The 138459-nt window shown below is 39.5% G+C and overlaps 1 protein-coding gene across 11 annotated transcripts; it reads left to right on the top strand.

Annotated features, from left to right (window-relative positions):
• The first annotated feature begins 47472 nt into the window (after positions 1–47472).
• Positions 47473–138080, top strand: rc3h2 (ring finger and CCCH-type domains 2). 11 transcript variants are annotated; one of them, XM_069889015.1, is made up of 21 exons: positions 47473–47643; positions 68734–68791; positions 75586–75896; positions 77446–77563; positions 88581–88814; positions 96416–96591; positions 98548–98748; positions 100875–101007; positions 104792–104910; positions 105496–105608; positions 105778–106086; positions 107763–107971; positions 109161–109591; positions 110777–110950; positions 112294–112449; positions 124345–124549; positions 127295–127391; positions 128686–128761; positions 129327–129419; positions 131923–132050; positions 132696–138080. In XM_069889015.1, the coding sequence occupies exons 3-21, from the start codon at positions 75666–75668 to the stop codon at positions 132886–132888; spliced, it is 3396 nt and encodes a 1131-aa protein (XP_069745116.1). In that variant the 5' UTR covers positions 47473–47643; positions 68734–68791; positions 75586–75665; the 3' UTR covers positions 132889–138080. The 11 variants fall into 11 exon arrangements, with proteins under 11 accessions (XP_069745116.1, XP_069745092.1, XP_069745099.1 ...); XM_069888991.1 differs by having other exon boundaries at positions 68734–68819; XM_069888998.1 differs by lacking the exon at positions 47473–47643 and adding an exon at positions 47751–47969.
• Positions 138081–138459: the final 379 nt, after the last annotated feature.

Below are 138459 nucleotides of genomic sequence, written 5' to 3'. Positions count from 1 at the left end.
TCCCCAGGGCGTGAACTAAGGTAGATCACAGACTGGAAGTGAATTGGGTCCCCATCTCTGATGTAAGGTATTCGGGGACCCCAAAACGCGCTACCCACGTGTTAAGTAACGGCAGTGCGCATGCTTCTGTGGAACCCTCTGATAGTGGCACTGCCTCTGGCTATTTGGTCATCCGGTTGACCATTGTGAGAAGGTAATGTGTGCCTCTGGATAAGGGGAGGGGCCTCACAAAGTCAATGTACATGTGGCTGAAGGGGCGACATGTTGGCTCGAATGTCTGTGGTGGAGCTTTGATATGAGTCTGGATTTTGGATGGCTGGCACTGAGTACAAGTCCTGGCCCACAGGGTGACCTCTTTGCAGAGACTGTGCCAGACATACCTGTTCACCACCATTTTGACTGTAGTCCTGATGGTGGGGTGAGCAAAGATGTGGACCGAGCTGAAAACTCATCTCTTCCATGCAGCCAGAATGACAGGACGAGGTTTACCTGTTGAGGTATCACAGAGCAGCATGCGATTGCATGGGGTGATCTGGATGTCCTCCATTTGTAAGCCAGTGAGCGCTGTACGGTATGCCGGAATGTCAGGGTCTGCTTGCTGCATATCAACCAGGGCCGTATAATCGATGCCAGGGGTAGGGTTGTGCATTGCCAAGATAGCCGGACGAGATAGGGTGCCGGCTACCACATTGGATTTGCCGACAAGGTGTTCAATGTCCATTGTAAATCGAAAATGTAGGACAGGTGCCGCTGTTGCCCAGCTGACCACGGATCTGACACTTTATGGAAGGCGAAGGTAAGGGGTTTATGGTCCTTGTAAATTTTTAACTTCCTGCCCTCCAGGAAGTAACAGAAGTGCCGAATTGCCAGGTATAAGGTGAACAGTTCTCTTTCAAAGGCACTGTACTTGAGCTCTGGTGGCCTGAGGTGTTTACTGAAAAAGGCCAGCGGTTGCTATTATCCATTCACCAGTTGCTCAAGGACAGTGCCTTTGATAGAGAACTATCTGACCGCTGCCCTGACCGCTGTGCTGGAGGTGTCTGTTGTGAGTGCAGTCAGAGTGTCTGTCCACAGGTGCATGAGGAGGGTGGCATTGACTAGGGCGTTTTTGGTGATCTGGAAGGCCTCGGTCACCTCCTGGGTCCATTGTATGTTTTCACCAGGTCCTGCCATGAGGGGAAGGAGTGGGCTCATCATGCGGGCCACTGCATGTATGAAGCGGTGATAAATATTGACCATACCTGAAAACTCTTGTAGTCCCTTCACCGTCGATGGCATGGGGAAAGAGCGAATAGCATCCATCTTAATGGGTCTGGCTCCATGTTGGTTGATACGATGGCCCTAGTTTATAGTCTCTCGGCCAAACTGGGATTGGCCGGTTGATGGTTAGGCCGAAATCACTCAGCCTGGAGAATATTTGTTTTAAGTGGGTGGCGTGCTGGTGCGGGTGTGAATAATTATTAAAATGTTGTCGAGGTAGACGAAGGCAAAATGCAAATCCCGGCATTTCCTCTGGAAAGTCTGAACTGTGTTTTTTAACCCGAAGGGCATGCAAAGAAATTCAAACAATCCAAAGGGGGTTATGATGGCGGTTTTTGGAGTGTCTTCGGGGTGGACTGGGATCTGGTGATAGGTCCAGATTAGGTCCACCTTTGAAAATATCCGTGCCCCTTGCAGGTTAGCAGTGAAGTCTTGGATATGGGGCATGAGATATCTATCCGGTATGGTGGCCATGTTGAGGTGGCAGTGGTCTCCACACGGCCTCCAACCACCCAGTGCCTTGTGGAACATGAGGAGAGGGGAGGTCCAAGGACTATCGGAGCGCCGCACAATGCCGAGTTCCTCCATCTTTTTGAACTTGTCCCTGGCTAGTTTGAGTTTCTCAGGGGGGAGAAGCTGCGCTCTGGTGTGGAGGGGAGATCCCTTTGTAACAATTTGGTGCTTCACCTCATGTTTGGGTTCTGCTGAATGGAAGTGAGGTGTGGTGATGGAGGGGAATTCTGCTAGGACCCCAGTGAATTTGTTGTCAGCAGTACTCACTGAGGGACAATGGGGGTGGTGAATTCAGCGCCCTTGAGTGAGAGTGACTGAAATGTTCTGGCGTGCACCAGTCATTGCCCCTGATATCCACCAGGAGTGAGTTGGCCCACAGGAAATCTGCACCCAGTAATGGTTGCTGCACAGCCACCACCGTAAACTTCCAAGTGAATTGTCTATCCCCGAACTGTGGGGGAATGGTACAGGTGCTGAATGTTTGGATGTTGGAGCTTGCAGCCCACTTTGCCACAGAGGCCCTCGAGGTTAGTCGGGGGAATGATGCTGTATTCTTCCCCAGTGTCCACCAAGAAACATCGGCCTGACAGGGAATCTTGAATGTGTAGCAGGCTATGCAGTTCACCAGTCATCGCAGCCATTAACAACAGCCGGCCTGGGTGTTTCCCTGGAATGCACAGGGGGAGCAGCATGGACAGGCCTCAGAACCCCACCATTGGTGATGGAAACAGTACTGCCCACTGGTGGGGCATGGTGTTCGGGTGGTTGGTCAGTGGTCTTCCTGGCTGGGCGATGATGACACAGCATCCCTCTTTGCCGCCCATAGCAGGTCTCCCCGGGCAGCCACTTCCTGGGGTCATCAGTCTTCCTCCGCAATGAGCAGCTGAATGTCCTTGGGCAACCTCTCCAGGAAGATCTGTTGGAACAGTGGGCAGGAGGTGTGTCCCCCAAACTTTTGCTATGCAACCGTCGGGCAGCGCGCTCGCACTTTGAGAGCCCAAATGTGCGGGTTAACACTCTTTGATGGCAACATACCTTCCTTGTTCCAGGGGCTGCTGGAGGAATTCGATGATGTGGGCTGTGGTGTCCTGATCAAGGGCACTGACCACGTGGTAGTAGCACATGTCATTGGCAGAGATCCGTCAAATGGCAAACTGCACCTTGGCTTGCTGGAACCACACCTGTGATTGCAACATCCAGAAGCTGGGCAGCTTCAACACTACAGCAATGATCGCAAGTTTCTCTTCCATCTTGGGTCCAAAGTACCGTTTGGACCAGTCGGGGTCACCACTGTAGTGACCTCGCTACGGCTACAGCTAGATTTTAGCTCTGAGTTATAGCCCTAGCTCGAATCCGCAGGGGAAGAAAAACACACTCACCAGTAGAGTGATTTAACACTGAGTTTATTCAGTGGCAGATCTGCCTTTTATAGTCAGCTCGGCTGAGTCACCACCAGGGCATGGTTTGAGTGGGCTGGCTGCCAATTGGTTACCTTGGATGCCTGGGCCCTGATTGGGCTCCCTGCGATCCACTGGAAGTGACTGGCCAGTTTCACTATTCTATCGGCAGCTTATAGAAACGGGCATATCAACCCGCATGAGGCTTTACCAGTCAACGCATTTGACAGCCATTTCCTGTGTCAGCCTGAGGTGCGGGCCGCTATATGATCTTTAATTTTTAGAGCCTAGAAGTTTGAGAGGGGATTTGATTGAGGTATTTAAAATTATTAGGGTTATAGATAGAGTTGAGGTGGAGAGGCTTTTTCCTTTAAGAAAGAGGGAGAGCTATGAGAGGACATGAGCTGAGAGTTAGGGGGCAAAAGTTTAGAGAAAACATGAGAGGGGACTTCTTTACTCAGAGAGTGGTGGGTGTGTAGAATGAGCTTCCGGACGAAGCAGCAGAGGCAGGCTTGATATTAGCATTTAAGAAGAAGTTGGATATATATATGGATGGGAAAGGAATGGAGGGTTACAGGTTTTGTAGGGGTCAGGTGGGAGAAAGTGTTCGTCATGGAGTAGAAGGTCCAAGTTGGCCTGTTTCTGTGCTGTAATTGTTATATGGTTATCTTTCAAATCCAATTTGATTAGTAATTGTATAATTTAGTTAAATTAGCATGTGGTTGACAGCCTGTATTTGTATAAAACATACTACTTCTATCCCATAGAATTGGTCTCCAGCCAGATTTATATGTGTGTGTATATATGTACGTACGTATGCATGTCCATATAGGCATTGTGATAATACAGATTCTATCACCAATGTGTAGATGTACAGATGGTGGTGTAGGATGACTGTGATTGGCTGAGAGCATAGCCACACCTACTGGCAGGTCTTAAAGGATTGCTCCAAGCCAGACCAGGTCATTCTGGACTGGTTGACCTACTTGTGATTTGCTCCAGTCTTTTAGTTAATAAAATTGTAGTGCGCGTCGAAAAAAACCAAAGACTTGTTGATCCAAACCAAGCTTTTTTCTGGACAATGTCACCATCTGCGGCCATGAATCGGAGGATCATGATGCCAACCTTGAGAAATTTTTTCAGACTGCAATTCGGCTGAACTTGAGCTACAATTTCGACAAGTGTGTCTTCCGGACCACTTGGCTCGCAATTCTGGGTTGTGTGGTGGAGAACAGGGTGGTCATGCCGGACCCTGACCACATGCATCCCCTCATGGACTTGCCCCCCCCCCCCGCCCCCCACATCCAGAAGGCACTCAGACACTGCTCTTACTATGCCCAATGAGTTCCACACTATGCCGACACGGCACGACCACTCATCAAGGCCACCTCCTTCCCCCTGTCAACCGAAGCCAGAGCAGCCTTCGTCTGCAACAAATCGGACATCACTGCTGCAATGCTGCATCAACAAGTCCATTCCGTTCCAAGTCGAGAGCGATGCATCTGACTTTGCACTGGCAGCCACCTTGAACCAGGCTGGCTGGCCAGTAGCCTTCTTCTCCAGAACCCTCCATGGTCCTGAGAGCCAACACTCCTCTGTCGAGAAGGAGGCACAGGCCATAGTCGAAGCATTACGTCGTTGGAAACAATTCCTCACTGGGAGGCGCTTTACGCTGCTGACCGACCAACACGTGGTCTCCTTCATGTTTAGCAATACCCAATGAGGTAAGATCAAGAATGATAAAATCGCCAGGTGGAGAATTGAGTTCTCCACCTTTAATTATGACATACTGTATCGGCCAGGTAAACTCAACGACCCGCCAGATGCGCTCTCCAGGGGGTCTTGTGCCAACATACAACTGGACAGGCTGCAAAAACTCCACGAGGAGCTCTGTCATCCAAGAGTCACTAAGTTCGCGCACTTTGTCAAAGCTCGCAACCTGCCCGACACGATCGAGGAGATTCACTCTATGACCCGAGCCTGTCTGGTGTGTGCTGAGTGCAAGCCCCACTTCCTCCATCTGGAGAACACCCGTGTCATCAAAGCCACCTGCCCCTTTGAGCATCTCAGCGTAGACTTCAAGGGGCCCCTACCGTCGACCAACCATAACACCTACATCCTTACGGCCATCAACGAGTACTCCCACTTCCCGTTCGGTGTGCCCTGCTCGGACATGACTGCCTCTTTAGTTATAGAGGCCCCGCACAGCATCTTCGCCATTTTCAGGTACCCCAGTTACATCCACGGTGACAGGGGATCCTCGTTTATGAGCGCAGAGCTGCGGCAGTACCTTCTGGAGTGTGGTATTGCTTTAAGCAGGACCACCAGCTATAACCCACGCAGTAATGGGCAAATCGAAAGAGAGAATGCCACCTTCTGGAAAGCGGTTACGCTTGCCCTCCGGTCCAAGGGTCTCCCCACCTCTTGCTGACAGGATTTGCTCACTAGTGCCCTACACTCCATCCGCTCCCTGCTGTGCACCGCGACCAATGCCACCCCCCTCGAAAGGATGTTCTCTTTCCCGAGGAAATCCGAGTTAGGTACGACCATACCAGTGTCGCTCACGGTTCCCGATCCGGTCCTCTTAACCTGCATTATGCCTATGTTGAGTACCTGGACGGGCAGGAGGGCACAGTCTCGGTAAGGGACCTAGCCCAGGCCGGATCAGGTGCAGCAGTGCCTTTAACCCAACCTCCCCCAAATCCTTCTCCCCCAGGTCTTGTGGTTGAACAGAGGGACCAGTACCGCCCCACCAGCTCAGGCCAGACTGTCGACAATGTCGTTGGGGAATTGAGCGAAGCAGTGGCCGCACCCTACGGGCCTGCTGGTGACACGACTCCGGTGACCCCAATTCTGGTGCCACGGCGATCATGCCGGATGGTCAGGCCCTCTGACCAGTACAGCCCCTAACCTCCATCCACCCTGGAGTTGGTTCTCAAAGAAGGGGTGAATGTGATAGTGCAAATTCTATCACCAATGTGTATATGTACAGATTGTAGTGTAGGATGACTGTGATTGGCTGAGAGTGTAGCCACACCTACTGGCATGTCTTAAAGGATTGCTCCTAGCCAGACCAGGTCATTCTGGACTGGTCGACCTACTTGTGATATGCTCCAGTCTTTTAATAAAAGCCTTGGTTTGGATCAACAAGTCATTGTTTCTTTTGACACGCATTGTCTCCGCTCCATCCTCAACATTCATTGGAGCGCCTTCATCCCTAACATCGAAGTACTTGAGATGGCAGAGGCTGACAGCATCGAGTCCACGCTGCTGAAGATCCAGCTGCGTTGGGTGGGTCACGTCTCCAGAATGGAGGACCATCGCCTTCCAAAGATCGTGTTATATGGTGAGCTCTCCACTGGCCACCGTGACAGAGGTGCACCAAAGAAGAGGTACAAGGACAGCCTAAAGAAATCTCTTGGTGCCTGCCACATTGACCACCGCCAGTGGGCTGATATCACCTCAAACCGTGCATCTTAGCGCCTCACAGTTCGGCGGGCAGCAACCTCTTTGAAGAAGACCGCAGAGCCCACCACACTGACAAAAGACATAGGAGGAAAAACCCAACACCCAACCCCAACCAACCAATTTTCCCCTGCAACCGCTGCAACCGTGTCTGCCTGTCCCGTATCGGACTTGTCAGCCACAAACGAGCCTGCAGCTGACGTGGACATTTACCCCCTCTATAAATCTTCGTCCGCGAAGCCAAGCCAAAGAAGAAGAGAACAGGTATATAGATCAAATAATGAGTTTAAGTGGAAAACTAGGCCAAAGGTAAAACAGCTTATTGCAAGGCAGATTGGTCATGCTCACACTTGGCAGCAGAGTCTTATTGAAAGATAACGTCAGTAAGTAAGGCATGGAGTAGGTTGCTGTAAATCCACTTCCTCTTCCCTGTCCTCACCAGGGTTAACTTGAGATAGTTTAAACTGAGAATTTGACGTTCATTTCTGGTGATTTAAACCTTTGCATCCCATAATTAGAACAGCATATGCCTTTTGTATGAGTTCTGGCTCAGAAGCAAAACCAGTACACAAGTTCTAAGGTTCGCTTTATTTATTTCACACATTCCTTCAAGACCATACTTTCACAACTGTGGAAATTACCTACTGATCTGCTTGAAGAGATAGTAGTAACTTCCAGTTCATCTCAGTAAAATGTCCAACATTCACTCATCTTCATAGATAACTTCCACCACTAACACACTACGATTTTAGCATGTACCATCTGCAGAATACTTTTTGGTTATTTGCTGAGGCTACTCTGACAGCACCTTGTAAACCAACGATTTTCACCACTACCAACAACTGTAGTTTCTCCTTGAGGAGCCACACCATCTTGACTTGAAACAATATTGTCATTCCTTCAAAATCGCTGTATCAAAATCCTGCAACTACCTTCATTGAAAGAATGTAGGAGTATCTTTACTGGATGGACTGCACTGGCACTGGAGAGGGTTCAGAGAAGATTCACCAGAATGATTCCAAAAATGAAGGGATTAGCATATGAGGAATGTTTGACGGATCTTGGACTGTACTCCTTAGAGTTCGGAAAGAAGGGGGAGACCTTGTAGAAGCATTTCAAATGCTGCAAGGCCTGAACAGAATAGATCTGATAAAGTTATTTCCTTTGTAGGGTAGTCAAGGACAAGAGGGCAAAACCTCAGGATTGAATGGAGCCCATTTAAAACAGATGCTGAGGAATTTCTTTAGTCAGAAAGTGGTGAACCTCTGAAATTTGCTACCACGAGCAGCTCTGAAGGCCAAATCATTGGGTGCATTTCAGTCAGAGATTGATAGGTATCTGAATAGTCAGGATATCAAAGATTATGAAGAGAAAGCAGGAGAGTGGGACTGAGTTGGAGAACAGATCAGCTCGTGATGAAATGGCAGAGCAGATTCTATGGACCAAATGGCCAACTTCTGCTCCTATATCTTGTGATCTAAAAGGTTCATCAGCACCTTCTCGAGGATAATTAGGGAATGTATATATACGCTCATATTCTGATAAATTATTAAATTATAAAAAATTGACTGTATGACAGTCATTACAAAGAAGTTGAACCTGGATTTCTTGGGGTAAAGTAAGTGTGTACAAGGCTGTCAAACTGTCAAACTGTGGAATGGATTGCATCAAGCACAGATTGAGCTGGAGGAGTCACGTGATGGAGTGGTGGCCAGTTGGGAAAACTAGCCCTCTCCAGAAAAATAGGAAAAAAGTTATGAAAAGACAAAGCACAACAAAAATAAAGTATAAGAAATAGAAGATAAAGTTACAGAGAAGAGAAAGAAGATGGCACCCAAGAAGGAGAAAATAAAAACAACCAAAAAAAAAGTAGAAAATTTGCCGGAGAAGAAAGAAGAAGGTCTTACCTGCATAAAGGAACAGGGAGCTGTGGTAGCAAGGAGTGCCCAATCCCCAAGGTTAGTGCCAGCCCTGCGGAGTCGTGACCTCCTGGCCGGTGGGCTTCAAAAATGGCTCTTGGAGCCAAACAAAAGTGCGCAGTGCACAAAGAAGACGCCAATGGGAGGGGGCTCAGCAGAGGAGCGGGCAGCCACAACGTGAACAGCTGAGGGATCCCCGACACCAAGGCACTCAGCTGGAGGATGAGAAAGAAGGCAGAGGAGGGAGCGAGGAAACAGACGAAGGAGAAAGACAGAGAGGTGACCGACAAGAGGATCAATGACAGGAGACCCGACAGACGAGCAGCCCAGGAGAGGAGGACTAACAGCAAGAGGCCCAGCAAGAGGATGCCCAAGAAAGAGATACAAGAGACACAGACATAAAGAAGAGAAGAAGAAGACACAAACACAGGTACAGACACAGAAGAAGAGGAAGAAGAAGACCAAGATCTTCACAGAGAAATAGAAGGTAAAACTGATGGACAGAATATAGATAAAGCTTTTTTTGAAGAACAAATGAGATCACTAAAAGAATGGTTATCATTAGAATTTAGTGCAATTAAAAGGAAAATGAAAAGAGCAGAAGATAAAATGCAAAGTTTAGAGCTGGTCATTACAGAAATAGGGAAAAGTACAGAGAATGTGGAAGAGCGGGAAACAGCTGTAGAAATGGAAGTAAATGACTTAAGAGAAAAATTGGAAGAAAGTGATAAAAAAATTAAAGAGACACGAGAGTTGTTATCTCAGAAAATTGATATGTTGGAAAATTTTAGTAGGTGAAACATCATAAAAATAATGGGCCTGAAGGAGGGTGAAGAAGGCACAGACATGAAGGAATTTATAAAAGGATGGACCCCGAAGGTCCTGGGAACGACAGAAATTCAGGAAGAAATGGAAATAGAAAGGGCACACAAAGCACTAGCTCTGAAACCACAGACACATCAAAAACCAAGATCCATCTTAGTAAAATTTTTGAGCTGTACGACAAGAGAAAATATACTGGAGCGGGCAAGGAATAAAGTTAGAGATGATAATAAACCATTGGAATACAAGGGTCAAAAAATATATTTTTAACCCAGACATAAGTTTTGAAATCTTAAAGAGGAGGAAGGAGTTTAATACAGTGAAATTGACTTAACGGAAAAGAGGTTACAAAGTCATGTTAAGACATCCAGCCGTGCTTAAAATATTTATACCTGGGGAGCAAAACAGACTGTTCTCGGATCCAAAGAAAGCGCAAGAATTTGCAGAACATTTGCAGGACAGAAGAAGAGATGAAGAGATGTAACAAGAATGAAGAAAGGCGATAATGTATATATAAAGATGTAAAAACAATGTATATGTAAAGAATTAAAGAGGAAAAAGAGAAGGGAAGGAAGGAAGTAAGGGGAAAGAGCTTTGTTATATCTGTTAAAAAAAAAGTGTTTTCTGGGGAGGGCTGGGGGGGGAGAGGGAATAACCGTCACTGCAAAATCAGTTGATGCTTGCAAGCAAGATCGCAATCCAAATGGAAAGGGGAGTTGTGGTTGCCCTGCAAGGGACAAGCGGCAACTCAGAGAGGGGATGATCATTTGGGGTTAAGGTAATATTGGCTGTGGGAACTGTTGGGGTATTTTATGTTTTAAATGTGTTGTCATACATTGAGTTTAATAAGGGAAAACTAAGAGATCAAAATAGGAAAAAGGGGGATGGAGCCACATTGAACTATAATACTATAAACATTAATGGAATACAGAACCAAATTAAAAGGAAGAGGCTACTAAATTTATTGAAGAAGGAAAAAATAGATATAGCATTTGTGCAGGAAATGCATCTAACTGAAGTGGAACATAACAAATTAAAGAGAGACTAGGTGGACACGTAGTGGTAGCATCATATGATTCAAAAGCTAGAGGTGTAGCCATATTAGTTAACAAAAATGTACCAATTAAAATAGAGGAGGAAATAATAGATCCAGCAGGGAGGTATGTAATGATAAAGTGTCAGATATACTCAGAATTTTGGAATTTGCTCAATATATATGCGCCTAATGAGGAGGATCAAAAGTTTATGCAGGATTTTTTTTGAAGATTGCAGACACACAAGGAAATATATTGATAGGAGGGGATTTTAACCTTAATTTGGATCCAATGTTGGATAAAATTGGACAAAGACAAGCAAAAAGAATAAAGTAGCCAAATTTATGGTTAAATCAATGCAGGAAATGAAACTTATGGATATATGGAGGAGGTAACACCCAAGAGAGAAGGAATATTCATATTATTTGAGTAGCACAAAACATACTCAAGGATTGATATGTTTTTGTTGACGGCCCATATTCATGTGAGAGTTATGAAAACTGAGTATAAAGCTAGACTCTTATCAGATCATTCACCCCTGTTTTTAGCAATAGAACTGCAGGACATCCCACCAAGAACATATAGATGGAGATTAAACTCCATGCTACTTAAAAGGCAGGAATTTAGAGAATTTATTGAATGCCAAATTAAAACATATTTTGAAATAAACACAGAATCAGTGAAAGACAAATTTATATTATGGGATGCAATGAAAGCCTTCATTAGAGGGCAGATAATAAGTTATGTAGCTAAGTTGAAAAAAGATTACAATCAGGAAATAGAGCAGTTGGAAAGGGAGATAATAAATACAGAAAAGGAATTAGTTAAAAGGGATGATATAATGAAACGGAGAGAATTGGCAGACAAAAAAATAAAATATGAAACATTACAAATGTATAAGGTGGAGAAGAACATAATGAAAACAAACCAAAAGTATTATGAACTGGGAGAAAAAGCACTTAAAATATTAGCCTGCAACTTAAAACAGAACAAACTAAAAGAACTGCATTGGCATCAAGGAAAAAGGACAAACAAATTACATATAACCCAACAGAGATTAATTAAAACTTTAAGGACTTTTATGAACAATTATACCAAACTGAGAATGAGGGGAAAGATGATAAAATAGGGGAATTTTTAGCTAAAATTGAACTGCTGAAATTGCAAGAAGGGAACAAAACAAACTAATAAAACCTTTTGAAATAAAGGAAGTACAGGATATATTAAAAAAGCTACCAAATAATAAAACACCAGGAGAGGATGGATTTCCAATAGAATTTTATAAAACATTTAAAGAGTTATTAATTCCTCCTCTCCTGGAAGTAATGAACCAGGTAAAAGAAACACAAAACTTGCCAGATTCATGTAAGACAGCAATAATTGCAGTAATACCAAATACAGGGAAGGATCCATTAACACCAGCATCATAGAGACCAATATCTCTACTTAACTCAGATTATAAGATAATAGCGAAATTATAGCAAACAGATTGACCGATTGTGCACCAAAAATAGTAAAACAAGATCAAACTGGATTTATTAAGAAAAGACGAACAGCGGGTAGTAATGTCTGTAAACTTATTAATCTAATTCATGCAGTTCAAGGAAATAAGAAACCAACAGTGGCTGTTGCTTTAGATGCAGAAAAAGCCTTTGACAGAGTAGAGTGGAACTACTTATTTAAAGTATTACAGAAGTTCAATCTACCAGAAAAATACATAAATTAGATTAAAGCTTTGTATAATGGACCGTTGGTGAAGGTAGCAGTAAATGGATATGTATCAAATCAATTTAAATTAAGTAGGCCAACTAGACAGGGATGTCCATCATCCCCCTCATTGTTCGCCTTAGCAATAGAACCTTTGGCAGAACTGATAAGAATAGAAAATAAAATAAAAGGGATAAAAATAAGGGAGAAGGAGTATAAAATCAGCTTATTTGCAGATGACATCATAGTATACCAAACAGAACCAGAGATATCAATAAAAGAATTACATAAGAAATTGAAGGAATATGGAGAAATATCGGGGTACAAGATCAACGCAAATAAAAGTGAAGTGATGCCAATGAGTAACACGGATTATACAGAATTTATAAAAGAATTACCATTTAAATGGCAAGCTCAAACAATCTGCTACCTAGGTATCAGGTTAGATAATAACTTAAGCCACTTGTATAAACTAAATTATCAGCCACTAATAAAGAAATTACAGGAAGACTTAGAACATTGGAAAGAATTGCTGCTAACGTTGATAGGGAGGGTAAACTGCATTAAAATGAACATGTTCCCAAGGATACAATACTTGTTTCAAACGTTACCAATTCCCTTGACAGAATTTTTTTTTAATGAACTAAAGAGAATAATAAGGAAATTCTTGTGGAAAGGGAGGAAACCAAGGGTAGCGTTAGATAAATTAACAGAGAGGTATAACCAAGGTTGTTTGCAGTTACCAAACTTTAGATATTATTATAGAGCCACACAATTAAGGTATTTATTAGATTTTTACAAGACAAGGGAAAAACCAGACTGGACTAAGATAGAACTAGATAAAATAGGGGAGAAGGTACCACATATACTTTATAAGTGGGATAAAAAGTTGGTGCAATATAAAAGCTCACCAGTATTGCATCATTTACTTAATACATGGAAGAGGATCCACTTAGAAAGGAAAAAAATGAATTACCAAACACCAAAATTATTATTGATGCAAAATCCACTAATCCCTTTTACAATAGATAACCTTTCCTTGAGAGAATGGGAGAGAAAAGGAATCAAAAGAATAGAAATTTGTGTTTTGGGAAATAATTTATTAACATTTGAACAGCTTTAAAAATTTTTTTATTTTTCACACTATGAATCATACTGACCAAAATACACACAAACATTTCCCTCTTGAATTTCTCCCCTTTCCCCCCTCCCTTCCCTCCCTCCTTCACCTCCCCTCCCCACCCACTCAATGTTCAACATATATGATACATTAAACCCATTAAACAATGTCATCACACAATGAAAATAAACAAGAAATTTGTGTCATCCACTTTTACATACTGGGTCAGTTCATTTCTTCTTCTTCTCCTTCTGTCATTTTAGGTGGTGGAGGTCCACGGTAGGACTTCTCTGTTGTGTTCCATGTACGGTTCCCAAATTTGTTAGAATACTGTGATGTTATTTCTTAAATTATATGTTATTTTTTCCAATGGAATACATTTATTCATTTCTATGTACCATTGCAATATTCTCAGGCTATCTTCTAATTTCCAGGTTGACATAATACATTTTTTTGCTACAGCTAAGGCTATCATAATAAATCTTTTTTTGTGTTCCATCCAAATCGAGTCCAAGTTCTTTACTTCTTTCTTATATTACTTAGAAGAAATATTTCTGCATTTTTTGGTATGTTGCTTTTTGTGATTTTATTTAATACCTGATTTAGATCTTCCCAAAACTTTTCCACTTTCTCACATGCCCAAATTGCATGTACTGTTGTTCCCATTTCCTTCTTACAGCAAAAACATCTATCTGATACTGTTGGATCCCATTTATTTAACTCTTGGGGCGTGATATATAGCCTGTGTAACCAATTATATTGTATCATGCGTAACCTTGTGTTTATTGTATTTCTCATAGTTCCGGAGCATAGCTTTTCCCATGTTTCATTCTTTATCTTTATGTTTAGATCTTGTTCCCATTTTTGTTTGGGTTTACAGCTTGTTTCCTCATTCTCTTTCTCTTGCAGTTTGATGTACATGTTTGTTATAAATCTTTTAATTATCATTGTGTCTGTAATCACATATTCAAAATTGCTTCCCTTTGGTAACCTCAGCCTGCTTCCCAATTTGTCCTTCAAGTAGGTTTTCAGTTGGTGGTATGCAAACATTGTACTGTGAGTTATACCATATTTGCAGTTCATTTGTTCAAAAGATAATAATTTATTTCCCGAAAAACAATTTTCTATTCTTTTGATCCCTTTTATCTCCCATTCTCTAAAGGAAAGGTTATCTATTGTGAAGGGGATTAGTTGATTTTGCATCAATATTAAATTTGGTAGTTGATAATTTGTTTTTTTCCTTTCTACATGAACCTTCTTCCAAATGTTGAGCAGATGGTGCAGTACTGGTGAATTCCCATGTTGCACCAGCTTTTCATCCCACTTATATAGTATATATTCAGGTACCTTCTCCCCTATTTTATCTAGCTCTAATCTGGTCCAATCTGGTTTTTCCCTCGTTTGATAAAAATCTGATAGGTATCTTAATTGTGCTGCTCTATAATAATTCTTAAAGTTTGGTAGCTGTAAGCCCCCTTGTTTGTACCATTCTGTTAATTTATCTAGCACTATCCTCGGTTTCCGCTCTTTCCATAAGAATTTCCTTACTATTTTCTTTAGCTCCTTGAAGAATTTCTCTGTTAGGTGAATTGGTAATGATTGGAATAGGTATTGTATCCTTGGGAAGATATTCATTTTAATGCAATTTACCCTTCCTATCAGTGTTAGTGGTAAGTCTTTCCAATGTTCTAAGTCGTCTTGTAATTTATTCATTAATGGCTGATAATTTAATTTGTATAGATGGCCTAGATTATTATCTAGTTGAATACCTAGGTATCGGATTGCTTGTGTTTGCCATTTAAATGGTGATTCTTTCTTAAACTTTGTGAAATCCGCATTATTCTTTGGCATTGCTTCACTTTTATTTGGGTTGATCTTGTACCCCAATACTTCTCCATATTCCTTCAATTTCTTATTTAATTCTTTTATTGATATTTCTGGATCCGTTAAGTATACTATGATGTCATCTACAAATTGACTGATTTTATATTCCTTCTCTTTTATTTTTATCCCTCTTATTTTATTTTCTGTTCTTATCAGTTCTGCCAATGGTTCTATAGCTAACGCGAACAGTGAAGGAGATAGTGGACATCCCTGCCTAGTTGACCTACTTAATTTAAATTGGTTCGATACATATCCTTTTACTGTCACCTTCGGCAATGGTCCATTATATAACACTTTAATCCAATTAATATATTTCTCTGGTAGGTTGAACCTCTGTAATACTTTGAATAAATAATTCCATTCTACTCTGTCAAAGGCTTTCTCTGCGTCTAAGGCAACTGCCACTGTTGGCGTCTTGTTTCCTTGTATTGCATGGATTTAGTTAATGAACTTACAGATATTGTCCATTGTTAGTCTTTTCTTAATAAATCCAGTTTGATCTAGTTTTACTATTTTTGGTACACAGTCAGCCAATCTGTTTCCTAATAGTGTAGCTATTATCTTATAATCTGTGTTGAGTAGAGATATTGGTCTATACAATCCTGGTGTTAGTGGATTTTTCCCCGTCTTTGATATTACTGTAATTATTGCTGTTTTGCATGAATCTGGCATGTTTTGTGTTTCTTCAATCTGGTTCATTACTTCCAGGAGAGGAGGAATTAATAAGTCTTTAAATGTTTTATAGAATTCTATTGGGAGTCCGTCCTCTCCTGGCGTTTTATTGTTTGGTAGATTTTTAAATATATCCTGTATTTCCTCTATTTCAAATGATTTTATTAATTAGATTTTCCCCTCTTGCAATTTCGGTAGTTAAATTTTAGCAAGAAACTCATCTATTTTGTCTTCTTTCCCTTCGTTCTCAGTCCGATATAATTGCTCGTAGTATTTTTTTGTCCTTTTTCCTTGATGCCAATACTGTTCTTTAAGTTTGTTCTGTCTTAGGCTGCCAAGCTAGTATTTTGTGCATTTTTTTCTCCTAGCTCATAATACTTCTGTTTTGTCTTCATTATGTTCTTCTCCACCTTGTATGTTTGTAGTGTTTCATATTTTATTTTTTTGTCCGCCAATTCTCTTCTTTTTGTTGTATATTCCCTTGTTGCTAATTCTTTTTCTGTGCTTGCTATTTCCCTTTCCAGCTGTTCTATTTCCTGATTGTAGTCCTTCTTCATCTTAGTTACATAACTTATTATCTGCCCTCTGATGAACGCTTTCATTGCATCCATAGTATAAATTTATCTTTCACTGATTCTGTATTTATTTCAAAGTACATTTTAATTTGTCGCTCAATGAATTCTCAAAAATCCTGTCTTTTAAGTAGCATGGAGTTTAATCTCCATCTATACATTCTTGGTGGCATGTCCTCTATCTCTATTGTCAATAACAGGGGTGAGTGGTCCGATAATAGTCTAGCTTTATATTCCGTTTTCCTAACTCTCCCTTGAATGTGGGCTGATAACAGGAATAGGTCTATCCTTGAGTATGTTTTATGTCTACCTGAATAATATGAATATTCCTTTTCCTTTGGGTGTTGTTTCCTCCATATATCCAAAAGTTGCATTTCCTGCATCGATTTAACCATAAATTTGGTTACTTTGTTCTTTCTGCTAGTCTTTTGTCCAGTTTTGTCCATCTTTGAGTCCAAATTAAGGTTAAAGTCCCCTCCTATCAGTATATTCCCCTGCATATCTGCAATCTTCAAAAAGATATCTTGCATACATTTTTGATCCTCTTCATTAGGTGCATATACATTGAGCAAATTCCAAAATTCTGAATATATCTAACACTTTATCATTACATACCTCCCTGCTGGATCTATTATTTCCTCCTCTATTTTGATTGGAACATTTTTATTGATTAATATAGCTACTCCTCTGGCTTTTGAATTATATGATGCTACCGTTACGTGCCCTACCCAGTCTCTCCTTAATTTCTTGTGTTCCACTTCAGTTAGATGTGTTTCCTGCACGAATGCTATATCATTTTTTTCTTTCTTCAGTAAATTTAACAGCCTTTTCCTTTTGATTTGGTTATGTATTCCATTAATATTTATAGTCATATAGTTCAATATGGCCATTTCATACTTTGTTTACCTCTCATTTCTGGTTCCTCATCACCACCTTTCCTCCTTATCCATTTCTGTTTTCTTTTTTTGAACATGCTGTAAGACAACACTTCTAAAACATAAAATATTTCCACTATTCCCATATCTAAAATTCCCTTAACCCCAAATGTCCCCCCCTCTCTGAGTTGCCCCTTGTCCCTTGCCGGGCAACCACAACTCCCCTCTCCATTTGGATTGCGAACCTGTTCGCAAGTGTCAACTGATTTCGCAGTGACTGTTATTCTCTCCCACCCAACCCCCTCCAGAAAAGACTTTTATCTTCACATATAACAAAGCTCACCCTCTTAATTCCCCCTTACTTCCTTTCTTCCCTTTTATTCCCCTTCTTATTTCTTACTTATACATTATTTTTCTTCTTTACATGAAGTTTGTCGTCATTCTTGTTCTTGTTACATCTCTTCATCTCTTTTTCTGTTTTGCAGGCGTTCTGCAAATCTTGTGCTTTCTCCAGATCTGAGAACAGTCTGCTTTGCTGCCCCAGGATAACTATTTTAAGCACCTCTGGATATCTTAACATAAATTTATAGCCTTTCTTCCATAGGATCAATTTTGCTGCGTTAAACTCCTTCCTCTTCTTCAGGAGCTTAAAACTTATGTTTGGGTAGAAAAAATTTTTTTTGACCTTTGTATTCCAGTGGCTTTTTGTCTTTTCTCATTTGTTTCATTGCCTTCTCCAATATATTTTCTCTTGTCATATATCTCAGGAATTTTACTAGAATGGATCTTGGTTTTTGTTGTGGCTGTGGTTTTGGGGTTAATGTTCTGTGTGCCCTTTCTATTTCCATTCCTTCCTGTATTTCTGGCATTCCTAGGACCCTGGGGATCCATTTCTTTATAAATTCTTTCACATCTTTGCCTTCTTCATCTTCTTTAAGGCCCACTATCTTTATATTGTTTCTCCTATTATAGTTTTCCATTATATCCATCTTCTGAGCTAACAGTTCCTGTGTTTCTTTAACTTTATCAATTTCTTCCAATTTTCTTTTTAAGTCATCCACTTCCATTTCTACGGCTGTTTCTCATTCTTCCACCTTGTCTACTCTTTTCCCTATTTCGGTCATAACCAGCTCTTTTTAAGTCATCTACTTCCATTTCTACGGCTGTTTCTCGTTCTTCCACCTTGTCTACTCTTTTCCCTATTTCTGTCATGACCAGCTCTAATCTACTCACTTTTTCTTCTGTACCTTTTATTCTTCTTTTTATTTCATTAAATTCTCATGTCTGCCATTCTTTTACTGCTTCCATATATTCTTGAAATTTTTTTTATCTATGTGCAGTCCATTCCCTTTATCTTCTATTTCTCTGTGCAGAGCTTGATGTTCTCCTTCTTCTTCTTCTGTGTCTGCTCTAGGGTTTGTGTCTTCTTCTTTTCTTCCTTGTATCTGTGTCTCTTCTGACTTTCTTGTTGGGCTGTTTGTCTCAGTTTTTTGGGTATTTTTTTTATGGTGTATTGATGTTGGTCCTCTTCTTCTGGGCTGGTTATCTGTTGTGTCTCTGATTTCCTTTTTTTATTCTCATCCCTCCCGTTCCCATTATTTTCTGTATCTTCCCGCTGGGAGCCCTGCTGTCGGGTCTTTCTCAGCTGTTCAAACTGTGGAGTTCAACTCCACAGCTGGTCCTCCCTCCTGTCGGTGTTGTCTTTGTCATGCGCGGTTGCGCACCTCTGTTGGCTCTGTGAGCCATCTTTGTAGTCCTGTGTTCAGTGGGTTGCGACCCTGCAGGATTTCCACTGACCTCAGGGAGTGGGCTCCTCTTTCCACGGAGGGTCCCTGCTTCTTCGTACAGGTAAGGCCTTCACCTTTTTCTTCTGGCGTCTTTCCTTCTTCTTTTCTTCCCGTTTTTGGCTTTTCTTTCTTTGGTGCCATTTCCTACACACCTTTAATTTTTATTTGTTGTGGTTTGCTTTTTCTTTACTTTTTTCCTTCTTTTCTGGAGAGGGCTGGTATTCTCCTACTGGCCACTACTCCATCACGTTACTCCTAACATTTGAACAGTTGAAGTACAAATATGAAATAACTCATGGTACAATGTTTACATATCATCAACTGAAGGCTTATTTAAAGGATAAATTGGGAAACAGACTGAGATTACCTGAAGGAAGCAGCTTTGAATATGTGATTACAGACACAATGATAATTAAAAGATTTATAATGAACATGTACATTAAGCTGCAAGATAAGCAAAATTATGAAATAAACTATAAACATAAACAGAAGTGGGAAAAGGATTTCAACTTAAAGATAAAAAATGAAGTATGGAAAAAGTTATGTTCTGGAACTATGAAGAATACAATAAACACATGGTTACGCATGATACAGTATAATTGGTTACACAGGTTATATATCACGCCCCAAAAGTAAAAAAAAAATGGGATCCAACATTATCAGATAGATGTTTTCACTGTAAGAAGGAAATGGGAACAACAGTACATGCAATTTGGGCGTGTGAGAAAGTGAAAATGTTTTGGGAAGATCTAAATCAGATATTAAATAAAATCACAAAAAATAACATACCAAAAAATCCAGAGATCTTTCTTCTAAGTTACTTAAGAAGTAAAGAATTAGGCCTCAAATTGGACAAAATGCAAAAAAGATTCATTATGATAGCCTTAGCAGTAGCAAAAAAATGTATAATGTCAACTTGGAAAATGGAAATACAGCAATGGTACATGGAAATTAATAAATGTATTCCATTGGAAAAAAAATAACATAAAATTTAAAAAATAAAGTCACATTGTTCAAACAAATTTGGGAACCGTACATGGAACATAACAGAGAGGGCTTGCATCGGACCTCCATCACCTAAAATGATAAGAAGACAAAACTATTTGATTTAGTGTATAAAAGTAGATGACACATTTTTCTGGTTTATTTTCCTTTGTGTGAAGATATTGTTTATGGTTTTATTGTATTGTATATGTTGAATATTTATGGGTTTTGGAGGGGGGTGGGAAGAGGAGAGGGAGGGAAGGGGGAAAAAAGGGAGAAAATGCCACTGTGTAAATTTAATGAGAAACGATTCTACATATTTTGGTTGATCTGGTTCACAGTGTGAAAAATAAAAAAATATTTAAAAAAAAACAACAAAGGCTAACAATCATAGTTAAATCCTCGATCATCTATCATCTCATTGACTGGTGGAAAAAGTTCATGGAGCTGAGCAGTGTTTTTCTTTTCTAATGTCTTATGTGTTTTTAAATAACATAATCTAGAAATTGCTGATTGTTTATTTCGGAAGTTATGCTGAATACCAAGTGTTGAGATAAAAAATATATAGCCACAGAATTGGCACGAAACTTTTAATCAGTTTTGAATGGCTGTTTGAGGGAGTTGAGTGGGGGAGAGAAGGAAGTGGGAATTCTTGGCAGAGAATTAAAGCTGCTGTTTGACATAAAGCCATCTGCACCAGTATTTTGAGGTGCGACGAGAGTTACTATGACCATCAGGGAAAATATAAACAATATTTTAAACCTGGATGTCACTCGCATATTTCTGTCAAATGGTTGTACTTCATTTTCCCAGCAGCATTATTCATAGAGGTAGATTGTTTTCTTGCTAATACACACATGCATCATGCACATATTAAAATATGGGTGTTTATAAATAATAAAAGCACGTTGTTTCCCATTTACTCTTTCCTGGGTTATTAGTAACATACTCTATGGAGATATTAAGCAAACATACTTCCATGTTAATTCATTCACTAAATCAGCCATTATCAATGGGTACCTTAAGACCCCCCCACCCCCCCCTGCGGGCTACAGCATATTTAAGTAAAACCCTTGTTTTCTTCTCACCACACATAACATTGTTTAAGGTTTATTATGTAGTTGGAAGGAGAGAAATATGAAAGAAAGACTGCTTAACAGGGAAGGATGGCACGGTTAGAACGATGCCATTACATCATTAGCGACCCGGGTTCAAATCCACCACTGTTGGTAAGGAGTTTGTATGTTCTCCTGGTGTCTGTGTGGGTTTCCTCTGGGAGCTCTGGTTTCCACCCACCCTCAAAAATGTACAGAGTTGTAGGTTCATTTGAGTGTATTTGCAGTATGGGTGTAAATGGCCAAAATTGGCTTCTACAGTGTTGTAAATAAAATTTAGACATTTAAATTTAAACTTTGAGAAGAGTCCTGGGGGGGGGGGGCTATAGCCAATAAATGGTTTGAAAATGGCTGCCCTAAATTAATCCTTTAGGTGCTTTTTGCAAGTACTTTTTACAAAATTGAATTATCCAAATATACATTGTCAAACTACATGGAACTAAATTGGAATAGTAATATTAAATATAAAACAATTTGTTCTCTAAAATTTTAATTAATGAGCATTGGCTGGCACAAATACTTCAGAGTAAAGATATTCTGACTGAAATAGTTATGAATAGCAGCATTGTTTATGTTTGAAAATCTCTGGATTCAGTGGGAATTTAAGATGAACTACTAGATTATTAAACTATTTATTAACAACTGAAAAGTGGCAAAGCAGCAGGTATGGATGGAATCCCCCCAGAGGTCTGGAAGGCTGGCGGCAAAACTCTGCATGTCAAACTGCATGAGTTTTTCAAGCTTTGTTGGGACCAAGGAAAACTGCCTCAGGACCTTCGTGATGCCATCATCATCACCCTGTACAAAAACAAAGGCGAGGAATCAGACTGCTCAAACTACAGGGGATTCACGCTGCTCTCCATTGCAGGCAAAATCTTCGCTAGGATTCTCCTAAATAGAATAATACCTAGTGTCGCCGAGAATATTCTCCCAGAATCACAGTGCGGCTTTCGCGCAAACAGAGGAACTACTGACATGGTCTTTGCCCTCAGACAGCTCCAAGAAAAGTGCAGAGAACAAAACAAAGGACTCTACATCACCTTTGTTGACCTCACCAAAGCCTTCGACACCATGAGCAGGAAAGGGCTTTGGCAAATACTAGAGCGCATCGGATGCCCCCCAGAGTTCCTCAACATGGTTATCCAACTGCACGAAAACCAACAAGGTCGGGTCAGATACAGCAATGAGCTCTCTGAACCCTTCTCCATTAACAATGGCGTGAAGCAAGGCTGCGTTCTCGCGCCAACCCTCTTTTCAATCTTCTTCAGCATGATGCTGAACCAAGCCATGAAAGACCTCAACAATGAAGACGCTGTTTACATCCGGTACTGCACGGATGGTAGTCTCTTCAATCTGAGGCGCCTGCAAGCTCACACCAAGACACAAGAGAAACTTGTCCGTGAAATACTCTTTACAGACGATGCCGCTTTAGTTGCCCATTCAGAGCCAGCTCTTCAGCGATTGACGTCCTGTTTTGCGGAAACTGCCAAAATGTTTGGCCTGGAAGTCAGCCTGAAGAAAACTGAGGTCCTCCATCAGCCAGCTCCCCACCATGACTACCAGCCCCCCCACATCTCCATCGGGCACACAAAACTCAAAACGGTCAACCAGTTTACCTATCTCGGCTGTACCATTTCATCAGATGCAAGGATCGACGATGAGATAGACAACAGACTCGCCAAGGCAAATAGCGCCTTTGGAAGACTACACAAAAGAGTCTGGAAAAACAACCACCTGAAGAAACACACAAAGATCAGCGCGTACAGAGCCGTTGTCATACCCACGCTCCTGTTTGGCTCCAAATCATGGGTCCTCTACCGGCATCACCTACGGCTCCTAGAACGCTTCCATCAGCGCTGTCTCCGCTCCATCCTTAACATTCATTGGAATGACTTCATCACCAACATCGAAGTACTCGAGCTGACAGAGTCCGCAAGCATCGAATCCACACTGCTGAAGACCCAACTGCGCTGGGTGGGTCACGTCTCCAGAATGGAGGACCATCGCCTTCCTAAGATTGTGTTATACGGTGAGCTCTCCACTGGCCACCAAGACAGACGTGCACCAAAGAAGAGGTACAAGGACTGCCTAAAGAAATCTCTTGGTGCCTGCCACATTGACCACCGCCAGTGGGCTGCTATCGCCTCAAACCGTACATCTTGGCGCCTCACAGTTCGGCGGGCAGCAACCTCCTTTGAAGAAGACCACAGAGCCCACCTCACTGACAAAAGACAAAGGAGGAAAAACCCAACACCCAACCCCAACCAACCAATTTTCCCCTGCAACCGCTGCAACCATGTCTGCCTGTCCCGCATCAGACTTGTCAGCCACAAACGAACCTGCAGCTGACGTGGACATTTACCCCCTCCATAAATCTTCATCCGCGAAGCCAAGCCAAAAAGAACAGTTAGTTAAAACCATTCATGAAAATGCCACTGACGAATAAACAGTCTTAAATATAGTATGATAAAAGCACCTCACATGTAACTACATCCTTGGGAGCCATTCTATGGCCACCTTTGGCTTGACATGCCCAAATAATTCACGAAGCTCTTCAGAGCCATTGTTTAACTAATGAAAAGGTTGTAACATTCCACAACTAATTGGAATAAAATATTTTATTAACCAGAACTATCAGTGATATATTTGAAGTAAACAATTCTGTGCAGTGCATTGGTTCCAAACGAAATCTGTAACACTGAGAACTGTCCCTCCCTTTGTTGTCAGAAATAAACCTTTACTAAACCACCGTCCACAAATAATATTTCTCACACGTCATTGCAAGATTAGATTCAGAATCAGAAGTTATTGTCATGAACCAGTCATGAAATTCATATAATTATATCATTATATAATGATACTCACAATCCTAAAGCAACAAAGCTCCATCGTCTCCCAGAATCTGTCCCTAATCCTGATAAATAGAATGGGAACATAGTATTGTTCTGAAGATTGAGATAACAATTGTGACAGATGCAAATATTTTTCTCCAAACAGTGGGTCTGTTTTACAATTTTATTCAGAATATTATGCTTCATTTCAGAGGTGGCCAAACTATGGCTTGTGAGCCACATGAAACATATAATGTGACATATAATTAATATATAATGTGTGACTCAAAGAATATGTTGGCTGAGACAGCAATCGTTTAAGCCAGTGCTCACAATGGCACCTATAGTGGCCATAGCTTGTGATTGTGTGATTGCAGGATGTGTGGCTGTGTTGTAGGCAGTAAAATTAATGGAGTGCAAGAGTGATCCAGGCCACCCATCCTCCGCAGTTCCCAATACCCCAAATGCAGACTTTTAACTAGGCCCTGGCCACCCATCCTCCAGAGTTCCTGATGGCTTGACTGCAGTCTCTTGCCTTGGCCTTAGCCACCCACCCATCTGAGCTCCCGATATCCTGACTGCAGACACTCGCCTATGCCCAGCTGCCCTCCCATCCAAGCTTCTGATATCCTGACCACAGACTCTCACCTAGGCCCCAGCTCTCTATGCCCAACTCTGGACTTACCACCTGGCCCTGGCCAGTCACCTGCCCATCTGAGCTCCCAACACTCCAGCTGTCCTCCCATCTGAGCTTCTGACACTCTAGCCATCCTCCCATCCAAGTTCCTGATGCCCAAAATGTGGACTTACCAATATAAATAAAATATTTGGTATATATATATATATATATATGTGTGTACTTTAGGTGATTGAAATGAATACAAATTAGCAGTTTAAAAACTACATACATGAATAAATATATTACATATATATATATATATATATATCTCTCTTAATATTTATTTAATTTTTTTGTTACAAAATGTGCAGGTAAGAGTAAAAACATGTATATAATATTTTTTCATATTTTGTGGATCTCAAGCATCTGAAGTTTATCATATGGACCTCTTGCATTAAGCAAATTTGGCCACTCCTGCTTTATGTGGTTCATCAATGATAGGAATCATATTAACATTTCAATGTCGCAGTTTGGATAAGAACTGTACTAACTGTAACACCCTTCAGAAGCTCATCACAACTTCAGAATTGACTACGTATAATGTGGCCATCATTCAAAGCATCCAGGTTACTCTGTGCTTTTTTTTAATTATAATTTTTTATTTTCACACTGTGAACCAGATCAACCAAAGTATGTAGAAACGTTTCTCATTAAATTTACACAGTGGCATTTTCTCCCTTTTTCCCCCCTTCCCTTCCTTTCCTCTTCCCACCCACCTCCAAAACCCATAAATATTCAACATATACAATACAATAAAACCATAAAACAATGTCTTCACACAAAGAAAAATAAATCAGAAAAATGTGTCATCTACTTTTATACACTAAATCAAATAGTTTTGTCTTCTTATCATTTTAGGTGATGGAGGTTCGAGGCAAGCCCTCTCTGTTATGTTCCATGTACGGTTCCCAAATTTGTTTGAACAATGTGACTTTATTTTTTAAATTTTATGTTATTTTTTCCAATGGAATACATTTTTCATTTCCATGTACCATTGCTGTATTTCCATTTTCCAAGTTGACATTATACATTTTTTTGCTACTGCTAAGGCTATCATAATGAATCTTTTTTGCATTTTATCCAATTTGAGGCCTAATTCTTTACTTCTTATGTTACTTAGAAGAAAGATCTCTGGAATTTTTTGGTATGTTATTTTTTGTGATTTTATTTAATATCTGATTTAGATCTTCCCAAAACATTTTCACTTGCCCAAATTGCATGTACTGTTGTCCCATTTCCTTCTTACAGCGAAAACATCTATCTGATAATGTTGGATCCCATTTTTTTTTAACTTTTGGGGCGTGATATATAACCTGTGTAACCAATTATACTGTATCATGCGTAACCATGTGTTTATTGTATTCTTCATAGTTCCAGAACATAACTTTTTCCATACTTCATTTTTTATCTTTATGTTGAAATCCTTTTCCCACTTCTGTTTATGTTTATAGTTTATTTCATAATTTTGCTTATCTTGCAGCTTAATGTACATGTTCATTATAAATCTTTTAATTATCATTGTGTCTGTAATCACATATTCAAAGTTGCTTCCTTCAGGTAATCTCAGTCTGTTTCCTAATTTATCCTTTAAATAAGCTTTCAGTTGATGATATGCAAACATTGTACCATGAGTTATTCTATATTTGTACTTCATCTGTTCAAATGTTAATAAATTATTTCCCAAAAAACAATTTTCTATTCTTTTGATTCCTTTTCTCTCCCATTCTCTAAATGAAAGGTTATCTATTGTAAAAGAGATTAGTGGATTTTGCGTCATAATAATTTTGGTATTTGGTCATTCGTTTCTTTCCTTTCTAAGTGGATCTTCTTCCATGTATTAAGTAAATGATGCAATACTGGTGAGCTTTTATATTGCACCAACAGTTCATCCCACTTATAAAGTATATGTTCCGGTACCTTCTCCCCTATTTTATCTAGTTCTATCTTAGTCCAGTCTGGTTTTTCCCTTGTCTGGTAAAAAACTGATAAATACCTTAATTGTGCAGTTCTATAATAATCTCCGCTCCATCCTCAACATCCATTGGAGCGCTTTCATCCCTAACGTCGAAGTACTCGAGATGGCAGAGGTGGACAGCATCGAGTCCACGCTGCTGAAGATCCAGCTGCGCTGGATGGGTCACGTCTCCAGAATGGAGGACCATCGCCTTCCCAAGATCGTGTTATATGGCGAGCTCTCCACTGGCCACCGTGACAGAGGTGCACCAAAGAAAAGGTACAAGGACTGCCTAAAGAAATGTCTTGGTGCCTGCCACATTGACCACCGCCAGTGGGCTGATATCGCCTCAAACCGTGCATCTTGGCGCCTCACAGTTTGGCAGGCAGCAACCTCCTTTGAAGAAGACCGCAGAGCCCACCTCACTGACAAAAGGCAAAGGAGGAAAAACCCAACACCCAACCCCAACCAACCAATTTTCCCCTGCAGCCGCTGCAACCGTGTCTGCCTGTCCCGCATCGGACTTGTCAGCCACAAACGAGCCTGCAGCTGACGTGGACTTTTACCCCCTCCATAAATCTTCGTCCGCGAAGCCAAGCCAAAGAGAAGAAGATAATAATCTCTAAAGTTTGGTAACTGCAAACAACCTTGGTTATATCTCTCTGTTAATTTATCTAACGCTACCCTTGGTTTCCTCCCTTTCCACAAGAATTTCCTTATTATTCTCTTTAGTTCATTAAAAAAAAATTCTGTCAAGGGAATTGGTAACGTTTGAAACAAGTATTGTATCCTTGGGAACATGTTCATTTTAATGCAGTTTACCCTCCCTATCAACGTTAGCAGCAATTCTTTCCAATGTTCTAAGTCTTCCTGTAATTTCTTTATTAGTGGCTGATAATTTAGTTTATACAAGTGGCTTAAGTTATTATCTAACCTGATACCTAGGTAGCAGATTGTTTGAGCTTGCCATTTAAATGGTAATTCTTTTATAAATTCTGTATAATCCGTGTTACTCATTGGCATCACTTCACTTTTATTTGCGTTGATCTTGTACCCCGATATTTCTCCATATTCCTTCAATTTCTTATGTAATTCTTTTATTGATATCTCTGGTTCTGTTTGGTATACTATGATGTCATCTGCAAATAAGCTGATTTTATACTCCTTCTCCCTTATTTTTATCCCTTTTATTTTATTTTCTATTCTTATCAGTTCTGCCAAAGGTTCTATTGCTAAGGCGAACAATGAGGGGGATGATGGACATCCCTGTCTAGTTGGCCTACTTAATTTAAATTGATTTGATACATATCCATTTACTGCTACCTTCACCAACGGTCCATTATACAAAGCTTTAATCTAATTTATGTATTTTTCTGGTAGATTGAACTTCTGTAATACTTTAAATAAGTAGTTCCACTCTACTCTGTCAAAGGCTTTTTCTGCATCTAAAGCAACAGCCACTGTTGGTTTCTTATTTCCTTGAACTGCATGAATTAGATTAATAAGTTTACAGACATTACTACCCGCTGTTCGTCTTTTCTTAATAAATCCAGTTTGATCTTGTTTTACTATTTTTGGTGCACAATCGGTCAATCTGTTTGCTATAATTTCGCTATTATCTTATAATCTGAGTTAAGTAGAGATATTGGTCTCTATGATGCTGGTGTTAATGGATCCTTCCCTGTATTTGGTATTACTGTAATTATTGCTGTCTTACATGAATCTGGCAAGTTTTGTGTTTCTTTTACCTGGTTCATTACTTCCAGGAGAGGAGGAATTAATAACTCTAAATGTTTTATAAAATTCTACTGGAAATCCATCTTCTCCTGGTGTTTTATTGTTCGGCAGCTTTTTTAATATATCCTGTACTTCCTTTATTTCAGATGGTTTTATTAGTTTGTTTTGTTCCCTTCTTGCAATTTCAGCAGTTCAATTTTAGCTAAAAATTCCCCTATTTTATCATCTTTCCCCTCATTCTCAGTTTGGTATAATTGTTCATAAAAGTCCTTAAAGTTTTCATTAATCTCTGTTGGGTTATATGTAATTTGTTTGTCCTTTTTCCTTGATGCCAATGCAGTTCTTTTAGCTTGTTCTGTTTTAAGTTGCCAGGCTAATATTTTATGTGCTTTTTCTGCCAGTTCATAATACTTTTGATTTGTTTTCATTATGTTCTTCTCCACCTTATACATTTGTAATGTTTCATATTTTATTTTTTTGTCTGCCAATTCTCTCCGTTTCATTATATCATCCCTTTTAACTAATTCCTTTTCTGTACTTACTATCTCACTTTCCAACTCCTCTATTTCCCGATTGTAATCCTTTTTCATCTTAGTTACGTAACTTATTATCTGTCCTCTAATGAAGACTTTCATTGCGGATTATTAGCCTTTGTTGAAGTTCCCTTAATAAAGTGGCTAATATAATTTATCAATTTTAGTTATAAAATTAATAAGCCATTTGTAAAAGTGAGCTTCAATTTTCAATTACTCTCTATTGAAGTGTTTTATAAATTTTATTCCTAAAAGTCTAGTTATAAGTTTAGACAATCCCCTGCATTTCTAAGAATCCCAACCACTGGAACTATTTTCTTACTATCTACTCTTTTGTTTCTTACTAATCTATTAAAAATCTTAGCAGTAAATTCACAAGCAGGGGGAATAGATTTAAAATAATTATTTTAAAGATTGGGTGGGAGATAGTATTGTAATTTTTTTAACTAAGCAGTTGTTAGGACTCTGGAATTCACTGACTGACAGAATGATGAAGGAAAAAATCCTCTGCACCTTTGGAAAACACTCTGACTGTATTTATAGAGCTTAGGTGTGGCCTGCAATACTATAGACCAGACAATCTCAACAGGAGCCTTACACGCTCACCACCCCCACCCCCCCCCCCCCCCCACCGCTTCACGAGGAAAATGGCCTATAAACTTTGAGCAGAGTTCTAAGGAGGCCATAGCCATAAAAATGTTGAGAATGGCTGACATAGACTCACCGCAGGAAGATGCAGTTAAGCCGGTTCATAGAAATTAAGGTTCAGAAGCTACACCCAAATGAGACCTTGACATAAGCCTTTCTAAAATGCATATAAACTATATCAAAGCTTTTATACCATTACATTTATGCCAAAGTCTTGCAAGTAAGATCATTGAAGATAGTAATGGTAATTTTACATGGATGCATGAAGAAAACTAAGCAGAGGAGGAATCTGAGATGGAACAAAAGAGCTATAAAAAGTTTTGTAAGGATTGACATATTAAATGCTGTTGAGGAGTACTATTATTGGTTTAGAATGACAAACAATTTCAAAAGGGTTTAGCGAACAATAGAATGGGAGATGACTGCAGCAATTTGTGTCAAAATTACTAGTCAGGAGAAGCAAGTAATGATGGGTAACTGCAAGCTGAAGACCAACACACACATGATGAGTTATTTACGATAGTGAAATAACTGCAGGAGTTGTAATCTAATCATAGGGGGTTTCAAAACCTCAGGAGTTAAATTTGACAGATCCAAGGCAACTGAGAGACAGAATGAAAGCATTGGCAACCATATCTAGGTAATAACAGCATGTGCGGCAGGCAAATGGGTTTCACATGATAGTAGGTTAATTCAGGAATTGGTAATCTGGAATTATTTCAGATTTCTGAAATTAGCTTTGGGACTGCATTTTCTTTCTTTTTCAATATTTTTATGACATTGAAATTTCACATCCAAAAATACAGAGTACATATGGATAAATGAGTTAAATTCAAAAAGATCCAATACACTTAAATCATATCATTTCATCCAAGGTACCCCACATTTTAATCAAACAGGTTGATATTTTATCAAAAAAAGGAAACTCTAAACTCACTACCAAGAAAGAAGCTGTTTGGCCAAATAAACAAAGAAAAGAAAGATAGAATTCTTATCAGAATGATATATAAAATATAAGAAATAGGAGCAGGAGTTGAGCCCGCCCCACCATTCAATAAGGTCATGGCTGATCTGATCACTGACACAACTCCAGCTACCTGCCTTTTCCTCATACCCCTTAATTCCTTTTTTATGTAAAAATCTAACTGAACCTTAAATATGTTTAATGAAGTAAATTACCTCATTAATCAACAGTTCTACCTTCATAACAAATCAAAGATTATAAAAGTAACTCAAAAAGGGTCCCCACGGTGTTTTTGAATTGGAAATTGAGCATCAAATCTTCTCTAAATGGTGTGACATCACGTAGTCAGTGATTATGTTTAGGCAGGGTAACATCCCTCCATCGAAGCAACACTGCCCACCTAACTATAAGAGCAATAAATCTAATACATGTAGCTCAGATGTCGTTAACGTTATGTCACTCTCTCCAACAATTCTAAATAAAGCAATTAAGGGATTTGGTTTTGAATTAACTTAAGTGCAGAGAAAGTTTATGAATTCTTTAAGTACATTTTTGACATTGTTAGGGCAGAAGCTGATATTAGAGATATAAAAAGATTTTAAAATGATAAAATAATAATAGCAATATCAATACAATTTGTGATCCTTATATAGGCTCCAGTTCCAAAGAATTATCTTCCATGAGTTCATTTGTTTTAATGCAAAATTTAACACTGCATCAAAGGCTGGTCATGACCAGAATTAACACATACCTGTAGCGGCTCACCAAAGGCTTAATCGAACTGGTTCAGGAGGTTCCGAGTGACATCATGATGTCACAATGCAATGACATCATTTGGAACGTGTGGGGTTTTAAAAGCTTCGTGTGACTGTTTGAGTAAATGACTTTCACTGAACTTCGACTTGACTATGTCTGGTCATTTTCTCCTTCTTCATTTCGCACTGCGACACAGTTGCTACATTGGTGACCCCAACAGACCCAAATGGATTTTGGACCCAACATGGACAACACAGCGATTTCACTAGATATGCCTGTCTTTTGGACCATTCAACCTGAAGTTTGGATCAGAAGGCTGAGGCACAAATAGAAGTAGATGCCACTAAGTATTGTCATGTGATAAGCACACTTGACCAGAACATGGCCAGTCGAGTGGTGGATTTCCTTCGGGACCCACCAGCTCTCGGCAAGTACAAAGCTCTAAAAGCCCTCCTTCTCCGGATTTACAGTCTCTCACGGCGAGAGCAAGCTGCAAGGCTCCTCCATATCAATGGCCTGGGGGATTGCATCTCTTCAGAGTTAATGGACAACATGTTGGAACAGGCAGATGGCCATAGGCCTTGCTTGCTCTTTGAGCAGTTGTTTTTAGAGCATATTCCAGAAGACATCTGCCTCATGTTGGCTGATGAGGACTTTGATAACCCTCGAAGAGTGGTCGCTCGTGCAGACATGCTGTGGCCCGTGAAACAGTGAGGCACAAGGCCCTCAGAAATTAGTGCTGCGTCACACCCAACGGCCAAGGCTCTATGAGTATCATTGACGAGGGTGCATGTTTCCCTGGACAAGCATGACTCTGACAACCACCTGCTGTTTTTAACCATCAATGCTGTGGTTTTGGTGCTTGCCGCTGCTGACCCCCTTGCACTTTTCCAGGAAAACACCATAACCAACAGTCGCTAAAGGTCAGTTTAGCTGTGGAAACATTGCACAGGAGAGTGGTACCTTACAGCCCAAAAGCTACATCCTCAAGTTGCAGGCTTATGACAGCAGTTCTATAAGACAGGAGTTTGTCATCCTGGCACTGAGCTTTGGCGAGCGCCATGTAGTCTACACCCGGAGAGAGGGCACGTACTGCTTGAATGAAGGAGTGGGACAGAGCATCAGCCACCACATTACTCTTACTGGAGTTATGTTTAATCCTGGTTGATAGGATACGTGGCATTGCTGGTGGGCAGTTTAAACTGTCGCAGCTAGCCACCATAACAGCCTACTCTATGTCTGGGATTAATTCTCCCAGCGCAAATTTCTAGTCAACTTGGGTGCTGAGGTTAGTGTCCTTCCTCCTTTGGGCTTTGGCATCCATACCAGGAGCATGGGTCCAGCACTCACTGCAGTGAATAACAGTTCGAGTCATATTTATGGCACATGGACTATACCCCTGAAATTTGGCAGCAATAAGTTCACATGGAAGTTTATTCTTGCTACTGTGTCCCAGCTGGTGCTGGGTGCCGACTTCCTCAAAGCCCACTCACTGATGATGGACTTAAAATGGCACCGGCTGGTGAACACCACAACGTTCCAGACTTTCTGCCTTGGAAAAGCCAAACTACCCGCCACGCACATGGACGCAGAGGAGTATTCGAACAATGAATTCCCAAACTTCTTGCAGAGTTTCCAGACATTGTCACTCCCCAGGTCTCCCCTGCCACACCCAAACATGGGTCCACATCCTCACCCAAGGACCTCCTCTACATGTTCCAGCCCGACGCCTGCTCCCCGACAAGTTGCAGTTTGCAAAACAAGTGTTCCACAAAATGGAGGAACTTGGAATCACACGCAGCTCTAATAGCCCATGGGGTTACCCGCTACTTGTGGTGCCCAAAGCCAAGGGAGGCTGGAGACCTTGCGGGGATTACAGGTGTCTCGACGATGCAACCACTGCAGAGCGCTATCCTGTATCCCATATACAGGACTTTATGGCTAATCTTCATAGGGCCAGGATATTTTCCAAAATTGACATGGTGTGTGGGTACCACCAAATACCTGTAAACCTGAAGGTTGTGCCCAAGACCGCCATCATAACGCTGTTCAGACTCTGAATTTTTGAGAATGCCTTTTGGGCTCAAAAATGCAGCACGAAAATTCCAGCAACTGATGGACGCAGCGGGGCGTGGCATGGACTTCCTTTTCGTATACTTAGATGACATACTCATCGCCAGCCACTCAGACAAAGAGCACCTGCAGCATCTGCATTTATTCTGCCACTCCCTACAGGAGTTTGGGCTAACCATGAACATTGCCAAGTGCAAATTCAGGCAGTCCTCCATCGAGTTCTTGGGACTTCAGATCAGCAGCCAGGGTGTCATTCCATTGCCTAGCAAGATAGAAGCCATCCTCAAATTCGTGAGGCCTGTTACCATCAAAGGACTCTAGGAATTTGTGGGGATGGACAATTTCTATCGTTGTTTTCTCCCTCTGCAGCTCATATTACGAAACCCCTCGACCTCATGTCCAACATTACCAAAGAACTCGAGTGGACAAAGGAGAAGATGATAACATTCTAGCAGACCAAAGATGCCCTAGCGAAGGCAACATTGCTGGTCCATCCACAAATGGATGCACCAACTGCCTTGATGATAGGTGCGTCCAATGCAGCAGTAGCCGGGGTCTTGGAACAGTACACCAATGGACAATGGAAGCCTCTAGCATTTTTTAGTAGGCACCTCCACCTCTGGGGAACTGCTGGCGCTGTACCAAGCGGACAAACACCTCTATTTTTTGTAAGGCAGGGACTTCACGGTTTTTACTGACCACAAACTGCTAAAGTTTACCTTCACAAAGACATCAGATCCTTGGTCAGCCCGCCAGCAATGCCATGTATCCTATTTACCAGGATTAAACATAACTCCAGTAAGAGTAATGTGGTGGCTGATGCTCTGTCCCACTCCTTCATTCAAGCAGTACGTGCCCTCTCTCTGGGTGTAGACTACATGGCGCTCACCAAAGCTCAGTGCCAGGATGACAAACTCCTGTCTTATAGAACTGCTGTCATAAGCCTGCAACTTGAGGATGTAGCTTTTGGGCTGCAAGGTACCACCCTCCTGTGCAATGTTTCCACAGTTCAGCATCACCCTATCGTCCCTGCTGCATGGAGACATTGCATTTCGATGCCATTCATGGACTGTCCCACCCCTCCATTCGAGCAACGGTCCACCTGATATCCAATAAGTTTGTATGGCATGGACTCAAAAAGCAGATCACGCACTGGGCAAAGACATGCATGGACTGTTAATCTGCAAAAGTGCAAAGGCACGTGAAGCCGCTGCTTCAGCCTTTCCAGTCACTGCAGCACAGATTCGACCATGTGCATGTTGACAATGTCGGCCTACTTCTGGTGTCACAAAGGTCTAGGTATTTGTTAACAGTCATCAACAGATTCACTAGTGGCTGATTCATGTGCTAGAGCTTTTATTTCTGCCTGGGTATCTCGGTTCAGCCTACCCACACTCGTCACCTCTGACAGAGGCCCACAGTTTACCTTCGCACTCTGGGACATTTTGTGGCGACTGCTGGGAATGCAGCTCCACCACATGACAGCCTACCACCCAAAGTCGAATGGCCTGGTGTAACAGTTCCATAGGTACATGAAGGCTGCACTGATGGTCCACCTCCAGGGTCCTGATTGGGTGGATAAGCTGCCCTGGATCCTCCTGGGAATAAGAACGGCACCCAAGGAGGATTTCAACTTCTCATCGGCCAAGTTGGTTTATGGAACCCTGCTCATTGTACCTGGAGTGTTCGTGCCCGCAGCACATGGTCAAGAGGTGCCACTGACTGAAGTCTCAGGCAGACTATGAGAGTGGGTTAGAAAATTGGCCCCAGTTCCCATGTCAAGGCATGGAACAACAAAACCCTTCATCCCAAAGGAACTCCGGGACTGTGAGTTTGTGTTTGTGTGTAGAGGTGCATGTGGGACACCCTTACAGAGGCCGTATGAGAGCCCCTTCAAAGTGCTACAAAACAATCGTACAACTTGTGTACTGGACATTGGGAGGCATCCAGAGATATTTACGACTGACTGACTAAAGCCCCATCATCTCAACATTGCTCGGCCCTTGCCATAACTCCCAATGCGAAGGTGCAGACGACCACCCAAGAGCGATGGACAGTAGCGGCACCAAAGATTTAGCCTCCTATTGCCAGATCCGGGGGTAGTGGGGCACGTAGCGGCTCACCAGAGGCTTAATTGAACCAGCTCGGGAGGTTCCAAGTGACGTCATGACATCACAATGACATAATTTGGAACATGCGAGGTTTTTAAAAGCTGCGCATGTGACTGTTTTACTTCGACTCGACTACGTCTGGTCATTTTCTCCTTCATTTCGCACTGCAACACAGTTGCTACATACCTAAGTAAAAAATCTGGACCCACTGCTATTCGCATATTGCCACAATTGCTCCAAGGCAAATGACATATCATGGGCTCTCCACTTAGCTTTAGATCACCTCGAAAAGAGCAATTCATGCACACGGCTGCTCTTCACAGACTACAGCTTGGCCTTCAATATCATTATTCCTTCAGTGCTGGTCAAGAAGCTACAAACTCTAGGCCTCTGTACCCCCTCTACAACTGGATCCTTGACTTTCTCATTGGAAGAATTGGAAACAACGTCTTCTCCTCTCTGATTATCAACACAGGCACCCCCCAAGTATGCGTGTTTAGCCCACTGCTCTACTCATTATACACCCATGACTGTGTGGCCAGGCACAATTCCAATGCCATCTACAAGTCTGCTGATGACACCAAATTTATCGGCTGAATCACAAACGGCAATGAGGAAGTGTACAGGAGGGAAATAGATCAGCTTGTTGAATGGTGAAATGACAACAACCTTGCGCTCAATATCAGCAAAACCAAGGAGATGATTGTGGACTTTTTTAAAATATTTTTTTATTTTTCACACTGTGAACCATATCAACCAAAATATGTAGAAATGTTTCTCATTAAATTTACACAGTGGCATTTTCTCCCTTTTTTCCCCCTTCCCTCCCTCTCCTCTTCCCACCCCCCTCCAAAACCCATAAATATTCAACATCTTTTTTTTTCTTTGGCTTGGCTTCGCGGACGAAGATTTATGGAGGGGGTAATAAAACCATAAAACAATGACTTCACACAAAGGAAAAACAAACCAGAAAAATGTGTCATCTACTTTTATGCACTAAATCAAATAGTTTTGTCTTATCATTTTAGGGTATGGAGGTCCAAGGCAAGCCCTCTCTGTTATGTTCCATGTACTAATGTGACTTTATTTTTTAAATTATATGTTATTTCTTCCAATGGAATACATTTATTCATGTGCCATTGCTGTATTCTCATGCTCTCTTCCATTTTCCAAGTTGACATTATAGATTTTTTTGCTACTGCTAAGGCTATCATAATAAATCTTTTTTGCACTTTATCCAATTTGAGGCCAAATTCTTTATTTCTTATGTTACTTAAAAGGAAGATCTCTGGATTTTTTGGTATGTTACTTTTTGTGATTTTATTTATTATCTGATTTAGTTCTTTCAAAAACGTATTCACTTTTGTACAAGCCTAAATTGCATGTATTACTGTTCCCATTTCAACGAAAACACCTATCTGATAATGTTGGATCCCATTCTTTTAATTTTTGAGGACTGATATATAACCTGTGTCACCAATTATACTGTATCAGACGTAACCTTGAGTTTATTGTATTCTTCATAGTTCCAGAACATAACTTTTCCCATACTTCATTCTTTATCTTTATGTTTAAATCCTTTTCCCACTTTTGTTTAGATTTATAGCTTATTTCCTCATTTTCCTTACCTTGCAGCTTAATGTACATATTTCTTATAAATCTTTTAATTATCATTGTATCTGTAATCGCATATTCAAAGCTGCTTCCTTCAGGTAATCTCAATCTGTTTCCCAATTTATCCTTTAAATAAGCTTTCAGTTGATGATATGCAAACACTGTACTGTGAGTAATCCATATTTATCCTTCAACTGTTCAAATGTTAATAAATTATTTCCCAAAAAACAATTTTCTATTCTTTTAATTCCTTTTCTTTCCCATTCTCTGAAGGAAAGGTTATCTATTGTAAAAGGGATTAGTGGATTTTGCATCAATAACAATTTTGGTATTTGGTAATTCATTTTTTTTTCCTTTCTAAGTGGATCTTCTTCCATATATTAAGTAAATGATGCAATACTGGTGAGCTTTTATATTGCACCAGCTTTTCTTCCCACTTATAAAGTATATGTTCCTGTACCTTCTCCCCTATTTTATCTAGTTCTATCTTCGTCCAGTCTAGTTTTTTTCTAGTCTGGTAAAAATCTGATAAATACCTTAAATGTGCGGCTCTATAATATTTTCTGAAGTTTGGTAACTGCAAACCACCCTGATTATACCTCTCTGTTAATTTATCTAATGCTACCCTCAGCTTCCCCCCTTTCCACAAGAATTTCCTTATTATTCTCTTTAGTCCATCAAAGAATTTCTCTGTTAAGGGAATTGGTAATGTTTGAAATAAGTATTGTATCCTTGGGAACACATTTATTTTAATGCAGTTCACTCTATCAATGTTAGAGGTAGTTCCTTCCAATGTTCTAAGTCTTCCTGCACTTTCTTTATTAGTGGCTGATAATTTACTTTGTACAAGTGGCTTAAGTTATTGTCTAACCTTATTCCTAGGTATCGGATTGCTTGTGCTGGCCATTTAAATGGTGATTCTTTTTCAAGTTCTGTGTAATCCACATTACTCATTGGCATCACTTCACTTTTATTTGCATTGACCTTGTACCCCGATATTTCTCCATATTCCTTCAATGTCTTATGTAATTCTTTTATTGATATCTCTGGTTCTGTTAGGTATACTATGATGTCATCTGCAAATAAACTGATTTTATATTCCTTGACCTTTATTTTTATCCCTTTTATTTTGTTTTCTATTCTTATCAGCTCTGCCAATGGTTCTATTGCTAAGACGAACAATGAGGGGGATAATGGACATCCCTGCCTAGTTGATCTACTTAATTTGAATTGGTTCGATACATATCCATTTACTACTACCTTTGCCAATGGTCCATTATATAATGCTTTAATCCAATTAATATATTTTTCTGGCAGACTGAACTTCTGTAATACCTTAAATAAGTAGTTCTACTCTACTCTGTCAAAGGCTTTTTCTGCATCTAAGGCAACAGCCACCATTGGTTTCTTATTTCCTTGAGCTGCATGAATTAGATTAATAATTTTACAGACATTATCCACTGTTCATCTTTTCTTAATAAATCCAGTTTGATCTTGTATTACTATTTTTCGTACACAGTCAGCCAATCTGATGGCTAATAATTTCGCTATTATCTTATAATCTGAATTAAATAGAGATATTGGTCTATATGATGCTGGTGTTAATGGATCCTTCCCTGTCTTTGGTATTACTGTAATTTTTGCTGTCTTACATGAGTCTGGCACGTTTTGTGTTTCTTCTACCTGATTCATTACTTCCAGGAGAGGAGGAATTAATAACTCTAAATGTTTTATAAAATTCTATTGGGAATCCATCCTCTCCTGGTGTTTTATTGTTCGGCAGCTTTTTTAATATATCCGGTACTTCCTCTATCTCAAATGGTTTTATCAGTTTGTTTTGCTCCTCTTCTTGCAATTTCAGCAGTTCAGTTTTAGCTAAAAACTCTTCTATTTTATCATCTTTCCCCTCATTTTCAGTTTGGTATAATTTTTCATAAAATTCCTTAAAGTTTTCATTAATTTCTGTTGGGTTTTATATGATTTGTTTGTCCTTTTTCCTTGATGCCAATACATTTCTTTTAGTTTGTTCTGTTTTAAGTTGCCAAGCTAATATTTTATGTATTTTTTCTCCCAATTCATAATAATTTTGCTTTGTTTTCATTATGTTCTTCTCCACCCTGTGCGTTTGTAATGTTTCGTATTTTATTTTTTGTCCTCTCTCTTCTTCTTTATATCGTCCCTTTTTACTAATTCCTTTTTTATACATGCTCTCTCCCTTTCCACCTGCTCTACTTCCTGATTGTAATCCTTTTTCATCTTAGTTACATAACTTATTATCTGGCCTCTAATGTAAGCTTTCATTGTGTCCCATAGTATAAATTTATCTTTCACCAATTCTGTTTATTTCAAAATATGTTTTAATTTGGTGTTCAATAAACTCTCTAAATTCCCGCCTTTTAATTAGCATGGAGTTTAACCTCCATCTACATGTTCTTGGTGGGATGTCCTCCAGTTCTATTGCTAATAACAGGAGTGAATGATCTGAAAGTAGTCTAGCTTTATACTCAGTTTTCCTAACTCTTCCTTGAATATGGGCCGACAACAAAAACATATCAATCCTTGAGTATGTTTCATGCCTACTCGAATAATATGAGTATTCCTTCTCTCTTAGGTGCTGCCTCCTCCATATGTCCATAAGTTTTATTTCTTGCATTGATTTAACCATAAATGTGGCTACTTTATTCTTTTTGCTTGTCTTTTGTCCAATTTTATTCAACAATGAATCCAAATTAAGGTTAAAATCCCCTCCTATCAATATATTTCCTTGTGTGTCTGCAATCTTCAAAAAAATATCCTGCATAAACTTTTGATCCTCATCGTTAGGTGCATATATATTGAGCAAATTCCAAAATTCTGAGTATATTTGACACTTTATCATTACATACCTCCCTGCTGGATCTATTATTTCCTCCTCTTATCTTAATTGGTACATTTTTGTTAACTAATATGGCTACACCTCAAGCTTTTGAATTATATGATGCTCCAGCTATGTGTCCTACCCAGTCTCTCTTTAATTTATTATGTTCCACTTCAGTTAGGTGCATTTCCTGCACAAATGCTATATCTATTTTTTTTATTTTTTCAGTAAATTTAGTTGCCTTTTCCTTTTAATTTGGCTATGTATTCCATTAATGTTTATAGTCATATAGTTCAACGTGGCCATCTTATATCTTGTTTACACCTCTTTTATGCTTCCTCGCCACCTCCATCCCCCTTTTTCCCCTTTTTATCTTTTAGTGTTCCCTTTTTAAACTCAATAAATGACAACAAATTCAAAACATAAAATACTCCAACAATTCCCACACCCAATAACACCTAACCCCAAATGCACCCCTCTTCTCTGAGTTGCCCCTTATCCCTTTCCGGGCAACCACAACTCCCTTTTCCATTTGGTTTGCGATCTTGCTCGCAATCATCAACTGATTTCTCTCCCGAAGCCCCCCCAGAAAACACTTTTTTTATACATATAACAAAGCTCTCTCTTTTTTCCCTCTTCTTCCTTCCTTCCCTTCTCCGTCTTTAGTTCTTTACATATACATTAATTTTACATCTTTATATATACTTTATCACCAGTTTCTTTCTTTCTTGTTACATCTCTTCATCTCTTCTTCTGTCCTGCAAATGCTCTGCGAATTCTTGTGCCTCCTCCGGATCCAAGAACAGTCTGTTTTGCTCTCCAGGTATAAATATTTTAAGTATGGTTGGATGTCTTAACATAAATTTATAACCTTTTTTCCATAAAATCATTTTCGCTGTATTAAATTCCTTTCTCTTCTTTAAGAATTTAAAACTTTTGTCTGGATAAAAAAATATTTTTTGTCCCTTATATTCTTATGGTTTATTATCTTCTCTAACTTTGTTCCTTGCCCGCTCCAATATATTTTCTCTTGTCGTATATCTTAAAAATTTAACTAAGATGGATCTTGGTTTTTGATGTGTCTGAGATTTTGGTACTAGTGCTCTGTGTGCCCTTTCTATTTCCATTTCTGCATGTAATTCTGTCATTCCCAGGACCTTCAGGATCTATCCTTTTATAAATTCCTTCACGCCTGTGCCTTCTTCATCCTCCTTCAGGCCCACTATTTTTATGCTGTTTCGCCTACTATAGTTTTCCAAAATATCAATTTTCTGAGATAACAACTCTTGGATCTCTTTAATTTTTTTTGTCACTTTCTTCCAATTTTTCTCTTAAATCATTTACTTCCATTTCTACAGCAATTTCCCACTCTTCCACATTCTCTACTCTTTTCCCTATTTCTGCCATGACCAGTTCTAAACTTTGCATTTTGTCTTCTGCTCTTTTCATTTTTCTTTTAATCACACTAAATTCTAATGATAACCATTCTTTTAATGATCTAATTTGCTCTTAAAAAAAAAGCTTTATCTATATTCTGTCCATCTGTTTTACCTTCTATTTCCCTGTGAAGATCTTGGTCTTCCTCTTCTTCTGTGTCTGTACTTGTGCTTGTGTCTTCTTCTCTTCTTTGTATCTGTGTTTCTTCTGTTTTTCCTGATGAATTACTTCTATGTCTTTTTCTGGCCTCCTCTTGCTGTTGGCCTTCCTTTCATGGGCTGTCTGTCTGTCTGGCCTCCTGCTGTTGATTCTCTTATCTGTCACCCTGCTGTCGTTCTTCTTTGTCCAGCTCCTCGCTCCGTTCCTCTCCGTTGTTTTTATCCTCCATCTGAGCGCCCTGATGCCAGGCATCCCTCAGTTGTTTGTGTTGTACCTGACCACTCCTTGGCTAAGCCCCCCTCCCACCAGTGTTCATTTTTTCCTTTGAGTACGCACTGTGCACTTTTGTTTGGCTCCGAGAGCCATTTTTGGAGTCCACCGGTTGGGAGGTCGCGACTTCGCAGGGCACTCACCAACCTCGGAGATCAGCTGCTCTTCATCACCACAGCTCCCTGCTCCTTCGTGCAGGTAAGGACTTCTTCTTTCTTCTCCGGTGATTTTTCTTCTTTTTTCCCATTGTTCTTACTTTATCTTTCTTGGATGCTATCTTCTTGTTCTTCTCTGTAACTTTATCTTCTATTTCTTGAGTCTTGTATCCATTGAGCCTTGTCTTTTCCTAACTTTTTTTCTGGTGAGGGCTGGTTCAACCCGACTGGCCACTACTTCATCACGTGACTCCTCGAGATGATTGTGGACTTCAGGAGGAAGTCAGGGGAACATGACCCAGTCCTCATCAAGGGCTCAGTAGTGGAGATGGTCAAGAACTTCAAATTCCTGGGTGTTAACATCTCCAAGAATCTATCCTGGAGTCTCCATGTTGATGCAATCACAAAGTAGGCTTACCTGTGGCTATACAATGTGAGGTGCTTGAGGAGTTTAGGTATGTCACCAAAAATCTCTACAGGTGTTCCGTGGAAAGCATTCTGGCTGGTTGCATCACTGTCTGGTAAGGAGGCGCCATCTCTCAGGACAAGAATAAACCCCAGAGGGTTGTTAACTCAGCCTGCGACATCACAGGCACCAGACTTCACTCCATCGAGGACATCTACATGAGGTGGTATCTTAAAAAAGCAGCCTCTATCCTCAAAGACCCCCATTACCCAGGCCACGACCTCTTCACTCTGCTATCATCAGGAGCCTAAAGATGAGCACTCAGCAGCACAAGGACAGCTTCTTCCCTGCTGCCATTGGGTTCCTGAATAATCAATGAACCAAAGACACTGCCTTACTTTTCGTGCTCTATTATTTTTATTTTATACTAATGTTGTAAGATGGTTACAATATGAATGTTTCCACTATGATGCTGCCACAAAATATCGAATTTCATGAAAATAAATCCTGATTCTGATTCCAAAGTACCTCAGAGGCTGTAAGTTGCCACAGACTCTGAAAACTGTGTTATAAATACAGCTTTGTCTATCTCACCCTGTACCCTAGAAGTTAAAGCCCATACATCTGAATCCATCTTGAATATTGCTTCTTAGGCCGGCCCATATTATTCTTCAGCCAATGAGATGTCTTTGAAATAGTCATTGTTGTAATGTAGGGTGTTTGGTACTCAATTTGTGCAGTAAAACAAGAAAGTCAGCAGACACTGTAATTGTAGTAAAAACACCAAGATGCTGGAGGATCTCAGCCTTCCTCAAGCTTTACCTCCTATGGACGCTGCAAGACCAGCTCAGTTGCTCCAGCATCTCGGTGTTTTTACTCAGCTCTGTTTCAGTTCAGTTTGTTTGGAAGTGAAGCTGATTAAGGTAAGCATTTTTTGTTTGACTGCCTTCCTCTTACACAAAATAGTCTAATTTTCCCATAGTTTAGTTTCATTTTCCATTAGTAGACTTCATGATGCATTTTGTGCTTGAAATATTTTGTCTATTAAGTTTTATATTTTGCAGTAAAATACTCCATAATTGTTTATTATTTTGAGTGAAACTGAAATTATGTTTAAGATGGTTTTGAACTTTATAGAATTGTTAAGACACAGATACAGATCATTACAGAGTTCAATAATCATCCACCCACAGAGGCATTCCAGAAACCTAATTGTTTCTCTCCAAAAAAGCTCCTAAAATCCACCCATCCTTGGTACTGGTGTGCCAGAAGGAACCAAAAATGCAGAAAAAAGTAAAGGAAATTATGATCTAAAATGATCATTTCAATACTTTTGTTCTATCTTCTTCAATTTGGATATGACATAACGTGGAACATGGAACCATACAGCACAGGAACAGGCCCTTCGTCCCATGTGTCTGTGCCACATCCGATGTCCAAATCAAACTCAAACTCTGCAGCTTGCAAAGCATACAAATAATCTGGATGTCTGTAGAGAATTTTGGTTTGTGGTGAAGGAACAGCTTTTAACTAAAGAATGGAGTCTGAAATTTCATGTGGCTATTTCTACTAAACTGCCGCATGTTTCAGTGAATACCCCTTTCAGGCAATCTGAGGCAACTATTAATAGGAACAAAAACAGGAAGCTCTTAAACCAATCACTTTGCAGTACCACAGCCAAGACTCACAAACCACTAAATATAAAATGACATTCAAATCATGTACAGAAAACTAAATTAACACCAGGAAAAATAGGAGAAGATGGGGGGGGGGGGGGATAATAACCTTTCAAAACCTTCAACATGAATTTTCTTTTGAGGGTATGAAAATCCACATTTGCTAAACTGATTTTTCAGGGCCAGCAAAACTGGTCAACTGGAATAATCACACATTATGTATTTCAATATTCACACTCTAGAATTCACCAACCAAAAGTTTTCCAAATTTTTAAAATTAATTTTTGGGGAATGACAGGTTATTGATATGAACACCATGTCTAATTGCCCAGAGGTGAAGGTGTCCCATATTACTGTTGGGTAGGGAATTCCAGTATTTAGATTTAGTGAGGACGATGGAATATGGATAAGTAATGCAAATTCATATCTTTCATAAGATCACCAGTGGACCAACATAGCACCTATGCTACATCTTCCAGATTTAGACATTTAATCACAAGTAGATGCCAGAGGGTGCTGTCCAAGTATTTACCCAGAAATACTTCTGACAGACTGGCTGTGACTATTACAGGAAAATCCTGGATGTAAGAGAATCTTAGTATGAGTTCCAGAGAATGTCATGTCATAATAAGATGGGGGTTTTTTTTAAGGAGTTTTATATTCTGAATGTCTGCCAGGATTAGCATTGGAAGCTCAGATTTTCAGAATGCTTTTTAAAAATACACATACAATGAGGAAGATTTACTGCATTATCACTGGAAGTGGTTTGCTCACTGAGGTAGACCCTGAGGTGCTGATGTGTACAAAACTCTTGACAAAGTCTGGAGTATGTTATTAGAGGATGAATAAAATAGATGTAGTGTATTTAGATTGCCAAAGGTATTTAAGAAAGTCATTTAAAAGTGGTTACTCCTCAAAATAAAAGAATTCACATAATTAGCATTGTTCACATTAGCATGGATAGACAATTGACAAATAGTTGGGATAAGTGTGTCATTTCAAGCCTTGACAAAGTTTTCATCGAAGGTTGTGAAATTACATAAGCAAAGGACTCAGCAGGTCAGGTAGCAGATGTGGAGAAAAATTGTCAATGTTTTGCATTAGACTTTTTCAAGACCATGATAGATTCTTTGTCTACAGAGAAATTAACCATGTGTGATGAATTTGCTTCTGCAGTTGCTTGTGGTTCTCCAGCGAAACTACCAATTTTTCTTGTGTGAAGACATTGTTGGACCCCACTGAAGTCCTCCTTTCTGTGCTTTATAAGAAAGCTAGGAAATTATCTTGATACAAGCATGGCCACTTCTTGTACTATCTATGTCATGAATGTTTGCAGTTCCTCTTTGAACACCATATCCTGAATCCAACAACTCATTTGTTAGCCCAGCCAATCTTTGTGGTCGTACACATGGTTGTTGAAGGAGTCAAAAGAAAATAGAAAAGGAAGAATTATTGTGTCACAGAGAAGTTACATGGGAATAGATGGAAGACATGAGAACATATGTATAGGAGATGGAGTAGGCCAGATCTAAAGCCTGCTCAACCACTTAATCTTTATGACTGTTCTGATCATCAATGTTCATTCCCCTGGAGATCAAAATCCATCTCAGTTTCCATAGGCACATCACTTGGTAACTTGAAATGACAAACTTATCCCAACTATTTGTCAATTGTCTATCCATGCTAATGTGAACAATGCTAATTATGTGAATTCTTTTATTTTGAGCAGTGACCATTTTTAAGTGACTTTCTTAAATACCTTTGGCAATCTAAATACACTACAATCTAAATACACTACATCTGTTTTATTCATCCTGCTAATAACATCCTCCAAGAAATGTGTAAATAAAGCACACCATCATAAAACTACATTGAATCTGCTTTAATCAAATTATGATTTTTAAACTATTCTATACTTTCTTAGAAACCTATTTCCACAGAAATATTACATTTGGAGTTTTCTATTCCATTGAGACTTTTCCAGGATCTACTAACTGTAGCTTAATGTTTTAATCATGTACAAGCCTCCTTTTGGTTAAGAATGCATAAAATAATTTAATGATATCGTAAGTACCTATTTAGAGCATCAGTTGAACTGGAATAAGATGCACTATTTTCTGAAGTGCCACATGACTACTGCTGCCAAGTCCTTCTTTGCTGGTGTTGCTTTTTGTTTTGTGTTTTGTTTTCATTTAGGCACCAGGTGCACTCAATGTCTTAATGCAGATTAACAGGAGACACAGGGGTGTATTTTATGATGTAATCTCTATTCAGAAATAAATTGTTTACAACTGCAAAATTCTGTGTTTATTATATAAGGTTTCAGGTCACTCGTCTGTGTACTACTGGTACTACCAGTACTACCCGTTGCATGGTTGGCAACTAAACTAGTTCCCCCACCAGGCTTGCCTGGTACGGAGGGTGGCTAAACACCCTGCAGAATGGAAAACAAGACTTGTCAAAGAGCAGGCGAATCCTCTTGTAGGATCAATGGCCATCTAGCAAACACGTGCCGTGAAGAGCGGAAAGAACTTTCCTTGCATTGAAGCTTGGTCAGGCCCTTCACTGCAACTGCCTTCCCCCTGCCACAGGATCCAGAGGAGATGGATGTGTGTGAATCCATTCACACACACAGGCTGTTCCTTTCCGAGGAGTGGGGTATCCTCATGTCAAAGCCCACAAACTGACTGAAAGGGACCAACATCATCCTATGGGATGGATAGCCAGAAGAATTTTATTGCACTTTTTCAATCATTTACTTTTTCTGCAGATTGGATGTTAATACACACAGGAAACCACCTAAACCATACTGCAACTTTTTAAAAAAGGTCTCTTCTACAATTTACAATGCAACGTGACTTTACAGATGCAAAACAATGAGCACATTTTGTTTTGATGATCATGTTTCCTTGCGAGAACATAAAAGGGAATAGGTCATCGTGCCATTCTCGCCTCCTCCATCAATCAGATCATGGATGATCATCCCAATTAAAGAGCATTCTTGTGAGGTCCATTTCCCCTTGCAATTTATTCTCTCTCACGCCCCCCTCAACTCCTCGATTCTCCTTCAACCAACCTTACAGTAAGCAATTACACATCGTCGGACGTTGCACTGGTCGAAGGGAGACCCAAGCAAGGGCTCGGGCTAGCTTGACGCCTCCAGCCCTGGAGGACAGGATCAACACCCCCCCCCCACCCACCCACACCACTGGACTTCTGAGGATCCCCTCTTCCCCCAAACACGTTACCTACCCAAAATGTTCCCCCCTCACCCTCTGCCCACACGCAATATATATGAAGTGTTTGAACATCTTCTGTGACCCATTATGTGACAACTCCTCCCTCAAAGCCACATACATTGTTCCACATGTCGCTCGACGCCCCGCCCCCCTTCATGAAGACCCCTCCTCTGTTCCCTCTGCCCTCCCTCCGCTCCAAGTTCGAGTCAGGGACCCTGACCCCGTTCCGCCAGGAGAGAAGTGAAGTTTGTGCAGTGTATCCGAGGCCTTTCCATCGCCAGACCGGCCGCGGCCCGTTCCGGCGACTACCGCCGAATCCTTCCGCCAACACAAAGTAGCGCCAAGACCTGAGACACGGGAACAACTCCTCATGTCAACCCCAAAATCGGCGGCCTTGGTGCCCATCGCCGCAGGCCAAGTAGTGGAGTCGATCTGGTTTTTGGGGAAGCGGGCATGTGTTTGGGGCGGAGGGGGGAAGGCGGTTTAGCGGAGGGATACACGAGAGAGGCGGCCTTCCTGTAAGGGCTCCTTTAACGGGGAGTCGCCGCGACACGGAGCAAAATGTCGGAGCCAGAGCAGGGTTGCACAGTCAACGACTCGACCTTCCCTTTGCTTTTATGACCCGCGGTTAAGCCGCTGTTTACATGTATTTATTAATTGCTTCTGTGAAGTTAACTTATTAAAAGTTTTTTCTTTCTTCGATGGAAAGATGGATGTTACTCCTCCTTAGTGCCTACAGAAAAGGTAAAGAGATCCCCTCCCCTCCCCCGGGCCGCAGGCAGCTGTCAAAAGACAACCTACCGGAGTTGGCCGAGCCTGCGCTCCGTGACCGTCCGCTCCGCCCATTGGTCGTTGGCACATCAAGCACCCGAGTCTCCCACGGCGATTGGTGTCGCCCACTGTCAATCGGTGCGAGGGGGCGGGGCGTTGGGGCTGTGTCAGGTCGGGCTGAGATTCGCACCTCAAGACCGTGCGTTTTAATCTTTTGCGGGCAGCAAATGAGGGGGAAATGTCACGGCGTCGAAGGGAGCGAGGTTTGTGGCGGAGTGCGCTTGCATTTCCCGAGGCACGACCACAAGTGTCACCGCCATATTTCCCCCCCCCCCCCCCGTGTCGGCGCTCCCGGGGGAGAGAGGGCTGCTTCCTGTCACCGCGAAAGGGGCACCTTTACTTTTGTTTCGGCAGGGTTAGGCGTCCCTCTTTAAAAATAAACATGCATTCGGTACGGAGGGGGTCTCCTGTGGGGGGTGGGCTGGGTGCTGCTGCCCCCCCCCCCTCGACACCCCAGCCTTTCGTTTCCGATCTGAGCCGTCGCCCTTTCTGTGGTCGCAATGCCTTTCCATTCAACGAGTGAAAATTGCGCAAGAACCGGGCCCAAGTCAGCAGTCAGGTTGTCATTCGCCCAGAGCCGGGGCAAGTGGGCTCTTCCTTTTAAATTGGGGGTGGGCGCCCGAAGTTTTTTGCACAAGCCACACGCAGCTCCGGCATCAGTTCGCCCCGCACGGCTTCCTTCGTTCAGTCACACCCTTCCCATCTTTAAAATTCAAGAAATCGGAGGTTGTATCATAATAATTCATCCGTTGGTGTCAAAGCAAGCTGCCACATTTCCTGCGGTTTATTTTGCATGTTAATGTGTATTTAATGTTTCATCCTGATCTTGGTGTAACGTAATGTAGGGGAGAGATGTTTCCCAAGCCTATCTGTCATCTTTTGTTCAGAGAAGGAGAAAGGATTTCGAAGTCCACTGCATTAGCGTTTGATGGGAGCAAAATGGAATGAAAATGATATTTACTGCCTTATTGCACATCATTGACTGTAGAGGAAACAAAATTGGACTTCATTATCTCTCTTTCCTTCCCTTCCCCCCCCCCCATCTCATCCAAAATTTGAGTATTATCAACATCATTTTCAATTTCAAAATATTTCTTGCTGTGCTCTGAATGTAAAGAACGGATTCTTGTGCTGAATTCCACCTCGTAATGCTGTCGGAATCCTGAACTTGGTTCGATGGTTGCAACACTTGGCTTTTAGAAAATAATGTGCCTGACAAAGCATTTGGTTGAGCCTTGAAGCCCTCTGAGTAAAGCTGACCTTTTCTCAACTTCATAGAGGTATTGCCGCATTGACCACCGCCAGTGGGCTGATCTCGCCTCCAACCGCGCATCTTGGCGCCTCACAGCTCGGCGGGCAGCAACCTCCTTTGAAGAAGACCGCAGAGCCCACCTCACTGTCAAAAGACAAAGGAGGAAAAACCTAACCCCAACCCACCAATTTTCCCCTGCAGCCGCTGCAACCGTGTCTGCCTGTCCCGCATCGGACTTGTCAGCCACAAACGAGCCTGCAGCTGACGTGGACATTTACCCCCTCCATAAATCTTCGTCCGCGAAGCCAAGCCAAAGAAAGAAAGAAAGAGTAGAGGTATTGCTGATAATACTGTCTCAGCTCTCCATCTGGTTTCAGCGAAAAAAAACATTACCTACATCTCTGTCAGCTGAGTCTTCTCAATGGATGCTTATTCTATCTTTTGTATCTACTAATTCAGCCATTCTCAACAGGGACCACAGCACATTGAAGTAAAAGCCTTGTTTTCATCTCGCCTCACGTAACACATTTTAAAATGTTCTTTGTATTGTCTGGAAGAAACCAAAATGTGACTGCTTCACGAGGAAGGTGGCCCCTATAAATTTTGAACAGTCTTCGGAGGAGGGGGGTATAGCTAAAAAAATATTGAGTGGCTGATCTAATTTATTCACATACTGTCTTGTCTAATATACTGTCCCATTCACTTGTGACTGATCTTGTCAATGCCAAGTTCCTGACAAAAAAAATACAAAATCTTCTCCACACACTTGCTTTGTTGTTCCTCATTCTCCCATCTGCCGTTTCTCCAAATCTTGCCCTTGCCTTCTAGAGCAGCATCCCTAATACATCTTGCCACATCAGAAGCCTCCACAACTTTTCTCTTTATGCATGCTTTTGTTACAATACTCTTTTTATTTCTCAAGAGATACTTGCTTTTTTTTAAACTAAAATAGCCTGTTGCAGTGGTGCGAATATTGTTCAACTGTGATTTGGTGCCATTCTAGTAATATAAGTGTTTATTTCAGAACTTATTTTGAACATTGTAGGTCTTTTGATAATTTGGCATCTAGCTCATAACTAGCAAGTCGAAATTGAAGTTGGGAAATGGTTTACAGGATAGTTTAACAAAAGTTTTTCACAAGTTGTGGATAGAAACTATTAAGGTGATATTAAAGAATGGAATTTTTCCCAATTTCATTTGTACTTTACAATGTATAAAATTAGTCTGTGATTTAAATGGCAGCTTCATGCCTTCAGCATTCTTCCTCAAATGCTACATACACAACATTTAAATTTTTTTTTTTAATTAAAATGTGGTCACTACATAGTTAGCTCCCTTAAGATCTACATTGGTAAATGTAGTACATAGAATGATCTTCAATTCTTCTCTAGGCAAGGAAGGTTCAGGATTTAAGTTCTTCTCAAAAAGTGTCTGCTTCTTCCATTGGTCTCGACTAGTGAATATTGCTCCCAGTGCCATTCATGGTGTTTGGAAGTATGCAGGTGGGAATTTCATGTGAAGATAACACTAAACTTGGCATAACTCTGACAATCCTTCCTATTCAACACAAAATCCCTTCCCCTTATCTTTACCACCGCTAAAAGTTGAAGTTTTTATTTTATTTTAGCAATTTACTTGAAGGCTGTCATTTCTGGCATTACAGTATGTTTTTGTGTCTGGTGAAAAATGTGGAAAAGGATTTTGGGTGATAAAGTGGATCGATATTCTTTACGAATAAATTGATTTCAATGTAAAGTAGAAATGCAAATTTGTTTTAAAACCAATTGTTTATTGAGACACATCTGATGTAGTCTCTGACAACATTAGCATAAGAAGAGACTTTAAACATTATATAAGTATATTTTGTAACATGTAATTGCTTGTGTATTCCAGTTTACATCAGAAGTGGAAGATTATAGTTTCTGAATATAGCTATAAAATCTACATTGTGACTGCTGGTGTGTAATTTGCTGACTGATAACCTCAGGGGATTTTTTTTAAGAGCTTTGGCAAATTGGGTGACAAATATAGCAGATGTTGAAATAATCACATGGCAATGCCAAATCAAAAGAATGTGGCATTTACTTTGAGTTAATATCATACCTTTTTATATATTTGTAATCTTCTTTCCTGCCCCTTTTAAGAATTTGTATGTAAAATGCTGCTTCCATTATAACTGTTCAGAAATATTCAGAAAGCTTTGTATTGCATTACTTTAAAGTGCAGTAAGCATTACTTTGCTTTGAAGTGCAGTCAATGTTATGTAGGCAAACACAGAAGATATTTTTGTCACAGACAGCATTGACAATGAATTCCAATATTCTTTTGAATGCGTATGACTACTGAACAGGCAGTATTGGTCTAGTGCCTCATGTGAGGGTAGTATGTCCTGACATAGAAGGTCTGCATTGCACAGAAGTAACTGTTTTCTTGGATGAAGCATGTGCTGGATACAGAGGCTTTGGGCTATAATCTGATAAAAGTAACATTTTCTCAGGCCAAGTCGTATTGGTTCTGGCCAGTGATTCAGAAAGGAACTACTGGGATTCACCTGCTGCCACTTGAGTAAGTCTTTGATTTGATGAAAGTAACAGATGCTGGTATTGGGGAATGTGCCTGTTTGTTTCTATCCAAATCAGACCTGGATCAAAATTCCCATTCATTTGAATGGGAATTCCTGATCTGGAGGTTGGGACTAATTTTTAAAAGATTTTAAAGTAAACTTTTCTTTAAATATCAATAACAGCAATTTTACTAGTTTTTTGTCTAAAAATCAAGGACATTTTTAAAAAAATCATAAAAAGCATCATGGGGTTTGAAAGAAGATGAAGTTCCACTGTGCCCCTCTAACATACTCCTGTCAAAACTTTAAGGAGGATCTCTGCCATCATTGAACTGGGAGCATTTGGGTGGTTTGGTTTCTGCTTCCTAAGCCAGGGAGGAAGGTAAATGGTCTTTGCTTTAAGTTTCCATTGAACTCTGAAATGAACTTACTAATTTCAATTATGTGCATTGTTGGTTCTGTTGCTGTTCCCCGGTAGTTGATATCTTGTTGGCATTTGTGGTTCCCAGTTCTCCAAAGAAAAGTGGTCTGGATGAGCTCCAGGAAAGTAAATGTTGTGAATCTTCATCCAGGAAATTTTGATTGCTTTATGAAATTTTGGTTGCTTTATGAGAGGAAAAGATCATTTGTATTTTTTTTAAAAAAAATCTGTGGTTTAGAGAGCATAAAAGTAGATTTGATGTGTAGCCTTAAATGTGAAATGGAAGTTTGCAGAATTGGGATAAGTGCCGATCTGAGTGTTTAGGAGACTGTGCAGCATGGAAACATGGTGTGGTTGTGTTGGGAGACAACTCAAGCTGGGATATAGAAAGCACATTTCACAAGATTTTCAATTAGTGTTTTGAAAGCAGAATGTATGAGCCAGGAGAGTGCTGGTACTGCTGTACTCTGAATTTTTTTTTGTGAAATCTGAGGGAATACTAATATCAATCTCTCTGGAACCAAACCACAAGGTTTAAGTAATCACATCTGAAAATATAATGAGATAGAATGTGGTTATTTGACATTTTAAATTGTTCACATTTATTATGATTTGAAAATGTTGGCTTCACTGTTATCAAAATGACAACAGGAATTTGGACTTTGATTACACGTTTTGGATTTTGGAGATGTTGGATTTGGTAATCACATCAAACACTTAAGTCACAAATTGTTATATCTGTAAATAAAAGACATTCTATTATTGGACAAATGCCACTTTAGCTTGTTAGCTGTGTGTTTTTCCTTAGCTGAATCACTTGCCATTGAACACAACTTTCAGGCTTCACAGCTGAGACATCATGGTCTAAAATATTGGTCATTGCAAATTACCTGTTTCCTAAACCTAAGGGAAAATTGTTTTGTCTGCACATGTGTTGGCATTCATAAGCTTCATTATTGGATAGCTTGGATATTGGTGGATTGCAGTAGCAAATTGTCTTTTAATAACAGGCTTTTTCACTCTGGTTCACTAATTGAACTTACTACAGTGATATCATGTAGTTTGAATCTTGAACTCAATTTATAAGAGATCCAAAAGGTTGTAATTAGTTTTGGCATTAATAAAACCTATAACAATGAACTAGTCTCATAATTATTGTAACACTAGGCAGAGTATGTTGTCAATTGTATCAAAACCCTTGATCACTTTATAATTTTTTATTTCATTAAACCTGTTTTGCTAATTATTTAAAGCCAGACTTTAAGATACTTAGTAGCTATGTTCTTTTTTTGTTTATTTTGGTTATACGTAATCAGGAGATGAATAATTTTGAAGTTTTCACCTCCAATTTGTATTCTCTATGCTTCCGTCAGCAACATCAGGGATGCAAGATCAGAAATGATACTGAAAATTCCCTTTCCTTCTGAAAGAATTGCCTTTTAAGAAAACAAAATCTGGAGTTTTATTGTATGAATTAACCTAGATTGGAATATTTAATGTCAAGTTAGAATATTTATTAATGGAGATTATCTACTGAGAAGTCCTTATTGCGATGAAATGGAATTTTAACCAATGTTGTTGCATTCTCCAAATCTTTCCCTCTTACTCCTTATATGCTTCTGTTTACTTTGTTGACCTCTTTCCTAATTCATTTTCTTTCTTCCTCATTTTCCTCCCATCACCACGGCAGTAGAATTTCTTTGGCTACAAATTTCTGACTTTCTAGGATTTTGTGGTTTTGATTTCATCATATCTGTAACAGAATGCAGAAGATTGGGAATAGTGAGGAAGTAGAATGAAACTGAACTTGTTCAGTATTACTACTGTACCTTAATAGTGGGATACTCTTTTGGTTACATGATATATTTTTGCATTATAATCTACAAATAGTAAAAAAAAATAAGATTGTATTAAATCTTCCTATGTAGAATTTGCAACATTTAAGACTGGTTGGATTTGTATATCAGCAGAATTTAAGAAACTGAAAGCTAAAGTCTCTGCTTAAAATAAGTTGAAGAATTTGGTGCAGGTGACTGTAGTTCTATTTTGTTGAATTGAATGGATGACTGAGCAAAACCAGTTAATCCTGGTTGCAATTTGACATGCACTAAATCCATATTTGCAGTACAGTTACTCCCCAGGATGCTTTGCTTTAAGGTTCTATTGGGAACCTTGTGGTGGACTAAATACTACCTGCTAGCAAGCATAATCATTTATAGCCTGGCAATTTAACTTCCTGATTTTCAATCTCTCAAGATTCTACCCTTGTAGAGATAAGGGAGAGGAAGATCTCTGATGATGGTGTGCATTTGACAATGGCATCTTGGAGCCTAAGGGAAAACCTGAAGGTGATGGGAACTGAGGGGAAATTTTCCACTGTATGGAATCAAAACTAGTATACATGGGTAAGTAGAGGTAATTGTTTCAGCCCCTGTATGCTATCTAAGCTCTTCAAACTGTCCCAACTGAAGAAATCTACAATTCACCTGTACCTATGAAATCAAGAGTGGAAATGTTTACTGATGATTGTGGAGATGAGTCTCATTCACAGCATTTCAGTCAATGCTAAAACAGCCCATGCAGAAAGGTATTGAGGCAATTTTAAGGTAGTTGGTGAGAGCAGCATGTATTATCTTAATCATAGTTTGTGTGTCCATGCATTTGCAATTATAACTAATAGTGGAGTGATTATAGGTTATCTTGAGTTTTATCTTCTCCTCAACTAAATTGTATTGACACCAACTTACCTGTTTAATGTCACACAGCCTAAGATCAATAACAGATCACAGATTGGTATGGCTACTCAAGTCAGCTACAAACTAACTTGAATAAAAACACAATGCTGGAGAAACTCAGCAGGTCAAACAGTGTGGTTTATATGGCAAGGATAAAGAAACATAATCAATGATTCAGGCTTGAGCCCTACATCGAGGTATGAGCAAAATGTAGGCAGTCACCAGGAGAAAATGGGTGGGAGGGGCAGGGGGAGGAGTACAGTCCCACAGGCAGGAGACAATAGGTGGATAAGGGAGGGAGGGCACACCAGCAAACAAAGGGGTGGGGGAAGGTTCTGAATGGAGAGGGAATGGATGGAGAGCTGGAGGAAAGAAGAGAGGGAGAACTAGGCTAGGAAAAACCAGAGAAGTTAATGCTATCTGGTTGGAGAGGGCCCAGATGGAAAATTAGGTGTCACTCCTCCAATTTGGTCTTGGTTTGGCGGTACGAGGCCATGGATTGACATGTCAGCACAGGAGTTTGGTGCAGAATTGAAATAGTAACTTTCACCCTGATCTCAAATTCGCGATCTATCTCTGGCGACACTATCCCCTTTCTTGATCTGTCTCTATCAGGAGATCAGCTTTCTGCTAACATTTTTTTTATAAATCTACCAACTACCTTGACTACAATTCTTCATACCCAGTCCACATGCAAGGATCCAATTCCTCTGTTGTCATGGTATCTGCTCCCATGATGAGGGCTTCCAGTTCAGATCATCAGAACTGCCCTCCTCTTTAAAAAAAAAAATGGCTTCCCCTCCACCACCATCAGTTCAGCCCTTACCCACGCCTCCATTTCCCACGCCTCCATTTCCCACGCCTCCATTTCCCACGCCTCCATTTCCCACGCCTCCATTTCCCACGCCTCCATTTCCCACGCCTCCATTTCCCACGCCTCCATTTCCCACGCCTCCATTTCCCACGCCTCCATTTCCCACGCCTCCATTTCCCACGCCTCCATTTCCCACGCCTCCATTTCCCACGCCTCCATTTCCCACGCCTCCATTTCCCACGCCTCCATTTCCCACGCCTCCATTTCCCACGCCTCCATTTCCCACGCCTCCATTTCCCACGCCTCCATTTCCCACGCCTCCATTTCCCACGCCTCCATTTCCCACGCCTCCATTTCCCACGCCTCCATTTCCCACGCCTCCATTTCCCACGCCTCCATTTCCCACGCCTCCATTTCCCACGCCTCCATTTCCCACGCCTCCATTTCCCACGCCTCCATTTCCCACGCCTCCATTTCCCACGCCTCCATTTCCCACGCCTCCATTTCCCACGCCTCCATTTCCCACGCCTCCATTTCCCACGCCTCCATTTCCCACGCCTCCATTTCCCACGCCTCCATTTCCCACGCCTCCATTTCCCACGCCTCCATTTCCCACGCCTCCATTTCCCACGCCTCCATTTCCCACGCCTCCATTTCCCACGCCTCCATTTCCCACTCATCTGCCTCTGGCCCCCTCTTCTCCAGATGCAAACAAAAACAGGATTCCTCTTGTCCTCCCCTACCACCCCACCAACCTTCACATCCAACATATTATCCTCTGTAATTTCTGTCACCTACCATATAATCCCACCACCAGAAACATCTCTCCTCCTCTCTCTCTCTGAGGCACACTTGTCCATGCATCCCTTTCCATTAATTGCCTCCTTGGTACCTTCCTCTGTGGCTGCAGGAAGTGCCACATTTTGTGCCAGCTTTTTGACGACCATTCAGGGCCCCAAACTGTCCTTCCAAGTGAAGCAACAGCTGTTTATCTGTAGGAGTCAACTACCGCATCTGGTGCTACCATTGTGGCCTCTGTACTTCAGAGAGACTGGACACAGACTGGGAGATCGTTTCGCTGAGCACATTTGCTCTATTTGCATCAGTAACAGGGATCTGTCTCAGCCTTTCCTTCCTAAAATCAATAATAAACACCTTGGTCTTGGTGACATGAAGTGTATAATTGCTCTGGCATCATCCACCCAGGTTCTTGATCACCATCCTATATTCTGACTCCTCGTTCCTATTTATTCGATCAACAACGAAGGTGTTGGCACCAAATTTCTTGATTGAGTTGGAGCTGAACTTGGTTATGCATACATAAGTAAACAATAAATAGTTTCTTGATGTGTTTAATAATATTTACTAACTTGAAACAGTAATGACCGAGTGTTGCAAATTAGTTGGTGGAAACTAGGTAGGATTTTGAATCCAAAATTAAACCCCATGTACTTCATAACTATTTAATTTGTATCCTGAAAAACAACTGAATTCAGAAAGTAGAGACAGCATAAAAGGAATAAAGTTCTTAGGGTCAGAAATAAAAACTAATAAATCATTTTCATATAATGAAACTTTATGTATTGTATCACCCCTCTTAATACCTTGATTGTCATTGGAGTCTTGAAGGGCAATAGCTAAAGGCTCCAGAGCTAAATTAAATAGTAAAGGACTAAGAGGGCAGCCCTGCCGAGTGTCCCTGAGCAGCCTAAAATAAATAAACTTTTGATTATTAGTAATAACCACAGCTATTGAAATTCTTAATCCAAGAAATAAACCCTAGACCCAAATTAAATAGTTTTAAAGATCTCAAATCAGTAATGATTATTGAATGCTTTTTCAGCATCAAGGTATAACAATACCATTCAGGTTTTTCAGATGGAGAAGAGTGAACAGTCTTTTAATATTAAAATGAGAAAATTAATATTCATTCCTTCAAGACTCCAATGACAATGAAGGTAGTAAGAGGGGTGATACAATACATAAAGTTTCATTATATGAAAATGATTTATTAGTTTTTGTTTCTAACCCTAAGAAATTTATTCCTTTTATGCTGTCCTTACTTTCTGAATTCAGTTGTTTTTCAGGATACAAATTTAATATCAATAAGAATGAACTTTTCCTATTAATAATCAAAAATATTTATATGATCATATACCCTTTTTAAGTTATTAAGAATCAATTTACTTATTTGGGTATTAAAATTCTGAGAAATTTTAAGGATCCGTAAAAAATATATGTCCTCTCATTGAAACCAGTTTGATCCTTGGATATAACTTTTTTGGTAGAATATTCTCTAGTCTGTTGGGTAAAATTTTAGAAAGGATTTAAAAATCTCATTTAATAATGATATTGGTTTGTTGGAGGCACAGTCAGTTAGGTCTTTTTTTTAGTAATTAATGAAATAGATGCCAAAATTGGAGGTAATCTTGATAGATAAAATAGATGAGAGGGTGAGAGGGGTTGTACTTGAAGGACCTGGGTACCTTGTGCCAAATCTCCTGAAAATTAATATGCATCTTCAGCAAGTAAAATAGAATTGCAAATAGTGGCCAGTTTTTAAAATTATTATTGCAAGAAGATTTGAGTGCAAGAACAGATATTTGCTCTGATTACATTGAGCCTTTGAGACTGCATTTGGAATGCTGTGTGTATTTCTAGTCTCTCTATCCAAGGAAGGATGTATTTGAAAGAAAACAACATTTAAAAAAAAAAAGCAAAGGTTTGCCAGGTTGATTGCTGGATGAGTTTGTCACATGGAAATCAGGTGTAATGCTCTTGAATTTGGAAGAAAGAAAAATGATTGCACTGAAAAGCACAGAATTCTTAAGCAATTTGACGGGTAAAATGTGGAGTTGATGTTTATTCCAGCTCTAATGTTTGGAACTGGGTGGACAAGTTTCATAGGTGATTGGCTTTTCAAGATGTTTTCTTTTAAAATCACCCAGAGGAACCTTTGAAATTCATTGCCCAAGAGACTGTTACTCAGTGTATTTGAGACATCTAGCAAAGATGTTTTTTTTAATTTGACAGCAGCTTGTACAGAATTGGAATCAGAATTTATTGTTACAAACATGTCACAAAATTCATTGTTTTATGGCAGCATTGCAGTGGAAGCATTGCAATTTTAAAATGACATTTAAAAATAAATATAAATTAGTGCAAAAATAAGAGAAAATGAGGTAGTGTCTGTGGTTCATAGTCCATTCAGAAATCTGATGGAAGAGCCACTTTAGGCTCCTGTATCTCCTTCCTGATGGAGCAGTGTAAAGAGGGCATGGCCTTGAGGATAGAGGTTGCTTTTCTAAGATATCATCTCTTGATGTCGTCAATGGAGTGGAGACTGATTCCTGTGATGGCACTGGCTGAGTTCACAACTCTTTTTTCTTGTCCTGTGTATTGGCACTTCTGTACCAGTCACTGATGGAACCAGTCAGAATGCTCTCCACTGTACACCTGTAGAAGTTTCTGAGAGTTTTCAGTAACATCCTGAATCTCTTCAAACTCCTCACGAAGTATAACTGCTGGTGAACCTTCTTTGTGATTGCATCGACATGGAGGTCCCATGACAGATCCTCAGAGATGATAACACCTAGCAACTTGAAGTTCTTAACCCTTACAACTGCTGACCCCCTCAGTGAGAACTAGTTCATGTTCTCCTAATTTTCTCCTTCCTGAAGTCCACAATCATCTCCTTGGTTTTGCTCACATTGAGTGCAAAGTTGTTGTGTCACCACTCAATTATCTATCTCCCTCCTGCTTCTTCAATGCTGTCTATGATTCTACCAACGACTGTGGTATCATCGGCAAATTTGTAAAGTGCATTTGAATTGTAGTTTGCCCCACAATGATATAGTGAGTAGAGCAGTGGGCTAAGCATACATCCTTGAGATGCGCCAGTTTTGATTGTCAGTGAGGAGGAAGCATTGTTTCAAATTTATACTATGGTCTTCCAATGAGGAAGTCAAAGATCTAGTTGCAGAGGCCCAAGTTTTGGAGCTTGTTCACCAGCTCTAAGGGTAATGATGGTGTTGAAGGCTGAACTGTGGTCAATGAAGAGTAGCCTGATGTACTTGTTGCTGTAGTCTAGGCGATTCAGAGCTGAATGGAAAGCCAGTGATATTGCATCTGCTGTGGAGCGATGGTTCTGGATGATGGCAGCACCCACTGGCTGCAGCAGCCTCTCCAGACCGTGATGCTACCAAAATGGTCTAAGCGGAGTGCCATGCTCAATTTTTAAAGGAAAGTAGTGCTGTGGAGACAGGAAGTTGAGAAGAACTGCGAAGTAAGGTGAAGGTGTGGAAGAAGCAGTGCAACCTGGTCTGCTGTGGTTGGGCCTCTGCTATGGGAACGAGGCTTCCAGACATCGGGTGCTGTTGGTGGCTGAGGAGACGCCATGGCGGGGCTGCAGAGCTGGGTCTGTGGACCTGCGTTGAGGTGTCTGGAGCAGGCGGTGTATACCTAGCTGGCTGTTCTGCGGAAGTGGTGACCAGGAGCCTGGTGTGGCTGTGTCGTGTGCCTGGCCTGTAAGTTTGGGAGGCTGTGCCATCTTGGAGTGTGGGATTTTATGGTGGATGGTGGGGGTCAGAGAGAAGGCCATGAGGATCTCTCTTCCATTACAGTGCTGAAGCTGACAGGCCTGTATGAACTTGTGAACTATGTGGCAGTTCTTCTTTTCAAGCCTTTGAAATGTGATTGTCAACACTATGCTTATTGTCTAGTTTTTTTTTCATCTTTTACTGTATTGTTAGCACTTTTTTAACTCAATATGTAGTTTTGTGTAGATGTGTTTTAGTCTTATGTAGTTTTTACTTTTGTTTTGTCTGGAGCAGAAATGACGTCTTGTATTGTCTGATGTGTAATCGTGGTTATGTGGGTAGCATTGTGGTTTTTGGAGATGTAATTTTGTTTTCAACTGTGTACTGGTTTTAAATGACAATAAAGGCTACTACTACTTGTAACGGTAGGCGAATTGAAGTAGGTCCAGATCTGGGTGGGAGTTAATTCTGGCTATGATCAATCTCTCAAAACATTTCATTGCAGAAGGTGTTAGTGCTACTGGCTGATAGTCATTGAGGCAGCTCATCATGGTCTTCTTGGGCACTGGGATGATGGATGCCCTTTTGAAGTAGGTGAGAACCTCCTACTGCAGCAATGAGAACTTGAAAATGTCTGTGAACACCCCAGTTAGTTCGTTGGTGCAGATTTTCAGTACAGTGCCAGGTATGCCATCAGGGCCTGATGCCTTGCGAGGGTTTGCCCCCTTGAAGGATGTTCTGATGTTGCATCTAAGATAGATATCACAGGGTCATCAGCTTGTGCAGGGGTTTTCATTGGTACCTTTGAGTCTTCTTTGGCTTGGCTTCGCGGATGAAGATTTATGGAGGGGGTAAAAAGTCCACGTCAGCTGCAGGCTCGTTTGTGGCTGACAAGTCCGATGCGGGACAGGCAGACGCGGTTGCAGGGGAAAATTGGTTGGTTGGGGTTGGGTGTTGGGTTTTTCCTCCTTTGTCTTTTGTCAGTGAGGTGGGCTCTGCGGTCTTCTTCAAAGGAGGTTGCTGCCCGCCGAACTGTGAGGTGCCAAGATGCACGGTTTGAGGCGATATCAGCCCACTGGCGGTGGTCAATGTAGCAGGTGTTTATCTTATGGGGTAGTGAAGCATCACAGCCATTTATGGTGTTTTGCCTGGCATTGTAGGATGAAATTTCTGGATGCAAAAGCTGTTATTAAAGGTTCCTTTTATTGTCATGTAATAATACATTAAAATGAATATACATGACAAACCTTGACTTTTGTCTGCTGTAAGGCAAACAGAGTTGCCACGAACATTGCCTGGCACCCATAACAAAAGGAGAAAGAAAAGCAAAAGAGAGTCCCTTCACATACAGAATGTACATGGATTCTCCTTGAGTGCTCCAGCAGCCTCTGCAGCCACACAAACTCCAGTTCAAACCTAGCCATGCGCTAATCTGCTGCCCCCTCAAGAGTCTGCAATGTCCAGTGAGGTTCCATGGGGCTTGTACTTGGTCCTTTGCTTCTTGTAATGTATGTTTTAGTGAGCATGATAAACAGTTGGCAGACTGAAATTAGCTTTAGACTGCAGGTAGATGTAGATGGTAGGATGCAGTTGGACAGGAACATGGCAAATGGAACTTAATCTAAGGTTGCTTTTGGGAAGTTGTATTACTGGCAGAATATTGAGGAATAAGGGAACCATGGAGTATTGTCTAAAAAATCAAATATGGCCTGGAAATGGTAGGATGGGTCAATGCAGTAGCTCGAAAGGCAAACAGAATGCTTCATTAACTGAGGCATTGAATATGAGAACAAGGAAATAACAATGAACCACATCTTAAAAATAGTAAAGAATTTTACCATTATCCACCTATGATCTGCTTGATGGCTTGTACTCTCCCTCTGTCCCTGCCCCACCCCCCCCCCCCCCCCCAAACTTGTCTTTTTATTCAGGTTATTGCCTGTTTTCTATTCATACCTTGGTGAAGAATAAGGGTGATGAATTTAGCCCATGGATCAATACATGGAATTATGAATGTGGTGGTTATGAAAGAGACTGGCTGATGCAATGACACGATTTGTTGCTTGACTGAAGAGGGCGCACAAAATCAGTGAACCGGTGCGGACTTGAAAGGCCAACATGGCCTATTTCTGCTCTGTATATGGTTATATGGTCAACCCTTCACAGGAAAATTGAAACTGCACTGGAGAAGTTTCAGTGGATCTGTTATGAAAACATTACTAAAGTAAAAAAATTAGTTTCCATGGAAGAGTACAAAAAAAACTAGGAGAATTTAAAACTGTTTGAGAGAAGGATTCAAGGGAAGATGATAGAAGATAAAAAGTGGATGAAATTCATTTAGAGGTTTTCAAGGGTCTGTTTGAGGCACAAACTTTCAAATACACATCCTGGTAACATTTAAATGTGAAGAGTTGTGGGTTGCAGGATTACAGACCTAAATGCTTGAAAATTAGGTTGGGTAGCTCTTGGGCGGAAAGGCCTGTTGTATTGTAAATTTTCTGTGAAGATTTTGTATGGATGTCAAAGGGGTGGAATGTACCCTACTATTAGCAGCCAGGTTTCCCTAGTATTGCTATTGTCAAAGCAAATCTGTTGTTAGACTATTATTCCCTGGAGATATTTGAAGACAGTCAGCTAAACAAAGCTTACATTTGTATTGGAAATTGGATGGTGAATTAGTGGCAGGCAACTGAACCTCACCGGTTACTCCTGTGAATTGAACACAGATGTTCTGTAATAACCTAAACTTCTTTACTCCATTGTAAAAAAAAAAGGCCACAGTGGGAACACTGAATGTAGTATGCTAGACTGAAAGAAGTGAGGCAAATTGTTGCTTTACTTGGAAATACTAGCTCTTCTCTGTTATGAGATCCATTAAAGAGTTTCCAATAGCAGAGGTCACTAAAATCAGGGCATCAGGAGTATGAAGTGTAAGTGGGGTTGAAGGATGACAATTTTTGCCCAATTAGGGTAGTTGGAATTTGTAAAACACTGTCTAAGTGGGTGGCAGTGGCAGATACTTTGCAAAGTTCAAGAATTATCTCAACAAAAACTTGAATCTTCAAGGTGTAGAAGGCTATGGACCAAATGCTGATCATTAGGATTAACATGGATAAACCCTTCATGATCAACATGGATATGATGAGCTGAAAGATGCATGTCTGTACTGTCTGATTCCATGACTATTAAGATTGCTGTCCATTAACAACTGCATGGCTTGATGGTGTGGCTTGAAATAGCAGAGTGAAGCCACTTGATGTAATGGGTTCCACTTGACATCAGTCCTTGAAACTAACCATGGTATTTACGCAGATCACTTTTAAAACTGAATATAGCAATGGAAATGGATCCCTCGAGTATAGAGGAAATCTCAATCTTCATGTACTATATCTATTCAGTACTACATTGGAAATGGACGACTTATTGGCGGAATGTTATCTTTGGAGATGTTGAATGGGGGGGGTGGGGAAGGAGGGTTAAGTACATGGTTAGAAGATCAGAATCAATAATATTAATTTTGATGTAGCTTAACGCAAGATCATTGTGGTAAGAGTTTAAAAAACACATGAAGATGATGGAAGTGAAAATTACGACACTTTTAAAGCCAGCCTGGTTTGAGAGTTTCAGGTGAATACAGGTCAGCATAATGTTTATTTACCAGGGATAAAACGAGCAAAAGAGCTGAATTAACAGATAAAGTGAGAGTAGCTACCTTTGTAAAGACTGAATCTCACCCATCTCCCATGACTCCATTGTCGTGTGGCAAAGTGTATCTGGTTCAGAGGGTTCACAAGTCTGGATGCAAGTGTTAGAATCACATGTAACTTTTATTAACACAGGAAACAAACAGGAGAGATCACTATTTCACTTAAGCGATGATACAATCACCCTGACTTCGGTTGGATTCTGTCAACAGTAAACCTATACTCAACCTGCTCACACACCCAGCTCCCTGAACAACGGGGGTGGGGCTCTCTGCAAGGATTGATATATCGCAATTCTACGGCTGAGCTTTATTGTAGTGGACACCTTACCTGCGACGCTTTCGGCAATGTCCACAGTAGTGACTTGGCGTAGAGTGGTGTCCAGGGCTTGAACCACGAGGTAGAGAGAAAGAATGCGCTGTGAGTTGGTCTTGTATATTGTGCTAATCTGTGCTTCTAGCTAATAATGATTTTAGGTGATTTAGAGTGCACTAAAGGGTGGCCAGAGTCCAGCCTTTATTGACGAGTGATGTGGCTTTGAATAAGTTTCAGATGGTATGGACATGTGACCACCCACAATGAACATATTTCTTACACACACACAACAGTCCCACAAAGGCAAACATGTTATCCTTAATGGGGCCAATTCTCTCCCTAGTCCCCCCCCCCCCCAACATATCCATAGAATCTTGTGGGATTTTCCTTTGTACTGCCTGCCAGATCAATCTTGTGTCTTCGTTTTGCCCTGATTCCTCTCATGTACTCCTACACCTCTTACTCACTGAGATGTGCTTGAAATTTTTTACTTCCTTGTTTGTAGTGTGCAATGAGAGTACAGTGAGAGTACTAAAGTAATTTGGCGTAAAGACCTTGGAGTTCCAGTGCAACTCTAACAAATTTACATAGTATTTAATCCAAGAATTAAATTGGAAGGCAAGTTTACATTCAGTTAGTTGTATTCTGAGATGTTTAGGTGTTTGTGATCTTACCACAATGATCTCACGTTAACTACATCAAAATTAATATTATTGATTCTGATCTTCTAACCATGTATTTAACCCTCCTTCCCCACACCCCACCCCCCAATTCAAATCTCCAGAGATAACATTCCGCCAATAAGTCGTCCATTTCCAATATAGTACATGAAGATTGAGATTTCCTCTATACTCAAGGGGTCCATTTCCATTGCTATATTCAGTTTTAAAAGTGATCTGCGTAAATACCATGGTTAGTTTCAAGGACTGATGTCAAGTGGAACCCATTACATCAAGTGGCTTCACTCTGCTATTTCAAGCCACACCATCAAGCCAAGCAGTTGTTAATGGACAGCAATCTTAATAGTCATGGAATCAGACAGTACAGACATGCATCCTTCAGCTCATCATATCCATGCTGATCATGAAGGGTGTATCCATGTTAATCCTAATGTTTAGGTGTTTAGGGGAAAGTTGCATTGAGGGTAAGGTAAAGAAAGGTGGCAAGTTTTCATTGGGAAGCCTTGAAATAATAGTCTGATCTTAAACTTGGGTCTTTTCAGAATGAAGATGGAAAACATGCAAGTGGTAGAAATTTGTACTGGTCTTCCACAAATATCAGGTTGCTTTTGGTCAACTGTTAGGTAATTTAGCTAATCTCAGATGTAGAACTATAATCTGAAACTGTGTGACCATCATTGTTTTGTTTATCTACCCACTTGAGGACCCTCTTTACACCACACAGCACCTAAAATATGCACTGGGTAACAGGGTCTACTATCTTTATGGACAGCTTTCATTTGAGACCATTGGTGAATGTAGTTTTGACTAATAAGATCACCAATATGGTAATTAACATGTTAATTATGCTGTCACCATGTACTTGGGCGGCACAGTTAGTGTAGTGGTTAGCGCAACACTATTACAGCACCAGTATCCTGGGTTAGAATCTGGAACTGTCTGTAAGGAGTTTATATATTTTCCTCCTGTCTGTGTGGAGTTTTCTCTGGTTTCCTCCCCCTATCCAAAATGCACAGGGCTGTAGGTTAATTTGGGTGTAATTGGGTGGCACTGGTTTAATAGCAGGAATCGGCTTCTACTGTGCAGTGAATAAAATTTTTAAAATTTCGCATTCCAGATACACAATTGCAATAGTACAATTATAATTTAGATGAAAGCTGCACAGTTCTGCATGGTTTTCCTCTCGATGCTCCAATTTCTCCTCACATTCCACAGTTCGATTAATTGACCACCTGTAAACTGTCCCTTGGAGATGAATGGAGAAAAAAAGTTGGAGGAGTTGATAGATGTGTGACATTGGGTTACATGAGTAAAGTGCCATGAGATGGGAGGTTAATCCCCTGGGATTTGACGTGTATGGTTTTTACACAGCTGTCGCAATAATTTCCCGTCGATAATTTTCATACTTACTCTCCGTAGTGGCTGTTCAAACAGGAAGGATGTTTACACTAAATTACCCAAGTCGCGGTGATTTCGATAGCTGGTCGTCGCTTGACGTCGATCAAGACATAAACCCTGTGTGCAGCATGCAGCGTCACTGTTTCACCATTGTCACTGACTTCATTCACCTGCATCATATTTATTAGCCCATTGTTACGGATGGCCTGCAGTTCAATTTAGACTGCAGGCAGTCTGCAAAAATGTCTTGGGCTGCCATAGGAAAAACTTTGGAATAGGACGGAGTGACTTTTTACACAACCTGTGTTGCAGAAAAGTTTTGAAAATGTGTGCACTGGCTGTGTAAAAACCATCATGGACTCTCTCAACTGAATGGATACCTGCTGTGTCCTAAGTATGAGATGAAATGATCTGAAAGTGTAATTGCAGTAGTATTGGATAGTTTTCCGTATCACATTGGCTCCCATGATTTTGTATATTACCTTCTTTTACTATTATTAGAACCTTCATATTTTTAAACCACAACAATTTTGTTAGTGTGTTTTTCTTCTGATGTTTCTCTATTAGCATATCTGTGATTTTTGAAGATTTTTTTGAAATGCAACAGGGTGTCTTATCCCTGGACATGTTATTCTTTGGATGTTGAAAAGAGTGCACATCACCTAAAATTTTGATTAGTCTTTTTTTAATGATGTCATTGTGATCTAGGCTACTATAAATTTTAACTTTATTGTTTTCTCTTCTAAATGCGTTTATTACACGACATTTACCTCTTTATCTGATGTCCTAGTATTGAAATTGAAACTCTACACAATCCTTGCAGGCACTTTTTCTTAAGATTTCGAAAGTGTAAACCATTTTTTTGTATTTTGCCATTCTTTTTATAACCTAAGATGTAAAACTCAACTGTCCTTTATATTTTTTAATCTTAGACTTTTAAGGCAACACACATCATCAGATCATTATTTCTAGAATTTTTCATTCAGTTTCTCTAACGTGGTATCTTTTATTCATGTTGGATTTGTAATGGGAAAAAATAGTATTTAATTCTGGAGATCTTTTGAAGCCTGCTGAACTGAAATTTGGTGTACTTCAGTAAGCACAGGTAATGGGTGAAAGGGATGATGGACAGCAGGATTTTGGATGACATAGAGTTAAGTGGCCACTGGGATGCATTGAAATCCTAGAGGTAACTAAAAGATTTCAGTTACAGCAGAGCTGAGGCAGGGATGAAATTGACATAATAATAGAGGAAATGCATACTATGATAGATTGGTGTGAGCATCGACAAATACACCAATGCTAGTAAAAATTGGGGCAATTAAGAATTGAACTGGATGATTGAGGTTCAACACAGATGGACAGTAATGAAATTGTATACAAGAGTAATGTGATCAAGCATGTCAGATGCTGGAATGTGGTTGTAAAGGAAAACTAGACAAAAGATTACCTATTGTATGACTATGCGATGGTTAAGAATATTTTGGTACAGTTCACGGCAGGATGTATTATCTTGTTAACCTTTTCTTAAGTCACTGATAAATTGATGTCTTTCCATATCTTTCAGTACTATAATTTTCATTCACATTTATTTTAAATAAATAATAAAATATTTATTTTCTGTAGTCTGACAAAAGATATTCCTAATCTGAGAGTTATTTTTATTTAAATTGATCAGGATCATTTGTTTGGGAGTTCAGTCCTTTGAACTTAGATGTTTTCCACAATCACTGAACTCCAGGGTAGTTTCATCAATGATGTGCTTGAGTTTTCTATAATTGATATTTTCCAAATGATCAATGGCTCAAAGCTTTCTTAAATACAATTTACATAAGCAATCCCCTTTTTAAAAAAAAATTGTTGTGATGACATTCTCAACACCAAAAGCAGTTCATACTTAACGTTCTGGAAGACAACACCAGATCTGGAATGAGGCTCATGAAGTTCTATTTTCAGGTATAATGATTAGGGTCCTTTGTGCTGCTGAATGGTTGCTTCTACTTAATAGGTTCTTTTTTTTTTCTTAATTTGGGTCAGTGTTGACACTTTTGCAGCAACTTCAGTCCACCTACACCTATTGATGTGAATAATTGCATTCGTTGCATGTATGATGGAAGTGGATGTCTTTTTTTAAAAAAACTAAAAGAAGGAAATTATGTTGTCAAATGCTGAATGTTGAAAATGTTCTACGTAGAAAAGCAACTCTGAAACTATGCACTTTTTTTTCTCTTTAAACGTGTTTCTTTCCTCCTCATAGATTTTGCACCTTGTGACCCAGATGAAGGGAGATGGGAAGGAGACCTGGTCCAAATTTGGTCAGTGCCATTTTGTACCCAATCCCAGGTGATGTCCAAGCACCTTTTATTATCCTCCACTCCCATGTTTATATTTAAAATCTGCCCGATGGCAAAACTGTAAGAAAATTACCACCTGAAATTTAGTTATCCAGTTTATTAGAAACACCCCAAGAGGATATTTCCCATCTCCACATCATGACACTTTCTCTGCCAATGTGAAGTAGTCAGATGTATTAATTGCCTAGTGATAGGAAACAAGGGGTTTGAGTTTTAAGTTAAATGTAGTTTGGTTGAGGGACCAACATCCATTGTGTTTCCCAGCAGTAGAATTTAGAAATTTGAATTTTGAACATCTATTGTGTTTCCCAGCAGTAGAATTTAGAAATATACTTCCTGTTGTTTTAAAACAAATGTTTGCCTCCTCCTTTTCCTTCACTTTATTCTCATTGAAACATTTTGACAATTCACTTGATGATTTTCAATCTCCTTTCACCAATATTGTCATGGACTTCATTTGCCATAAACTTGACTAATTACATTCTGTCTTCAGTTAAATCTGGTTACTGGCATTTGTGTTAATCGACATCATTCCCCTGTACAGTTCATTAATTTTTAAAATCCATATCTAGCTGAAAAACCTCAATCTATCTCTTGTAATTTTCTGTCTTCTGATTCTGATCTACCACACATTCTTGCCACCTCAATGCCTTCTTTGGCACAAAATCATGCTTAAATCCAAATCTTATCATTTCTGCTGATCTTTGTTCGTCTTTCGTTTTGGCTAGGTTTCTGTTTAATTTTGTGTAAAGCTTTCTTCCTTTCACATTTGTAGTTAAGCTGCCAAACATGTATGAATTAAATTTGCTTTATGTGATAGTGAATGTTAATATATTGTGAATTCTAACATGTACTTTTGGGAGACTAAACAGCCAGTGTTAAACAGGAGAGTCTGCAGATGTTGTGGTTGAAGTGCAATACACAAAAGTGCTGAGAAACTCAGCAGGTTACGCAGCATCTATAGGAAGTAAAGGATAACCAATGTTTCAGGCCTGAGCCCTTTGTCAAGGTATGAGCAAAAGCTCTTCTGGGAAGCCTACCCTGAAGAAGTTCTCCTCATTCAGGCGCTTGCCTGCTTTTTGCTCATACCTTGACGAAGGGCTCAAGGCCAAAATGTTGGTGACCCTTTACTTCCTAGATATGCTGCATGAAGTGCTAATTTTCTCCACCACTTTTGTGTATTGAATTGTTTCAACACAGTTTATTCTCTCGCAGTTATTTTTGATCTGTTATAGTTGATATCGTATACTTTAGTTAAGTAGAAAAGTACAGGAATGGGACCTTCCATCCATGAAGTCTATGCTAATAATGAAGCTAATTGTACAGTTTTGAAATATTTTGTGTAGTCGTTGGGGAAATTGAGGAGCTGCCAAATCAAGTTGTATTCAAAGCTGATCATGTGACATAGGGTCTTGAAATGTACTTCCATTTCTGAAATGAACTCCAAATAATAACAATTTGATTTTTTTGGGAATGGTGCATGTTGTATGCATGATTTTGCTTTTTATAATTACCATTGGTTCTTGCTAGATTCTGATCAACTCATTAATTTTGACAAGTTTGTAATATTTCTTCATATTTAATTTTGTAAGCATTTGTCTGTCTCTATTCTGAAATGGTTGCTAAGGCCCAGTGTGGAAATTCTAATACTCTTCTGCATCTTAGGGAGGAAGTGTTAGTGGTTTAGAAAATGGTTCATGGTTATTTTAAAGAGTACATTCACGGCATCTCATACAATCCTGAAATTCTTTTTCATACTGGCTAGGCAGAATTCCTTCTTATTGTTAGTGCAAAAAAACTACTCAAGAAAAGATATGTATACAAAAGAGAGAAATGTAAACAAGAAGTAAGTGTTTTTTAAAAAAAACTGAACGATGTGGAAAATAAATATTCAATAATAAATAATGTGCAAAGTGGTGGTGGTTAGCAACTGTTCCTGAACCTGGTGGTACGAGTCTTGTGGCACCTAGACCTCTTTCCTGATGGCAACAGCAAGAACTGAGCATGTCCTGTGAGGTGTGGATCCTTGATGATTGTTGCTGCTCTCTGATGACAACATTCCATGTAGATTTTCTTGATGGTTGGGAGTTTTTGACTGGATCTGCTGGGCTGTCTCCACTGCCATTTACAGAGCATTCTGCTCAGAAGTATTGATGCTGTGTTGCAGCTGGTCAGCACACTTTCCAGTATACATCTGTAGAAGTTTGCCAAGGTTTTTGTGTCATATCAAACCTCCTAAAAGTCCTGAGGAAGTAGAAGTGCTGACCTGCTTTCTTAACAATGAAATTTGTGTGTTGAGTCCAGGAAAGGTCCTCTAAGGAAGTGACTCAACCTCTCCACCTCTGATTTTCCCCCAATGATCACTGGATTGTATACCTCTGGTTGTCCTATCCTAAAGTCTGCAATCAGCTCCTCTGTTTTGGTGACCTTAAGTGAGAAGATAGTGTTTGTACACAATTCAGCTGAGTTTTCAATCTCCCTCCTATATACTGGTTCATTTCCCCTTTTATTCAGCCCACTACGGTGATATTGTCAGCAAATTTGTAGATGGTGTTATTTTTGTACTGAACCCCACAGTCATAGGTGTAAAGTGAGTAGAGCAGGGGGCTAAGAATGCAGCGAAGGACTAATGAAGATTATGGAAAATCCTCATTGATGCTGGCCTTGAGCTGAGGAAATCCAAGTACATATTGAAGCCCAGGAGTTGGAATTTTCTGATCAGTTTTGAGGGGATGATGGTGTGGAATGTTGAACTGTAATCAATGTGTCTTTGTTCTCCATGTGTTCTAGGGCTTTTTGTAGAGCCAGTGACATGGCATCTGCTTTGGATCTGTTGCTGCAGTAGACAAATTGGAACAGATCCATGTCACTGTTCAGACAGCTGATATGCTTCAACACCAACTTTTCAAAACTTCACTGGATGTGAGTGCCTCTGGTTGATAACCATTTAGGCAGGTTACTCTGCTTTTCTTGGGCACAGGTATGATTGAGGCCTGTTTGAAACAAATGGGTATCACATCTTGCCAGAATGAGATGTTGAAGATATCTGTGACTACATTGGCAAGTTGGTCAGCATGGGTTTTCAGTGCCTGGCCGGGTTTGCCGTCAGACCTGATGCTTCCCATAGATTCACCTTCCTGTAAACAGCCTGCACATCATCCTTGGGATACTGATAGTAAGGGATCGTCAGGGGACGTGGGGATGTACAGTGGCTCTACCTTGTTCTGGTGATCAAATCAGGATGATAAGGCTTTGAATTCATCTGGGAATTAAGCTTTGCTGTCTCCTGCGCTGGATTTGGTTTTGTCACAGGTTATGTAATTTCTGACTATGCTTTCTGAAGTTCCACTGGTCAGGTGTGCTACCAATAAAGGGATTTAGGGTTCTTGAATTCTTCTCAAATTTAAGCAGTTAATGGCCAAGCATTGTCCTGAATTAATGGGAATATTACATCTTCTCCTGGCAGCTTTGAGAACATCCCTTCAATCAGTTCCTCTATCTTGGTTTTAATTTCCTGATGTGAAATTGCTGGAAATAAAGTATCTACCTCAGGCTATCAGAATCCAAATTTCTTGCCATAAACATGTCATGAAATTCGATGTTTTGCAGCATCATTGCAGATGCAAATATTGTTGTGAATTACATTTTAAAAAATTAATGCAGAAGAGGACACTGTAGGTCATTGACCATTCAGAAATCTAATGGCAGAGGGGAAAAATGTGTTTATGCACTGTTGGATGTTCATCTTCAGGCTCCTTTATTTCCTTCCTGATGGTGACAGTGTGAAGGGAGCATGACCTGGGTGGTGAGGGTTCTTGTGGATAGAGGCTGCTTTCTTAAGTCATTGCCTCTTGTAAATGTTCTCTATGGTGCCCTGACTGATGGTGTTGGGTAAGTTCACAACTCTCTCTAATCTTTTCCTGTCATGGATATTGGCACCTCCATTCCAGACAGTCATGCAACCAGTCATAATGTTCTTCATGGTACACTTGTAGATACTTGCAAGAACCGTTGGTGACATGCCAAATCTCAAACTCCCCATGAAGTATAGCTGCTGGTGAGCTTCTTTGTGATTGCATCATCATGGAGACCCCAGGATAGATCTTCAGAGATGTTGATACCCAGGAATTTGAAGTTCTTAATTGCTTGATGATCCCTCAATGAGGACTGGTTTGTGTTTTCCTGATTTTCCCTATCCCAAAGTCCTCAATCTGTTCCATAGTTTTGCTAACATTGAATGCATGGTGGTGGTTGTGACACCATTCAAGTAGATGTTCTGTCTCACTCCTGCACATTTCCTTATTGTCATCTGTGATTCTCAAGTCAAGTTGCATTTATTTGTCATTCCTACCATAATCATTGCAGTGTACAGTGAAAATGAGATGGTGTTTCTCCAGACGTGGAGCTGGTTATTTACTTTGCTAAATTACATCAGAAACTTTTTTAATAAATATCATGTTACATATGCTAGCCCTGTGTCCTTGGAGCCTCACAACTTGGGGGGCAACTGTTTCGCAATCTGGTTGTGACGGCCCAACCACTTTGGTATCTCTTCCTGGATGGCAGGAGGGAGAATAGATTGCAGGAGGGGTGTTGAAGTCCTTCACAATGATTATGGCTTTCTGCAAACAATGACCGTTATAAATATCCATCATGGCAGGGAGAGACTGCTAGCGAATGTGGTGTCATCAGGAAATTTTTGTATTGAATCAGAAGAATCTATAAACACTACCTCTTGATTCAGTTACAAACTCCAAATTGAGGATCTTGATCTAGGAGAGGGTATTAATATTTTCATTTTGGTGGATTTGGAGGATTTTGCAGAAACTATTGGTGATGCTTTTCATGCCTTGTGTTCCTCCTGTAAGTAGTACAGATTTCATAAGTGTACAGGAGAGCAGGAGTCACTACTGCCGGGTAGGCCATGAAATTTGTGCTGGGTTTCAAGAATTGGGCTTCAAATAAACCATAGATGGCCAAATGCTGTGTTAGCATTATGAAGGCAATGGTGAATTTTATCATGAATTCTGCCTTCTCTGAGGGATGTTTTCCAAGTGGAATGATCTGTGTTTTCCAGAATCTTAAGGATCTTTTGTGTCAATGTTGTTCAGTGGTAGCAGACCTTTTTCTGTTGCAATTACTTAGTGCAAATGTTCATTCTCTTCATTGAGAAAGTTGCTGGTGACTTCAAGCTTGGCCTCTGAATGTATGTGTGTAAGGTTAGTGGGATTCTAGAAGTGGATCTCTCTGGTTGGACTAAGCTTGGTTCTGGAGTTGAGACAATGTAGTGTATAATAGTAATGCCAAGTTAATAATTCTTGAAATGTGAAAATACTTTTTGCTGACTCAATATTTTGAGATCTGGTGCTTGAAGCAATAATTTGATTATTACCATCTATTATGATATCCACCATAGATTTTAAAAACACTGTTTATTTTTGTGAACCAGCTAAATTTGTTCTGAGATGTTTGCACAGTTATTAAATATTTTAGAAATTATGGAGGGTAAGGAAATATTAGATGAAATTGACTATTAATATTTGCTGAGTATACACACCTCAAAGAATTCTACTTCAGATACAAGAAGCACACAATGCCTTTGGCTTAATACATTGTTTAGCATTTGGTTAATTTTACATTTAATTTTCTTCTCACAAGAGATATTAAAAACATTTAATCAAGTTTTGTATTGCTGAACTTTTGGGCTGGCAGTGCAACTTCATGATGGTTAATATTTGCTTGAGCCCATTGCTTTGTTTGAGAGAATGGGCTTTGATACAGTATATACTCATGTAATTATCAATCCTATGTAAAAGTCGCTCCCTTTGGCCAAAAAAATTGCGTTATTTCTGTATATTCCATGTAAAGGTTTCCCCCCACCTTATTTTTGGCTCTCACCACTCACCCATCTGAGCTCCCGAAACCCCGACTACGAATATTTACCTTGGCTGCCCACCCACCCACCGGAGCTCCCAAAGCCCTGACCACGGATCCTTGCCTTGGCTACCTGCCCACTGGAGCTTCTGAAACCCCGACTGTGGATCCTCCCCTCGGCTGCCTGTGCATCTAAGCTCCTAACGCGCTGAATGCAGACTTGCCACCTGGACCCAGCCATATGAGCTCCCGATACCTTGAATGGCGAAGGTACTTAATGTGGTGAAAAGTAGTATACATGTAAAAGTTGACCCCCCCCCCAAAAAAAATATTTGACCCAAACCTTGACTATTACATGAGTAGAATTGGTAAATAAACAATGTCTTTGAGTACAGCGAAATATTGACTATCCTTGTTGTGCCAAGTTCTATTTTCCATTCATTTTATTATTATTGCTTGATTTGTGAAAGGTATGTGTTCCCATAAAATTAATTTAGCCAAATATGGTAAATGAAAATGTCTATTACAGGTATTTTTCGCATGGTGATCCCATGCACTGAAACTGAGATGTTCAAAATAAGGCATGAATTAACTTTGCACAAGGCAGTAATTCCACTACAGCAAAAAATTATAAATCAAACCTATATTAATTATTTGTCCTATTGGAGATTAAGTACATCTTGTTTAAAATTCAGGAACTGAAGGTTTCCAACATTTAAAGTTCAAAAATTATGAGCAACATTTTTCCAATAATTCGAATTTGATCATTAATTTTAAACATGAGCTAAGCATATGAGTAGATATTATAAAAATATGATCATTGGTGAACCAGTGTAAGAGATTTCATAATGATTGTTACTAATTATTTTCTTTCCTGACAGCTGTCTAAGTCTCTGACAGTCCACTAGCGTTATGCTAGTCCGCCATTAGCATTGAAACTGAAACCAGACCAACTTTCAGAATGCCTGTGCAAGCATCACAGTGGACAGAATTCCTCTCCTGTCCCATATGCTACAACGAGTTTGATGAGAATGTACACAAACCCATCAGTTTGGGTTGTGGCCATACTGTCTGCAAAACTTGCTTGAACAAGTTACACCGCAAGGCATGTCCCTTTGATCAGACCGCCATCAACACAGACATCGATGTTCTTCCTGTGAATTTTGCACTTCTGCAGTTAGTTGGCGCCCAGGTAAATTTTTGTTATGCTATAGTTGCATCTTTTGGAATTGGCATTTGCAATTGTAGACTGTCATCTTTAAATTCCACATTACATTTTTTAAATTTCCAAGATGTGTTGTCTATGGTTAAATTACTTGTCTAGAGTTAAATTAGCCATTTTTTTGATGCCTTGTTGGTCTTTGATAGCAAAAATTACTAAATTTTGAGTAGGGAATAATGTTACTAATTTGTGCATCACAGAAAGGAACAAATCCTTTTTATATTATGATTGATCTCAAATGATCCTGTACACAGTATCAAACTGATGTAACTGCTTTGCAAGCCAATGTCAGGGTTGAAATAACACATTTGGGGGCCAGTTTTGTTATAATGGAAATGCAGAGAGATGACAGCTATGTGAAATATCCACTTTGTTCAAGATTTTTTTATTTATAGTTGCATTGATGTAGCTGAGTTATTCTGCACGAGACCCTGCTTTGTGTCAGCAAAAAAAAAGATGCTTCATGCAGAGCATTTCTTTCAGAAGAGGGAGGCGAATTTAAATTATACACTGCTGTGAATTATCACTATTTTATCACTTTTAATACTCTGTTTATAACTTGGGTACGTAAAAGGACAAGAAGTTAAGATTATTGGGGACATTCGAGTTTAGCCACTAGGTTTCTTGCACTTTGACATTAGCTGAACTGGCTAGGATGTTTATTCTGGTTAAGAGAAAACTAAAGAAATCTTTATCGTGAGAAAGTAATAAAATAATTAGCATCAAGTATGACATTTTATCTTGCCATACTTGCAAATCTGAATAATTAGCATGTGATTATGTCCATGTGCCAGCTATTAATGGATTATCCAAAACTCTACTGCTTGTATATTAATGGGCACAAATCTCTACAACTATAACTAATCTAATTCACTTCTGAATCTTCCAAAATTTTATTCGAAAGTTCATTTTCAATGTCACCTATATAGAGCTCTCTGCAACTCTCCCAACCTCTCATGAGTATTAAATTACTCCCATCATAGGCAGTTGAATACAGTCTTCCTAAACGTTTCCACTCTTCTTCCTCAATTTCCCCCTCTTTTTAGTAAAAGATAAATCTTGTGCCTTTTATATTATAATGTAACCTGTTCAGGATCCATGTGCTGAATTGCCTTGGAACATTTTGCTGTGTTGAAGACATACTTAAATCATATAAAATTGAACGGTAAGCAAGTGAACCTGAGAATTCTCTTCACACTGTTGTGTCAGTTTGAGGTATTAACTTGCTATCAAAAATGGGGTGTGCTGTGGCAGTTATCAACATGGTCTTCACCAGCTTTCACACATTTATTCATTTTGAGGGATCTGTGTTGGGCTCTGTTTGTTCCAATCATTTCAGTTTAACAGTAAAATATAAATGCATAATTCTGTCAAAGTTTTGAAGGCAACATTTGTGCATTGTTCTTTGTTTAAATGTTATGCATAATTTCCAAATAATATTTCACATGCAGTGCTAAAATTCCTACCACTTAATCTTGCCATTTCTTTTGTTCTTTGTAAATAATTTGACTTTATCTAGGTCCCAGACCAGCAGACTGTGAACCTGAGTAACTTGGCTGAAAATAAACATTATGAGGTTGCAAAGAAGTGTGTGGAGGAGCTAGCACTTTATTTGAAACCTCTTAGTGGAGGCAAGGGTAAGTGGTGTGCAAGTATTTAACATTTATAAGACTAAGAATCGAAAGGTTTAAATGAGGAAGCAGTATATTTATCAGACATCACTAAAAGAAAATGTTGCAAATCTGAAACTATTGAACAGGTTGAATCTGGAAGGCTTACATGTGTTGAGTAAGAAGAGGAGATACTGTTCCTCAAGGTGACTCGGGGGTCAATTGGGATGTAGAATTAAAATGAAGGAAATAGAAATCCAGTTTATGGACTGAATGAAGGTGTTTCACAAAATTATCACCTAATATATGTTATTCCCATTGTAGGGAGGCCATATTGTGAGTTGTCTCTCTAGTATAATAAATTCAGTAAAGTAAATTGCTACAACTGTTTCACTCTGAATGGTGGAAAAGTTGATATTGTTGCACATATGGTTGCATGAGAGGGGAGTAGGTATTGAAATGTAGTTCAAGTGGACTCTCAATAAGTAATGGAGAGATGCCTCAACTTTTTTACTTCCTTGGTGGACTTCATGAGTCATCCATCATCTGAGTGCAATTCCAATTTTTACAGTAGTTTTGCAATTTGTTTTTTTTAAATCTAAAGGTAGCAAACTACCAACATTTAAAGACAATTTTCTTGCAAAATTCGGAGCAATAATTTGCTTGATATTAACGTGATCGGCATTAATTAACTTTTTTAAACAATGATGGCATATGGCATTCTTTAAATCCTCTGACATCATACCTGCAACCATAGAGGATTTGAAAATGACTAGTGCCATTACTATTTCTTCCTTTGCCTCCAATGGCCTGGGAACCTTTGGAATGTTACTGTGTTTTCTTTTGAAGTGAGGATCTTCAATGTATGACGCAATTCACATATCCTTAAAAAATCAAGCAGGTGAATCCTTTTGTGTGAGAAAACAAGTACAACGGGTTCTAAGAACAGTGAGTCTGAACACTGACTGATTTAAACTGGTGTTTATTCACTCGTAGGGAAATCGCAACCAGAATAAAGTTCATACTCTCGCTAGATTGTACATCACTTGCATCCACCCATTTACAATCAAGTGAAAAGTATGATAGCTGCTACCCCTTGATACAGTGCAGGCACAGCTCTTAACTAGGGAGTACTACAACTCCCAGTTCTTTTTTAAACTTTATTTATGTCGTTCAAAAAACAATTAGTACATAACATATACAACAATTAACCTTAAACATGAACGTTTTTTGTATATAGAGAGAAAAAAAAAGAACCCCCCCCCCCCCTCAGCCAACTCTCCTAAGGAGAGCCATAAAGAAAGAAAAAAATAATTAAAAAAATTAAGCATACATATTAAGATCTAATCAACTTAAATTAAAATGTAAATATTCTGAATATAACAACCACTTATTAATAAAAAAACTATAAATATCATGCGAAACATATGTAATTTTTTCCATTATTAAACTATATTTCATCTCATGCCATCTATTAATATCAATCATATTTGTGTCTTTCCACGTACTAACAATACATTTTTTCACTACAGATAAAGCTAAATATAAAAAAGCAAGTTGAAACTTATCTAATCCCAAACTTTTCAAACTACCCAATAAAAACACTGCCAGATCTAAAAGTATTTTAATCTTATACAGGTATTCTAAAAACAATTGAATTTTCTTCCAAAAAGATTGTATATGTATACATGACCAAACAGCATGAAAAAAAGTTCCAACAAAATTACCACATCTAAAACACAAATCTGATTCATGAAAACCATACTTTTTAAAATTTTCAGGTGTTAAGTATAATTGATGTAAAAAAATTATAGTTAATCATTGCATAATGTGCATTTATCAATCTAGTTACACTATCATAACAAATATCTAACCAATCATCCTCGGAAAAAATAGAACCAATGTCCGCTTCCCATTTCCGTTTAGACCTATCCCAACCCTTTTTATCCATACCATCCTGTAATATTTGATACATAGATGAAATATAATCCTTCTCTGGTACCTTCATAAGAAAAATCTCAAATTTAGTCATTTCAGGTAAAATCATATCTCTACCAAACATACGTTTTACCAAAGATCAAATTTGATAATAAAGAAACAAAGAATTCTTATCAACACCAAAATTGTCCCTCATCTGATTAAAAGATAAAAATTTACCCTCTTTAAAAATCTCCCAAATTCTTCACACCTTTAAATCTCCAATGCAATAAACTTCGATTATGTATTGAAAAAGAAATAAGTTGATTATTATACAACGGAGTCAAAGCCGATAATTCAGCCCTAGAGCCTATCATTTTATTTTTCTTAATCCATAACTTCATTAAATGTTTTAGTATAGGCACATTATATTGCTGTAACAAATTTATATTCCATCTAAACAAAAATAGATGTATTTCAAATTCAGAAATATTTGCCATCTCAATTTTGGTCCAACTAGGAGGCCGTCCCAAATCCATCAAGGAACTAATAAATTTAAGTTGGGCTGCTTCATAATAATTTTGAAAATGCGGTAAACGTAATCCCCCTAACTCATATTTTCAAGTTAATTTATTCAAAGCTACTCTCGAAAATTTATCTCTCCATAAAAATTCCCTAACCATTTTATTCAAATCTCAAAAAAAAATATTATCAAGTAAATACGGAATAGATTGAAACAAATATTGCATATGCGGAAAAATATTCATCTTAATTGTATTTATCCTACCCAATAAATTAATGGGTAAATCTTTCCATTTAATCAAATCAGTTTTAATTTTTTTTATTAACAGAACATAATTTAATTTAAATAAAGATTGATGATCAACATTCAGAATTATACCCAAATATTTAATTCGGTCCATTTCAAATTAATAATATTCTTATAAATTGAATAATCTCCTTCACTTTTAACTTTATATCCAGAAAGACATCCATATTGTATTAAACACTCCTTCAAGTGCAAAAGTGACTGAGCTGGGTTTATTAAATACACTAATACATCATCAGCAAATAAATTAATTTTATACTCCTCATCTAAAACCTTCATACCTTGTATCTGTGTATTTTGTCGTATCAGCTGTGCTAAAGGTTCAATCACTAACGCAAACAAAGCTGGTGATAAAGGACAACCTTGACCTTTGATCAAGTCAATTTAAAAGGTTCCAAAATCAAGCCATTCGTCAATACTCTAGCTACCGGTTTACTATATAAAGTCTTAATCCAACCAATAAAGAAAGAACCAAACTTAAATTTCTCCAGAACTTTAAACAAAAAATTCCACTCAACTCTGTCAAATGCTTTTTCTGCATCTAAAGATATCACCATCGGGTGGTCTGAAGATTGTCGAAATCTATTAATCAAGCTAATCACGTGCAAAATATTATCTGAAGCATATCTATACTTTATAAAACCTGTTTGATCCATATGAATCAACTTAGGTAAAAATTTAGCCAATCTATTCGCTAATATTTTAGCTATTATTGTTTAATCTACATTTAACAACTAAATTGGTCTATATGAAGATACTTTCAAAGGATCGCTATCTTTCTTTGGAATTACTGTAATTAAAGCACTAGAACAAGACTCAGGTAATTCATAATGTTCTCCAACCTGACGTAATACATCCCCAAACACTGTAGAGAAATAATCATAAAAGATTTTATAAAATTCAACCGAAAATCCATCATCACCAGGCGATTTACCTTTCGGCATTTCCATCATAGCCATTTTAATTTCCGAATCAGTAAATGGTTCCTCTAACTCCTGTATATCTGCATCCTCTAATATCGGTAAATTCAACTGTGATAGAAAAAGATCAATCGATCCAATTTCTTGTTTTTCTTCAGATGTATATAACTTTTTATAAAATGAACAAAATTCATCATTAATCTCATGAGGTTTATAAGTAATAAGAGAATTCCGTCTAACAGCATTAATAGTCCTCGAAATCTGTTCTTTCTTTAATTGCCATGGCAATACCTTATGTGCTTTCTCTCCCCATTCATAATATCGTTGCTTAGTTCTATTAATCACACATTCAAATTGATAAGATTGCAAGGTATTCCAATTTCAACCTAGATAATTCTATTTTCTGATCTTCAGTAGCATCTTTCTGAAATTCCTTTTCTAACTCAGCAATCTGTTTCTCTAAGTCAAGACTGATTTAATCGATTCTTTTTCATTTTAGAAGTATAACTAATTATTTGTCCTCTCAAATAAGCTTTCATAGCATCCCATAATACAAACTTACTTTGAACAGAATTAGAATTTTCTTTCAAAAAAAAATTAATTTGTTTTTTCAAAAAATCAATAAATTCCATATTTTTTAACAACATAGTATTAAACCTCCAACGATAGGCCACTTGAATTTTCTCAGAAGTTGCATATGTAAAATATAACAAAGAATGATCTGAAATCACCCTACTTTTATATTCCGCTTGTTGTATCTTCCCTTGTAAATGTGCCAATGCTTAAAAAAAAGTCAATCCTTGAAAACGATTCATGTCTAAATGAATAAAAGGAGAAATCTTTCTCTGTCGGATTAAGACGTCTCCAAATATCTACTAAATTAAGATCTTTCATCAACGCTTGAACCTGAACTGCCATCTTAGATTTCTTAACTTTCTTTGGAGATTTATCCAATAAAGGTTCTAAAACACAATTAAAATCACCACCAACTAAAATATTATCATTAGCCTGACCCAAAAATAAAAATGCATCTGAAATAAATATTTCATCATCTACATTTGGGGCATAAATATTAAGTAAAGTCCAAAATTCACTAAAAATCTTACAGTTCAATTTAAGAATACATCCTGCCTTTTCCTCCATTGATTGTAATTCAAAAGATAAATTTTTTGTATCAAAATTGCTATACCTTTAGCCCTAGAATTAAATGAAGAAGAATATACATGCCCAACCCAGTCCTTCTTTAATTTCATACTTTCCTTCAGATTCAAATGTGTTTCTTGTATAAAAGCAACATCAATTTTCATTTTCTTAATATACGCCAAAATGCGCTTATGCTTAATCGGACTGTTTAAACCTCGAGCATTAAAAGTAGCAAACCTCAACTTTGACATATCTACTATTATTACTAAATACCAATAATATCTTTATATGAAAACTCAAATCAACATATATAGGCCCTCCAGTAGGAGGAAAAAAAATCACAAATTAAAAGCTAACTAAAATGAAAATTAAAAAAAAATAACTCCCACCCCCCCCAAAAAAAAACTACCAAAAGGTAGTAATCCCTAAACAAAATGTGGGTGTGGGTCACCCACCAGTGGATGATGACTAGTAAAGAACTCAGAGCAAATCTCTCTCTCCCCAGCCAAACAATGAATAACATCAAAATATCATAATAACAAAAAAAAGTAGAATAAGAATAAGAAAATTCTTCTATTCATCCAAGAGATTCCAGTCTCGGAGATCCCATTTCAGAAAAAGTTGGAGTCTTTCCATTCCCGTTTTTCCCATTTCTGCCATTTCTTTCATTTCCAAAACAAGCAGATTTTTCTTGAGGAGACAATGGTGGACTACGTCTTTGTCCTCTTATGTCTGCAAAATCAGTAAAATCATTCCTTCACCATCATTCTCAAAAAACGAAATTGATGATCTCCATAAAACACCTTCAACACTGCTGGGTAGCGAAAAGTAGACTTATGCCACAAAGCTTCTTTAACTGGGTTAAATCGACGTCGACGTTGAATGACCTCTTGACTCAAGTCAGGATTTAAAAAAAAACTCTACTATTTTGAATCAATAATGGAGTTTGTTGTCTCGCATTTTGCACTGCTAGTCAAAGTATTGCTTCTCTGTCCAGATAATTCAAGCATCGAATTATTATTGGTCTCGGTGGTTGACCAGGTAAAGGTGGTGTTCTTGAAGCTCTGTGAGCTCTTTCCAATACCAAGCCTCCAGAAAAAAATTCTTGCCCTAATACTTGTGGGATCCAGTCTTTAAAAAAACGAAGAGGATTTTGTCCTTCTATACCTTCAGGCAAACCAACGATTTTCACATTATTCCTTCTACTTTGATTTTCCAAGTAGTCTATTTTCCTCTCTAACTCCTTCTCACGTTCTCCCAATTCTATAACTGATTTTTCAACCTTCAACACTTTTTCTGTGTTAGAAACCACTTGCTGTGTACATTCCAAAAAAGCAGACTGAAATTTTAAAAAATCTTCAAGATGCTTCCACACGTGCTTTAACTGTATTCAATTCTGAACTTATACTAGCATTCATTTGAACCATCTCATTCATTAAAGGTTGAATGACAGCATTTAACTGCATACACTGTAACTCAGAAAAGCTCAGCCCTGCTTTCTCTAACATAGTGGCAGAACCAGGTAACTGCAGCTCCTGCTGCAACTCAACGAAAGGCATTTTAGAGGTTTTATTGCGGGTCTGGACTCCCAGCGACGGCACCCCGACTTCCTCAGGGGATCGCTGCTGGTCTCTTCCACCCCCCCCCCCCCCCCCCGCAGCTCGTTGTTTTAACGCAAAATCACGAAGGAAATCGATATCTTCAGGTTGAAATGCTTCCTGATGCATTTCAAACAATGGAGTCGTCTTCCTGCGTGCTCGCTCCATTAAAATCGAAAGGCTTCCAGAATCGGGATCCACTTCTTGGGAACACGCACTTTCCTCCAGAGAACGGGTAATTCCAGCGCCATCCTTCACTTGGTGAGTAGTAGACATTTTTTTTTTCAACTCCCACAAGCAGTCTTTGTGGTTTAGACACTGAAGAAGTTAAACCTGAAGCTGTATCAAGTCGTTCAGGCCCCAAATCTTCAGCACTTCGAAAATGTAACTTCTTCTGCACTTGAGGTTTAATCTTTTTACCATTAATGGCCATAGTAGTTCCTCAATACTTTAAACTAAAATTTAAAAAGTATAAACTTGAAAACAAAGGGTTAAGAAACAGGTACTTAAAAGTCTGGCCAGAGAGGTTGAGATTACATGTCTAGACTCTACACCATCTTGCCATGCCCCCCCAACTCCCAGTTCTTTGTCTGCACATCCTTCACCAATGATTCTCCAACATTGCCCATGCTTCACAACCTGGATGGAACTAGGATTCGTCCCAGAAGCGAAAGAGGCAGATGGTCCAAAAGTGCTGGGCTTTATAATGCCATGGACTGGAGAGTATGTATTGATTAGGTAAATTAAGAGGGCCAATGATCAGGTGTACGATGACCTGTGGATAGGGCTTGGCCTTGGTTAGCAGATGAGGTGACTTCTTTTTTTCTTTCTTTTTTTTTGAAGACTTTATTTAAAATTTTATAACATGAATACAATAGAGAATTACATTTAAAGAAAAATTTAAAAAAAATTAAAATGGTATGATTACAATATTACATCAGAAAACTACACAAAATAACCCCCCCCCCGTTAATTGTAAGACAATATTAATAGTCTAACTTAAAATTAGTCCAACCCTCCCCCCCCAAAATAAAGAGTAAAGAGTTAATAAAATTAACAATATTATATATGGAAAAAAATACCCACTTACAAAAAAAGAGATAAAACTTAACCTAAAAAAAATTCTAACAATAAAAAAAAAATTGTCAATACTAAAATATCACGCTTAAACATATATTTAAATCAAACTTAAATGCATATAATTAGCAAACGGAGTCCACTTTAACTTATAAAAAGACATCTTATCCTGAATTGAAAAAGATATCCTTTTCATAGTCAAACAAAATTTCATTTCCAAATACCACTTATCTAAAGTTATCTATCTTTCCAAGTAAGTGCTAAAGCTAAATAGATAAATGAAATCTGATAATCCTCTAAACCTAAATCAATTAATGATTGCATGTTCCCTAATAAAAATATATCAGGATCTAATACAAGATGGATATTATATAAACTGTTAAAAATAGATTGAATACCTTTCCAAAACTGTTGCAATCGATCACAAAGCCAAACAGTATGCAAAAATTATTGGCCGTCTGATCACATCGAAAACAAGAATCCAACTTACTAAGACCAAATTTTTTAAATTTCTCCGGCGTTAAGTATAGCTGATGAATAAAATTATAATTAATCATCGCTAGTCTAGGATTAATTAATTTCCGAATACTATTCTGAGCAGGTGAGGTGACTTCTGACCAGGTTCTTGTCAGAGAGGTCACATGACCCTTTGTGATCCACATTTGACCCAGGTTCCTGCACAATCCAGTGAGAAAGGCCAATGGAATATTTGGGCATGAGCTAATAAAAGTCAAGTAATGATCATGCCATTCAGATGTCAGGCAATACTTTGTCTCTAAAGGAATCTAATCACTCATCCTTAACATTAAATGGCATTGGCATTACAAAGACACCACTATCAAGTTTCTAGGGGGTCATCATTGACCAGAAACTCAGTGGACCAATAACAGAAATAATATGACAACTGAAACAGATTAGAGTCTGGGAATTCTGCAGCAAGTGACACATCACCTGATACCATAAAGCCTTTCCATCTTCTGCAAGACACATCAAGAATGTGATCCGATACTTTACAATTCCTGGATGAGTGAATCAAAGTTCAAATTTATTGTCAGAACCATGAGATTTTTTTTTCATGGGGGCCAGGCAGGTTTTCTACTAATTGGTAACTGTAAACTCTATTCAAGAAAAAAGGTATGTATACAAAAGAGAGAAATGTAAACAAAATGTGCAAATAAAAATAAATATTTAGTAATAAATAATGAGCAAACCAAGAGTCCTGAAATGAGTCACTGAGCCTGTTGTTTTGGGGTCTCATGGTGGAGGGGTAGCAACTATTCCTGAACCTGGTGGTACAGTACAAATCTTGTGGCACCTATACCTTTTTCCAGATTGCAAAAGTAAGAACAGGTCATGTCCTGGGTGGTGTGGATCCTTGATGATTGCTGCTGCTCTCTGATGGCAGCATTCTATGTAAATGTACTTGGTGATAAGGAGAGTTTTGCCTGTGATGTACTGAGCTGTGTCCACTACCTTTTTCAGGGCTTTCCGCTCAGAGGTACTGGTGCCCCCATACCAGGTCATGATCCAAGTGGTCAGCCCACTTTCCACTACACATCTGTAGAGGTTTGCCATGCTTTTCAATATCACACCAAACCTCCACAAACTCCTGAGGAAGTAAGGATGCTGGTTTGCTTTCTTCACGATGAAATTTGTGTGTTGAGTTCAGGAAAAATCCTCTGAGATAGTGACTCCCAGGAATTTAAATTTATTCACTCTCTCCACCTCTGATTTTGTTTTTCCCCCCAGTGATCATTAGATAATATATCTCTGGTTTTCCTTTCCTAAAATTCACAATCAGCTCCTTAGTTTTAGTGACATTTGAGTGAGAGGTTGTTGTTAATACATCATTCAGCCCAAGTTTTCAGTCTCCCTCCTCTATGCTGACTCATTGTCCCTTTTTATTCAATCCACTATGGTGGTATTGCCAGCAAATTGTTCTGTAAATGGTTCTTTCGTACTGAACCATATAGTCATGGGTATAAAGCAAGTAGAGTAGGGAGCTATATGTGTAACGCTTTAGTGCTCCAGTGCTGATGGAGATTGTGGAGGAGATGTTCTTGCCAATCCACACTGGTTAGTGTCAGGAGAAGAAATCCAAGATCCAATTGCACAGTGGGGTTTTGAGGCCCACGTCTTGCAATTTGCTGATTAGTTTTGAGGGGGTGATGGTGTTGAATGCTGAACTGTAGTCGATAAAGAGCATCCTGGTGTAAGCATCTTTAGTGTCCATGTGTTCCAGGGCTTTTTGTAGAGCCAGTGAAATGGCATCTGCCGTCGACCTTGCTGTAGTAGGCAAATTGGAACAGAGCCATGTCACCACTCAGACAGGAGCTAATGTGCTTCATCACCAGCTTCACAAAACAATTCATCACTGGATGTGAGTGCCACTGATCAGTAGTCATTTAGGCAGATTCCCGCACTCTTGTTGGGCACAGGTATGATTGAGGCCTGTTTGAAGCAGGTGGGTACTACGGCCTTAGAGTGAGATTTTGAAGATATCCATGTATACACTGTCCAGTTGGTCAGCACAGGTTTTCAGTAGTCAGCCAGGTACCCAATCCCAACTGGATACTTTTTTGGATTCATTCTCCTGTGGGCATCCTGCACGTCATCTTCAGTTACTGGCAGTCAAGGATTGTCAGGTGATGTGGAGGTAACATGGAAGAAATGCTGCACTATTCAGGACAAAACAGCCTGTTGGATTAGCATTTGATTCCTCCAACTTTTCCATATCTTGACTGAAGCTTGTCCCGTCGACAGTGTATTTCAGCTACTTGCCTAGACTACCTTAATAGGACCTCCCAATCAAACTATTGGTACTATTAAGCGGGCAGATGGGAATATAACTATTTGCATGTTCTTCAAGTTGCTCCACATCCTGACCTGGAAAATGTAATGTTATTCCTTTATTTTTGATGGATCTAAATTCACTACTCAACAAATTGTGAGAGTACCTTTGATCAGTTTGCAGCAATTCTGGGTGACTTGTCACTTTTGCAATGGCATTTAGGTTGAACAGTAAGTACTGGCTCTGGAGAAGTGCACATCTAGAAAGAAAAATAGTGAGATTGAAAATCTGTTAAGCTATTAAATTTGTTTTTTAAAAATCTTTCGCTATTCTATTCACTTTTTTTTTACTTAAAATGTACTGTTCAGTAGACTTCTGTAGAATATCCTTTGAGATCTCCAGCTGTAATTTTACTCATCTAAATTTTTTAATGGAAGTGTTGCATCAGTTTTTTTCCCATGTAGAATTCCATTATATTTGTGGCAAAACAGTAGTTATCTCTGCCTTGCATTGAGTAGCATTTTGTATGTTTAAACATCTTTGTGATTTCAGTGGAAATCTTTGTCTTTGACTGAGTTGTGCTGCAAATGTGGCTAGGTTTTGCAGTTGCCATTTTCAAGTATATAATTTATAAAATTGTAGATTTTGTACCAGAAACTCCTTAATTTTGACAATTGAATTATTTCTGACTTTTACAGTAGCAGTAGAAATTCTGATGTGCCTGAGCTTTTAAATGTTTGTAACTGCTTTATAATTTTATTTTGTTCAGGTGTTGCAAGTTTAAATCAGAGTGCACTGAGTAGACCAATGCAGCGAAAGCTGGTTACCTTGGTTAACTGTCAGTTAGTAGAGGAGGAAGGGCGAGTGCGAGCAATGCGGGCAGCAAGATCGCTTGGGGAACGAACAGTTACTGAACTCATTCTGCAGCATCAGAATCCCCAGCAACTATCGGCCAATTTGTGGGCTGCAGTCCGGGCCAGAGGTTGCCAGTTTTTGGGACCAGGTAAGAAATGGGATAAAAATAAATATCATGGTAACTGCAATTTCATTGAGTGCTTAAAATGCTACTATTTACAGAATTGTATAGCACAGATTTGGAATCTTTGGCCCACCATATCCATGCCAATCATTTTGCTCATCTGTGTTAATCTCATTTGTTGGCTTTGCATCTTTATCCTTATTGCCTTGCCTCGTTAAGTGCTTATTTCAATCTCTTGACTTCACCACCACCACCACTTGGCATTGCATTCCAGATATCAAGTATGTGTGTCTTAAACTTGGGCCCCTCTAGTTTTTGATGCCATTCATTCAAAATCTGACACTGAATTCTTTTCAGCTTTGTTACAACTATACATCAGGTCTGGTTCATTTACTAGCTTTCTAATTTGAGACTTAAGGTTGTGGCTTCCAGGTTCCAATCCAGAAACCTGGTCTCAAATCTTGACAGCTTTCACATTTTTAAAAACACTCAGCAATAAATAAAGATGAGAGATTGACAAAGCTTATGTAAAATGGTTTGTCTACTATGGAGGTGGTTTGGGTGTAATTAATAATTAGCACATCCTTAAGAGTCAATGATAGATAATCAACTTGATTATCAAAACAGTTTTGAATTTGTGGCCTGTTTACTTGTATAAAATGTAATTCGGCACCTCTCTAAGCTTTGTAAACAGAAGCTTTCACCTTTCTAAGAGGATGTAGTGACAGCTAAACGGAATTGAAAGAATGAGACTAGTACTCAGTGTGCACTCCAGTTGTTTATTGAAACTTCCCGTGCTGCGCCTTATAAAGCCACTGGTAAGTCCCTCTCTTGTAGACCTGATCCAGCGGCGCCATCTTGACACGGCTGCTGCGATAATAACACGTGGAGCTGGTTTGCCTGCTGTCACTTATGTGCTCCGCCTCACAACCTCCTCTTTCCCCTTCTCTCCACCACCCCTCTCTCTCCCCATCCCCCCCCCCCCCCCACAACAGTGTTGTGCCTTGAGTCTTGTGGTGGTTTTGCCTTAGGGGGCCTGCCCCGACACTTGGCTGGCTATAGAGCAACCGGCTGGCTCACAGTCAGCTGTGAACAGTTCCTCCCTGCTCTTAATGTCCAAAGTGAACATGCTGCCCCTGCTGCTGACAACCTTGAAGGGGCCTTGGTGGGGGTGGGGGGGGGGGGGCGCGCAGTGCACACCTCGGCAAATGAACACAGTTGGTTGTCGTTAAGTCTGCGGGCACTAAGGTGGGATGGTGCATGTGGCGTGAGGGAGGCTGTGGTACAAGGGAACCCAACCTGTGCCTCAGTTTTTTCAGTGCTTCCCCTCTATCTTTCTGCGCCTTTGATGGCAGGAACCCTTCTAGTAGGGTCAAGGGGGCACCGTATACTAACTCGGCCGAGGAGGTCTGGAGGTCCTCCTTGGGTGCTGTCTGGATGCCCAGGGGAGCTCATCCACCCAGTTGGGTCCGGTCAGGCAGGCCATGAGTGCCAACTTAAGGTGGTGATGGAAGCATTCTACCAGGTTGTTGGACTGCGGGTGGTAAGCGGTGGTATGGTGGAGTTTCGTGCTGAGGAGGGAAACAAGCTGTGTCTACAAAACCTAGGTGAACTGAGCCCCTTTTCTGTAATGATATAGTCCGATGTCCCAAATCAGGATATCCAGTGTGTGAGTACTGCCCTGGCGCAGGAGTCTGCAGACGTGTCCTTGGGGGGATGGCTTCCAGCCATCTTGTGGCTTGGTCTACCACTGTGAGGAGATACCAGGCCTAGCATGAAACCGGGAGGGGACAGACTGTGTCGACATGGATTTGATCAAGTCATCAGCTCGGTGGTTCAAATTTTTGGACGGGAACTTTTGTGTGTATGTTGACCTTTGAAACCTGGCAGTGTGTGCAAGTGTGGGCCCACTCAGTGACCTGCTTTTGTAAGCCATGCTATTCAAATCATGCAGTGACCATGCGTTCAGTGGACTTAATGGACAGGTGGGAGAAATCCTGGATGGAGTGGAAAATCCGTCATTTCCAGTGTCCTGGAATGACTGGATGGGGCTGGCCCGTGGACACATCACATAGCAGGGTGTGGTTGCTGCTTGGCAGGGCAATATCTTCAAAATGGAGGCCAGGGATGGCTGTGAGGAAAGCCTGGGTCTCTGCGTCATCCTTACACCCTTGCCAGTTCGGAATAGTTGAGGCCTGGTGACTATTGAATAGTCGGCCTTGAGAGGGCGTTTTGGACGGCATTTTCCTTGCTGGAGAGGTGTTGAATGTTGATGGTGAATTCTAAGACGAATGCCAAGTGGTTGGGTTTCTTGAGCTGACCACATGGTGGTACTTGGTGAAGTCTGAGGCAATATGCTTTATCTGGAACTGTGCCTCTGCCTGTCCAAACCAAGTGCGTGGGCAGAGCATCCAGAAAGTCAGGAGTTTAAGGGCAACCGCACTGACTGCTGTGCAGCGTTCATGCTGATGAGTCAAGAGGCGTCTGGACCATCGGGGTCACCAATGTAGCGGCAACTAAACGGAGTTGAAAGAATGAGACAAGTACTCAGTGGGCACGTCTGCACTCCAGTTTATTGAAACTTCCTGTGCTGCGCCTTATAAAGCCACCGGTAAGTGTGTTCCCCACCCACCCCCCACCCCCCGCATTGGAAACAACGTCATGATGTAGCCCTGCATGCCTGCAGACTCAACCCAGCTGGCAGAAAAGACGACCCTGCCAGCGCCATCTTGACGCGGCTGCTCTGCTGCCGCAACCGTAACATGCAGAACCGGTTCGCCTGGTGTCACTGATGTGCACCATCACAAGGAAAATCAGTCAGCAATTTGTAATTTTGTTTGTGATTCAATGGCAGGGTTTTGCTACAGGTCAGGTAAGATCTTTTCATAGTAACCCAGGGTAGGCAGTGGAGATGGCAGCTAGGCTATTGATAAGCTCCAATTGCAGGATGTGGGAAATCTGGGACAGTGCAAGAGTCCCTGAAGATGTAGGCTGCAAGTAGTGCATCCAGCTGCTGCTCTTTTCAGATAGTTTAAGGAATTGGATCTGAACCTGGATGAATTCTGGATCATTCAGGAGGTAGAAGCTATAAGGAGATGGTCACACCCGAGAGGCAGGTAACTTAATAACTGTTGGGGGAGGGGAAGGGGAAGGGAATAGGTAGTCAGCACAGAGCACCCCTCAACAATAAAGTGTACTGTTTGTGATTTGATTTAGCAAGGACTAGTCTTAGTGGTCAGGTGTGGCACAAAATCTGGCCCTTTGTCTCAGAAGGGAAAGGGGGGAAGAGGAGAACTCTAGCGATGGGGGATTCAGTAGTTAGGGAAGGTGCTGTGACCAAGATCAAGACTCCAGGATGGTATGTTGCCAGGTTCGGGGATATCTCAAATGGAGTCCACAGCATTCTCAAGCAGGAGGGTGAGCAGCCAGATGTCATAGTCCACATTGGTGAAATTTATAGGAAAAGGGAATGAGGTCCTGAAGAATGAATATAGGGAGTTGGGAAGGAAGCTAAAAAGCAGGACTTCAGCTATGGTAATCTCTGGATTGCCATTTGTCCCACGCCTGAATGAAGTTAGGAATTGGAAGTTATGGCAGATGAATGTGTGGCAAAAGAGTTGGTGCAGGGGGAAGAGGTATGGATTTTTGTATCAATAGGATCTCTTCTGGGGAAGATATGACCCACAAAAAAATGGGCTGCACCCGAGTTGGAATTGGGTGGGGGGAGTGATGTGTGGAGGCAAATATCCTGGTGGGCATGTTTGGGAGAACTATTGGGGAGGGTTTAAAATTGTTTGGTGGGGAATGGGAACCAGAATGAAATGGGAGTAAATAGGGCAAAAGATGCACAAGTAGATGCACTGTGTAACGAGATTGTGAGGAAAGAGAGGCAGTAGGGAAAAATTACGTGTAAGATTAAGAATTTAATTTGGGGTCCTTTGGAAATTAAACTGAAAAAGGTGATGAAGGTCTTGCATTTAAATACCCACATTTGAGGAAATAAGGTTGATGGTCTTGTTGCATGGCTAAAAGTTGGCAATTATGACATTGTGGCCATCACTGAGCTGTAGTTGAAAGAAGACCACTACTGGGAACTAAATATCCATGGATATACTGTGTATTGAAAAGACGGAGATAGGAGGTGAGATGTTTTTGCTAGTAAAAAATTGAATTCAATCTTCAGAGAGTGGAGATGTTAAATTAGAAGATATATTTTTAAAAAAAATAGTCGTGGGTAGAATTAAGAAACTAAGAGTAAAAAAAAAACCCTGGTGGGAGTTGTGTTCAGGCCTTCAAACAGTAGCTAGGATGTGGCCTGCAATCTAGAGAGAGACATAGAGAAAGCATGCAAAAAGGCAACGTTGCATTTGATATTGGAGGTCTTCAAGATGCAGGTTGATGCTGGATCCCAAGAGAAGGAATTTATCTAATGCCTTCAGGATGGCTTCTTGAAACAGTTTGTGGCTGAGCTGATCAGGAAAATGGCAATTCTGTATTGGATATTGTGGTAATGGACCAGAATTGATAACAGAGCTGAAGATAAGGGAACCCTGCGGAGGCAGTGATTATGATATAATAGAATTCGCCCTGTAATTTGAGAGGGTGAAACTAAAATCAGATGTGTCAGTTTACCAGTGGAATAAAAGGGACTACTGAGATTTGAGAGAGGAACTGGCCAGCCAAAGTTGATTGGAAAGGCACACTAATGTCAGAGCAGCAATGGCTAAGTTTCTATGAGAAATAAGGAAGGTGCAGGATGATATATTCCAAAAAAGGAGAAATATTTGAGTAGAAAGATGACAACGGGCTGACAAGTAAAACCAAAGCTAAAGTAAAAGCAAAAGGAAGGGTATATAACAGGGTCAGTGCCAGAATGTATGTTAGAGGGGGGTTCGTTCAGCAGGGTAGGGGGGCACGAGGGTGCTGTTTTTTTATGTTAAGCGTCACTAGATGCTACTGATGCTTGACACAAGCTAGGGATGCGGCCGGGGGCAGGTGAAGAGTCGTTAGCCTGATTCAACCTAAACACTAGTGATGCAGGAGGGAATGGGGGTGGGTCTGATGGCCAGGGATGGCTGTATGGGGGGCAGAGCACCTCATTTGGGGGGGGGCAATGCACATGGATGCCCCCCTTGGTGCCAACCCTGGCATATAAGGAAGCAAAAATTAGTGGGAAGATAGAGGACTGGAAAGCTTTAAAAATCTTACAGAAGACAACTAGAAGGTCATTCGGGAGGATAAGATGAACTTTGAAAGGAAGATAGCAAATAATATCAAAAAGGATCTTTTTTTAAAAATTGGGAGTAGACATAGGACCATGAAAAATTACACTGGAGAAATTATAATGGAAGACAAGGAGATGACAGAGCAACAGAATGAGTTTTTTGCATCAGTCTTCTCTATGGAAGACATTAGCAGTATACCTGAGTTTCAAGGGTGTCAGGAAAGCGGGATGAGTGCAATCACGATCACCAGAGGGATGTTGCTTGGGAAGCTGAATGGACTAAAGGTAGGTAAGTATCCTGGATCAGATGGAATGCACTCTCTGGTTTTGAAAGAAGTAACTCTATAGATTTTTGAAAGTGTTAGTGGAGTCAAATTTGCAAAAGTTGCTCCACTATTTAAAAGAAAGGGAGGCAGCATAAAGTAGATTATAGACCTGTTAGCCTAACATTATTGATTGGGAAGTTGTTTGAGTTGACTGTCATGGATGAGGTTCTGGAGTACCTGGTGGTACATGACAAGGTGGGCCAGAGTCAGCATGGTTTCCTTGGGGGAAAATCTCACCTGACAAACCTACTGTAATTTTTTGAGAAAAACACAAGCAGGCTAAACAAAGGAGATGGAGTGGATATTGTATATTGGATTTTCTAAAGCCCTTTAACACGGTGGCTGACATGAGGCTGCTTAGCAAGATGAGAGCCCGTGGAATAACAGGAAGGATACTAGCACGGGTAGAGCTTTGGCTGATTGACAGGAAACTGAGAGTGGGAACAAAGGAATCCTACTCTAGCTGGCTACTGGTTACCAGTGGTGTTCCACAGGGGTCGGTGTTCCGCAGGGGTCGGTGTTCCGCAGGGGTCGGTGTTCCGCAGGGGTCGGTGTTCCGCAGGGGTCGGTGTTCCGCAGGGGTCGGTGTTCCGCAGGGGTCGGTGTTCCGCAGGGGTCGGTGTTCCGCAGGGGTCGGTGTTCCGCAGGGGTCGGTGTTCCGCAGGGGTCGGTGTTCCGCAGGGGTCGGTGTTCCGCAGGGGTCGGTGTTCCGCAGGGGTCGGTGTTCCGCAGGGGTCGGTGTTCCGCAGGGGTCGGTGTTCCGCAGGGGTCGGTGTTCCGCAGGGGTCGGTGTTCCGCAGGGGTCGGTGTTCCGCAGGGGTCGGTGTTCCGCAGGGGTCGGTGTTCCGCAGGGGTCGGTGTTCCGCAGGGGTCGGTGTTCCGCAGGGGTCGGTGTTCCGCAGGGGTCGGTGTTCCGCAGGGGTCGGTGTTCCGCAGGGGTCGGTGTTCCGCAGGGGTCGGTGTTCCGCAGGGGTCGGTGTTCCGCAGGGGTCGGTGTTCCGCAGGGGTCGGTGTTCCGCAGGGGTCGGTGTTCCGCAGGGGTCGGTGTTCCGCAGGGGTCGGTGTTCCGCAGGGGTCGGTGTTCCGCAGGGGTCGGTGTTCCGCAGGGGTCGGTGTTCCGCAGGGGTCGGTGTTCCGCAGGGGTCGGTGTTCCGCAGGGGTCGGTGTTCCGCAGGGGTCGGTGTTCCGCAGGGGTCGGTGTTCCGCAGGGGTCGGTGTTCCGCAGGGGTCGGTGTTCCGCAGGGGTCGGTGTTCCGCAGGGGTCGGTGTTCCGCAGGGGTCGGTGTTCCGCAGGGGTCGGTGTTCCGCAGGGGTCGGTGTTCTTACCACTTCTTAAATTGTATATTAATGATTTGGATTGCGGAATAAATGGATTTGTGACCAATTATGCAGATAATACAAAGATGGGTGGAGGGGCAGGTAGTGATGATGAAACAAAGAAGCTGCTGAGAGACTTGGATAGATTAGGAGAATGGGCAAAGAAGGGGAAAATGAAAGTGTGTGGTCATGCACTTTGTAGAAGGAATTAAAGGGCAGACTATTATTTGGATGGGAAGAAAATTCAAAATACCCTAAAGGTTAACCTTTAGATGAAGAAGAAGATGAAGGCAATGTTGGTATTTTTATATCTGGAGGAATAGTGTATAAGAGCAGGATGTGATGTTGAGGCTTTGCAAGGCACTAGGGAGGCCTCAATTGGAATACAGGGTACAGTTTTGGGATCCTTATTTAAGAAAGGGATTAGCTGTGATTAAATGTATTGTGGTCCCAGGATTCCCCAGAGACCACAGCACATTTAAGGGGGACACAGACTGAAATCCTAAAATATGCTTTGTTCATATAAAAGTACGGAAGAAACAAACTAAAGTTGACTGCTTCACAGGAAAGGGGGCCCATAAACTTTGAGCAGAGTTACAAGGGGACCATAGCCAAGTAAAGGTTGAGAATAGCTGCTCTATACTATCTCAACTGTATTTTCTCACTTCATCTCGAAATACCTTAACACTTAAAAATTCTAAAGTATTTTCTTCAGTATAGCTAAACAGTAATACTTATGTTTTCCATTCTTTTAACAGCTATGCAGGAAGAAGCTCTTAAATTGGTTTTGCTTGCATTGGAAGATGGGTCTGCACTCTCTAGGAAAGTGTTGGTTCTCTTTGTAGTTCAGAGACTTGAACCGCGGTTTCCTCAAGCATCCAAAACGAGTATTGGTCATGTCGTGCAACTATTGTACCGTGCTTCATGTTTCAAGGTACTGCATTCAGGTTTGCAAGATATTCTATTCACCTCATGACTTAAACTTTGGAAAAATTAATGGCTTTATGTTAAAATCTGTCAATTTCATTTTTAGCAACTTGGATTTTAATGTTAATAAAACCCTAAATTGCAGGGAAAAGTTCTCAAAACAACAACCAATGAAGGAAATTGTGGAAAAGTAATATTGACTCTAATCATTTGTTTTAGAGGAGAAGAGTAACAGTTTCACCTGCCTTGCCACTTTTAAGTAGAGCAAACACAAGATGGATATGAATTTCTGGGATGAATAGAATCTGAGGATGTTTTTGCTCCTTTTGTTCCCTTTCAGCTTTTCACCATTGTTCTTCGGCATTGGTGACGTTCAGCGCTGATGCCACGAAGGATGTGCTTTGCTCTTCAATGCATCCTCCTGGAAGAGGAGTGCCCCTAAAGTTTAGCTGATTCAGCCCAGTGAACAAAGCCAATATATCCACAAATACCCATCACCAATGGGGTGGCTAATTCCACCAATTTTTTTTACAGAAAGAATGAGAGGTGACTTCATTAAAGCATTTCAAATGTTGAGAGGCCTGAACAGAGAAGATGTGGCAAAGTAGGGGAGTCTTGGACAAGAGGGCCCATCTTCAGGATTAAAAGGTGCCCATTTAAAACAGATGTGGAGGAATTTCTTTAGCCAGAGAGTAACTAACCACTGGAATTTGTCATGCTCTCTGGTGGTTGATCTACCACATGGTCCCTTCACCATAAACCATTAAATATACCCTTTTTCAACCTCCATAAATCAGGGGGATAATAGAATCCCATCCTCCTATTCTACTCATCCCATAAATTCATTTCTATCTTGTGTTTGCTCCACTATGCCATGCATCCCATTGATATGTGATATTAATCAGGTCTGCAACAAGACTATCCTCGTTTTAAAAAAAAAAGGCATCAAATAAGGTTGTGTCATTGATTTAATGCTTAATATTGCCAGAGCTGCCATGGGCTCCCCCTGTGTCACATTAAATATGTAAGGAAAAACCAAGCAAGCAAGCTACTTTGAAACATTTGCTATGATATCATGTTTTTATCTCTCTCTGCTACTGTGGAATAGATATTGCTCCAATTATTGTGACATCTGGTTCCGAATTGCAGTCAAATCATGGCCAGTGTCTGTATGCTTAGAAGGATAGTTCATTATAATAAGGGTTTTCAGTATTCAAATTTCTATACAGCCCAGTATGTATTCTGGTAACCAATTACTTAAACATTGTCGACTTCCAAGTAAGCATTTGTGAGTGGAATTTATTGAAAGTTGATGAAAAATTACCTGATGTGGATATTGCTGCTTTCAAATTTTCGCAAATGAATTTATTTTTCAATCTGTTATGTCGTGATAAATGATCCCTCAGTCAAATTTGTTTTTTCTTGCTTGCTTTTAAATAAGCCAATGCCACTATATGACAGATGCAAATGGATTAATTTAAAAAGAGTAGTAACCAATTTGAATCAAATGGAAACTTTCTTTGTATAATTTGTATCTTGATTATCTTCAAGACAGATGTAGTTTTGAGCAGGAGATAATTTGGCTAGACATCAGCCCAAGAGAGCAAATGGCTTTCGTTTAACATCTCTGACAAAGATACTTCCAGTGATGTTAAAAAAAAAAGGCTTTTATTTCTGTGCACTAATCTCCAGAATACTCTGAATCTGAGAATGCTAGCAACTGTATGTCATTAGGATTGTGATGAATGATAATTAAGATTGCTGCACAATTATTAATAGAAAAATAAACAATATTCTATTAGCCTTTCAAACTTGTCCATTGGCTTTCAGTTCTTTCTCTCTTTAGAGCTCTTAATCTGTCATCCATAATTTAAAGATGCTTGCCATTTAGAAAATAATGAAGTCTATCTTACAGACAAGAATGTTTCAGGCATGATTTATTGTGGACTGTTTTTCTCTCTAGGTTACAAAAAGGGATGAAGATTCTTCTCTAATGCAATTGAAAGAAGAATTTCGAACTTATGAAGCTTTGCGCAGGGAGCATGATGCACAGATTGTTCATATTGCCATGGAGGCAGGACTTAGAATTTCCCCTGAACAATGGTCTTCCCTTTTATACGGAGACTTGGCACATAAATCACATATGCAGTCTATAATTGATAAGGTGTGTTCTCAAAGATGTGGATAATAGTAAGTTTTTTTTAAACCAGAGAAAAATCTAAAGTTTGCTATTTCACTGAATGGCATAATTATTGCTGCTGCCCCCCTCCACCCCCAACCACCATTTGCAGGGACCTAGATTCAATACTGACCTTGAGTTCTCAATGTGTGGATTTTGTATGGTCTCTCCAAGACTGCATGGGTTTCCTCCAGGTGCTTTGGTTGTCTTCCAGCAGCATTGGTGAGGATGGAGGAGTAAACCAAAGCTGTTCAGAAGGGAGCTATCCTTTTATGGTGCTGAGGGAGGACATGTGAGGTAGATATTCAATGGAATCACTATCCTCCCTTGTGATAGTGGAGAAGAGTGAAGATCACAAGTGCAGGAAATGGAACATGGGTGAGGGCTTTGTCATCTGAGGTGGAATGAATGAAATTATTGGTTGAGGTTAAATAAATGTGTAGTCAGAATGCAAGAGATGGAGAAACAAGGAGAAGAAAATTATTTCCTTGAAACGGGAAGTATAGTTGCAGGAGTTGTGGGATCTAGTGAGTAGAGATGGAGAAATTTGAGAAATAAGTGAATAGTGTAGGATGGACCTTTTAAAGGGTGTATTTTGTAGCTGAGTTGATGAAATTTTCCAGTGCATAGTGAGGCTAAAAATGCCCGTTAGAGGAGTCCACTTACCTAAACAAAGAATGTAGGCAGTGATCGGAGGAAGGTTCCATGGGCCCTAGAGAGAGAAAGCCATAATGTGGACCCTTGGAGATTCCTATGGCAACATTTCTTTTTTGGAGGAAGCAGATAGAATCAAAAGAACTTCATCCAGGAAGATAAGAGTATGGTAGAGCTATGGTAATTTAGGCCAGCTATTCTCAACTTTTTTTTCTTTTGCGATGACCTTCTTGGGATTCTGCTGAAAGTTTGTGGGCTCCTTCCCTGTGAAGCAGTCAAGTTGGTTGGTTTCTTCTGTACTTGGGTATCCGGTATCGTTTATTTATCGCAATTAACACCATACAGTATTAAAACTGAGATAGTGTTCTCTCCTACTGACTATACGAAAAACATTTAAAAAAAAAAAAATACAAAACTTTGATTTCAGTTATGCTGGCCCCTGGGATGGGCCATATGCCCCCATTGAGAATGGTTGATCTAGGCAACAAAGCATCAGAAGTGTTTTGGATGTCTGCTTGCTTATTGTTAAAATTGTATTCAGATTGGATTACAGAATACAATATGTTCAGTTCAGAAGATAGATGATTTCCATCTTTTACAATAATATAAATACAGCAGATTTGGCAGCTTCTGTGTTGAGAGATATTATATTGACATCAGAACTGCAGAAAAGCTATTCACTGGAAACTTTAGACTTATTCTCGTCTTGGGTGCTCTCTGATCATCCATATATTTCACTGTTTATGTATTAACTGTCATCAGTAATTCAGCATTTTGTATGGCAGTGAGCTGCATTTACATATCTTCTCATCCATTTTTGTATCATAAACACTCCAATATAGTATAGCACTAATTATAAATGTCCCTGCATTGTATTTCATAGCAAGTAGTCGTTCTATCTTAATTATCTATGCATTGACTACTGATATTGGACTCACAGCATGACTTTGAACAAGTGTAGTATGAAGACGTGAGATATTATTTTTGCATAGTAGTCAGTTGTAATTCAATCTTGCTATAATATGCTTGCACAAGTCAAATTGTATTACTTAATAGTCTGATTGTTAATATATAAAAGCTGTCAGAGTTGCTTCACAAGAATGCCGGTCAACAAAATTTAATGCAGGTATCAGAAAGGAAGTTCCAAGTGGCCACCTCCTAACTAATTTTTGTGTTGTCCAGTCCCTTGAACATGCTGTGCCATTTACTTAGGTGGCTCTTTTGATCATAACCTCAAGTGTACATTTATGTCTGCCTTCTGTAACCTTCCATCATTCCATACCTTGCTTGTCAAGTAATTATCTAAACCTTTAACGATTTTTAAGACCCCACTTCAATTCCCTTTTGTTAAAGAGTGTTTCAAAGACCTACTGCCCTGAGTGTAACAACATTTTCTTTAGAAATTGCATTTCAGTTAATTATTTTGATGTCATTACCTCCTTTTCCTTTGTCTGCAGCTTCAGTCCCCAGAATCTTTTGCAAAGAGTGTGCAGGAATTGACCATTGTCCTGCAGCGGACAACGGATCCAGCTAATTTGAACAGACTACGATTTCATCTTGAACTTTTGGCAAATATAGATCCAAACCCAGGTATATATGTAGTAAATAGTAAAACACAAATGTTTGCAGACACTGTGATTGAAGTAAAAAACACAATGCTGGAGAAACTCAACAGGTCAAACAGTGTATTCTGTATAGCAAAGATAAAGGTGCATATTCAACGTTTCAGAATTGAGCCCTTGATCAAGGTATGAGGAAAATGTAGGCCAGCGCCTGAATAAAAAGGTGTGGGAGAGGCAGGGGAAGGAGCACAGGCCCACGGGCAATAGATGGATAAGGGAGGGTGGGCAAAACAGTAAACAGGGAGAGGAAAGGGAAGGGGATGTAGAGGAAAGAAAACCGGAGAACTCGATGTTAATGCCATCCAGTTGGAGTGTTCGAAGATGCAATATTAGGTGTTGCTCCCAGTGGCCAACCATTTCAATTCTGCTCCCACTCCCGCACTGACATTTCTGTCCGTGGCCTCATACACTGCCAAACCATGACCACCCATAAATTGGAGGAGCAACATCTAATATTCCATCTTGGCACTCTCCAACCAGATGGCATTAATATTGACTTCTCTGGTTTCTGCTAGACCACTTCCCGTTCTCCCTCTTTTTCCTTTCCTCCGGCTCTCCACGTCCTTCCCTCTTCATTCACAGAGCCACTCCCCCTCTTTATTGTTGTGCCTTTCCTCCCTTATCTATCTATTACTTGCCTGTACTGTAGGCCTGTGCTCTTCCCTCTACCCTCTACCCCCCCACCCCCCCAGATGCCTGCCTACAGTTTGTTCATACCTTGATGAAGGGCTCAAGCCCAAAATATTGGTTATGTATCTTTGCAACACCACGTTTATATGTGTATACCTTGGTTTCTCAAAACTAAACAATACATAGCTGGGAATATTTGTGAATCATTTGGCTATTTTATGGAAGCAGTTTATTTTTTGACTTAACTAACTGGATTCTCGTTGTCTATCTGTATGGCTGTACTTTGTTGCCAGTAGAGATTCCTGGTTATTCTTAAATCTTTTCCATCTATTAATATCTTTAAGCATTTTCATGATGACTTAATGTTTCGCTTTGTCAAAGGCTTTTATATAGTCAATGAAACAGAAGTATAGGTCTTCTTGTACTTCTACTGATCTTTCAATAATATTCCTGAGGCTATAAGTGATGTTTGATGTTACCTTGCGTTCAACAAAGGCACACTGTTCTTCACTGACCTCGGGTTTAATTTTGTTTCTTATTCTGTACATGATTTGAAGTAGAATTTTTGACGTGGCCCATTAAACTAATTGTTCTGTGTTGTCCATATCCTGTTGCACCTGGTTTCTTTGGCAGTGCAATGAAAATGGTCTTTAAAAGATCTTCTGGTACTTTGCCACTGTTATATGTTCCGTTCAATATGATTACTAATTTCAATACATCAAAATCTTCTAGCACTTCATACAGTTCAACCAGAATGTTTTCTGTTCATGATGTTTTTTTCCCTTTCGCATTTTCTTCATAGCATGTTCACTTCTTCTTTCACTATTGCTAGGCCCTTGTTGTTGTCCCAATATCAAAGTTGTCTTCTTGGTCTTTGTTGTCATATAGATCTTTGATGTACTCTGACCATCTTTGAATTATTTTTTCTTTTTCCATAATTGTCGAGCCGTATTTTGCTTTTATACATCCTGTTGCTACTCCACTTCCGATTTGTGACCTCTTTAATCTTGTCGTGCATATGTTGACTGTTGTTGGTCTCTGCAATTGCTCTATTCACTTGCATTTGTGTTAAGTGAGGAGTTAGACAGGGTTGTGTCACCAGACCTGTTCTTCCTGTAGAGTGAAAACATCAAGAGAAACCTACAAGACCTACCTGGAATAAGTGTAGGAGGATACAATATCAATAAACTCTGCTATGCAGATGATGCAGCACTGATAGCAAACAGTGAAGTAAATTGACAGAAATTGGTATTTACCATCAACACGGAGAGCCAAAGATTTGGCCTAACTCTAAACAAAAAAGAAAACTGGTAATATCAAAGAAACCTGATATTCCAAATTGTAGGATCGTATTGGGAAATGAAATCCTGAAATGTTTACAACTTCAAGCACCTTGGATCATGGGTAATATCTGATGGCAAATGCAAAGTAGACATGAAAGCAAGAACAGCATTTGTAGAAATGAGAAACATCCTAATGAACAAGAAAATAGTACTTGACATCCTCCTTCGAACTCTCAGCTGGTACATTCTTCCTATATTGATGTATGACTGTGAGTCATGGACCTTCACAAATGTAATGAAAAAAAATGCAGCAGAGATGTGATTTCTCAGAAGAATGCTATGCATACCATATATACCACACACAATAACAAAGAAGTTCTACAAAGAACAAAAACAAAACATACATTACTTAAAAGAATCAGAAAACAGCAATCAAAATTTTTTGGACGCATCATGCAAAGAGATACATTAGAACATTTAGTTACAGCTGGAAGGAAAAAGAAGCAGAGGCAGACAGAGAATGAAAATGATAGATTAACATCATGGTGCGAAACAGGGGAGGAACAACAACAATTCAGAGGGTCAGAGACCATGATGGATGGAGAGACATGATCACCCATGCCAAACAGCAAAGCACTTGAAACAAACAACTAAATTCAATGGATATTCTATCCATTGCTCAAACTGCCTGCTTGTTTGTTTTGAAATGATACATTTTTCAGCTGTTTTAATTTTCTGATGTCAACTTGGTAAATGACTGTTCCTTGTTTAAGTAGGACTACATTTTTTTTAAATTGAGCATCAGTCTTTTAAAATGACAATCTCTCAGTGGAATTTGGATTTCTCATTTGGAGAAAATACCTATATTTTGTGGCTAGGCCACATAATCTAATGAAGTTCTGTTGGAAGTATGTACACTAAGATCAAGCAGATCTATTAACATTAATTTTGTACTGAATTACCAAACATAGTTGCCATTCTGGACATCTGAACATATTTGGTTAACTGACACCTTGAACTGTTAGAACATAGAAATAGAGTAGGTCATTTGGCCCTTTATATCTGTTTCACCATTCAATAATATCTTTACTGATATTTATCCCTGTGCCACTTTGCTGCACTAACCTATGTATCTTGATTTGCTTAATATCTCAAAATACAACATTAACCTGTTTGGTGTCTGAACTCCAACAGCCAGCCCCCTTCATAGAGATTTTTTTTTAAACTCCATCCTTTTGTTTTCTACATCTAGACTTTTTGATTTGAAACTCCTGGTTATAAATATCTCAACCAAAGAAAGCCACATTAATTCTTTCAAGCCCCATAAGAATTCTGTACCTTGAAATGCAGTCACCACTCATTCTCCTTTATGACAATTCTGCTAGTTTAGAAATATTTCTAGTGAACCTTCATTCACCTCCTAACTCGAGTACGTCTTGCCTATGCATAATATTTCAGATGAATTCTCAGCAGGGCCCAATATAATTGGATCGAGGCATTGAGACTTTAGTACACAAATCCTCTAGCAATGAAGCCCACTGTGCAGTTTGCTTTTCTAATTGCTGTCTGCACCTGATTATTAACTTTGTCATTCATATACAAGGGCATCCTGATCCCTCATTGTTTTTAAAAAAAAAAAATACTGTCTTTATCAAGATGAGATATTTCTTTATTCACAAATGGCAGAAGTGAGAAGGAAAGAAACCAAATGGAAAAAGAGAGGGAGAATTATATTTTAAGTGTAATAAAGTGGCAGCTAAATCTGAAGCAGGAATCTCTAGTTTGTCAATGTAGTGTGTTTTGAAATTGAAAAGGGGTTAAAAACCTTTTTTTCTTAAGATGCTGCAGCACCAACATGGGAACAACTAGAGAATTCAATGGTAGCTGTAAAAACTGTCGTTCATGGCCTTGTGGATTTCATCCAGAACTTCAGTAAAAAAGGTCATGAGGCACCACAAGTAAGCCTTATTTCTTTTGTTTACGTAGTCTTGTTTTAAATTAAAATGTTTGAATCCGATGAATCAAAATTTGAATGATTTGAAATGTTGAAGAAAATTGGTTATTCAAAGCCAGTTTAAAAATGTTTACAAATGATGTTTTAACGGAACTTTTTCTCTGTAACGCTACTCTGCACTTGCTTTATTTTACACTACCTATTTTATTCAGGAATCAGTTGACTTTCATGGATCGCACACAGCCAAAGTATTCACCATGTCTAGGTGCATGTGACAATAAGTAATTGTGTTTTGCCTTTTGCTATTGATTTGCATTCCACTGGAGGGAAAAAAGAGAGCTCATTTTACAATCACATTGTTTTTCTGATATAATATATTGAACATTTTTTGCATCTTGCAGCTATTTTATCAATCACAAATTGTATTACTTAAGGAACCATTATGTAGGAAGAGTTTTCATCCTTTCATGACAAACATTTCAAAATAAATTTGTGTTGAACTAAAAAAGTTATTACTGATAATAGATTAAAACTCTAGTAAAAGTCAGACTTAAATGGCCATGAAAATATTGCTTATTTTTATTCTCAGCCACAGCCAAACAGCAAATATAAAACCAGTATGTGCCGAGATCTTCGACAACAAGGAGGTTGTCCTCGTGGTGCCAATTGTACTTTTGCTCACTCCCAAGAGGAATTGGAAAAGTATGTATTTTTAATTATACATTGCAGTAGAAATACAATTTATTCTACTATGTTCAATTTTGCAATACTATCCTTTGAGCCTTGAAATTCAGAAAAGAGCAATGTTTTTGGCTTTTTTCATATATTGAATGCATCACGGGTGGAAAACAGTTGTATTCTTTATTATCAGATATCGGATGCGGAATAAGAAGATTAATACTACAGTCCGGCCTTTCCCACTATCACAAGCGCTTCAGAACAAAGTTGGAATTGCTAACATAGTCACAACATCTGCAGGAAATGTAGTCTCTGTAACAGGATCCACTGAAACCACTGTGAAAATGGTGCAGGCAACAAATGGGATAATTAGCCCAGAAACTACTATGCCACAGTTAATATCACGATGTGCAGATACCTCAGCTTCTTTGGAGACTGCTAAGAAAATTGGACAGAACTGTCTGAGCACACCTGGATCACTATCTGGTTCACCACCAGAAAAGTAAGATGTCACTTTCCATCTGTAAAACTTGAGATCCATACAACTTCCCTTTTGACATTCATTGTTACAAAATGGGGACAAAATGTAACCACTGATGACTTTTCTACACAGGTTGGGTAATATTTCATAAAATGTCAGCTCAGTTAGAAGATTTGTCCCAACCACCTCCAATGAGATCAGTGTTACTTTGTGCATAATTTATACAGAAAGAAAGATACTGATCTATTATTGCAGGTGAGGAGCACAGTTGACTTTATTGGTGACGTTGTGGAGTTGGCATATTCTCATTGTATCTGGGTTAGTTTCCTCCCATATCTCAAATGTACAGGTTAGTAGGTTAATTGGTTACTGTAAATTGAATTTTAAATTTATACATATAGCATGGTAACAGATCTTTCCAGCCCAAGAGCCCGTGCCACCTAAATACACCCAGTTAAAATACAACCCACCCCCTACCCCCGTACCTTTTGAAGGGTGGGAGGAAACCCATGCAGACGTGGGAGAATTTACAAACTCCTTACAGACAAAGTCAGATTGGAACCCAGGTCATGGGTGCTGTAATTGCGCCACACTAACCGTTATGTCATCCTAGCATATCGATCAAATCTCAAATCTGGGGGAAATTGATGGAAAAGTGGGGAAAATAATATGGGCTTGGTGTGAAAATGAGAGCTTCATTATTTTGACTAGATTAGTACTCCTTGAAAATTGCAGACTAAAGCCAAATTAATGTGTTGAAAAGTTATTGTCTCCAATAATTTTAAGATAAATCGTAGAGCGGCATTCAAGAAAAGCAAAGTAATTTACTGCTTTTGTATGCATTTAAAAGTAATAAAAATTTAATTTCTAATAATCTTTCATGAAGGTACTTAAAAGTAAAATGTGCTTAAGAATTCATCTTACAGCTACTCAAAGGGACAAAGATATTATGGAATAAATTGTGTCTTACGAGCATTCACTCTGTTCCTGTTTGGACTATTCAACATGAGCAATATAAGGATTCAGTTCACTTATGTCACAAAGAAGCTGGGGCTGTTTAAAAATAAATAAATTAATAGATAGCTAGAATGAAATGCACGCAACTACCTTTTTTTAAAAAAGCAACTTAGAGTGGATATTTCTTGAATTGCTAAATTAAGTGTCAAACACGTGTACAGAATATATTAAAACATTTCAAAGTTGTCTTAAAGTCACATTTGTTAGTACATTTGGTGTGAGGTCAGGATCTTCCAGGTAACATGAGTAGATGGTTTTACCTGCTCCCACCTTTGAAAGACAGTAGAAATGTATTCCTACTAAAATATTTTTTTCCACATAAACCCCTGCTGGGTTTTCTCTCTTTTAAATTAAATTTAAATTTTATTTACAACATGGTAGAAGTCGATTCCAGCCATTACACCCAATTAACCTGCAATCCCATACGGTTTGGAGGGTGGGAGAAAACCAGAGAACCCGGAGAAAACCCACAAGGGTCCCTGTGAGAATATACAAACTCATTACAGACAGGCACTGGATTCAAACCTGAGTTGCTGGAGCTGTGATATATTTATTCTAACAGCTATGCTAACTGTGCCACTCTTTGGAAATAGTGATTTATTTTAAAAGAAAATACTTTAAGATGAAACAGATGGCTAATAATGCATTTTGTTACCAAAGATTTGCATTTTGTTTTCCAGTAAAATTGATTCACCTCCTAAGACTATTCTCAACCAAGTGCTCCCTACTTCAGCTGTAATGTCATCACACCTTGGACCAGATGCGACTTCCCTATCATCTATAAAATCTGTGGCAAGAGTGTCAGTGTACCCATCTCAGCAAACTGATTTGTACTATCAAGACCCCAGAGCAACAATTTCCTATGAACTACCTACTTACCAACAACAAGGTAAGCCAAACCTTAATCCATTCTCTTCCATCCAATGTGATAGTTGGTGTATCTAATCTATACCTAATGACTGTTTACTCATACATTTCAGGATGGCCTTTTGGAAGACTCATATAACAAGATGCTACCAAGCCTATATTGGCTATTTAAAAGAGAAATCCACTTACTCCCATTCATCTACTCCATTATTTCTGTCCCTTCTCCTCCACTTTCCTCAAGTTTTTGTTCCAACAGTGTTTATCCAGTATTTAACATTTTGCTTAAAAAGGAGCACCAAGATATTCTCTCTCCATCCTCCTCTTTCAACCTATTTCCGTTAAAATGATTTTTTTTTTCCTGTTACAAGGTTTTAGTGTCAAGATTAATGGAATAATACAAAACAGGCCCTTCAGTCCCAAAGCCTTTTTGCCATCTACAAAACAAAGGCATTCTGGATGAATGTGGCTCCAACAACACTCATGTAGATTTGTACTAGCCAAGACAAAGCAGACCACTTGGTATCCTAAATATTCATTCCCTTCAAAACTGGTGCAGTGGCTGCAGTGTGCACTGTTTGTAAAGTGAACTGCAATGATTAACCAATGATATTGTGGAAGCACCTCAAAACCTTTTTGCCAGTCAGGCTTGGGTAATAAAAGCTTGTTTTGCCCACAATGTGCCAGTCCCAAAAGTTAATATATTTTTTAAATTCTGCATTCCAGCAATTTAAAAGCACTTAAACACTGCCTTCCCTCTTAACATCACGCACTTTGAAGTTCACTTTAAACATTTCTTCTACACTTGATTATATTATTCACACCCATTTGTTCATTGCACAATTGCATTTTATTTATCTTTTCTCTGCCTTTAAAAGTGCAAACAAGTAAATTTTTGAAATTTTAGGACTTCTGTGTATAAAAAGCAATGTGCATGTGTATTAAGTTGGGTGTAAGGAGAGAAAATAAACTCTGTAAATAGATAATCCCCTTTCCTCAGTTGTATTAGATTAGCCACTATTTGAATGTAAATGTTACATGTTGATTTACAAAATATTAATCCATTTTGCCAAAGAAATTTGGAGCGAATGGATTATGATAAAGTACTTGTCAATAATGCTTCTGTTAATGTTTGAATTAAAGTTTATGATCTCTTTCTCAAACTTTTAAGATTAATTTGGTAATCTCTTTTGTGTTTTGTGAATGTCACACAGGAGGATATTATCCTCCACATACTGGTTTACCTTCTGGTGTGTCTCCTTGCCTTCCTCGCTATGTACGTCCCAACAGTCTGCCGGAATCCTCTCTTCCACCTACTGTGCCATATACTGACCATTACAATGGATATCCACCTCGTGAACGACTAGCATCTTCACCTTATCCATCAGGCCCTCCCCAGCAATATGGTTCAGTGCCTGCAGTTCCCTCTGGATTGTATGCACCAGTCTATGATAGTAGGCGCATGTGGAGGCCACAGATGTATCCACGGGATGATATCGTGCGGAGCAATTCTTTACCTCCGATGGATATGGTACCTTCATCAACTTACCATCATCCTCCACGAGAAAGATATAGCTCACTTGATGGATATTATTCTATGGCTGGACAACCACCAAATGAACAGCGGAGCGTCACCATGCAGAGGGTAGGTAGACAATTTGGAGTGAATTTGCTATTTTTTAATTTGTTGGTAACAGTTGTGAACTAACAATATAAAAATTATTTCCTATTGTAAAGGATTAATTTGATGGAATTTATATTTTGTAAGTAATTACTTCACCATACTGGTAAGCAAAGTAAATGGTTTCTTAGCTTGGGAGCTATATGTCAAGCTTCAGGTCCTTTAGAAGAAAGTTGATTTTGTTACAACATGTAGGAAATTGGAGAATCATTAAATTAACTTTTAGCATGTACCTTTGAGCCAGGCTCTCAGGTTAACTGCACATGTTTATCAACAAATGAGAGAAGCCCAGGGTTTGTCTTGGACACCAATTTTATGCCAAAGTAGAGCTCATAGGCTTTCTTAATAGGTGCAGTCATGCTATGTCCTTGAGCCTCAAGTGTACACTCGCCACAAATATAACAATGTATTGCAACATTGATGAGACATTTCTGCTGTATTAAATATTCCTGAAGACAATTAATACTATTGTTAAGTACACTTTGTTATTGCCCGAAGAGCGTGTGTGTCAGCATATGTTCAATCTATAATCAATGTAATGCACAGCTTTTGTATATGTGAGTTGCTTTTATAGCCTGTCTGCATCTATCCTGATGAATCTTGCCCAAGGCCTAAGACAACATTTGCATAGTATCTGCACTGAGTGCATGCCCAGGCATGCTTGGACTGATCAAAACAGCTTGCTTTGTGGGCAATATACTAGTAGACTTAAAATATAGCAGGAAATCACAAAACAGGTTTTACCTGTATTTTTTTTAAAAAAAACAGTATATGACAGGAGGATTTTAAGGTGATTTTTGTGATCAGCAGCCCCAAAGCCATAAAATGCACTCAAATGTGTTCAGGAACCAAAATCTTCGATGTCCAGTGTTATCTAAGTAAGGCTTAGTGCTGGAAACCTTTTTTTGTGAGGGGTTCTGAAGTTTTTACTAGGCTTGAACAATAATCTTGGCCTAGTTGTTCAATACCATGTCTTGTGGATGTTTTTGCTTATCCAAACAACAGAGAAGTTGGAATGTTTTTTTTGTTCAATTTATAGATTGAATATTGTTTAAAACTTGCATCTGTGAATGTTAGGAGGGGACATTAATACTTAGAATTCTGAAGTTGGGAATTAAAATGTAATTGTCGTTTGTACCTTCCTTGCAGGATGCATACAGCCGGATACAGCAGCCAGTCTTTGATGATCTGTTAAGACGGAAACCAGACCAATGGACACAGTATTCCCCTCAAAAACCACCACTGGTCTCTTCTGCTTTGTCTACAGTAGCCCAATCCTCTGCTCCTCCTTCCCCCTTGTTCAGTGTGGACTTCTGCTCAGAGGTATGCAAGACAAATTGAAGCTTTAGTGATAGCAGTGAAGAATTGGATACAGTGATTACTTTTTCATTATCATTTATATATTGATTGTGATTGTTAATGTATCTCAAGCTTTTTTCCAAAAAGGTCAACTTGTTGCTATGATTTTGGTGAAAAGCTTCTGCTACCTCTTTTGGTGAGCAGTAAAACTGTTTCACTCTGTTCCTTAATTAAGTCAGAGCAGATCTGTAATTGTTGAACACTCAAGAGTATTAGCTCTAGGTTTGGGCATATAGAAACCAAATTATTGAATCTATCCAAAAACATTCCTTATTGTAAAACTGTAGTTAAAGATTAAGAGTTTGTAATTTCTTACTCCTTTTATTTGATGTAAATAAAATTACAATGTGCTTCAGTAATTTTGCCATTTTCTGACTGATCTGTGTTTAAGAATATAACAGGAAGAAAAATAAAATGCATTGCTATTTGCAGTTACTGAGATTAGTTCTCAAAATATTGCTATCAGCATTTGTAAATGGTATGAAGTGAAAGGTGATTAATTCCTCTTTAATATATGTATATTAACTTCACCCATTACAGCCTGCTTTTCATGAAGCTCTGTTTACTCTTTAATAAGTATTGTTTGATGTGACTTTTTCCATGATAAGAACAACATCATCTGAGAGCTATTGTTTAGTCAACTTGGGTTTCTTCACTTTTTAAAATAAATACACCACCAAGGAAGAACACTTTACTATTCTCATTTTCACGATTGATTCAAGGAAGAAACTTTTTTTAAATTTGTTCATTTTTTTTAAAAAACAAAATCTATTTCATAAAAAGATTTTAATATTTTCACAAGATCTAGGAGCAGAAGTAGGCCCATTGGCCTGTCAAGTCTTCTCTGCCATTCTATTCATGAGACGATCCATCCTCCCTCTCAGCCCCACTCCCTGGCGTTCTCCCCTTAACTCTTGATGTCCTGACTCATCAAACAGCTGTCAATCTCTGCTTTAAATCCACTCAACGACTGCTTTGACAGCTACCTGTGGCAACAAGTTCCACATACTCACGACCCTCTGACTAAAGAAATTTTTCCCCATCTCTATTTTAAATTGATGCCCTTTTATCCTGAAGTTGTACTCCCTTGTCCTAGACTTCCCTACCATGGGAAAGATTTTAAAGCCCCAATCCCCAGCCTGATTTCCTCCTCCCCACCCTTGTCTGTCTATCATTCAGATAAAATATTTCATGTTGATCATTGCAAATGACATTGAAGTGTGTCTGCACTAAAGAAATTTCAGTGAAGTTAAGAAAAATATGGTCAACTATTGGAATTGTAATCTGTTTGCTTTGCTTTGAAACAGTTCTCTGAGAATACTAGTGATTTGTGTGTGGGCACTAAATTTGATGACAGCATGTCTCACTACTCTCCATGGTCTTGTGGGACTATCAGCTCTTGTATTAGTGCCATGGAGTCTGATCCAAAGGATGTTATGGCAACCACCAATGTAGAGATATTGGTAAGCAAACTGATCTCTTTTAAACCTTCTTTTCATTATTACGATAGTAAATGGGGTGTAAAAGCAAATAGAAGTGTTCTATTAAAGTATTATTTATCAATTATTTGAGTAATGACCCCAAGGTCCCATAGCATATTTGTGTGGAAGGTGAGATCATGTGGGATCAAAGGTGAACTTACCAATTGGGTTCAAAACTGGCTGAGTGGAACAAGGCAACAGATAATACTGGAGGGTTGATTTTCTGATTGGAGGCCTGTGGCCAATTGTGTGCCGTACCATTCTGGGTCCACTGGTGTTTGCCATCCAAATCATTAATCTAGATAACAATGTTGATTGGTGGTTTTGTGGACAAGGAAGAAGGATGTCTAAATTTTCTATAGGATTAGATCAGTGGAAAGATGGGCCTAGAAGAGGCAAACAGAAATTAACTCTGACAAGTGTGAGGCATTGCAATTTAGTAAATAAAACTAGAGTAAAAATTGCACATGAAATGGCAAGGGCCAGGAGAGTGTGAGAGGACAGGGGCATATGCATAGTTCCCTGAGAATTGGACAAGGTGGTGAAGAAGACAAGTGTGTCAATGGGCCTCCTTAAGCAGAGTTTGCAGTACAAAACTTGGCACCACTGCTCAAGCTATTTGTTAGACCACATTTAGAGTATTACACAGAATTTGAAAAAGAATCACCATTTAAATGGCACCTGGTGTTTTTTTTTAAACTCCCCCCCCTAAACTTTCCTCTCTCCACTTTGTAGAGATGTCCCCTGGTGTTTTTTATTCTTGCCCAAGGGAAAAAGGCACTGTGTGACCACCTTTACTATACCTCTCAGAATCTTGTAGGCTTCTAAGTCTTCTCTCATCCTTCTTCACTCAAAAGGTTCTGTTAACCATGCCTTGTAAGACTCATTTACCAATCTAGGCAACATTCTGATTAATTTCCTCTGCACCGCCGCCATAGCTTCCATATCCTTCCTATAATGAGGTGACCAGAACTAAACACAATACTCTTAAGTTGATCTCACCAGAGATTTTTAGAGTTGCAACATAACCTTGAATTCAATCCCCCATTAATGAAGCCCAGCATCCCATAGGCCACCTTAACTCTTCTCTAAACCTGCACACAACCTTGAGAGATGTATGAACTAGGACCCCAAGGTACCGCTTTTCCTCCATACTGTTAGATATCAGGAGTCACTTGATGGAGTAGTGGCCAGTCGGGGAATTCCAGCCCTCTCCGGAAAAGTTTTTTTAAAAAAAAAACACAGAAAACACAAAGGCACAAACACAAAAATTAAAATAAAGTGAAAGTAAAGGTGGGAAGAAAATGGCAACGAAGAAAGAAAAGTCGAAAGCAACGGGAAGAAGAGAAGAAGAAAAGACATCGGAAGAAGAAGGTGAAGGCCTTACCTGTCCAAGGAGGCCCGCCGCGGAGAGAGAAGCCCGCTCCCTCAGGTCAGTCGAAGTCCCGAGCTCGGGACTACAAAAATGGCTTGCGGAGCCAAGCAAAAGTGCGCAACCGCGCATGCGCATGACAAAAAAACACTGACAGGAGGGGGGATCAGCTGAGGAGTCGATCTCCACAGCTGAGAATGACAGCTACGACACAACAAGAAGAGAACTAGAAAACAATGAGAACAAGAAAGAAGAGAGTAAAAAGAAATAAAGGAAACAACAGATGACCAACCCAGAGGAAGAAGAAGAACATAGAGAAATGGAAGAAGAAGGGAAGGGCAAGACAATGGATATATTTTTTTTAAAGAATATATGGAATCAGTAAAAGAATGGCAATCACAAGAATTTAGTGAAATGAAAAGAAGAATTAAAAGTACAGAAGAAAAAATGAATAGATTAGAGATGGTCATGTCAGATATACGAAAAAGAGTGGACAAGGTGGAAGAACGAGAAACAGCCGTAGAAATGGAAGTAGAGGACTTAAAAAAGAAATTAGAAGAATAATAAAAAAGTTAAAGAGACACAAGAGCTCAGAAGATATAATGGAAAATTATAATAGAAGAAATAATATAAAGATAGTGGGCCTTAAGGAAGATGAAGAAGGCAAGAATATGAGAGAATTTATAAAAGATTGGATCCCCAGGGTCCTAGGAAGACCAGAATTACAGGGAGAAATGAAAATAGAAAGGGCACATAGAACATTAGCCCCTAAACCACAGCCACAATAAAAAACAAGATCCATTCTAGTAAAATTCCTAAGATATACAACAAGAGAAAATATATTGGAGAAAGCAATGAAGAAAATAAGAGAAGACAAAAAGCCACTGGAATACAAGGGTCAAAAATTTTTTTTCTATCCAGATACAAGTTTTGAACTCCTGAAGAAGAGGAAGGAGTTCAATGCAGCAAAAACGACCCTATGGAAAAAAGGTTATAAATTTATGTTAAAATAACCAGCGGTACTTAAAATGGTTATTCCGGGGCAGCAAAACAAACTATTCTCGGATCCGGAAGAAGCACGAAAATGTGCAGAACAACTACAAAACAGACAGAGAGATGAAGACATGTAACGAGAGCAAAAATGACCACGAACTATATGTACGTGTGTATATGGGTATATACATACTGTTAGATATCCAACCTTTAACCCTGCACTCAGTTTTCAGATTTAACCTTCTAAAATGCATCACCTAACACTTAACTGAATTGAACTCTATTTGCCAGTTTTCTGCCCTACTCTGCATCCGGTCTATATCCTTTTGTAATCTTCAATAACCTTCAGTACTCCACAACTCCTCCAACCTTCGTATCATCTGCAAACTTACCAACCCATCCTTCCGCTTCCTCGCCTAGGTCATTTATAAAAATCACAAACAGCAGGGGTCCCAGACCAGATCTCTGCGGAACTCTTCTAGTCACTGACCTGAAGGCAGAATACTTTCCATCCACTACTACTCTCTGCTTTCTACATGCAAACCAATTTTTAATCTACTCAGCCAAGGTTCCATTGTCCCTCGCCTCACAACTTTCTGAACGAGTCTAATGGTGACCTTGTCAAACGACTTACTAAAATCCATATAGTCCACATGTACTGCCCCACCTTCAACAATTTCCTTTGTATGGGTACACAATCCTTTATCCGGCCATGTAAAATCTGGAAAGCTCCAAAATCCGGCAAGTGGGGAGGAGACAGTAGTGCAAGTCGGGCGGGCATGGGGGAGAGACTGGCAGCGCGAGTCGGGCAGGCTAAGGGGAGAGACCAGCAGTGCAAGTTGGGTGGGCGAGGAAGTTGGGGGGGGAGATGGCAGCACGACTGGAAGGGGGTGGGGGTGAATATGGCAGCACAATTCGGATGGGTTTAAATCTGGCTTTCTGAAATCCAGAAAAATCCGAAATTCGGGACACACTGTCCCTCAAGGGTTCCGCATAAAGGATTTTGTACCTGTACCTCCTCAAAAAACTCAGTTAGGCTCATGAAGCATGACTTTTCCTTCCCAAAGCCTTGCTGACTACCCATGAGTAGTCTGTACTTCTCCAAATGCTCTTTAAGAATATCCTTAAGAATCCTTGCTAATAGTTTGCATGCCACTCTCTGCATGACTTACTGGTCTATAATTCCCAGCCTTCTCCCTATTACCTTTTTTAAACATGGGGGCCACATTTGCCATTCTCCAATCCTCTGGCACTTCCCATGTGGCCAAAGAGATTTCAAAGATCATAGCCAATGCCCCAGCCATCTCTTTGCTCCCTTCCCACAGCAACCTGGGGTATATTGCATCCAGCTCCAGGGACTTATCAATCTCCAACGCTTCCTCTTCCTTAATCTCAACATCATTTAGCACACAAGCCTGTTCTGTTCCAACTTCACCCTGATCAAGGTCCTTTTCTTTGGTGACTATTGAAGATGGTTGTTTAACTATTTTTTAATTTAAGACTCCAGCACCTCTGCCTCCAGGCACATGTTGCTTCCTTTATCCTTAAGCTGCAATCGTGTCTGCCTGTCCTGCATCGGACTTGTCAGCCACAAACGAGCCTGCAGCTGACGTGGACATTACCCCTCCATAAATCTTCGTCCGCGAAGCCAAGCCAAAGAAGAAGCGGCCACACCTTCATTCTCATCATCCTTCTGTTCTTTAAATATGCATAGAACACCTTGGTGTTCTCCTTAATCCTACTTGCCAAGGCCTTCTCATTCCCACTTCGAGCTCTCCTCAATCCTTTAAATTCCTTCCTGGTTACCATATATAATTCTCACGAGCTCTTCCGGTTTCATACTTCCTAAATCTTCTTTCTCCCTCACCTGTTTCGTTAACCTCTATTCCCTTTTCTTACCATCTTTTTCCTGTCCCAGTGGGACAAACCTATCCTGAACCTGGCACGAGTGGTCCCTAAAGTATTTCTGTAATTTCTCCTGTGAATATTTGTTTCCGATTTACTCTTCCTAGTTCCGGCCTCATCCCATCATAATTATCCCTTCTCTAATTGAACAGTTTCCTGTTGTGCCTGCTTTTATATTAAAGTCAGGGAGTTGCGATCACTGTCATTGAAGTGGTCTGCCCCTGACCAGGTTATTTGGCTATTCCACATTCAGGAGGTGCCAGTCAACATTGGGGATGTTGGAAGTCTCCCGTGACAACTGAGTTAAATTTTTGCACTATTCCAAAATCTGCCTACTTATCTCTTCATTGATATCCTGAGGGTTATTTGGGTCCCTATAAATTACTCCTAGTACAATAATTGCTCCCTTCCTATTTGTGTCTTCCAACCACACCGACTCAGTGGACTCTCCCTCTACAGCATCTTCCCTTTCTACAGCCATTATACTATCCCTGACTAGTAATGCTTCCCCTCACCCCCCCCCCCCCCCCCCAACCCCAAACTCCCATCTTAATCTTTTCAAAACATTTAAACCCTGGTACCTGCATCAGTCAATCCTATCCTTCTGTCAGCCAAGTCTCTGTAATGGCCACAACATCTTAATTCCACATATAGATCCATGCTCTAAGTTCATCATTATTCCTATTAATACTTGCATTGAAATAGATGCATTTCAAACCTTCTAACTACTGAGTTTATGCTTCTTCCCCTTCCTCAGAACATTGCATCGTGCTATTCACCTTCTGCCCCATTCTCCGCACTCACATTCTGGTTCCCATTCCTCTGCCAAACTAGTTTAAACTCTCCCCAACAGTTCTTTTTTTTTTCTTTTTTCTTTTTTCAGTTGTTTAAAATTTTTTAGACTTTAGTTAGTATTTTTTCAATAAAAGAGACTTGTTCAGAATAAACAAACAAATCCACCCCCTCTCCCCCACAACAGATCCCTAAAGGGAAGCATTAAAAATAAACAAAAACATTCAGTAATTTACAATATTACTAAATTCATATTCTTCATATACGGTGTCCACATCTTAACAAAAATAATCATAATTATTATGTAAATTATATGTTTATTTTCTCCATATAGATACACGACTTCAACTCATGATGCCATCGAAATACATTTAACTCCGCTAAATCTTTCCAAGACATAGCAATACATTTACGAGCAACCGTCAATGTTAGACGAATAAACGCTGTCTGAAACTTATCCAACCCCAAGTCCACTAACAGAGTAAAATAATCCAACAAAAAATGTTTTGGATCTAAAGGAAATTGAATTTTAAACAAATTTTGAAGAAAAATCCTAATTTTAAACCAGAAAAGGATGAACTTTATCACAAAACCAAACAGAAGGTAGAAATGTTCCAACACATAATCCACACCTAAAACACAGATCTGAATTACTAAATCCATATCTTTTCAATTTTTCAGGGGTTAAGTATAACTGATACAAAAAAATTATAATTAACTATACTACATCTTACATTAATTAATTTAGTCAACCCATCCATCATAACACATATTTTCCCAATCCACCTCTCATCTCACAACTTAAATCATGCTCCCATTTAATCCTTGATATATCTAAATATTTTTAACCATTGTATCTTGTAATAATGCATACATTTCTGATATAAAACTTTTATCTGAAAAATCTGAAACCATAGATTCAAATTTAGTTAACTTAGAAATTTTCATTTCTCTTCCAAAATGATCTTTCGCTAATGCCAAATTTGATAATAAACAAACAGAGAATTCTCTAAAATCCCAAATTTCTCTTTAAGCTGATTAAATGATAAAAATTTACCTTCCTCAAAACAATCCTGCAATCTTTTTTATTCCTTTAATCCACCAATCTTCTAAAACTCTATTATTCAATGAAAAAGAAATCAATTTATTTTGATATATTGGGGTTTGAACTGATAAACTACCTTTTGATCCTATTAATAAATTCCCTTTAGTCCAAATTTCTAATAAATGTTTCAAAATTGGTACATTATATTTCTGTAGTAAGACAGAACTCCATTTAAATACCAACTGATGGGGACAAGGTTCCAATATCACAGCCAATTCCACCCTAGCCCAACTAGGAGGGTTCAAGATATCTAACATACAATTAATAAATCTTAATTGAGCTGCTTCATAATAACTTTAAAAATTAGGCAATTGCAAACCTCCAAAAGCATCTGCCAGGTCAATTTATGCATCACTACTCTTGCTAATTTTTCTTTCCGTAAAAATTCTCAAACTACTTTATTTAAATCTTGAAAAAAGGATTTCGGAAGAGAACAGGGAATCGATTGAAAGAAATATTAAATTTCCTCAACAGTTTTAACAAACCTACCTGCAAGGCATAAAATCTGGAGTGTGCACTTGTTTGATTACAAATTTGAAACTGTGGAACATAGGAGCAAATAAAGGAAAAAGGTGTCTTTGTTCCATCTGGAGCGGCACGTTTAGTGTAGTGGTTAGTGTCATGATAATGAATATGTATGAGATGTACTGGAAGTCACGTGGTATAAGAGCACAAGCAGGAGAACAAAGGAAACTGGAAAAATAAAGACTGAGAAGTTTACCTGATAAAACTTGTGTTTAATGTTTTATTAACTTCACATTTCGGGCCACAAATGTGACATTGGCGACGAGGATGAAAGAAGCTTGAAGAAAATTAAAGACTAAACAAGATTACTGAGGATTACAGACAACTTCAAGGTGATAAGAATTTTCTCTTTGTCTCAGTACTTTTGGGGCTGGAATATTTCCTCATGGCTGGGGCAGACAGTGACTTTCTAACACATAGTGGAATTGCTCATTTTGACCCAACGGGTGACGCAAGCACTGTAAGTGTGAAGTGGAAGGCATGGCTGGAAGAATTTGAATCCTACGCCGACAGTCGTGGCATATTTGTAGATACCGGTACAGTTGAACAAAAAGCGCAGAGAAGGGCGTTACTTCTTTTCACTGCTGGTCCCGCAGTTCGGGAAACATTTAAGACACTTTTGATTACTGGAAGAAAGGATAAATACCGGAAAGCGGTAGATGTATTAAATGCACACTATGTAGTGACACCAAATGCTACATTTCAACGCCATTTGTATCGGAGAACAAGACAAGAAGATGGCCAGACAATTGCTCAGTACGTGACGAGACTACGCCAGCTAGCTGTTGGATGCAATTACATGCCAGCTGATTTGGACAACCAATTATTGGATCAAGTCGTACAGCACTGCAGATCAGATAAACTCAGAAGACGACTACTGAAAAGAGGGAGTGAGTTGGAACTCACCGACGCTTTAGCCATTGCTGCTGCATTAGAGGCTGTTGAAGGGCAATTTCATACCATGACCCTGAAAGACAACTCAAGCCAGCAAATTAAGAGGCTTTCACATCGCCATAACCAGCCAAGATATACGTCGACACAGGACGTGGAGTGTTATCGATGTGGAAACTGAGGTCACTTTGGAAAAGACACATATTGCCCGGCCAAAGGCAAAGTTTGCAGAAAGTGTGGAGGTAAAGACCACTTTGCAAAGAAGTGCAAAAGCAAGTCCAATGCAGACCAGAAGAGGAAGAGTACAACTTCCAAAGGCAAAGCCTGGGGGAAAGGAAAGTATCCTGGAAAGAAAGATACCATTCGCCAGATAGACGGTGACGATGATGATACCCAGGAGGAACAGAGTTGTTACCAATTTACGTTGAATGAAGTACATCATGAGAAGGTCCCAGTGATCATTGGTGGAGTAACAGTGCAGGTCATTGTAGACTCAGGCAGTGACAGTAATGTGATTGATCGACATTTATGGGAGAAGTTGAAAAGGAAAAAGATCATCTGTACCTCAAAGAAGTGTTCCAAGAAACTGTATCCATACACAGCAACCAAGCCATTGCAGACCATTGGATGTTTTACTGCAACTGTTGAAGCTGGAGATAAGTACACCGAAGCAGAGTTTATGGTCATAGAAGAGAGGGGAGAACCATTGATGAGTAGAAGCACAGCGCAAGACCTGGCAATACTTCATATTGGAGCTTGTGTCAATTCAATTCAGTCATACGAGGATATGAAGCAAGAATTCCCCGCAGTCTTCCAAGGAGTAGGAAAGCTGAAAGGTCGACAATTGAAGCTAGCGGTAGACGAAACGGTCAAACCCAAGGCACAACCAATGCGCCGAACTCCGTTTGGACTTCGTGGGAAAGTCGAAGCCAAAATTAAAGAATTGATCGAACAAGACATTATTGAACCGGTGGAACATTCGACACAATGGGTCAGTCCCGTAGTGATTGTGCCCAAACCAAAGGGTGACATAAGACTATGTGTTGACATGAGAATGGCCAATGAAGCTATAATTAGAGAACGACACCCTATACCAACAGTGGAGGAAATACTTCAAGAACTAACTACCAGCAAGGTATTCTCAAAAATTGATCTGAAATGGGGCTATCATCAATTAGAGCTGGATCCAGGTTCCCGAGATGTAACAACATTTGTGACTCACTGTGGATTGTATCGTTACAAGAGACTATCATTTGGAATTAATGCAGCTTTGGAGATCTACCAGTATGAAATCAATCGAGTGATTCAAGGCATTCCTGGAGTTGCCAACATTTCTGACGACATCATAGTCCATGCACCAACGAAGGAAGAGCATGACAAACGGTTGCGGCGTGTACTATCTAGACTACAGGAGGCAGGCCTTACCGTGAATGGAAACAAGTGCCAGTTCGGTGTGTCAGAAATGGACTTCATGGGACACACACATACACGGGAAGGACTAAACCCTGCAGAGGCCAAGGTGAAAGCTATTGCAGAGGCAAGTGCACCTCAGAATGCAACAGAGGTGAGGAGTTTCCTGGGATTAGTCAATTTTTGTGCAAAGTTCATTCCTAATTTCGCTACAGTGGCAGAACCACTAAGGAAACTAACCAGGAAAGGAGTACCATTTCATTTTGGATCTGAGCAGAAGAAAGCGTTCACAGCGCTGAAGCAAAGCCTGACAGATGCAAAAACTCTTGGATATTACGATCCGGCGGCATCAACCAAAGTCATAGCGGATGCCAGCCCGGTTGGTTTAGGAGCCGTGTTGGTCCAGATGCATGATGGAGGACCAAGAATCATTGCCTATGCCAGCAGATCGTTATCAGATGTGGAAAGAAGATACTCTCAGACAGAGAAAGAAGCACTCGGACTTGTATGGGCCTGTGAGAGGTTCCATGCATATTTATACGGCATTGAATTTGAACTCATCACAGATCATAAGCCATTAGAGGTGATCTATGCACCTAGATCCAAGCCATGTGCTAGAATAGAGAAATGGGTACTCAGACTACAACCCTACAAATATAAAGTAATCCACATTGCAGGGAAAACAAACATTGCTGATCCACTGTCCAGATTGGTGAAGGATGGAGGTCCACAATCCAAGTCAGAATTGGGAACAGAAACAGAGAGCTTTGTACGCTTCGTACCTATTCAGTCGACACCGAAAGCTGTGACTATGAAGGAAGTCGAGAGAGAATCCGAACGTGATCCAGAACTCATGGAAGTAAGAGAATGCATACAGAGTGGACAATGGGACAAGTGTACTCACAAGGCTTACATTCCCATTAGAGACGAACTTTGTTGCATCGGACAGTGTGTATTAAGAGGTTGCAGATTGGTGATACCGCAAAGATTGAGACCAAAGATCGTATCCTTAGCGCATGAAAGACACCTAGGCATTGTTGGTACCAAGCAAAACCTCAGGACCAAGGTATGGTGGCCAGGTTGTGATAAGGATGCAGAGAAATTTGTTAAAACTTGTCACGGATGTCAAATCACAAGTAGGAGTAATCCGCCAGAACCGATCCGGAGTATGCAACTCCCGACAGGACCATGGATTGACGTAGCTGTTGATTTTATAGGACCTTTACCGACGAGTGAATCAATTATGGTAGTGATAGATTACTACAGCAGATACTACGAGTACGTGGTGTTGAAGTCCACAACCACTGAAAAAACAATACAAGTGTTAGCAGAGATATTCACAAGATATGGATTACCTGTTACATTATACTCTGACAATGGTCCACAATTCATTTCAGAGACATTTGCGGAATACATGAGGACCACAGGTATCCACCATCATAAAGTAACTCCGAAATGGCCGCAAGCCAATGGAGAAGTAGAGAGACAAAATCAGTCCATTGAAAAACGATTGAGGATTGCACACGCAGAAGGACAAAATTGGCGAGAAGCATTGCTATCTTATGTGGCTGTCTATCGAGCAACGCCTCATGCAACCACTGGAAAAAGACCTGCAGAAGCATTTTTTGGGAGAAAAATCCGCACAAAAATGCCAGAAATAAAGGAAATCCAAGACGACCAGGAGATGAGGGACCACGATACTGAAAAGAAAGGTGCAGCAAAGCTGTACACAGATTCGAAACGTGGAGCCAAGTACTCAGACATCATGCCAGGAGATAATGTTCCAGTGAGGCATGAAACTGGTGGTAAGCTAGACACACCTTATTACCATCAACCCTATACTGTCGTATCCAGAAGTAGCAGTATGGTGACAGTCAAGACTCCGACTGGAGTCCTGTATAAGAGAAATGTATCAGGTGTAAAAAGGTACCAGTCCAGAGATACATTGAGCGAAGAGGTTGAAAGGCCAATACGAGATGCTGAAACTGAGAGACCTGATGATGTGCCAGAGGCAGTTACCAGCACTCCTGATGAAGTGACTAGAGCGCCAGAAACACCCGAAGCCGTGGCGAGCAGTATTTCCGACGCTGAGAGTGAACAACCGAGAAGCGACGACAATATCGCAGGCAGGCCAAAACGAAACCGGAAAGTGCCCAAACGAAACGAAGACTTTGTGCTATAGTTTTAATAAGAACTTTGGGACAGTATTTTAATCTTATATCATAAAGTGCATGTATGAATGCTGTAGGAAGTACATTTTATGTAGTTGAGTTATAGTATTACCATTAGTTACGATGTTTGTATGTTTCCGAGGGATATTGGTAAGTGAAGGTAAAGTTTATTTCTGATTAAAGGAGGGATGTCATGATAATGAATATGTATGAGATGTACCGGAAGTCACGTGGTATGAGAGAGAGATAAGAGTACAAGCAGGAGAACAAAGGAAACTGGAAAAATAAAGACTGAGAAGTTTACCTGATAAAACTTGTGTTTAATGTTTTATTAACTTCACATTTCGGGCCACAAATGTGACAGTTAGTGCAATGTTGTTTCAGTGCTAGTGATTGGGACAAGCGTTCGAATCCCGCACTGTCTGTAAGGAATATGTATATTCTCCCAATGTCTGTGTGAGATTTACCTGGTGGCTCCAGTTTTCTCTCACCCTTCAAAACATATCGGGGTTGAAGGTCAATTAGGTGTAATTGGACAGCAGGCTGAAAGGTCCTGTTAACATACTATATGTTTAAATTTAAACCTGTAACCATGCTGTATCTCGAGCATTATGGAGGGCACTGTATTTGTCGAAGACCTTGTTGTTTAACTTCTATATTTTTTTAATGTATTTTTCAAACATTGTAATTTTTACATATTTGGTTGGTTTCAGGACCCTAATGTGAAACGAAGTCTAAATTTGTTTGGTCCTCAGAAAAGAGGAAAAGATGAAGACCCCATAATTCCATTTGGAGATGGACCGATCATCTCCAAGTGGGGTGCGATTTCCAGGTCTGCCCGCACAGGTTATAACAACACAGACCCAGTCCAGGCTACAGCTTCCCAAGGAAGTGCTACAAAGCCTATTAGTGTAACAGGTTAGTTGTCCTGTTTCCTATTTTTTTCTTCTTCTTTGGCTTGGCTTCGCGGACGAAGATTTATAGAGGGGTAATGTCCACGTCAGCTGCAGGCTCGCTTGTGGCTGACAAGCCCGATGCGGGACAGGCAGACACGGTTGCAGCGGTTGCAAGGAAAAATTGGTTGGTTGGGGTTGGGTGTTGGGTTTTTCCTCCTTTGTCTTTTGTCAGTGAGGTGGGCTCTGCGGTCTTCTTCAAAGGAGGTTGCTGCCCGCCGAACTGTGAGGCGCCAAGACGCACGGTTTGAGGCGATATCAGCCCACTGGCGGTGGTCAATGTGGCAGGCACCAAGAGATCCTATTGGATACCATTAGATACCATTGTTTTAAGCAATTGAATATATTTACAAATTTTCAGTATAAATATTGTAAACTTCTATTTGGGTCAAATTTGGTGATAAAGGTTATGTGAAACTAATGTAAAGATGATTTGTGTCACTTATATCTGTGACTTTGATTAATTGCTTGAGAAAATTGTGTATTTTTATAAATGTCAACTGAAGATTGTAAACAGAAAAAGGGATTCCTGTTGCAAATATGAGACTGCAGGTATATCAATCTGGGGCAAAACAAAAGAAGCTGCTAGAAGGACATCTGTTCAGATGGCATCTGTGAGGGTAGATGGGTGATGGACGTTTTGAGTCCAGACCCATTTTCAGCATTCTGTGGAGTATTTGACCTGAAACATCAATAATTCCTCTGCTCCTGACCCACTGAAATCCTCCAGCAGCCTTTTTTCTAAAGGATTCCAGTTATTTCTTGGCTGGTTTCTTAACTGTTCAGTCTACATTGTGGTCAAGCAATAAAACTGTTAGAGATGTGGTTCTCTCTGAAATGGTAAACTCCGAAATTTAAGTTTATTTAAAACTTATTTTCCAGTAGGATTTTAATGTCCTTGTTGGACTTGAGCTTTGTTTTGTTAATTAATCAAGTTAACAAATTGACTGTGAGCCCCTTGGTATATGGATTAATAAATTAGTCTCCAGCACTTAATGGGATAGAGTTGTACAGATTGGAAATGGGCTCTTCAGCTCAACTCATCCATGGTGGCTCTTTCTGAGCTGGCCATGTTTGCCTTCATTTGGCCATTTGGCATATATTCTTCTGAACCTTTCCAAATGCCTTTTTAACCTCTGTAATTGTACTCGCCTCTACTAGTCCTACAACTAACTGTGATATTCTTACACATTTGTTCCTCTAATTCTTGCAATGATCTCGATAATAAAAAGTACAACTTTTGCACCTCTCTTGCCTCCACCTCTGTCTCACCATAGTATTTGTATCCTGGTTTATTGGGTTGCCCGTCCTGCCCCACCAACCCCCCACCCCACTGTGTTTCTGTAATATTGTATCACAATTCATGTGCCAAGTTGATCTTGCATTAAATAAATACAACTTAGCCTATCAGACCTTCCTCACTCCCTATCCTCCTGCCTATTAGATTTTTACCTCTCATCTTCCACACAACTACTACTTCAGGCCCCAACTGCCTGCCAGACTTGTTTGTCTTCCCATGTTAGCTCTGGAAAATATCCCCACTGGGTTAGGATTAGATGCAATTCATCCTTGTACAGGTCACTTCTGCCCCAGAAGAGATATCAATGGTTAAGTACATGAATTCCTCCCTCCTGCACTAGCTCCTCAGTGACACATTCATCTGCTCTATATCCTAATCCTACTGTCACTAGCATGTGGCACCAGGAGTAATAGAGAGATTACAAATCTTCAGATCCTTTTGCCTAATTCTCAATATTCACTCTGCAGGACTTCATCTTTTTTTCTACCTGTGTTATTGTCGCCAGTATTTTCAACAACCTCTGATTGCTCACCTCCCCCTTGAGAATGTTCTGCAGCCACTCAGAAGCAACCTTAACCCTGGCATCTGGGAAATTATGTACCTTCCTGGTATATTGCTCGCAATCATAGAATCTCGTCTGTTCCCTTAACTATTGAGTCTCCTACAGCTCTCCTTGGCTCTATCCTCTCATGCTGTGCCTCACAGCTAGCTATTATCTCACAAACCTGCTGATAGGCTATACCACCTCCCCCAACAGTATTATACTTAATACTGAGGAAAATGAACCCTGCACTCTCTTCTACCTCTGCTGCATTTCTTGCTGATCACCTAGTTAATCGCTTTCTGTACTTTGATGTGACCACTTCATTAAAACACGTGTCTTTGATACTGTCAGCATAGTGGATGTTCCTGAATGAGTCTAACTGCAGCTTCAAGCACTCAATATGGTCAATATGGAGCTACATCTGGTCACTTTCAGCAGGTATGGTCACCAGGGACACAGGATTCAGGGGGTTCCAAGACATGTAATGCACCTTTTAAGTACAAGTTCCATAAATGTTGCTATACCTCTAAAGAGATGAATTGTTTAAAAGAAGAAAACTGTCAGAATTTGCATTTATGGCAATATATTTATTTAAAACACAATAGTTTGATCTTTCCTGTTTAATCGGTCTCAAAATTTGTTTGCAATATTCAAACTCAAACTGCAGAAATTGGAAGTACTCGGAAGGCAGGCTGCATCTGTTGGAAAATCCTTTGTTAGAGGTTTAGTTTCTCTTCTCACAGATGCAGCCTGATCTGCTGAGAATTTCCAGCACTTTTGGGTTTATGTACTGAAAGATCAAGCACTGATTTTAGGATTGGTTAAAAATACTATACATGTTGGTAAAATCTGTATCTTTTCCACAGATTATAGTCCACATGTGAGTTGCGCAGATTCTAGTAGTTGGACTTCCCATGCTCTTTCATATGGATCAAATTCCACCTCGGGTCAATATCTAAACAGGTGCTTTAAAATACAGTTAGCATTCATGATATCTACATTCTTTGTCTCTTGTATCTTCGTTTGCTTCCATTGAATTTCAACTTGTGAATGTTATAGCTATTTTAACTATTTTGCCAGAAAAATATATTGAAATGGAGTCATTTATGACAGTTTCTTCTTTGAAGAGCAAAATAGAATATTTAGTTCCCTAAAGAATGATGAATTTTGAAAATTCCTGTTTCAAAACCCCTTATGAGCCGCAAAAGAATCTAAACACTCCATAACATTTTTTCCATACAACTTATCCCAATTCTTTTTGCTTTTGGGTTGATTTATAATGCTGTCATTGCTCTACCTTTGTGCCTACTAGATGGAATAATGGTGTGCATCTTTGTCAAGAAACACTGAAGTAACAGTCGTTTCAAACTGGAAAGCAATAATTAGGGATTTTCCCTTTTCTCTTTTCTCTCTTCCACCCACATAAATTTGATGGCTTATTTGAAAATTATGGAGGAACACATCGGATGGTAAATTTGTATGAATCATTATAAAATTTTCCATAATTTCTCAAAAAATGTTATTCAATCAATTATGAAACAAGAACTGTTTTTGTCAATATTCCTGGGGTTGCCAAATTCCATTTTTATTGGATGGGTAGATTTGATTTGCCCACGCGTTGGAGAACCAGTGCTTTGTTGCATACAGGAGTGTTCTTAAGTGGAAAAATGCATTTGATATTGACTACGCAACATTAACATCAATTCTTTGAAATGTTCATAGTGACTTCCCCATGCATTACTGTCATTTTCACAAATGAACATGTTGAGTAGTGCAGAACTATACATGTGAATCTGCTCCTCTCAATAACTCGGCAGGAGAATATTTTTTTAAATTTGGCTTTTTTTAACTTCCCATTATTAAATATTTTGTACAATTTGAAAAATTAATTGATTCACTCACTATAATTTGACTCGTTAATGCTAAGCTTCAGTGAAGACTCAAATTCAGTAATACGAAGGAATGTTTTCAATATTTTTATAACATTTAAGGTTTCCTTGAAATGGTTCATCAGGATATTGGGCAGAGCACCGTTTCCATAATTCCAGCCAACTTTGGGAGGAGTTGTGTGAGAACTCTGATGTTAATAAGATCTTGGGGTATTTGCACATTTCTTTGTTAATTTTGTCACCCCAGAACATTATGTTGGTTTGTATATTGTGCTCTAGAATCTATAGTCGCTCCAGTATATGGTGCATTAAGTAGCTGCATAGTATTATCGAAGACATTGGTTAACATTCAGTATTTAATCTTGCAGGGACAGATTAATGGACATATCTGCCCCTAGGCAACATCCTAATGGTGGAGATCAATTAAGTATTGAGCTGCAGCAGGTAAGGAAGTATTCTGACATTCCTAAAGATCTAAGTTCCTCCCTACGAACCTACTTTCATACTTGGATGCTGGAATCCTTGTGAATTTCCTTCTGCACTCTAGTACCATCGCCTACTTTTAGAGTAGGTGCTGACTTACATGGTACTCTAAGTTTATGCAGCTTGCTTTAGTCATTTGACACTGTATTGCACCCATTTCAAAACTTTTTGAATCTTTCATGGTTAGTGATGCTCGGAACAAAACCCAGATATGATCTGACCAGGTCTCAGAAACTCTAGAAGCAAATATTCTTTCCCCTTTTTTTAATTTTAATGACCTTGAGCAAAGGGGGATCCATGGAGTGCCATGTTTTGAATGTTTGCACCTATCTACTAGTTTTTAATGGCTAAATATGCTGTTGCATTATATGTACAAGCTCTAACTGCAGGTTAATTTGCAATACTTATTATTCTCTTTTACTCCTTGTTTTAGGAGTATGTTTTACTCCTTACTGTACTTAAGTACATTGTTTTTCTGGTACCAATAAGGGAATTGACAATCATGAACTTCTTTGCTTATTAACAGAGAGAATTTACTGAGGTTTCTGCAGATGATCAAGATATAGAATTGGAGCTTTCTGCTTTGGATACTGATGCTGATCAAGATGAAGGAATAGAGGTATGGCTCTGAGTGATTGTGTATACATTACCTCTTGATGTTACAAAATGTCTTGCAGCCAGTGAAGTACTTCTGGTGTAATTGATTTAGCTGTCAATTACACAAGGATTTCTTGCTCCCCCTTCTCTCCCCTCCTCCCCCCACAATAAACAGCAAGAGAATCTTTTAGTTATATCTGTCAAAGGAACAAGGTATCAGCCAGCCCACCAGGTAAACACCTGCCCTTTCCCTCTTCCTCAAACCTTTTTATGGAAATGGAGAAAATGCTCAAAGTTGTAATTTTTACAGTGCAGAAGTAGACCTTTCACCCCAACCTTTTGATTGCCACCAAGTCATCTATCTAAACAAAAACAAATCTACTGGAGGACCTCAGAAGGTTGAGCAGCATCAGTGGGAGAAAAAGAATTGTGGATGTTTTGAGTCGGAGCCCTACATCAAGACTTGAAGATTCCAGCCCAAAATTATGACTTTTTTCCCATTGATACTGTCAAACCTGTTGAGGTCCTCCAGCAGCTTGCTTCTAGCTCCAGATTTGAGATTCTGCATTTCCTCATGTACTTCCGGTCATCTACCCAATCTAGTCCTATTTACCTGAATTTGGTACCTATCTCTGTGTCTTTAAACTGTACAGATATATCCATCTCTAATGCTTCCTCTGGCAGTTCATTCTATATATCCACCACCCTCTTTGGTGGAAAAAGTTGCTCCACAGGTCCCTTTTTTAAAAAAATATTTCCCCTCTCACTTTAAACCTGTGTCCTCTGGTTTTAGATTCCCCTAATCTAAGGGAAAAATTGCTATTTATCTAGTCTAAGCCCTTGTGATTTTATAAACCTCTATGATTATCCCTTGGCCTCCTATGCTCCAAGTCCCAGCCCATCCAGTCTCTCCTTGTAATTCAAGCCAACCTGTCCAGGTAATATTCTCATGAATCTTTTCTGCGCCCTTTCCAGCTTAATGACATCTTTCAGAACTAAAGTGCAGTCTCGTCAGCATCTTCTACAATCATAATGTGGCATCCCTATTCCCATACTTAATTCCTTCATCACCCTGTATACCTGTGCCCCTTTGAAACTGCACAAATATGTCAAATGCAAGTGCATGCTTAAATGCAGGAAATGAGACTCTAATCCACAGTCTTCACTATTAGGGGCTGTTAACTATTCTACAGCTAAAAGTGAGGTTTGAATTTTGTTTAATCTTTAGGTAAAATAGTAATCCAAAGGAAATTAAATTTTGATCATGTTTGCTGTATATATAATGTTATCATAATCTATAAATCCAAATGAAATAACAGTACAGCAAGAGAAAACATTTGAACTCTGTAAGCAAGGTACATCCAGCATTAATTGTATTTTAGATAGAGTACATAATTATTGTTTACAATTTGACTTAAGATTTACAGTGTCTGGAAAAAATTGTCAAAACTCACAATGATGAAAAATACAGCAAAGTTTTGCACTGAATGGTAATGGATATATTTAGTAGATGTCCTTTGTTTAGGTCTTGTTGATAGCACTCTTTTAGTGAAATAAATAGTTCTCAGCAGGTTTTCTTGAAGCAGAGTAAATATTTTGACAGAAACCAACAAAATGCTACTTTTGTGTTCCCTATTGCTATGTGATGCAAATGGAATAACTTCATTAACAACTTCAGAGAAAGCAGAGGAATTGCCTGAATTCCCTCTTTGCATATTGTTTGCATGCTAATCCTGACATTTTCTATTTTGAACAGGATCAAGCACAAGCTTATGTTTCAAATTCAGTATATATTTGAATATTAATAGCAAAGTTCTGTTGGAAAGAACAAGCTTTGTTTGTGATTTGATCAACAATTTTTGCTCTTGGATCCTTCTTAACCAGAGATGCAGGAATTTTGGGCTTTAAAGTTTGACAGCTCAGATGTAAGAGAATGTGTACAGGAATTAATTGCAAACTGATCAAAATCCTGCAGAACATGGTGTAGGAACTAATCATAGTAACGTGTGTTTAAATTGTGCTTTAAATTGGCCATTCTCAATCTTTTATCAGCTATACCCCCACCCCAGAACTTTGTTTCCCTGTGAAGCAATTAAATTTTGGTTTCTTCCACACTTATCTCCTAATGACCACATAAAAAATATTTGTTACGAGGTGAAAAAAAATGAGGCTTTTACTTGTATGTAACCCAAAGGCTGTTGCCTCGGGTTTTTTTTGGGGGGGGGGGTGGGGAGAGAGAGTGGGAGGGGGTTTGGACCCCATTGAGAATGGCTGCTTTAAATTGTTTGGGACTTTTGGTCACTTAACATTTGAGTACTGCTTAAAGCCTCTGTTGGTGGACACAACAAACACTTGTGTGTTTTGTTCTCCAAAGGATATACCTGCAAGTTTAGTGAATGTTGGAAGTAAAATATCATGAAATTGATATTTTATTATATTTGCTTACTGTAGATATTATTTTGTATGTTGTATAGCTAGAAATTGCTGCCAGATTTAAACATTATTGTTCCTGTTTGTTCATGTAGGATGTTCTGGTTATTGGATCTCAAGGTGATCTGACCAATGACGTTATGTCCGAAAATGGCCATCATAAGTACCAACGTAAAGGGCAGGAGAAACAGGGCTGCAGGATTGCAGAACAGATCGCAATCAAGTAAGAATTATTCAAAATTATGCCACTGTTTGTCTAAACAGTTTTGTTTCCTTATTACATTGATATTTTGGATTTCCAAATCTTACTGATCTAGAGATGCAATTGGAGAAGTCTGCAAATGTTTAGAAAAGTATGCAACAATAATAATGTTGCATCATTGAATAGTTTCAGCTTTCTACTGATCTACAAACTAAATCAGCATTCTTTCTCATCACCTCAAGACAACCAGCACCTCGGCAATGAGACCCTGCTCCATTGACATTCAAATCAAATTGTACTCATGGAGGTAGAGTTGAGGATAGGTTAAGTCCCACCCACAGAACGTGCTGGAAAAGCTAGGTCACATCTTGGCTTGTTTAGCCACAAAAGTGATCTAAGCACAATGTCTCTGGCTTTTTAAAAAAAAATTCAAATATGTTAAATATTTATCAAATTTAAATTTGAATAATGTTTAAACATGTAATAGATATATTACATTTGAAAGAAAAAATTGAGGATTATGGGGAACTGGTATAGAAGAGGAGATGAATGGCAGGGCAGAGTTGAAGGACTTAGTGGCCTGTTCTTGGTCCTATTTTGAGTGCTCTTTCCAAGTTCAGCATCCAGTTTATTTTAACTAGCTTTTTTTTTTGCCTCTGTTAATAGGGAGGAACAGAAAATGATGTCTATGACATCTGGCTTCAACCAGCCCATCACAGCCTCGGTTGACTTCATCCCAACTGTGACTACTTCCTTCAGCATCAATAATTTGACCTTGAAAACATCTGCCGTCAAGCTGTCAGAAGATGAAGATATGAATGTGGCGAATAATAGCGAGGCTCTAATCAATGGGAGCTGAATCAGTCTTTGCACCAACACCCAAAAGCAATTAATTTTGCTTTCTACATAATATATAGAACACATTTGTGTGCTTTATTGTATTATGTAATTTTTTTTAAAGAATAATGTGAGGGCATCAAACTCCTGTGGACTTTTTTGATACTACAACAGCCCTCTTGCATTAACATTTTGACAGTAAAATTAACTATGGTCAGACACTAGTTTAAATTCCAATGAACCTTGGAATTTGGACGTCACTCTACTTGATGCTTTAAAGTAGCCTTTTATGTGTCTGGTGTGAGCCAGTGCATTAATCTAGTCATTCTTCGCAATGGCTAATGTGGAAGGTAAACAACTCTGTTGTTGACCAGCAGGGCATTGCAGCAACACACCTGGTGAAAACTAACCAATGACTTTTACCTCTTCTTCTATTTCATTTGTATATTTTTGTGTACAATTCACACAAAATTGTAAGCAGGTAATGGCTTGGAAAACTGTATTTTTGAGCTGTTATTGTAAGATTTAGTTTCATGGCATTGTTGCACTTTTATAAGAAACTTGTTAAATGGTGGAAGGAGGAACTTTTCACCTTTTTTAAATGCATAATTAGAGTTTCAAAATATAGTTTCCAACAAATTCCATGAGCTGCAAAAGATAGACGCGAGAAATGTATCTCCAGCTAGGTGTGTGGGTAATTTTTGTAACACATATGTTAACAATTGGGGAGACAATGTGTTATTGTCACATTATCAGAATAGTCGAGTTGTGCCTTAGGATGAAGCTGAAGATCTGCTGTTAGATTGACCATCAGCTGCACACTGGTTAATGTAGCAAATAAACAGCTACATCTGGAAATAAGATCAGAGAGCATCTATGGAGAGAGAGAAAATGTTAAAATTTTGGATAACTGAGTGATCTCCATACTCTCTTCACTGATACCAACTGATCTGAGTGCTGTATTTCCAGCATGTTTAATTTACAATTCAAATTTATATGCATCTGCATTGTGCTTTAATGCCAGAATGCTTTCATCTTTTTGTTCTCTTTCAACAAAAGTAAAATTCTGTTTTTTTTACACTTTAAAAAAGATTTCTTGATGCTCACTATGTAAAGCTTTCAGTCAGCTATCAGCTAGGATTAGTAGCATTGGAAATCTCAACATTCTGTATCACTATTCTTGAACAGATTGTAAGTAGCACAAGTGACCAGATGAAAATACTGAAGAGTAGGAGGTGAAATCACTATTTCTGCCTTTTACCCAAAAGCACAGCAAAGACAAAATAGCAAATGGTTCCCTGATCATTAGTTCCTGCTTCCTTCCTTAACATTGAAGAGGTATTGGTGATTGAATTTGTCAATAATTACCACTCAGATACTGCTATTCACTGTAATAAGTCATGATTACCAATGTAAAATTGTGCTATAAGGTATCTCTCCATAAATTCAATAATGATTTTGGCATAGATCAGAAATATTTTCTTTGTCACTATGTTTAATGTGTATAGATCAGGGTGCAAACTGTATTTTGGAACTCGTGCATTGTGTGGTGTTTGCACTGAATGATAAGCCAGTTGTACTGGTCTCCTGTCTGCCCTATCTAGCCTAAGAACTTATAATTTGTATACTTGCTTCACGTTGGATCAATACATCTTGCTACAAGAGTCGAAAAAATACTGTAATAAATTTGAACAATCCAAAGTCATGCCTCACAAAATCCAGTTGAAACAAACATTTTTAATTTGATCAAAAGTAAATGCCAGAAAAAGGCATTTTTAAAATTTGATGCTATCTATGTTAATCATGTTATTTTGTTTCAAGTTGAGCATAATTTATCTTTGCCATACCATGTTCACTGGATTCTGGGGGACTGATAGAACAAACAACTGGGCACTGACAGTGGAGCATTTTAAAATTGTTTACAAAAATCTGCAGCTGTGAGGTTTCAGAAGTTAAGGGCATTATGTTTGTTTTAACTTTGTAACTTTATTTTGCACACACTTCTGAGAAACTGAAAAACAAAACAGAAAAGCTCTCAGGCTCTCCTTCATCGGTAAATAATCTAATTGCAAAACAAATTGTGTTCCAGTTCTTTGAAAAGTTAAATTGGCCTTGTTTTAAATTCTATTTAACTTTATAGAGGGAGTATTAAGAGCATTTGTTCAGAAAATATGATTAGAAGTTTAATCTTGGCTTTTTAACCATTGTTTATTTTCTATTCTCTGCTCATAATTTTTAAATGTGTGTTTTGAACCAAACCATTGCAAATGAAAGTGTGTGTTACTGATCCCATACTTTTTAAGCTTTTGTGTGAGTTCTGCAGGTTTGCTCTTGGCCTAATTTAACAGTGCCCTCTAGCTTCTTTTTCTGTTGACCTACTGTTTTGATTTTACATTTTGAGGTTTTGTGTTGTTTGATGACTTCTGTGAAGTTCATTGTTCTGAAAATCGTACTGGGATATTTTAAACCAAGCATGATTTTCACCAGGTAGCTGCAAAGGAGGTGTTCTGCTGGGAAACAACTTCTGCAAGATCATGTTATTGGTCATTTAAGTTGTTAAAATGCTACACAGTACCCCAACTAACTGTCAGAGTTTTGTGCACTTCCCTGAGGGTTGACTTTTTTCTGGAGGTTATTTGCACAGTGAGATGAAACCGATGGCTGCGTGATGTTTATAATTCCATTAGGCAGCACCATGAAATCTTCCTATTTATAATAGGATTTGTAATGAAGGAGTGATATTGTCCATGAAGATTTTTTTGTGGACCTCCATACTCTGTATTCTATACTGAAGCTTAGATATTGGGATCCATGCACCTATTTTAGTCTGAAGTATCAGTCTTTATTTCTATTGTTTTCCTCCACATGTCTGGACATGCAAACATTTTAAAAGCTGGATGCTGGCATGATGGCTAATAGTAAGCAATCTAAAACAACTACAAACATTTTACAAACTTGCCTCCAATGCAGTAATTTAATTTTCAACCAAAGCTACTGTTAACAATATAAATTCAGAGCAAACCAAATCACACACCGTCTTTAGCAAGTGGTGCAATCATGAACATAAGGAACATAGCATAGGAACAATATTTAATGTAAATTTTATGTAAAAAAAAAATAATATTTTCAAGTGATGTGTTATATTTCCAACTAAAATTTCCAGTTTTGGTTTAGCTGCCCAGTTCATTATCAATAAACTGAAACTTGAAGGTTTTCGTAATTCAAATATTCAGAAATCACTAGAGTTCCACACATTACTGATTTATTGCTTAATGGATGTGTTAATTATAAATGACGGTTGCTTTGTTGCTATAACAGCTGGATGCCTATTTGAGCAATCTATCTAATTTTCGTGAAAAATAACATTTAGCTCTAGCTTTCATGCAGAAAGGTCTGAAAGCAGCAAAGGTTATGGAATATGTAGAATGAAACACGAAAGTCTGTAGACGCTGTGAATGTAGCAAAAACTCAAATACTGGAGGAACTCAGCAGATCTTGCAGCGTCCATAGGACGTATCGGGCCTAAGTCCTTTTCAAGGACAGCTCTGGCCCAAAACGTCGGTTATATGTCATCTTCCTGTGGACGCAACAAGACCAGAGTTTATCCAGCATTTCTGTGTTTTATGGAAAATATAGGCCAAGCTCCCAATCACTGATAGATTTAAAAGTCTAGAAGCAGGTTGGTTGAAAAGCGCTGTTATTGCTGCCTGAGGCATATTGGACCTCATCTCATGTATGAAAAATGAATGACCCAACCTTGTGATCAGTAAAGTGCACATTGGGTCTTGCTGTAATACTTGTTCTCTGCCACTGAAGGGCATCAGTAAACTGGAAATAGTTGCTTTATCCCTCTAACAGTGGAACATTTCATGACCAATTTTCTCCAACAGCAACTGGCTCCCTCAAAGATCACTTCTCCCCTTCACACACCACATTTGTGTTGGTCTTTTCATGTGTTATGTTGTGCTTGAATGTGACCAGGTTGTAACAGAAGCCCATGGTTATCTGAATTTCATTTCTAAAAGATTACAGCCCTCAGGGAAAACACAACCCTCAATGCTACAAAACTACAATTAACATACATTTACTGTACCTTGAGGGTGAATAATTATTACAAATGATTTTGTACTTTTGATTTTTAAAAGTGCATTTTTTTAAAATGAAAAACCAAGCTTGGTTGTGTTCTGCTGGAGGTGTTTAATAATGCACGATAACTATGAGAACATAGGATTTGAGGATCAACCAGCATTAATTTTTATTTCAAAAATACTTAAATGGAATCCACACCTGTGCAGTCATTGTTGCATGGGTCCAAGAAATATTACTTAAAAAGTTAGTCACCTGCACATATCCCATTAACCTATTCAGTGAAGGCCTCGGTTAATCAAAGGCATGGAAATGCATGCAGTTCCTTAGCTGGGCAAAAAAGTACATTATACTGTAGTTGTGATACAACACACATGGTTCTTATCTGTACTACTCATGCCCACTGTACAGCCACTTGAAGCATTGTGGTTAGCTTGCAGCATTTGCTGTCTGCATTTATGCCGTTTTGCATATTCTTTTCCCTGGAAGTTATAAAAAAGTTTTCTTGCTGCAAAACTACGTTTTTTAGAAAAATTGCTTAGCTGGAAAAGTTGGGAAAAGAGGCCTGTTTTGTCAATTGTACAACCAATTGTGGAGCTGAAGTGTGAATATTTTACGTCTGTATTAGACATTTTCTTTGCAAATCTATTGTTCGATTGAATTGTAAATGAAATTAAAGATGGTACACATCCGTCATGTATAAAGGAGGCACCATCAATAAGATGGATTTAATGGTCATTTTTACTACACCTACTTGGCTTGTATTTAAAATGTATAATTTTTAAAAAAAAGTGCTCTGTTAATCAAATAAGGAATAAATTCTATTTCATTTGTTAATTTCAATTTGACTTCCAAATTGTTGGTGATCCATTACCCTTTGTTTTAGGAATAGAATGGAATACAAATGCTAGGCCATTTGGGTCTGTAATGGATTAGTTTTGTGATACTGAATAGCAAGGGTTGCATTCTGTGTACAAAACCTGGTTTGCTGCAGCACTGAACTGAAGCTTGGGCCGTACACTAGAATAGAGTATCATGAATTTCAGTGTTTGAAAGATGATTGATGGAACCGTTTGCAGTACTTGAATGTATTTGCATGCATAACAATAAAATAATTTGCCAATTAAAGTTTTTTTTGTCATTGTTCTTGCAGACAAGCTTCAGGAACAAATATTTTAAGTTCAATGCGTCTAAGAATAACTTCAAAATAGGAAACTTGTTATACAATCCGATTGTTTTAAGTCTAAATCACTCATTATTTAATTGGATGAATTTTGTAACTTTGAACTGTCTTCTATAGGGTACTGGTGGCCCCATTTATGGATTGAAATAGTAAGTGTGAGGAATGATCAATAACTGTGAAGAGAACTGATCAATAACTGTGAAGAGAACTGAAGCAATCAAAATTAATTGTCCATGAGCCATGAAGTTTGACTTTGTTTGAACCATCTTGTGGCTTTTGGTCCTGTTTTATGTGTTGGCCAAACGAATTTGGACCTACATTCTT

This window comes from Narcine bancroftii, chromosome 1 (genome assembly GCF_036971445.1).
Source record: "Narcine bancroftii isolate sNarBan1 chromosome 1, sNarBan1.hap1, whole genome shotgun sequence".
Classification (NCBI taxonomy): domain Eukaryota; kingdom Metazoa; phylum Chordata; class Chondrichthyes; order Torpediniformes; family Narcinidae; genus Narcine; species Narcine bancroftii.
Note: the sequence above shows the minus strand (reverse complement) of the source record. Positions and strands in the feature narration are given on the sequence as shown.

Coding starts and splice junctions, on each gene's coding strand:
- rc3h2 (XM_069889015.1), top strand. CDS start 75,666: ATGCCTGTGCAAGCATCACAGTGGACAGAATTCCTCTCCTGTCCCATA. Junction 75,897..77,445: donor TGCAGTTAGTTGGCGCCCAG/GTAAATTTTTGT, acceptor GACTTTATCTAG/GTCCCAGACCAGCAGACTGT. Junction 128,762..129,326: donor TAAGTATTGAGCTGCAGCAG/GTAAGGAAGTAT, acceptor GCTTATTAACAG/AGAGAATTTACTGAGGTTTC.